At 37.8% G+C, this 144,179-nt stretch overlaps 1 protein-coding gene across 1 annotated transcript; it reads left to right on the top strand.

The window, feature by feature from the left end:
- The first annotated feature begins 27,879 nt into the window (after positions 1-27,879).
- Positions 27,880-29,531, top strand: LOC149177281 (heavy metal-associated isoprenylated plant protein 39-like). Its single transcript, XM_089423363.1, has 3 exons — positions 27,880-27,976; positions 28,091-28,166; positions 29,084-29,531. The coding sequence occupies exons 1-3, from the start codon at positions 27,971-27,973 to the stop codon at positions 29,359-29,361; spliced, it is 360 nt and encodes a 119-aa protein (XP_089279489.1). The 5' UTR covers positions 27,880-27,970; the 3' UTR covers positions 29,362-29,531.
- The last annotated feature ends 114,648 nt before the right edge of the window (positions 29,532-144,179 follow it).

The raw sequence follows: 144,179 nt of genomic DNA on the forward strand, positions 1-144,179 counted from the left end.
TATTTGTCACAATGTAACCATGGTTACTGACCATAGTTGACCATTGTTGACCATGGTTGATCATGGTTATTGACCATGGTTGATATTATAAACCCAATGGACTAATAAACCCAAGGGATTAATACTAAAAACCCAAGAGATTATAAACCCAAGGGATTAATATTATAAACCCAAGGTATTATAAACCATGGTCAACCATGGACGTTGGACCATGGTTGACCATGGTTGGCCTTGCTTGTCATAATGTGACTTTGGACCATGAGACAATCTTGGTCACAATGTGACCATGTTCGACGATGATTGATTTTCATATTGAGACAATATTTCCCACAATTCGACGTTGGACCATGGTTGACCAAGGTTGATTTTTATATTGAGACAATCTTTATCACAATGCGATGTTGGAACATGGTTAACCATGGTCAACCATCATTGACCATAATTAACCATGATTAACTTCTCTTTCATTTAAACATCAACCCCACTCCATCCACCCTGAAGTTGAAATGAGACGTTAGACCATGGTCGACTTTTATATTTAAAACAATCTTTGTCACAATGCGACGTTAGACCATGGTTAACCATAAATAATGATCCAATAATTTCAATCACAAAATTGAAATCTCCCATTTATTTAAATATGATGAATTGTTATTAAATGTCAAGATTGACATAACTATATAAAAATATATTCATATGTTTTATGATATGTTATTAGATGAACAAACTCATTACTAAATTAAAGTCAGAAAAAATAAATAAATTATTACTGGAATGTTCATTCTCCTAAAATGCTTTCCTAATAAATTATTTTTGTATATATTATAAGTTATAATATTCAAATTTTTAATGTAAAAATATTCCTTCATCGAATTTTAAAACTAAACATATTATAAAATAAATTTAATTAAATATTTTTAAATGTAATTCATTCCTAAAATATTTCGTTCCAAATTAGAAATTGAAACTTTTAAAATTTTAAATGGTTCAATATATAAACTTTAAATGTTTCAAAGATTTTTTTAACGCACTAAATCTATTTCTATATAAAAATACAATTTTAATGATGCAATATAGGAACTTCTAAAATTTTAAATGGTTGAATATATAAACTTTAAATGTTTGAAATATTCTTTTAACTCACTAAATCTGTATCTATATTAAAAATACAATTTAAATGATGCATAAGATTTGAAGCAAAATCATTTCAAAAAAAAAAATCAGGCGACAGATTACACTGTCATTTCTATAGCTGATCGAAACCAGGGGTTAAATTTGACGGGTACCCCTACCCATCACCGAATTTTTTTTTACTATTTTATTTTTAAACTGCCCATCACATGACATTTAATATTTATTTTTACCAGTTTTATATTATATTTTCAAATTATATTCACCCACCAACTAGGTCTAGAGTTAAATATAGATCTAGATTGGTTGTTAAATAGAAAAGCTTCCAATCTTACTAAATATATCCAACTTTAAACTATTGACTTATTTTAAAAAATATTTATCAAATTAATCCACTTCTTGCCCTTTAAAAATAGTAAAAAGAAAAAAACTCTTATTCAGAAAATTAAAAAGCAATTGAAAAGTTTGAAAGCTTGGGAATTAGAGGCATGAACTACCATGAACAACATTCACATACAAAGTAGGGAGTTAACCACAACCTGGGATAGGCCAGCGTGCATCCACAATAGTAAATTTTCTCTTTCTAGTTAGAACTATTTTGCTGATATATAGTAACTTGCAGGATCCAAAGGTAGAAACGTCCTTGACTGGGCAAGTGTTTTTATGGATATTCATTTATTATTGAATTGACAAATCATTGGAATGTTCTCTTCCTTCAAATAGAAGAAGTCTATGTTTGGCAATAGGTATCATAACTAACTGTTTAAAATGGAAGGTTCATATATGATCCCTAGAGTCATGAGAATCTTGAGGTGGTCAAAAGAGAGATCTTTGTTAACATAGCCATGTAAATCTTAAAAGTCATGCTGATCCATAATTATTTCATTGTTTTCCATTTAAATTGAAATTGGGCACTGGCAGCCATGGAAATTGTAATTGCAACTAGCTGTAAATCTTATTCAGTCCAGGGTTCGGAGGCACGTACATGATGCTTTGTGTTCGATAATTGATTATAACGCCCTCCAGGTTGTCACGGATTCTTGCATCCAATTCCATCTATAAACTTTGACTATTCCATATATATCTAATCTCTACATATGTTTATATGTTTGACTATTCCATAGATATCCATTTGACTACATGTGTAAGATAGAGATAAAGAGGATTGAGAAATATATGAATGGCTCGTGAAGTAAACTGAGCGATGATCAAATTAATTCATTTATGGGTGGTTGTGTTGTCAAGGATGACATTGAGCATGTGGGGCTATATAGGCTTATCAAACATATGACGAGAGAGGTTTTGGAGTCTTTGTCTATGAATGAACTGTAAAAACTCGAAGACTAACTTGAAATCATGACAACTAGGGTATGGAAGAAGATGTTTGTATGGAATAACAGATTGAGGCTATGACACAAAAACTTGAAGAGTCGAAAGAAGGCTAAGACATAATCAGGGTTTTTCACAAAAGAAAAATGACCTATATATGTTCTCTGATTGTCATGGATCACTAGCAAAGATAATCAATTGTCCATTTTGTTAATTAGAAGACAAAAGCCCTATTTACGTGACATCTTTGGCCCCTGTATTTTGTGTGCAACTAGGTCAACTACACTTGCATGAAACCAACAATCGATAACTTGATCTAAAGTTGGGGACTAGGTATGACTCAAACATCAAAACCTACCAAAATCTTGACTTACAGTTGGGGTGTAATACAAACTTGAAAAATTAGGATGTTGATTTTATTATGACAACCTACTTTGTTTTTCAACGGGTCAGAAATGTCCGGTGTTTTTAATTGAGTGGATTGGCTGACATGAGAACCAGAGAAGGTTGACAAGTCCATGTCACTCTATTTTCAAAACCAGTTTGGCGTTTGTAGTCGATCTTCTTGACCTATGGAATTTATGTATATAAAGAACTTGAATTCAAAGAAACTTTACTTGTAGAAAAAAAATTGCATTGCTCTGCTATATCATATTAATCAGATAATGTAAAACTAAAAATAATATAGCTGAAACTGAAATAAAGCATTGTGATAACATAGCATAACTAAAAAAATAGCAACAAGAAAGTATAAGAGAGGAGCTTACCTTAAGTAGTTGTAGATTTGTGATTCACCATTTTTTTCTTTTACGGGTTGTATATCTACGAAAATGAGAAAGCTCCAGGCTCTGTGATGGGCATTGGGCATTCACTGCATAATATTCCAAGTTCCAACTTCTACCACATGCCATTTGAGAATCGAGATTATGATAAAATTGGGACGAAATCTGTAGGGAGTGGAAGTCAGATCATCATCAGATTGGAAAAAAAAAAGTCAATGCAATGATAATTCTCATAAATATTGGAACTTCATAATAAATGCCTTACCAAACCAATGCTAAACTGCCAATGTTGTGTCGATTAATGCATTGGTGAGCTCCCCATTTTAATTTTGTTTCTTAATGATATTGAAATCTAGAAATGCTGGTCAGACAAGATGGATATGGACTTTGGACTCTGTAGTCTCGTAACATTGATAATTACATAAATTCACATAAGCGCTGGAAGCATAAAATGATGCAGCATGTCCAATTCAACTCACGTAAGCTGATATGTGGTGGGCTCCAGTATTGCAGCAATAATGCTGCAACTCTTGGGACTCCCTTCTTTATTTTTATCAACCCGGTAGTTCGTAACAAACTTGGAAGCGACTATGCTGTATACACAAGTACTAGCTCTTGCCGCAGCTGTCACTTGGTCAATTGGCACAAGTCCACTAGGGGCTTAAGCCAACTTCCATGAGCTCTTAGAAGAAGATTTTTAACTGATGGATGAAAGCTAACTCAAAGGAAGCTAATCTACTTGCGGAAAGAAACTGAAAGCCAAAAAGTAACGCAAACCCTAGCAAACCCTAATTCTACCAGCTAGTCCTACTAATGCAAAGGAGAGAATACAAACTACTGGAAGGGATGCCATTACTTCTATGAAGGTAAAATACATGTGTCTAGACTACCTCTACCTGAAGAAAACATCTTTTTGTATTTTTGAATAAGTTATTAGAATTATCATGCATGTGCTTTTAACTGGCTTTTTACTGTGCAGGGGTGGATCAAGGAGGAGAAATGCTTGGAAAAGGTTGTGAAGGTTTAGAGAGGGTCTAAAGAGTCCCTAACACCCTTCCAAAGAGTTTCACAAAGTTTGGCTATCAAGAAACCTCATTTGTGAGCTTCTACAAGAAGTTTACAGGGGTTCTACAGGATGTTCAGAGGTTTCTACAGGATGTTTAGAAATTTCTACAAGATGTTTAAAAAGTGGATTTTAGAGGATGGGTGAGTGAGGGAAGATCCATGAATGGATAGGGAGGTAGGATAGGGGCCTGGAGTGACCTAAGGATTGGTGGATGGAGTGGTGAGAGGGTGTAGAAGGCTAACTTGGCTTAAAGAAGGCTAAGACACTGATGGAGCAAGAAGGTAGGGTTACGTGGGCAAAAGGATAGGTGTGAGATGAGGAACCTAGCTAGGAGATGGAACAGTTGGCTCTGATGAAGCTTAGGTGGATGAGAGAGTGGTAGAGATGCCCTGCACGGTGTACATTTAACCGAATCAATAGAGTCTTACAAATAATCAAAGTCCTAGCTAATCTAATCTAACTGTCAATAAAACAAATGAACAACAGCTTTATTTGGAAAGAAAACCATGTACATCAATCATGCAAAGAAACATTTCAGAGATCTGAACCCATAACTAACTTCTGCAAATGAAAACAGTACACTAAGGATTGCATGGTCAAGCAAACTAGTGTTTTTGTTGGGGCAGCACTGTTTCTTCAATTCCAGCCCCTGATCCAATAAGGATGAGGTGAAACTGAGAGTGTTGTTGACCCTTTTCTTGGAGCTTTTTTCTTGTTATTATCCTACCAATCTATTTTAAACATCTGAAGCAATTCTATTCATAAACAGTGACCTATTTAACCAACAAAACTAAATCTGCCCAAAAGAAATACGTTTCAAATGCATAAAAGGAAAACACCGATGCATAAGGGAAAGGTAACAGTACAAAAAGGAAGCCCTAGGCTCTTAGGTTGGGCCCAACCCTGAGAGCTATGGCTCCTATAGAAAACTCACAGTTGATATAAAATCAGACTGCTTCTCATTATCAAAAAATAGTCATAAGTCAAGAGTTATGCCAAAATGGCTACAAGAGAACAAAGTAAAGCTAACAACACTGTAGTGCAAAATATGCAATGGTTTCAAAAGTCCCTTACGAAGGCTGAGGCCTTAACATTTATACACCACGAGGGCCCTAGCTGGCCTCCTAAATCAATGGGACTTGGCTGTCCAAACTGTGAGTAGACAACCCCTTCCAAAATATGCTTGGCTGCCTTCTAGATCCAGTTTTGGTGGCCTTTGGAGCTCGGAGTTGGGTGTGAAGATCCCGAGGAAGGGATATTTAATGCCATAGACAACCCCCCTACGAATCCTCACCTCAAGTTTGGCTATCTTCTAGCCCATGATTGCTCGGTTTTGCTCCAACATGTGTTAAAAAACCTGAAATGAGCACATGTTAGCCACCTAGGAAGAGTGACTACCCTTATTCGTACAAATGACATAAACATACTGAAAAATAATGCATAAGCTATGAAAAATGAAGGATTGAACAAGGACTGAACAAGGATAATTAGGCCAAATGAGCCCAACAAGTTACCAAATTTGGGGCTCATCATCACCCCCCTGCTAAAAGGGTTGCTCATCCTCTGAGCAACCAGTATAGATCCTCGTCTTTCATTACTTTAATCACCACCCACACATCCTAGGCTTCTAAAGTAGTATCCTCCTCACTGTCATGGAATCCGGCCTTCCTTTCCACCTCTTCCCATTACTTATGCTCTTCTTCTTCTATGCCTCCTTCTAACAATCCCAAAAGCAAAGGTGGACTTAGCTTGAGGCCTATCCAGCTGGCCTGGAGGTTTTGCATAGACTTCTTGTAGAGAGGCACTCATGCCAAGGCCTCCCTCATTCTAGTTGGAGTGTGATATTCCCTAATTTTGAGGCTGTGGGACAATGTGTTCCACCTACGGGTGCAAGCGTGAACACAATTGTCCCCTAATAATCGCTCCATATCCTCGAAGTGTGCTATGGCCTGAGCCTGCCAATCCATGTACTCTAATAAAGCCAGAGAGTTGGTTGCTAGGTGCTGGTGAGCGGATATCAATGCTGTGGGGTCCCCTGGCTCTGCTCTAATCAGTAGTGGTTCATGTAGTTCTCGGTCCATGACATTTCTGACCTCTGTTGCTCTCTTTTCTTCATGGTTTAACCATGAGGTCATTGCCATCAGCTGCATGTCCCCTACTACTGTGTTGGGGTCCCATGAGGTTATGTTTGGAAGGGCTAAATTATGAAGGTAAAACTCTGAAAGCTTAGCCTTATCTTCCGATGAACTGTTGTTACATAAATCCATGAACTGCTGGGGGTTTTGGATTTGGGAGATACCTGTTTGTGCCAATGTGTTGATTTGGAATTGCAGCCACTGATCCCTTAGGTATAGGTCATAGGATTTGGCCGGCTACCTACATCGCAGAGCTTCCATTTCCCAACAGGCCATGCAAGCCAGTTGTGCCTCCTTTTCTTGCATCTGTTGTTTTAGAGATTGTATCTCTATGCCTGCCTGCAACTCCCTTTCCTGTAGTTGTCGGTTTAGTTCCTCAAGATCAGCTTGCATTCCTTCTTTTTCTTGAGATTTTGTTGTGGTGTCCTTGGCTGTTGTGTCCTCTTCTTTCCTCTGTCCCTGTAGTTGTAGCTGCTATCTAAGCAACTCATTCTCTTCTCTTAACTTGGCCTGTTGGGAGCTTTCCACATGCCGTACTCTTGCCAACTCCCTTTGTGTTTCCTTGAGCCTTTCCTCTAGAGGCCCTATATCTGCTACCCCCTTGGATTTAGTGATCCTCATCCAAGTGTGGGTTCGTACTCTTTCTTCCTCTAGTGCTAGAAACAGTGGCACTGTGAATTTTTGAGGAATAATTTTGTTGGCCTCCAAAAAGTTATAATAAGAGCCCAGGCTGGGCTGGGGGCTTGGTTCCATGATGACATCGGTCTTCTCCTCCTCCTGTGGTGACTTGGCTGCTCTTTCCTCCATCTGCTCAGTTTCCTTCAGCCTAGCCAAAGTTTCCTATAGAACCGCCTCGGCATCCTGTAGAGAGGCTACCGAGTTCAATTTCTCCATCCTTTCCCTCCATGAGGATTTTTTCGGGCTGCCCCGCTCATAAGTAATCGATGCCTTGGAGGGGGACCTATCCCTTGGTGTGGTAGGGGTATCCACAATTGTGATTGGCTCTTTTGATGGAGGCTGGGGTCTGCCAGTCTTAATTCTCACACTCCTTCTTGCTTTAAAATACAAAGGAGTCTCCCTCTTTCATTTTTCCTTTGGCTTGGGAGAGGTACCTAAGGTGGCCAGCACAGCTGCTGCCTCCCTAGCTAGAATTTCAGCCGATTTCTCCTTTTGCTGTCCTTTTTCCGGACTTCCTGTAGAAAGTCCTGTAGTGGCTGGTTTCTGGCTTCCTGTAGAAGTCGTTTTTAAACTTCCTGTAGAAATAGCCTTCTAGTTTCCTGTAGAAGCAGATGGCACCGTTTTAGCCTGCTTGGCTGAGGGTGCTTTTTCCTTTAGCTTGGCTGAGGCTGCCTTAGGGGTGCCCTCACTGGCTTGGACTTTCTCAGTCCTTTCTACCCTGCTCTGTAGTCTTTTCTCCCTGGGTGTTGGTGTAATTTTACCACCCCCTGTTTTGGCAACTTGGCCTTTTTCTTGTGTTCCTTTCTATTCTTTATTTGGTGTTTTACCCGGGGTTTCTTATCCTTTAGCTTTCTTCTCTGCCTGAGTGTGCTCCTTCTCCTCGCTGCTAGAGGAAGTGAGCTCCTCGGCCAAAATTCGGATGTCATCATCCTTAGACATATTCCGAAAAATTTCCCAGGAGAGAGGGACAGTGTAAGTGTGGAGTGCATCTTCCACGGGGAGCTTGATAAGCCCATGATGGGCTAGCTAGTCTGGTGTCCCCTCTCTCATTTTGGTGGCACACTCAATCATGGATTGTAGGAGGAAGTAAGGAACGCTCAATTTTTGTTCTGAGGGTAGGTCCATTTGGTGCCTGAGTTCTGTGAGCAACCAGAAATGATAGCCATACACGATGCTAAATCGCCCCTCACATGTAATATACTTCATAATTTGGAGGCTGACTTCACTCTAGAACGGTTGTAGGCTAGTTCTTCGAACTCCATTCTTGTCCTCTGAAAATTGTTCCTCTGGCAAGAAGAACTCTTTTTTAGCTTTCTGACCCAATTTTATCTCCTCCTTATCCCAGGGTACCCCCATCGGTAGATCAGTTACTCTGATAATGAGTTGTGGGGTGAGTCTGAGGGTCAATCCTCTGAAGTTGACAACGGCCAATGTCTTTGACTTCGGCTTCAAAGACCTTAGGAATTCTTCTGTAATTTCATCATCGTGACCTTGAAGCTTGTCACAGAATGACATCTAATGTGCATGGGAAAACAAGTCCACCACCTCAGGGGTTTCCCATAATTTCTTGGAGTCCGAAGGTTCTTTTCTAATGAACCCTCCTGGCATGATAAAAAGCTCTGTTTTTGTTGTTCTGAACTTGCCTGCTCGTGTACAGAAGAAGGACTTCGGGATTTCTCTACACAGAGCGCAGAGCTACGTCTCCGTTATGCACACAGTCGTGTAAAGTTCACAATCTTTCACCGGTGAGCCTTGACAGTGTCTCAATTTTTCTACAGGAGGGAATTTAATTCAAGACCCTGGAGAAAATCTCGCATGCAGACTACGAAGACAATTTCATGTAGCGATAAGAAAACGGCTTTTGAATTCATAGACAGACTTGCATTCACATTTTCCCTACCCCCTCAACACGTCGAATTCACCACCTTTTGAATTATTTGCATGGGAAAGTTATGTTCAGGCCTACCTCACTGAGAATTTCCACCCTCGACATGAACAGTCCAAGCTTCTTCGTAATTCTGGGCTCCCTGTAGCGCAGCTTCCTGTAGAAATCGTGCAGGGCTTCTGGAGGACGTTATGGTGGTTCTGGACGAGTCTGAGCAACAGCAGGACGTTGGAATAGACCGAGAACTCGGGCTAACAACTTGCAAGAGGATGAGGACACGTACTCGGCTGCAAAACGGTTATGAGTGTAAATGACTACAGTGTATCATAAGTTATTCAACCGGCCGATTTTGAATTGCTGTGGAATTCATGGCGCGGGGGTGAGCTATCCCAGTCGACCCGTTGGCCGACGTCACAGCCATCATTCCTCGGTGTGTCCCTAACCACCGAATTCTTCCCTCTGCATTCACCGCCGCCATTCCTGTCATACTGCCGCTTCTCCCCGACTGGACACTTCCCACGTGTCAATTTCCCGTCTTTTCGGCATAACCAAGCCCATTCGGATCCTACGAGGCCGTCTGACTGGTTGTGGTGGCCAGTTGAATGGCTACCAGACTTTTTCAATCCGTCCATTCTCACAGTCATGCACATTTAGAGTATAGCTTATGTAATTTGACGAAATAAGGTTAGGCACTTACCTGTGCGGCCGTGGACGTGGTTTTTTCAGGTTTCGGGACGAGGAATGCTGGATCTGCTTGCTGTTGCTTCGTGCACGGGTGCTGGAGCTCCTTTTCATTGGCTGCTGCTGGCTACGAGACCTTGAGACCCGATTTCTTGGTGGTGAATGCTGCATGCACCGGCTTCATGAGTTGCTAGTGTCTCCATGGTATGTGCTCCAGCCGGATCAACTGCTACAGGATTCCTGTAGGACATCCTATAGTCGTTTCTCCTACTGGGGTGCATGCTGAAATAAATGAGTCGCGTTCACAAGTGCAGGGTCCTAAGGTTGCCTTGATAGGTAAAATGTGTGAGCTTCTGCATGCTTTATTTCCCACTTAAGAATTTTTTTTAATCTGAGAAAACAGGGTTCTGGTAAGACTGTGCAGGTATATTCGACCAGATGGCAGCAATGGTGGTGAAAAGAAGTGAAACAAGTGGAGGATGGAAGAAAAGAGTGGTTGCATGCCTCCTCAACGGACTTCAAGCTTCAAATCCTTCTCCATAATTGATCCTGGCCCACCCAAAGGCTCTACAGGATGTTTCCTATAGAAATACTAAACTTCCTGTAGAAAGTCCTGTAGCTTCTTGTAGAAGGCTAAACCATGACTAGATTGTGTCCAAACCTTGTAAAAAATGAGTGTTCATGGAGGGAGTGTAGTGAGGTTGCCTAGTAGCTTAGTAGGGACCCTTGTCCTTGAGTTTAGAGGCCTCCTTTTTGCATTGTGTTCCTACAACCTGCAACAATTTCCAGAGATTAAACTTGTTTTTTTCTGTTTCTTCCTTCTTCTTCTTCTTTTTTTTTCTTTCTTTTTGTTTTTTTTTTCTTTTTTTAAGAGACAGCAGGGGCGCCTCAATGAGGTTTTCACCCCTACTATCTACCTTGGGCGCCTCAGAGAGGTTTTCACCCCTACCATCTGCCTTGGGCACCTCAGAAAGGTTTTCACCCAAGGATCTTTTTTATTGCATTATATATATATATATATATATATATATATATATATATATATATATATATATATATATATATATATATATATATATATATATAATGATGCTCAGGATGTGCCCAAAACAGAAGCAGCACCCTTCTCTATGACCAACACTGATTTTTCCACAGTTTTGATGAACTCTTGCCTCGAAAGAGGTTTCCTGTAGATCTTTAGTCGATGCCCATTGACGAGCATGGGGATGGCTTCTTCATCAATGGTCCGGATAAGGACAGAACCATTGTCATTACACTTCTCCACTGCATATGGTCCTAGCCATATTGTCCTCAGCTTCCCCTTGAAATCCTTATGTCTTGAATCATACAGCAGCGCCCAATCTCCTAGCTGGAATTGTTTTTCATTGAGGTGTCGGTCATGCCATATCTTCCTCTGAATTTGAACCACTTCTGAGTGGAGGAGGGCCTACATTTGGTGTTCATCTAACCCATTCAGCTGCAATAACCTTTCTTGTTGAGCATGGCTGAGATCTAGGTCCAGCTGAGCTACCATCCTCAATGTGTTGTACTCAAACTCGATTGACAACAAAGCTCTCTTCCCATAGACCAGCTCATAAGGTGTGAAACTGGTTGTGATCTTCCAAGTGGTGTTGTAGGCCCAAGTGGCCTCAACCAGGCAATCTGCCCAATCCTTTCTGCTGCTGCTCACCACCTTAGTCAAAATCCCTTCTAATGCTCTATTGGTGACTTCCACCTACCCATTTGCTTGAGGATGATATGGGGTGGAAGTCCTATGCTTGATCTTGTGATGAGCGAGCAAGTCTTCGCCTGCCAACTAAATCTCTTGGGTAGCCAAATTTGTAGAAGATGTTTTCTCTTAAAAACTCAACCACCTTTTCTTCTGTTGCTGCTTTTCTTGCCTTGGTTTCCGCCCACTTTGTCAGATAGTCTGTGCACACAATGATGTAAGACCTTTGCCTTGAAGGAGGGTTGATAGGACCCACAAAATCCATACCCCACTTCTCAAATGGCTCAAGAGTCACTTGAGGTTGGAGAGGCATTTCGTCCCTTGGAGTTGGTTTCCCCATCCTTTGGCATCAGTCACATTGGCTGATATATCTTCTGACATCTTGATGAAGAGTGGGCCAATAGTAGTCTGCCTGTAGAATTTTGAAGGTAGTCCTCTTGGCTGCAAAATGTCCTCCACAAGACCCATCTTGACAGGTTAGGAGGATGTCAAAGACTTCCTCCTCCCTTACACAACGCCTTAAGATCTGATCTGGGCCAAGTTTGAACAGGTTGCCCCCGATCCAAGTGAATGAGGCACTCTTCCTCATGATTTTGCTCTTCTCCTTTGAGGGAGACCAGATAGTTTGCTATATCAGCAAACCATGGAGAGAGTACTGAGATAGCAAACTGATTTTCATCTGGCATCTGGTCATCCACTATTCCTTCTTCACCTGCAGGCAAATCCAATCTAGACAAGAAGTCAGCAACAACATTTTCTTTACCTGATTTGTCAACGATAGTCAAATCAAACTGCTGCAACAAAATTAACCATCTAATAATACGAGCATTCACATCAGGCTTATTCATTAAATATCTAATTGCAGCATGATCAGTATGTACAAATGTTTGATAGCTAGTGATGTAGTGTTGGAACTTGTTCAGGGAATGGACCATGGCCAGGAATTCTTTCTCAGTTACAGTATAATTCATTTCTGCCTTGGATAAGTTTTTGCTGACAAAGTATATGGCATATGGAAGTTTTTCTTCAACTTGTCCTAAGGCTGCCCCTATGGCTTTGTTTGAGGCATCAGTGTGGATGTGGAAAGGTAGGGCCCAGTTTGGGCCTCTCAAAATTGGGGCGGACACCAACTTATCCTTTAATTCATTCAGAGCCCTCTGGCAGTCGTCCGTCCATTTAAACTCAACATCTTTTGCTAAGAGGCCAAACAATGGCGAGGCTAGCTTAAGTCTTTAATGAATCTTCTATAATATCCCGCTAAGCCTAAGAAACTCCGAACATCTCTTACCTTCTGAGGAGGTGGAACCTTTTTGATGATAGCGATTTTATTAGGATCCACTTGTAATCCTTAGTGAGAAATGGTATGACCTAACACAGTCCCTTCAGTCATCAGGAATTCACATTTTTCAAGGTTGAGGGACAGGTTCATCTCAATGCACTTGCTTAAAACTTTTCCCAGGTTGGACAAGGCTTCTTGGAAGCTAGACCCGTAAGGAGTAAAGTCATCCATATAGATTTTCACCGAATCATGAACCAACTCGGCAAAGATGCTCAATACAGCTCTCTGGAAAGTGGCAGGGGCATTGCATAGCCCAAAGGGAAGGACTCAGTAGGCAAAGGTACCCCATGGACAAGTGAAGGTGGTCTTATCTTGGTCCTCTGGGCTGATTTGGATCTGATTATACCCGTTGAACCCATCTAGGAAAGAGAAAAACTTATTTCCTGCCAGTCCATCCAACACTTGATCTATGAAAGGCAGAGGGAAGTGGTCTTTCTTGGTGGCTTTGTTCAGTTCTTTGTAGTCCACACAGATTCTCCACTTCCCATTTTTCTTGGGTACCAACACCAGAGGGGAAACCCATTCGTTGTCCGATATGGGGTAGATGAATCCCGCATCCAACAATTTTTGCACTTCGTCTTTAACAATGTCCTTAAGGGCTGGATTCATTCTCCTCTGAGGTTGCCTGACTAGTTTGCAGTCCTCCTTAATGTAAATATGATGGGTACAGACCGAGGGATGGATTCCTTTCATTTCCTTGTAGCTCCAAGCAAAAGCCTCCAAATGGTGGGTCAAGAGGCTACATAGCTCGTTTTCCTGAGAGGGAGAGAGAGAGGAGCTGATCTTTAAAGTTCTTTCAGGGCCAAACTCCACATTCTTAACTCTGGGAGTGGTCGGATCAGTCGCACATAGGTCCACTAAAGCATTGGCTTGGGTATCTTCCACCAACTCTTCCAAGGATAGTGCACCAGGGGGAGGATTTTGGATTAAGTTCTCAATCAAATCATCCTCGGTTTGAGGACCTCCCCTGGTGGCCTCTACTGTGCATAATGGTGCAGAGTATACCTCATCCTCTTCTCCTTCTTCCAACCAGAGGGGTAAGTCATGTTCTAGCAGAGGTTGGGCAGGAGGGTATAGGACCAACTGTTTGGACATAGGCCCATTTTTTATGGTCATGCTTCCTGCTCGACAGCTGATGTAAGCATCCGTAGTAGCCAGCCAAGGCCTTCCCAAAATGAGGGGATATCCCGTGAGTTTTTCCTTTGGCTGAAGGACCAAAAAGTCCGCAAAGTACTCCCAAGAGTCAACAGAGACCAAGACATATTCCACAATCCCTTCGGGAGTCACGGTGGAGCGGTCTGCCAATTGCAGCACTATCGAGGTCTTCCTTAAGGAACTCTAAAGGTTGAGCTTAAGCATGGTGTCCCTGGTCATCACATTAATGGCGACCCCTAGATCAATCAGGGTGTGGGGTATGATGGTGCCATTGATGTGGACATCAACTACAAGACTCCTAGGGTCCAAATACTTTGGACAGATTACTTGCCCCAACATGAGATCGGACAATTGTCCTATGATATTGATGGTTGAGGAATCTCTCTTTCACCTGCCTGGGTGCCTGAAACACTTCTCCTTAATCATCGGTACATCTTTTATGGCCTGGAGAAGTGGTATTTTGACACACAACTGCTTGAGTTCTCCCAGAAGCTCATTCTCTTCTGGGTTGGGTTGTGTGGTTATTGTGAGTCGCTCAGGAAAGGGTGGAATGGCTTGGGGTTCACTTTCCTATTTCTCTTCCTCCTCCTTTAGGGGAGGAGGTTGGCGCTCTGGAAGGACCTTCCCAGATCGCAAGTTGATCTCCTGGATCTCCACAGCATAGGTAGGGCATGTTGTCTCCCCAGTATATACCTACTGGGCCTGTCTGTTGTTGGGGTTCGGGTTCGGTTGAGCAGGCATCTGGGGTTGTCTTGGAGGAGCAGGAGGTAATGGTTGTGGTTGAGCCGGTGGTGGAGGCAAAATGGCGGGAGGAGTGTTGTACTGGGGCCTCCACCCTGGTTGAGGTGCATTCCACTGAGGTTGTGGCTAGGCATGTGAGTGAAACAAATGAGAAGGAGGTTGAGTATGGTATGGAGATGGATAAGACCACGGAGGAGGTGTGGACCAGGAAGGATGAGCAGGGGGGCCCCAAGAAGGTATATGAGCGGATTGGTTGGGGTTATAATAAGCTTGGGATGTCCCTTGCATCCCTTGCTGGTAAGGTCTGGGTCCATGTGGCCTCCTCTGGTTGAGGAAGTAGAGAGGTTCAGTAGCCACCTCAGCCCCTAGATACATGGCTTTAAATCCAGGCAAGGTAGGGCATTGGTTGGTGGGGTGGTCTTCCTCACAAACGAAACATACCTCTACTGAGTGTAATGGGCACTCATTCTTGGGATGCTTCCTCGTGCATCTAGGACAAAAAATGGCCAAAGCCCTCTCAGCTTCCTCTTTCTTTTGTTGAATTCGGAAGGTATCAAGTTGCATGGCAATAATCTGTCTCATCTCACTCTTGAGGTCTTCCATCTGGTTAGCAAACTCATGCTTGGAGAAGGTGGTACTAGCTGAAAGATGATTCCCCCTACCTCTCTTCCAGGTCGCCCTAGAATGGTTTCTAAACACGGTCTTTATGTCCTCATAAGGTAGTTGGTAGATGTCTCCTCCAGTCAGCATGTTAAGGGTGTCCAGAAGGTCTTCAGGGACTCCTCGGAGCAGAACCAGCTTCAGAGATTCCGGGTCAAGTGTGCACCTGGCCCGTTTATAAGTAAGTTGGGACCTTTCCTCGTAGTCTTCTAAAGATTCATCGCTTCCCATGGTCATCTGGAAGATTTCTCCCTTAGTTTCCTTGGATCTACAATAGTCCCAGTGTTTGGTATTGAAATCTTGCTGCATCTGAGCCCAAGTGGTGATACTGTTTCCAGGTAACCCCATGAACCAGCGTAATGCTGCGTCCTTGAGGGTAGATGGAAAGAGTTTCAACTTTTTCTCATCCTCAGCATAGTCATAAGTTCAACAAAGGATAGCAAACTCAAATAGGAAGGTATCAGGGTCTTCAGTAGTCAATCCATGGAAGTGAGGTAAAGTGGAGGGGCTTATGTTTTTCATTTTCATGTCTCCATTGGTCTCTCGGATGGGAAAGGCACCTTCTATTCTCTCATCTTCTCTTCTACCGTTTTGGTTTTCAGCCATGGCTTCAGATGGAGTGTTCTCTAACTCTTCTTCTGTTATAGGATCTTCGTATATCTCAGGAAGTTCACCTATAGGTTCTTCTGGCTCACTGTCACCAGAGAAGAGAGAAGGTTGACTCAGTGATGTGGTGGGGGTGTTGGGTAAGAATTTTCCGATTTTATCTCTGTTCCTACAAGGCATGAAATGGAAAGGCTTTTGATTGATTTTGTTTTTTTTTCTTCTAGTACCTGCAAAACTAAAATAGATTGAATTGCAACTAATTATCTTGCTGAAATGAAAATGCGGAATTGAAATGAAAGCACGAAAGGACTAATCTATTTTGCTCAAATGAAATTGCAAGAATTAAATGCTAGTCTACACTTGCTGAATTGAAATGCTAATCTACGCTTGCAAAATTGAAATTGCGGAATTGAAATGCTAATCTATGAAAGCAGGAAATATCTACTCTACTTTTGCGGAAATGAAATGAAATAAACTACTTAGCAGAAGGTTGTAGGAGAAAATAGAAGAAAAGCAACAATCACCAATACTCTGACGCTTCCCCGGCAATGGCGCCAAAAAGATGGTGGGCTCCAGTATTGCAGCAATAATGCTGCAACTCCTGGGACTCCCTTCTTTACTTTTATCAACCCGGCAGTTCGTAACAAACTTGGAAGCGACGATGCTGTATGCACAAGTACTAGCTCTTGCCGCAGCTATCACTTGGTCAGCTGGCACAAGTCCGCTTGGGGCTTAAGCCAACTTCTATGAGCTCTTAGAAGAAGCTTTTTAACTGATGGATGAAAGCTAACTCAAAGGAAGCTAATCTACTTGTGAAAAGAAACTGAAAGCCAAAAAGTAATGCAAACCCTAATTCTACCAGCTAGTCCTACTGATGCAAAGGAGAGAATGCAAACTACTGGAAGGGATGCCATTACTTCTATGAAGGTAAAATACATGTGTCTAGACTACCTATACCTGAAGAAAACATCTTTTTGTATTTTTGAATAAGTTATTAGGATTATCAGGCATGTGCTTTTAACTGGATTTTTAATGTGCAGGGGTGGATCAAGGAGGAGAAATGCTTAGAAAAGGTTGGGAAGGTTCAGAGAGGGTCTAAGGAGTCCCTAATACCCTTCCATAGAGTTTCACAAAGTTTGGCTATCAAGAAACCTCATTTGTGAGCTTCTACAGGAAGTCTGCAGGGGTTCTACAGGATGTTCAGAGATTTCTACAGGATGTTTAGAAATTTCTACAGGATGCTTAAAAAGTGGATTTTAGAGGATGGGTGAGTGAGGGAAGATGCATGAATGGATAGGGAGGTAGGATAGTGGCCTGGAGTGACCCAGGGACTGGTGGATGGAGTGGTGAGAGGGTGTAGAAGGCTAACTTGGCTTAAAGAAAGCTAAGACACTGATGGAGCAAGAAGGTAGGGTTACGTGGGCAAAAGGACAGGTGTGAGACGAGGAACCTAGCTAGGAGATGGAATAACTGGCTCTGATGAAGCTTAGGCGGATGAGAGAGTGGTAGAGATGTCCTGCACGGTGTACATTTAACCAAATCAACAAAGTCTTAAAAATAATCAAAGTCCTAGCTAATCTAATCTAATTGTCAATAAAACGAATGAACAACAGCTTTATTTGGAAAGAAAACCATGTACATCAATCATGCAAGGAAACATTTCAGAGATCTGAACCCATAACTAACTTCTGCAAATGAAAACAGTACACTAAGGATTGCATGGTCAAGCAAACTAGTGCTTTTTTTGGGGCAACACTATTTCTTCAATTCCAGCCCCTGATCCAATAAGGATGAGGTTAAATTGAGAGTGTTGTTGACCCTTTTCTTGGAGCTTTTTTCCTATTATTATCCTACCAATCTATTTTAAACATCTGAAGCAATTCTATTCATAAACAGTGCCCTATTTAACCAACACAACTAAATCTGCCCAACAGAAATACGTTTCAAATGCATAAAAGGAAAACAACGATGCATAAGGGAAAGGTAACAATACAAAAAGGAAGCCCTAGGCTCTGAGGTTGGACCCAACCTTGATAGCTATGGATCCTATAGAAAACTCAGAGTTGATATAAAATCAGACTGCTTCTCATTATCAAAAAATAGTCATAAGTCAAGAGTTATGCCAAAATGGCTACAAGAGAACAAAGTAAAGCTAACAACATTGTAGTGCAAAATATGCAATGGTTTCAAAAGTCCCTTACGAAGGCTGAGGCCTTAACATTTATACACCACGAGGGCCCTAGCTGGCCTCCTAAATCTATGGGACTTGGCTGTCCAAACTGTGAGTAGACAGCCTCTTCCAAAATCTGCTTGGCTGCCTTCTAGATCCGGTTTTGGTGGCCTTTGGAGCTCGGAGTTGGGTGTGAAGATCCCGAGGAAGGGCTATTTAATGCCATAGACAACCACCCTACGAATCCTCACCTCAAGCTTGACTGTCTTCTAGCCCATGATTGCTCAGTTTTGCTCCAACATGTGTCAAAAAACCTGAAATGAGCACGTGTTAGCCACCTAGGAAGAGTGACTACCCTTATTCGTACAAATGACATAAACATACTGAAAAATAATGCATAAGCTATGAAAAATGAAGGATTGAACAAGGACTGAACAAGGATAATTAGGCCAAATGAGCCCAACAAGTTACCAAATTTGGGGCTCATCAATATGGCTACTTATACTATCAACCTAATATAAAATTTAAACAGATACAAATTATTAAAATATAATATATATATATATATATATATATATATATATATATATATATATATATATATATATATATATATATATATATATATATATATATATATATAAAGATTTTAATTTTATTACATACCGATAATAATGACAGTTTTAGAAATTATTAACAAGTTAATAATAACGTGTAGATTTTGAAAGAGCCTGTATTTGATCGCGTAGTCTGATGAGGCAGAGGAGTTGCCCAGAAGGTTATGGAAATTGCGGTCATATTTAGAGAAAAATTGGCAAGGATTTTTGTAAATCGAAGTTATAGTTGTTAAATTTAAAAAATTTAGGTGTCCTAGATGTTTTTGCAGTGTTCCACGGGGACTCGCCCCCCCCCCTAGGGGTCTAGTTTCCTCGCTCCCCCGTTGGGGACGAGTAGGGGACATTTCCCCACGCTCCCAAAATGGAGGAAACTCAGGTGGACGTGCCAGGGAAACGTTTCCCTTCCCTGAGGGGGCGTTTCCGAAAAGGGGGACGTGGGGGGACATGGGGGGGCGTGGGGGGACGAGAGGGGACGAGGGGGGGCGAGAGGGGATGTGGGGGACGAGGGGGGACGTGGCACACCTTTAATGCATTAAAAACCATTTTAATTAACTAAACGCTGAACTTAATCTTTAATTAAGAGTTAATTAACGTTTAGGGTTTTGGAAAATCGTTGTTTCATGTTATAAAAATGGCACCCTGAACCATGAACAACACACTCACAGCCTTTGCAAGTTCGCTGAGCGCTCCACTCACAGCGTTGGATTTCACTGTTCAGATTTTAATAAACAGTGCCTGTATCATTATTGATTGTATTAGGAATTGTATACAAAAGGTAAATTACCTAAAAAAAGTCAGTGAATTAATACAATTTGTTGAAAGTGCAAGCTAGGAAAACCAAGACCTTGAATCGATTCAATATGGGCTCTCCCCATTCATGGTGATAGTAGGTTTAGGAAAAGATCCTACTGTCACATGTTCTGAAAAGTGGATCTGACTATTTTGTTTCCAGGAACCAATTAACCACAAGTATGGGTGAAAAATCCGACCTGTAAAAACTTAAAAGACTGCCTCCTTGACTACCATGCGTTGTGTTGATGAGACCTGACTGAAATATAATATTGTTGATATAATAAGACCTAATTAAAATACAAAATGTTAATATTCCACCAGCCACCCAACTACTTTCCTATATGATTTCTCAAAATTCTGCCCTGACATCTAATTTTGATCCCATGAGAACTTAAAGGGGTCAAAATATACATTCGCTCAAAGAAAGAAACCAGCAGGATCTGTAAAATGGAAACTAACTAAGCAGTCTAACAACATGAAAAGAAGAAAGTAACTTCCACTTACGTGTCTATCATTTTTTGCATGAGATTGCCGATGGAAAAATCTATGGCACAAGTTTATGGCTGTCGCAATGGTTACCTGGGACCTAAATAAACAATAGACAGTCAGCCTATTACTATATAAGGCCTATGGTCTTTACTTGTGGAAAAAGCATCCAAGTTCCGTTTAGTCCAAGTTCCAAAAATGATTTCTTTTAGACTTTTTCTCTAGGTTAGCAGTATCTAAAATAGAATTGTGAAGGTATATTAGACCTATGGGCTAGTCCTATGGAAGCATTACCAAATAGGCTATTCGTATATTAATATTATCAGTTGAAAATCTATGGCGTGCCTAACTAATATGTCAAGAACTTAGAAGTCCAGTTTCTCAAAATCATTATACATAATCCACTATAGTTTTGGGCTCTCTCTATGTTTAAGTTTTCTTCTAAGAAGGACAGTTCTCTCTTTGTTTAAGTTTTCTTCTCAGAAGGATTGTGTAAATTTTCGAATTCATTGCTTTCTTGCTCCAGGAATTCATATCAATGATCATGCTTTGCAGCTTTTCAATTCAAACCAAATTGTCATAGTGGACTCAATTAATAAATTATATTTTATATTTATAAAATTTTAAGACCTTGACGCTCCCCCACGTTTCCTAAAAAATGGTAGGGAGCTTTTGCATAGGCCGCTCCCGCGCCCCCTCGCTCCCTTGACCCCTCGTCCCGGAACCTTGGTGGAACATTGTGTTTTTGATGGTGCTGAATCCATTTCCACCATCAAAAACATGATTCAAACACTGACTCTACAAGATTTTTAAATTTTTTTTTTCCTGGATTCCAGCCACTTTTGGCCGTCCAGGAAATTCCTCTGCCTCGTTAGATGACTCCGTATTTGATGGCTAAAAAAGGTCAAAACGTGCATACGGGCGTAAATTTTAACCCCTGATCAGAACATGTGCATCCCACAACTCACCAATGGCGTACTCTACAACGCTAAAAATTTGGGCCTGACACATCTGTATCATGATTCCGGGGCAACATCCTCCAGGGTTGGGTGAGTCTAGTCCAACACCAAAACAAAATGACACAAACCGCCATTACCACTTGACGTACGCCACTCTCATAAAAGAGACATGAGTTAATGTGACATTTAATGTTGTACTCCCTCCCCATTCCCAACATGAGGTAATGTGACATTTAATGTTGTACTCCATCCCCATCCATGCCCATCTTTAAATATCCCTACCTCTCCCATGTTAAGATTTTTATTTCTTTAACTATATTTTGTCCAGAAATTAATTCACATTTTCCGCAAATATAAATTATAAGACAGACTGCTTTTTCATGCTTGATGTATTCACTCTTTCAGTATTTTTCTGTGAAGGTTCAAAATAAATGCTCCCACTTCTTGACAAACTCCTCGCTAAATAGATTATCCCAAGAGATAGCTACGAGCATATCTACATAACTTACCCGATTGTGTTTGAAACCCTCACATTCTAAAATGAAATGTTTTTCTGTTTCCACTTTTCTGGAAGAACAAAAAATGCATACTGTTTCCTCCCACACTTCCTTTCGCCTTTTCCAACACCCTGTTTTAGAATAGAGCAATAAGAATTTTAGCTCTTCAAAAGATATTGCCCTATATAAACTATCTACCCATGACCAATACATTAAAATTTAGACCTTTCTCTAGTACTAAACACGTCTATACATTGTGACTAAACATATCACGTTGGGGTTAAGTCACCTAGGTGCAGTTAAGAGTAAGTCTATGGAGGAACTTTCCAGAGACTCACATCCGTCATACACTTGGTACTTTGAAGCTTGATATTTGGATGAGATCAACGAACCTCCAACAAACCCTAAGATCGACGGTTGAAATTTGACAAGGTTGGTTGAGGTAACTATCTCCCTCTCGCCGTGCCGCTATTGGGTTAATTCGACACCATCCTTCCTGGAAAATTGGCTCTGCAACCTAACGAATTTTCAAGTTTATTTAATGTACTCGCTACGATCAGCATAGTGTTTTTTTTGTTTATAGTGCTCACTTTTCTTTACTGATTTATTGCCATGTGGAGTTAGTTAAACATGAAGTTAGTTAAGTGAATGATTGAATATTTGAGTGTTGAGTTAAGACAAATTAAGTGATAGAGGATTTTTAGTGTGTGCTTAAATGAGGTTACATGTGAAGATATTTTAAGCAAGTTGCTGATTGGAAAAAGATAAATACCCTTTACTAGGTTCATTGTAATTATCATATTTTTGTGTCATCAATAATAATGCAGCAACTCATATTCTATGTGTAAATTTATGTTTTATCTCCTCTGCATATCCAACCTTTATTTCTGTATCTGGAGAGTAAGGATGTAATCACCAGTTGCTGTCGATGGTTGGGTTTCATTGTTGATTTTTACAATGACCTTGTCAGCACGGTGAGCATGGCGGAATACCTAGGTTTTGTTCTTAATCGTGGACCTTACACTGGCTCCCTTTGACACCTAGTTCCCTGGTTGTTTGTTGGCAGATCTCGGTTACCCGGACTCTCTCTTCTTTGTTTTACACACGTAATTGGTGTAAGTTGGCAATATTTCCTGATATTCCTTTCATTAATCATCAAGGGGTTTATTAACTCATAAAGACTTTGTTGACATGTTCGCAGGTGAGAGGGTGTTCATTTACAAATGTTATTCGAACCCCAACATTGCGCACCCAGCTCACAATCTTCTTTTCTCTTACAGGTTAGCCATAAAGTCTTTGTGGACATGTTCACAGGTGAGAGGGTGTTCATTTACGAATGTCATTCGAACCCCAACATTGCGCACCCGGCTCACAATCTTCTTTTCTCTTACAGGTTAGCCATTCAGCCTTTTCTTAAAGTTTATTGCCCTATTGCAGGTCCGACAACATTCTCGGTGCTGCGAGGTTTTTGTTTAAGAAAGACGGTTCAAGGGAGGAATAGTTTTAGGGTTTAATTGACTGTTGGTGTATGTAATTTAAAAGAGACACTTTATCATCATGACTAATTACGACATGATTACAGACTGATTATGTAATTTTTGAAACTTTTCCTTGGATATAATTTATGGCGCGACTTGTTAAATCTTAATTAAGCTCTTCTGTGGGTTTTACTTAGAAGTATCTTTGTCTTTGAGAAGGCAAAATAAAAAGGGTTACATTTAGATTGTCGACTCTGTGTGCCCATAGATTTGGTTTATATAAGACCTGAATGCGAATGAAATGCAATCGTGCCCTAATGAAACAAGAAAATGAAGGTTGGAATTCATTTTAAAAACATAAACAAATGATAATGTTTAGAGGACGCAGTTGGAACCATAAAATTTTCACGTTATTTCTAGTCGGTGGTCTCCATGACGGTCTTTGCGTAGGGCTTTACTCGTCGGCAGTCTCCATGGAGCTCTATATTCGGCCATTCTGCTCGTGGTTGCGGCCAAGCTCTCGGTCCATCAACCCGGCCCTTCGGCCCATCCGGAGTGCCCCAAAATTTTCCATCCGCTTAGCCTGCTTCGCTGCAAAAGAAAATTGATGTCTCGATATGTCTCTGGTCTATGATTTAATCAACAAATCGCTTGGCTTCACCCCTTTCACTTCCTGGCGAATCGCGTTCTTCATCCCGAGCGTTCTGCAAATCGCCATGGGCATTGTTGTGCTTACCTTGGGCCAAGATTTGTCAGATGGTAACTTCCCTGGCATGTATCACACAGTTGGAGAGTCGAAGCGGTGGCTCTTCGAATTGTGGACACTTCAAGTGTCACTCTTTTGCCACTGCTGCCAGCCGACCCGACAGCCGTCCTGGGCACTTCACAATCGGCGCCCTTACTGTTTCAACCGTTAATATTCAGCCCTCTCCGACATTGCTGCCCGACTTGCGCGGTGTCAACTATTTTCCGCCACAACGGTCGGTTTGCGCTTCCCACCGCCCCAGCCATCGATATGGCTCTCAGACGTTCGCGCTTCTCACCGCCCCAGCCATCGATATGGCACTCAGGGGGCTCAGTACATCCAGGAGGGTCGATATAGACTGCGACAAATAAATTCTATGCTGTCGGGTCAATATAAATTCTAAATTCTATGCTATCGGGTCAATATAAATTCTAAATTCTATGCTATCGGGTCAATATAGATGGCAACAAATAAATCTTATGCTATCAAACTTTGATATAGATAACGACAAATAAATCATATGCTATCAAGGTCGATATAAACAACAACAAATAAATCCCTATCCAACAAATAAATCCCTATAGCATCCCTATGCTATATGGCTGTATTGAACAGCGGCTGTATATACAAAATCAAACAGTGGGCGCCCATAGCGTAATATTTATTTGTTGCCGATATAGACACGCCTATCGGCGAACTAAATGATTCACCTTTTCTCATGTTGATCCAGGAGGCTCAAGTCAATGTCAGTACATTCAGCCTTCCGGGAGGGTCGAACTAGGTCAATGATTCACGTTTCATGAGGGTCAAGTCAATGTCAGTACATCCAGAAGGGTCGAACTAGGTCAATGATTCACGTTTCATGAGGGTCAAGTCAATGTCAGTACATCCATAAGGGTCCATATAGACACGCCTATCGGCGAACTAAGTCAATGATTCACCTTTTTTAATCAAAATAAAAGGTGTGGCCAGTCAATAATTTGTTTAATTTTTAGATGAGAATAATGTGATATTTTAATCCAGATAAAAATGTGCCAGGTCAATAGTTGGATTCATGTATTGTAATTAATATCTGCCATTAATCATGGTGTTGTTTTTGGACGAGAACAAAGTGATATTTTAATCAAGATAAAAATGTGCCTAGCCAATAATTAGCTTAATATATTGTAATTAATATCTGCTATCAAATTAGGATGTTGTCGACGAAGGCAAAGTCCAAATATATTTTTTTAACGGGCAATTTTTGAATTACAAAATCTTAAGGTTGTAGTGTTTTAATGACTAATTTAACAATAAAAATTATTTAAATTACCATTTTAATAATAAAAATAGATTCACTATATTAAAAAACGTAGACCACTCCAAATTCCACAAGTTAAATTACTACATATTATTTAACATTGATAACAGTTACGTTTCGGGTAAACAAAACAGTTCCTGTCGTGACCAGAAACCATCTTTACCGCCCACCGATTGCTCTTTTCGCTTCCTCTCTTACCGCGAAAGCTCGATTGTTGCTTTATTGCTAGTGGCGATATGCAATTTGCTGCTACAACAGGTTGTCATACAATTATACACCCGGAAAAGCATGGCGGTCCAGTGATAACACTAACTAAAGCTGAAATTTAGAGAGTTATATTGTTGGTGTACATGTACTTAGACTAGCTGTGTTGGTGTACATGCACCTAGATTAGCTCCAGTGAACTTATTGATTGCATGTGGGACATGTACACATTAACATAAGATAAAGCACACTTAGTTTTAGTTATTGCATGTATAACTAAGCTTAACTTAGTTGCTTTTATGTATTTATTCTAAAACTAATATTGTAGAATCAATTATTCATTCCTTCCTTCTCTTGCAAGCTTGTTTATTGTTTTGCAGATCTAGATCTGTGTATCTCAAAAATCTTACATGGTATCAGAGCTTGGACCCAGGTTCGATCCCCCAAGTTGCGTTTGACGGGGGTGTTGGAAGAATCACCGCACCTCTATAGAATCCGTAATTTCCACCCTGGGGATCCTAGTTACTGGCTTGTAATGTTAGAGAATCATATATATATAAAGAGGGTGTTATATATACAAAATTTCTTAAACACTTTTAGCTCACAGAATTTCCTGGGAACGTCTGGAAAAAATACAAAACAAAAACCTACCAAGAGGCAGTAGAATAGAGCTGCAAAAGTTCGAAGACAATTAGAAACAAAGCCAAATTCTGTAAAAAATACAAAACAAAAACCTACCCAGAGGTAGTAGAATAGAGCTGCAAAAGTCCGAAAACAATTAGAAACAAAGCCAAATTCTGTAAAAAATACAAAACAGAAACCTACCAAGAGGCAGTAGAATAGAGCTGCAAAAGTCCGCAAACAGTTAGAAACAAAGCCAAAATCACCCAGAGGCAGTAGAATAGAGCTGCAAAAGTCCAAAAACAATTAGAAACAATGCCAAAATCACCTACTAAGGAAGTAGACATATAGAGAGAAGCACCTTCACACAAAGGCAAAGGACCCCTGAATGATTACTGCACATTGATCATAACATGCGTATCAATCCTAGCCATTCTCCGTGGAGATCCCCTTTTTTTTTTGGCTAACAGGTCGGCCTCAGAGTTCTGCTCTCTAAAGATATGGCAGAAATAAATCAATTGGAAAGCCTAAAGGTATGGCAAAAAGAAAGTGATGAGAAAGTCTTCCTAAAAAGAGATGGCACACAGAGGATGCACTGTCTTAATCCAATCAATAGTGACGATAGAGTCCCCTTTCATCAGGAACAGGGTCCCTTTCATCAGTTACTCGTCCACTGCAAACCACAATGCACATTTGAGAATGTCTCACAGTACAAGGCTTATGCCCAAGTGTTTGGCACCCAGGCCAACACATCAGAAAAAAATGGAAGGAAAGTTGTGGACAAAGGAAATCAAAGCACTACAATTGCACTTCCCTCCAACGGCAGCACATTCTACAGTTTCACATAAGGATGATGTGTGATTTGGAGTAGAGTTGATTTCCAATTTAAAGTAAAATATATACAATGTCTATATATATATATATTTTTGTTAGTTTTAGTTAAAAGTATTATAAAACATCAATAATCTCTCTTTTAACTTACTTTGTTGTTAATATTACAATCCAATTTATTTCACTTTCACTCTTAGTCATAAATAAAATATTTGGATCTACAAGTGAACTAACATAATTTTATATTAAGAAAAAACTTTATACTTTCAAAATCTATAATTCTTATACTTTTTAAAATATTCCAATACAAGACCTTAATTGAATATACATTTCAAAAAGTTTTACTATTATATTTTTTGGTTTTTTTCAAATTATATTTTTTGATCAAGTAAAAAATTGTTGAAATAATACGTTTAAATTATCTCATTTACACAATCGAAGTGTTCTAGAGATTTTCAAGTCATTAAATCCGTTATACATTTAAAAATAGAATTTAAATAGTAGAAAAATTACACAAAATTACACATGATCAAATTTATAAAAGCTCAAATTATTTTTCTAATTTTACACTTTAAAAAATTTGCATATCAAAAAATTTGATCTCAAAACACTTACTAAATCATAATCATACTTGAAAAACTAGATCATATTTAAATAATAAATATAACAACCCTTACTAAATCGTACTTGAAAAACTAGATCATATTTAAATAACAAATATATAGTATATTGAAACCCTCAATATATGTACTTACACTATGAAATACATATATCTAAAATATATTGGTTATACATACATTTCACGATCAGTGTACAATGTACAATTATCTTAAAAGTGTGAGGGTTAGTCCTTCATCCGGTATTTATGTACTGTGGGATGGTTTTGAGCAACTATATAAGGCAATGACATGTTCAATGAGGTGGACAATGCTTACAATGAACAGGTCTATGTAGTTGTTGAAACTTGGATAAGTTCTCGATGGTCATTAACTGAGAATTGACCGTATGGTCTCTGGAGCTCTAATAACGTGGTTACACTTAGAAATTGAGTCATAAAAACATGAAGACCAACAATTTCGTCAAGGTTTGAACAGCGTCCCCCTGTTACGCTGACTTCTTCTCAATAATGGGAGTCAATTCACACCGCTTGTGACTAATATGGGCAGGCGGCCCATTGAAAGACTCCACAATGCGGGTGCTGTAGCAACAGTATATATAGTCATTGAATAGAGAAGAGAGTCTGTAACTCTTCCGGATTTCATTAAGAAGAAACGTCCCAATACCAATTTGGGCATTTCACTTATTCGTTTATTCTACATATATCAAGGAAAGAGTTTTGGAACGCTGGCAAACATGAAGGTATGCGGCTACCCTTTTCTCTGTTCAAGTGGAATCAATGTTTTTGAGATTCTGTATGTTGTGAATTATGAAACCTGCTTTCTTATAACGATGGACGGTGTGTTGTATATGCAGAAAATCGTGCTGAAATTGGCAATTGAGGACGAGAAAAGCAAGAGAAGGGCTATGAGGGCAATTGCAGGAATGGAAGGTAAATATCAGTAAATATTTTACATTCCAACTTCTCATTAACATGAATTGGGCTTTTCTTTTGCGTAGTGACATGATATTTGACCGCAGAGGTTGAGTTTGTTTTTTGGGGAAAAAAACGCTTCTGTATTATATATATAAATCAGGTAGTACAATTGGCATAGTTTTTTAGTCTAGGGCTGCAAAATTAACAAAAAGAATACTCTTTATCTTTCTTTCCTTACAATAGGTTTGCCATACCTTTTATTTTCTAGAGTTCTGTAATCTAGGATCTGTTGCCATAGCCCATTACTTAAAAAAAAAGTTCCCTTTACAATAATATTTGATTTTTGCATTTTCAGATAATAACCAGCATTCTTTTATTTATCTCCTTGAAAAGTTTATGCTCCTCGCATTGGTCATGGTTCCTTGCTAGAATACTGAAAAGAAAAACTTTCCAGACACCTTATTTATTCCTCTTTTGGATGATAGATCAGCAATCCAGTTCTGCTTCCTATATATGTGATCCAAATAGATGTGGCGGTGTGTACTTACCAGCGTTTTATAAACTTCATCAAGTTTCTTAATATAAGAGGATTGAAATTGTTATATCCTTTGATCCAGTCTATGATTCTTTTAGCATCACTATATATCTGTATGTGCTCCAATTCATTCTATTTTGTTGCGATCAGCACTCTCCATAGTGTAATAATGTCTAATTTGTGCCTTGACCCCTTCCCACCAAAAATGATAGCATTAACCCGGCTCTATAACTATGTATACTCAGCAGCAACAATTCCTCCTACAGCTTTGCACCATCGAATAAACCCACATAATATTTTTGCCAAATATCTCTTTTGATGATAATTCTGTGTTTACTACCAATTTTTGTTGATCCGAAATATACCCCAATTTTAATAACATCCTCCCTTACTGCAGGGGTTGAGTCTGTGTCCGTTGACATGAAGGAGAATAAGATAACTGTGACTGGGGAAGCGGATCCTGTGCATCTCGCAATGAAACTCAGGAAATTCGGATTCACGGAGCTGCTGAGTGTTGGCCCCGCGATAGAGGAGAAAAAGGCAGAAGGTGAGAAAAAAGAAGAGAAGAAGGCGGCGACTCCAACAGTTGTGTATGCGAATCATGGCAGCTACGTGCCGTATCCATATAAGGTTGTTACAGACGAGTATAATCCAAATACATGTACTATCTGTTAAAGTATTTTTCAGAACCTGTTCCCTTATACAAGAGAAGCTATGTTCTCTGTGCTTACAACGGGGTATATATGCATATTCATTCTCACAAGGTCTGGTGGATATGCTTCCCAAGGTCAGGGTTTAGGGTTTCAAGGGGCAAATGTTGGCAACATGATTGTGAATATGAGAATATTTTTATTAAGGGTTTTTTTGGAAAAATCATTATTTGATGTTTTAACAGATAAATGTATAATGGATAATTTTGTTTATTCATTAAAATTATATTGATTAAAATTATTTTTTATTAAATTTTAAAAAAAATATATAAATAAATAATTATATAAAATATTTAAAAAATATTTTACAAATCATGTTAAATCCATATTTAAAATAACTCTTTGATATGTATTTCTTAGATAATACACTCCCTAATTTGTTTTAAACTTTAAATGATACATTCACTGACTTGATTTGAGAAGCCTAAATTTTATAGGGTGGGAACAAATTCACTTCGAGAGACAGGTTCCTCCATCCCTTTTCCATCTTATTTTGGCTTAGGAAAAGAAGTACTAAGTAGCAAACTCTATTTGATTAAGTAAATCACATTTGAAATTGGCTATAAAGACGGGTCCACCAAGAAACAAGGGGTTTTCCTATATTAGCTGAGGTTTTATTCTGAGTTAATTGTTTTCTTGCATATAATTTGGGAGGTCTCCTAACTATTTGACAACTCAGATAATGAATTTGTAATGTTTGAGAGAAATAACTCTGAGAGTGGGGGCTAAAAAAATCGCAGGGATAAATGTATTAAAATTATATTTTGAAACCATCTAAGAGTGCGAATTACTTACCCCATGGCAGGTGGAGAAAAGCGAGTACAAATTAATATATATATATATATATATAATTTATAAGGTGAACACTCCGTGGCGGCAAACATGCGTAGGAATATATAAATAAAATATAAAAATGCATGGAAAGCATTAATAAATAATAAATTTGGAAGTATCAATATATGGAAAAATGAAAATGAAAAATATGTGGAATAGTTGGAAAAGTAGAGATGAATAAATAGGATGACATTAGGATAATAGAGAAATATACTTTAAAATAGAAAAAGAAAAAATATAGAGTAAATAGCGGAATTGATAATACAAAAATAAAAATGATATTATGATATTATGTAATAGAGAAATAAATTATTAATAAATATGGAAAATCATATCATTAATAAATAAGGAAAATTGAATTTTACTATAATGATTGAATAGGCCAAGCCTTGGATGTATAGAATTCAAAGGCCTTATGACATTTTCTTCTTATGCAAAGAGCTAGTCATAAGCTCCTTCAAAGGCTTAAAGAAAGATATCGCCTTTCCCCTTTTTTTCCATGTAAGGAGTTGGTAGGCTCCTTCACTAATTAGACAAAGAGTGGGACTTAGGCTCTTTCAAAGGTTTTATGACACATGCCATCTTCTGCCCTCTACTCCCCATGCCACCTTCTTCCCTCTCCTCCCCATGTAGAGAGTTGGTCTGACAATTGCATTGAGGCTCCCTCAATGATTATGGACTCCAAGGTTAACTTCCTACATGTGCAACAACTCTATCTACTGATTGTTTTATAAATACACCCCTCCCTTTGTCATCTCATTGTCTTTGGCTTCTAATTCTCCTATCCATTCATGGATACTTTCTTTAGCAAAGAATGTCACCCTGCCATCTACCATACCAATGCGAATTTGGAAGCCATTAGGATGACTAGATCCTTTGACAAGGTTGTTTCTATAACGTCTCAGAAGCAAGTATTCTAAGAAAATGTTTGTTCGTTGAATGCATCAACACATATATTGGGCAAAGACCTGTAAACTCTATTTTAATACCCATCGTTCTTAAAAATCATAGGCTAATCACTTGTAGAAGGAAGTTTTCTACAAATATTCAGTAGTTGGTTTGTAAGTCAGAAGAAACAAGTAATTTGATACTTAATATAATAGTAATATGATACATGGCACACTACAATTTTGATTACAATATCATGAAAACATATGATAGTAACCCTAGGTGATGAAGTCTTGCACCATTCACTCACATTGCATAAAAGTCAAAATTGCATCAAGAGTTAATAAATTTCATCCGCACAAACGGAATTTAGAAAGCACAAGTCACATCTTCACTTTCTTTGCATGATAGCGAGGAAAAATAAACTTAAGGAGGAGATGAAAAGTTATAGATTCAACTAATATGTAGTGTAATCGTGTAAACAATAATCTAGCATATGGACTTAGATAGTGCAAAGTTTTAATACAAAACATATTGCTTCATTGTATCAGAATCCTTGATGATTAGCATGTGCAGAAAATCCTATAGATTCACAAGCTCGTGCAATGTACTAAAGCACATGGCAAGAATCTACTTCTACTTTCAACCAGCATAAGCTAATAGATCGATGAAAACAATATGAATAAGATGAAGATAAATCAATGGAACATAACACAACATATATTTGGGGAAAGCCACTACTCAAAAGGCTGCCATTTGTATTGCATCTATGAGAAATATGAGTGAAGATACAAAGCTTGTTCTCACCAGAACAATTCTACACAAGTATGCTCAACTCTCTCAACTCACAAGATAGCTCAAGCCAAATCCTTAGCTTATTCAACAACTCTCCAAGCCGCTAATCTCTTGCATAATTCCTAGGATGAATAACCAATATCTAAAGGGAATTCATGCTTCCAAAACTACGTAATCTAAACATAGGATCAATCTCTAATGCATACATGATATTTACACTCTAATAAATAATACAATTGATAGTATATTGTCCCTCCACTCTAGTCTGAATTGGGTATTTCTCAGAATTGACATGCATGAGTTTTCGATGAAGGAATCTTCGGTTAACTAGAGTCACACTTATGGATGGACTAGTGCACCAACTAACTATTAACTCTTTATTAGTTCCACAAACAATTTGGATCTAATTTGACTAAACTTAACTAAGTAAACCGAGTGGCCTAATTTCCAACTCGATTTAAACTCATACTGGACCCCTAAAACTTAGGGAGAACATATACATGACTACAGAAAGGCTTCCAACTCAAAATTCCTAAGCTAATTAAGTTAATTAAACTCAATTAACTATTTAAAAGTTGCTATAAGAATAGAATTCAATTTTAATTCTCAGTTTAATTCAAGGACAAATTAACACTGGAATTTCTTGTTGCCATTTCTCAACACTCCCTCTCAACAATAAAGGGATTATCAAATACCCTAATCCTATCTCTGTAGAACTCGAATTTACATCTTGACAATGCCTTTGTAAAATTGTGAGCATTCTCCTTCGTGGGAATGTACTCTAACAACATAATCTACCTCAATACAAAATCTCTGAGATGATGACATAAGATATCAATATGTTTGGACAGATCATGGAAACTAGATTTTCAGAGAGCTTGATACAACTTTGATTATCACAGTAAATCATAGTTGGATCCATTTGTTGGCCAAACAAATCAACCAATATCTTTCTCATCCTCACATGCTTCCTGAATCATAGACATGTACTCTACCTCTTTCGAACTAAGTGCAACCGATATTTGTTTTCTTCTGTACCAAGAAACTACCGCTAACCCAATACTAAAATATACCTCTTGATGTGCTTTTTCAGTCGGATGGACTCTCTCCCAAATCTGCATCAGTGAAGCCTTGAAGCTTCACTCCCTTTGTTCATTTATACCATAATCCATACTAAGAATCGCCCCTGAGGTATCTGAACACATGCTTTTCTGCCTTCCAATACAACTTTCTAGGCCTAACCATTGCTTGACTAAGGTGGTTAACTACATAACACATATCAGGTCGTGTTTTGACCAAGTAGATGAGTGAACCCACAAGTTTCCTATAAACAATAGCTTTCGCTACTTCCCCTAAAGTAGCATCCTCCTTCCTCTAGTTGCCTGCTAGAGGAGTCTCCATGGGTTTGTTGCTCTCCATGCGGAATTTCCTCAGTATCTCGTTGGCATACTTTTGGTAAGACACAATCAACTCCCTATCTCCCTGCCATACCTCCATTCTAAGAAAGTAATCCATGAGCCCCATGTCCTTCACATGAAACTCTCTTGCAAGGTCCTCCTTGCAAGACACTATCATATGATCATCACCTGCCAGTATGAAATCATCAACATAAAGTACAATGATCAACACCTTACCTTCCACCACTATGTGGTATTGGTTCGCATCTGCTTCACTTTTTGTGGAGCCCAACCTATCGAAGTAGCTATCTATCATAGTGTACCAAGCACGAGGTGCTTGCTTCAACCCATACAAATCTCTCTTGATCTGGCACACATGTGACTCATGGTCAAAGGTCTCAAAACCTTCAGGCTGCTCTATGTACACCTCTTACTCAATCATGCCATTGAGGAAGGTTGTCTTCACATCCATGTGATGTATCTTCCAACCCATCTATGCTGATAGTGCTAATATAGATGAGATCGATGAGTACCTTGCAAAAGGAGAAAATGTATCATCATAGTCAATCCCCTCTACCTGTGAAAAGCCATGGGCCACAAATCTAGCATTATGCTTCTCCACGCTACCATCTGCAACTAGCTTTACCTTGTAAAGAGAATGGGAGCTCACCATTAACTTGTCATCCGATCTTAGGACCACATCCTAAACACTGTTAAGAACTATGGAGTCATACTTCTCCATCATGGAATCAACCCAAACTGATTGTTGCACTACTTCCTTAAAGAAAGATGGCTATATCACAACACATTCGCCCATAAGAGCCATGTATCCAGTGTACCTCTCATGTGAGCTCCATTTCCTACGCTGAGAAGTGGGTGCTCCCACATTCTCCCATGCATCATGCAACAATCTGTCTGCCTCTCTGGTGCACTTTCTTCCCTCTCTGGTGCACATTCTTCCCTCTCTGGAAGACTCTTCCTAAGTGGATGTCTCCACTCCCGGATCCTCTACTTGTCGCTGCTCCACATCAATCTAGGGTTCCTCAACCTTAGGAGCTAAAATATCCTCATCCACATGTAGCTTAAGCTCCCTCTCAAGGTAAACTCGCATGGCCTTCTCCTAATCGAATATGACATCCCTGAGAACCACTGTCATCCTGTTGGTCAACAAGTGCACCTAATATTGTGTACTTGACAAATATCCCCAACTATGTTGTAGGCTCAAGCTTCTTCCGTGCATATTTGGTCACATGGAAATATACCGATGACCCAAAAATCCTGAAATGACCAACATCTGGCCTCTTATTGGAATAATACTCTTCTGGTGTCTTTGTCTCAAGTATTCGATGTGGGCTATGGTTCTGAACATAAACCATTGTGTTGCATGCCTCAACCCACAAGTGTAGTGGTAGGTCGTGATCATGTTTCATTGCCCTTGTTACCCCTACTATGCTATGTTGTTCCTCTCGACCACAACATTCTAATTGTTAGAAAATTATATATTACAGAGCAATGGAACACATAAAATATATTACAGGAATATAAACATAGAAAACACATAAAAAAATAGAGATAGATATACGTGGTTCACCCAATTTGGGCTATGTCCATAGAGAAATAGCCAGTCCTTCCCTTTATATTATCCATCAAAACGAATAGATACAACCTACAATAGATCCGTTGTAATTCTCTCTTCAATATCACATAATCTCCTCTCTCTTTCTCGCTCAAGATACAGATATACATAGACGCAACACAATTCCCTCATATATAGCGAGGGGTTTCCTTCTAGGAAAAAACCCTAAATTAAACATAACTTCTGCCGTCCGATCTCCGCCTAATGAACGACCGAGATTGACTACGAAATTACAACATTTTACAAGGAAATTTAGCATCTATTTTTAGCTTCGGGGGAGCTGCCCCCAATCCCCCGTCGACGGGGGGGGGGGGCTCCAAATAATAATCATCACCCCCTCTGGACCCCCCTGGCAGTGTACATTTTATGAGCAACATTGTTGCCAAATTACAAACTAGGGCCAATGTGGCGATACCTCTAGATAAATAAGATAATCAGGCTCCACACCCAACAATCTCCCACTTGGAGACTAATTATATCAACTCCACCACCGATTCATTTTCTAGACAATGACTCCATTTTGGACCTAGTTGTTTTTCATCTTCTTCATCATAGTTGAAGACCAATTGAAACTGAGCAGAATCTCAGTTTCTCTCTGGTTACAACTTTTGTTAACATATCTGCAGGATTTTGGCTAGTGTGTATCTTTTCCACCTTAAACTATCCATCTTCCAACACTGACCGTATGAAATGGTACTTGAGCTGTATATGTTTAGCCTTGGAATGAAATGCAGAGTTATCTGCAAGATATATGACACTCTGGCTATCACTGTATAACTTGCCCAACTCCTTCTTCTTACCCAATTCATCCAGAAACCTTTGTAACCAAATCATTTCTTTACTAGACTCTGTAGCAGCAACATACTTTGCTTCCATTGTTAAGAGTGGAACAACACTTTGCAGTTTTGAAACCCAACTGACAGTTGTTCCACCTACAGTAAACACATACCTTGTTTCTCTCCTCCTATTATCTCTATCACCTGCCATATTTGCATCAAGATATCCCTGTAGAGCAATGTTCGAACCACAAAAGCATAATGCTTTATTTGTGGTACCTCTCAAATACCTAAGAATCCACTTCACTGCCATCCAATGTTCTTTTCCTAGATTGTTCATGTACCTACTTACAACTCCCACTACATGTGTAATATCAGACCTTGTGTAGACCATTGCATACATTAAGCTTCCAACCGCTGATGCATATGGAACTTTAGGCATATAAGCCATTTCTTCCTGAGTCTTGGGACACACCTCCTTACTTAGTTTGAAATGGATAGCCAAAAGGTATACTAACCGGTTTTGCATTCTGCATATTAAATCTTTATAACACCTTTTATATGTACTCGCTCTGAGACAATGCTACTTTTCGATTCTTCCTATCTCTAGTCATTCTCATACCAAGGATTTGTTTTGCAGCACCCAAATCCTTCATTGCAAATGAGTTTATAAATTTTCTTTTGAACACATTTATTTCCTAAATGTTAGAACCTGCAACAAGCAAGTCATCTACATACAATAAAAATATAATATAGCTGCCATCATTTTGCCTTTTGAGATAAACACAATGATCAGTGTGACTTATAGTATAACCTTGTTTAGACATAAACCTGTCAAATTTTAGATACCACTGCCTTGGAGCTTGTTTTAAACCATACAAGATCTTCTTCAACTTGCACACTAGTTTCTCCTTCCCTTTTACCTCATATCCTTGTGGCTACTGCATATATATCTCTTCCTCCAAATCCCCATGGAGAAAGGTTTTCTTTTCATCTAACTGCTCAAGATGCAAATATTTCGCTGCTGCTAGAGTTAAAATAGTTCTTATTGAAGTCATTTTAAAAACAGGAGAAAATATCTCATCAAAGTCTATACCCTTTTTCAGGAGAAAATATCTCATCAAAGTCTATACCCTTTTTCTGTGCAAACCTCTTCACCACACGTCTAGCTTTGTACCTTTTCCTGCCTCCATCTTCTTCCTTCAACTTGTAAACCCATTTATTTTGCAATGTGTTTTCACTTGCAAGCAACCTGACTAAGTCCCAATTCTGGTTATGTGCTAAGGAGTCCATACTTCTTTCATTGCTTACTCCCACTTCTTCTTGGTTTCTACCTGCACTGCGTCTTCATAACATTCTTGTTCACTAGAATCAGTCAACAATACATAATATAATGAAGGAGAGTATCGTTCCAGAGGTCTACTTATCTTGGTAGATCTTCTAACACCACTTTCAGGTGTTTGAGGTGCTTGTTGTTGTTGTTATGACTGTTGATTATTATGATTTTCAGGCACCTTCACTTTTTATGTGATCTCATCAAGCACTGTGTATTCTCTGTTTTCTTTTTCCTGTTACTTTTCCTGCATCTGATCCTTATACAAAACCTTTTCATTGAATATGACATCTATGCTTCTAATTTTTTTGTGTTTTTCATAATCATAAAAGCGATAACCAAAATTATTAACACTATATCTAATAAAGGTGCATTTCTTTGATTTTTCCCCAAGCTTTGTTCTATTTTTTTTATTAATGTGGACAAAGGCTTCACAACCAAGAGTCTTTAAAAATGAGTAGTTTACCTTTTTACCTGTCCATGCCTCCTATGGAATACCGCCATCCAAGGAACTTAAGGGCCCTATGTTTATTAGATAAACAATAGTATCTACAACATCTACCCGAAATTGTAAAGGCAATCCTGCATGAAATCTCATGCACCTTGCATGCTCCATGATTGTCCTATTCATCCTTTTTGACACACCATTTTCTTGTGGTGTTCCTGGAACTGTCTTCTCTCTACAAATTCCATTCTTTAAAAAATACCTATTAAACTTTTTGTTGCAATACTCACCTCCATTGTCTGATCTGAGAGACTTCAACCTTTTTCCTGTCTCATTTTCAACCAAATCTTCCCATTTCTTGAAAGTATCAAATACATTAGATTTATTTCGAATACAACAAATCCAGGTTTTTCTGGTTGCATCATCAATAAAAGTAACATAATAACGAGAGTTACCAAGAGATGATACATGAGTAGGTCTCCATACATCTGTATGCAAAAGCTCTATTTTTTCGCTCTTCTTTTCTTTCCCAACTCTGAGGAATCTGAATCTCTTCTGTTTTCCATAAACACAATTCTCACAGAATTTTAAATCATCATGCTTCAAACCTGGAAACAAATTTCTTGAGTGAAAAATCAACATTCCCTTCTCACTCATGTGCCCAAGCTTATGATGCCAGAATGTCGTATCTTCTCTTGTAGAGGTTAAAGAATTAACAAAATTAGAAATACCATTGCACAAATACAATGTATCAACCTTTTCTCCTTTTTCTATTACCAGGGTTCATTTAGTGACCTTCCAGGTTTTATTTGTAAAAGTAGTTACACAACCTTCACCTCCCAACTGCCTTGTTGAAATCAGATTTTTCTTCAGATCTAGAACATGCCTTATCTCCTTCAATAGCCATTGATTCTTGTTTTGCTATTTTACGAAAACTATACCCATTCCAATGATTTTATAGGGTTTATCATCACCCAATGGAACCTGTCCAAAATCTCTTTGAACATAATCATGAAAATATTTCCTATCAAGTGTGGCATGGAATGAGGCCCCTGAATTTGCCACCCAGGCATCAATAATATTTTCTAATAAAATAATCAAAGCATCTTGCAACACATCACCTGTCACATTCGCTTCATGGTTGTTTTTTTGTTGTGAATCTCCTTATTTTCCCTTCTAAGACTTGCAGTCTTTCTTCACGTGTCCTTTCTTCCCAAATTTCCAGCACACTATCCCCGATCTAGACTTGGATCTGCCTTTCCTTGACTTACTACGATATCCTAGGCTCTTTCCTCTTTCCATTTTTCTTCCCCTAGCCTCTGCAGTCAAAGCATTACATGATGTCTCACCAGATCTTTTCCATCACATTTCCTCACTAAGGGTTTCACCGACAACATCATCAAACTTTAAAGTACTAGATCTAGAGACATAGTTACTAATGGCCACAACTAAACCATTCCAACTTTTTGGCAATGAGCATAGAAATAACATAGCCCTAACTTTATTATCAAAAGTTACCCCTATAGAAATTAACTAACTGGTAACTGTATTAAATTCATTTAAATGATCAGCAATAGATACACCTTCTAACATCTTCATATTAAATAAATACTTCATAAGAAATACCTTATTTGAGGCTGATATTTTTCATATAGTTTGGCCAATGCCAAAATTAAACTCTCTGTTGTTGTTTCCTTTGAAATACTAAATGTTACTGATGTTGCTCGGAACAACTGTATTGTTCCAAGTGTATTTCTATTGAGAATATCCCATTCTATGTTTGTCATACTCATCTGCTTCTTTGTCTTTTCGCTCAATGGTAGGTACAAATATTTCTGATATAGATAATCTTCCATCTACATCTTCCACCACTGGTATTTTTGGCAATTAAATTTTTGGATGCTAAACTTACCATCTTCTGCCATTGCTCCCACTCGAACGAGGAACCCTTCTCTCCCGCGAGTTTATCAACCAAATAGACCTTTGGCGCTGATACCAGTTGCTAGAAAATTATATATTATAGAGCAATGGAACACATACATATTGCAGAAATATAAACACAGAAAACACATAAAAAAAGAGAGACACAGATATACGTGATTCACCAAATTTGGGCTATGTACACAAAGAAACAACCAGTCCTTTCTTTTATATTATCCAGCAAAATGAAGAGATACAACCTACAGCATATCAGTTGTAATTCCATCTTTTCTCTCACACAATCTCCTATCTCTTTCTCACTCAGAATACAACTGTACAGAGATGCAATACAATTCCCTCATATATGGCAAGGGGTTGCCTTCTAGGGAAAAAAAACCCTAAATTAAACATAAATTCTACTATCAGATCTCCACCTAATGAACGACCCAGATTGACTACGAAATTACAACATTTTACAATGCGATTTTACATCTATTTTTAGCTTCGGGGACGTTGCCCCCGATCCCCCGCCAGGGGGGTGGGGGCTCCAAGTAATCTTCGTTGCCACCCCTAGACCCCCCTGGCGGCATACATTATATGGGCGGTGTTGTTGCCACATTACAAACTGGGGTCCATTGTTGCAATACCTCAAAATAAAGAAGATAATCAGGCTCCACACCCAACACTAATGAGGGTTATGGGGTGCTGTCAACTTCCGTTTAATACCTTCTACTACACAAAAGTTTTTAAATGTGTTTGAGACATACTCGCCACCATTATCACTCCATAGGTATTTAACCTTCTTGCCTGAATCTTTCTCCACCAATGCTTTAAACTCACAAACATTTTGAAATTTTGATCCTTTTTATGCATGAAAAATATCCGACATTTACGAGAATAGTCACAACAAATATAACATAATACCTATGTTTGGCCATGGATGCTATTGAGAATGACCCACACACATCTGAATGGACTCGTTCTAGAATATTCTATGCTCCACTATCTCTTTTGTGAAAGTAAGACATGGTATATTTTCCCAAAGTACACCCCTTGCATGTATCAACTTGCTCGAGCGTACCTTTGGGAAGACTGGTAGAGATCTTCTTTAATATCTTTAAAGCCCCATGATTCTAGTGGCCCAATCATCTGTGCCACAACTCGCCAACATCTTGGCTCTGCACCCTTTCTGATTTTGTGCTCAAAGTAGTACATTCCTCTACATCCAACTTATAGAGACTCTTCACCTGAATCCCTATCTTCTTTACTTGACTCGTGGCTATGTGTCGAACGCATGCCTTTCCTTTCGAGAAGATCACATCATAGCCTCTATCCTCAAGCATGGCAATGGATACCAAGTTCTTATTTAGCTTATATACATACATAAAATTCTTCAAGGTGAGTGGAGCCCCATGCTCCCTCTGAAAAGTAATCATGCCCAGTCTAGTAACATTATACTTCCCGTCATCACCCATCTCGATATGCATCTAGAGATCTTTCTCCTCTAGGTCACTGAATAACTCTTTTTAACCAGTGATGTGGAATGAATCTCCACTGTCTAAATACCATACACTTCCCATCATTGATGACACATTCAATGAGGGAAAAGTCCAATTCAAATTGAGAGGACAAAGCCTCACCCACCACTCCTCCTAAGGACTTCTTCTTAGACTTCTTGAGTGGAAAATTTGTAGCAAAATGGCCTAGCTCATGACAATGAAAGCACTTAACTTTTGTCATGTATTTCTTTTAACCTCCATGACAAGAATCCAATTTTTAATGGGAAGATTTCCCTTTCCCCTTCTTCGCCTTAATTGCTAAGGCACAATTCTCTTCATCATCAGTCTTTGATGAAGAGCCATCCCTGGTTTTCATCCTTATCTCCTCCTACATCAAATCTGACCACAGTCGTTCCTAATCTGACATCTTCTCCTAATCGTTGACAAAGTCGTGATAACTATGCCACCTCTTTGGGAGTCCTAGAAGAGTAAAACTCACCATATCATCCTCAGTAACTGTGATTCTAACACTTCCAAGTTCATCATGACACTAAGTGAACTTGGTCAAGTATTTTGGAATCGTCTTTCCTTTCTGCATTTTGTTTTTTCGAAGTTTGTCCTTCAATGCCAATTTCCTTTGGTCATTGTTGTTCTAATAGAAGTTTGTCAATGTTTTACACATAGCATATGGAGTTTCCTTACCATGGATAATCGAGACAGTGTGGTCCCAAACTCCCTCAAGGATTATTTGCCTCACCTTTGCCACACACTTCTTCCATTCGACCAAAGTCTGTGCATTTGATGCTATTGGCTTAGGAATTTCTTAATCAACGAATTCCTTCAAGCCATTATCCTCTAGAAAAACCTCCATTTTGTCCCTCCAGGCTATAAAATTTGAGCTGCCTTCCAACGCATACTCGAGCCAAAAACCATAGAATGCCATCTGTCAATCCTAAAGTATGTATTGAAAATTCGAATTTCACCTGTAATCCAAAACTCAAAACTTCGAAATCTCCTATAGTATACTGTTCTTAGCTCCAACACCATGTAGAAAATCTTGTAGATTCACAAGCTCATGCAATGTACTAAAGCACATGACAAGAATCTACTTCTACTTTCAACCAATGGAAGCCAATATATCGATGAAAATTGTTGGCATTATGATATAGGTGTTGTCCTTTATGGAAACTCACATATATGATGAATGATGGTAGTTCACAGTGCAACAGGTTAACAACAAAGGATTACAGATCAGACTCCAAATATTGAAGAAAGAGAATGGTTTAAGAAGTATATGTTGGTTCACTTTGTCCAAGTAGCATATACACACTGTTTCACAGAACAAAAGGAGCGTATACATATGCACACACTTTCATAGAAGGAAAATCACATATGGGATGGAAAATTAAGGATAATGAATACCATGTGTTCCTACCATGATATTGATCCATGGTAATTGGCGCAACAAAGAATATTGATACCATTAAATAATACCAGTAGCATAACTATGGTTTTGGTCCGAGGTATTGAAAAAGGATCTAAGTATATAAGGAGGAGAAGATCAAAGGGCCAAGTGTTCAAGTGAACGGGTTTTTCATGAATAATTCTATATGAAGTATGTTTTATGTTGTAAGGGCTATGGTAATGATATGATCTGAAATATCACATGCACCTTTGGATACAATGTTGGATTAAGATCATGAAACCTGAAATGACTTATCACTGTATGATCTGATAATTGATGGGCTAGATCTGAATGCTAATGCATTTTTTATTCTGTAAATGTTATGATTTGGGTATGACTGAAGTCTAGAATAGATGTGAAGTTTCAAGTTAGTATTTGTAGATCTATACGCTGGTTCGCCTTGGTGGAGGAGTGCATATATGCTTGTTTGTAACTTTGAAGTAGCGTATACATTATGAAATATGATATTTGAAGTTGCAGTTGGTTCTAGTTGTTTATGTAGAGTTCTGGGTTCTGCTCTGTGTTTTGGTGACAGTGTTCTGAATGTTCAGATTTATTGATTGTGATTTGCTTCATTGTTGATGGGTTTTGAGTGATTGTTTGTATTGCGGTGGTGATTGATTTTGAGCTTCAATGTTGCTGATGGGTCCAATATGAAAATTGGATGAAACGTGGCCTTCATATTGTGTTTTTGTGTACCAGGAGTATTCAGTTTGAAATTCTATGAAATGTGATCCCTGGAGGAAGAGAGAAGGTCGTAGCCTTCTGTAGGCCAGCGCCTACGTACTGGTAGACATATCGTCTAGTGCAAGAGCCAAGGGGTTGGAGCTCCCTTCCAATAGCAGTTGGAGAATGAGTGAAGGTTGGAGCCTTCTGTAGGTCGATGCCTGCATACTAGTAAACATATTGGCTAGTACAAGAGGTAGGGGGTTGTAGCTCTCTTCCAGTAGAAGCTGGAGAATGAGAGAAGGTTGTAGCCTTCTGCAAGTGGGTGCCTACATACTGGTATGAGTCTGCACGAGTACAAGATTGTAAACAGGTTTTTCTTATATTAAAAGAAAATAGAGATGACAACAGCAGGTGGTTTTTCTCCAGCATTGGGTTTCCACCTTAAATCTTGGTGTTCATGTGTGTTTCTTATCTGTGATGGTTTATTCTATTATTACTGCACATGATTATTGTTGAAATGGTCAATAAAGTATTGATGCAGTGATTAAAGATCAACATATGATGAATTAACAAAATCATAACTTAACTGGATATACGTTGGTTGCCTTAAGAACAATTATTTGCACATGCGAGTTCCCTTCACTGAAGTAGCGTATATAAATGTGATTATGAAATGAAAATTTTATTGATTTGATAATATTGATTCACACCCCCCCCCCCTCTCATTATTATTCCCAACAATTGGTATCCGAGCAGGTCCTTTAGAAGAAACTTGATCGATTAAAAGAAGATCTCTCAAGATGAGCAATCAGAAAGGAATTGGATCTATGAGACCACCAATCTTCAACGAAGATAAATTAGTATATTGGAAGACAAGAACTAGAGCTTATCTTCAGTCACTTGGAGCTAAGGTTTGGAATATTGTGGAAAGAGGATACCAATATCTAGCAGCAGTCCCCACAGATCCAATAGAAAGGAAATCATATGAAATCAATGCTCTATTGTGAAGTCTATCAGAATCAGAATTTGTTAAAATCATGCAGTTCAACACAGCCAAGGATATATGGGAAAGAATCATTCAAAGCTATGAAGGAGACTCCCAGGTAAAACGTACTAAACTCCAAACTCTCATAATCCAATATGAAACTATCAATATGCATAGTGATGAAAGTATTGCTAATTATTTCTTATGAGTAGATGAGATTGAGAAATTTGGGTGAAGAAATAAAGGAGGCTACTATAGTTGAGAAATTTTTGAGATCTTTGTCTTCTAAATTTGAGTCAAAAGTATCTACCATTGAAGAAAAGAAAGATTTATAATCTATTACTATTGTTTAACTTCATGGAATTTTAACTGCCTTTGAAATGAGGAAATAATGTTCATCAGAAATTAGAGAAGTCATTTTCAAAGCTTCTGTAAAAGGAAAGGAAAAGGAATATCTCAAAGAATTAGGATACATATCAGAAGAAGATGAGGTAAACTTTGTGAAGAAACTTCAGCAGGGTTCCGGAAGGTTCAGAGGTAAGCTTCCCTTCAAATGTTTTTCTTGTGGAAGAGTTGCTCATTATGCTGCTAAATGTCCTCATGACAAAGGGAATATTTCTGCAGAAGGTAATATAAGAAGTTATTATACTCATGAAGATAGTGATGGCTTGTCTAATAGTGATGAAGATGATCAAGATTTTAGACTTCTTATGGCATATGAAAATGATACCTTAGAAGAAGAATATTTTCGTAAAGAAATCACTCAACTCAAAATATGTTTGGCAGAAAAGGATACAATCATAGACACAGTGACACATCGACTCACTGAAAAGAACGAGCACACTGAAAAAATAGAGTGTGGAGTAGTAAGTCTAAGAAAAGAACTTGAGAAGACAAAAACTCTGAATCATAGATTTGCTAAAGGATCGGAAACATTAGATGAAATCATCAAAGTTCAACATTCTCCTCTTATAAAGACTGGTCTTGGTTTTCATGCAACTATTGAAGGTGAATCTAGCTCACAATATGAGGCAAGGAACTCTAATGCAAAATCTAAAATGCTCAACAAGGAGATAAGAGGTCAACCCCATCAACAACCAAGGAAAGAAAGACTTCAAAGAAAATAATTTAATCCTAACTATGGAAGTGATAATCGGTTCTTTCCTCTGATGAATAATGTTGAATGTTTTATATGTCATAATTTTGGAGATGTTCCAGCTAGATGCAAAAGTAGAATGGTTCAAGCTAATAACCGTCACACAAAAATATCATCGGTTTCCAGGTACTTTAAGGGATATTATTTTTCTTACAATATTTATGGTCACAAAGCTATTGATTGCAATAGAAGGAATCTGAAACATATAAGATGTTATGCTTGTAACAAGTTTGGGCATATAGCAAAAGAATGCAGGAGAAAAACTCGGCCGACATACCAGAAGGAGAAAACATCATCACACTTCAAGGTACGAAAGAAGAAGGAAGTGATGTCAGAAAGATGTGGCATAGCTCAATATACAAACATAACAGACTCAAGGGGAGATGAAAATGTGAAACTTCAGTATTCCAATTCTCATACATAGTTATTATGAAGGAAAGTCATTTATATACATCAGTTAGAAGTTGCACAGTCTCGTATATATTGTTTTGATGAAGAAGCAGTGGGACAAACTCAGGAAAAGGGGTTTGATATGGTTATGTCAATTACCAATTATATTTTCTGTTATGATTGATGATGATTACCATTTGCTAATAATATATAAAGTTCTTCTAGCCCTCATAACTGGTTAATAACTTGATGAATACCTGGTTGATGATGATGCCTTGATGATTCTTACTAACAAATGAAATGATCAAATCTAACAATGAACAGTTGGCATATGTTCATGGGGAGCATATGCTTCTAATAATGCATTATTGGTAGTATATTAGAAGACCTTGGTACATGATGATACTTATATTTCTTGATCCACGTAGTTGTTTTGATTCAGATGACTCTTTTGATTATGGACATATATAGGCTGTTGATCTTGATGCTGTTGACAAATGCTTATGGTGCAAATCATATATGGTGTATGATAGTTGGTGATGACTATCATGGTCTTGTTTAGATCATTGGTCCTTGTTATAAATGTTATGTATAACATTTAATGTAAAGGTCATGTAAATACCTATGATGTAATTTGTAACCCCACTATGCATGGGAAGGATGATGTAATAATTGAAAATTTCCAGTCATGTATGAACATTTGGTATATCCCCACTTGGTTGGGTGTTTTATGTATGTATGAGTCGTTGGTGATAAGCAAGTCATACTCATAGAGTTGAGTTATTGAGTCATGTTATTCTCTACAAACTCGACATGCGCTAAAGGGGAGCATGGAAAACATAGTGCATCTCGAAGGGGGAGAATATCTCGGTCCGCCCTTTTCCCTTGATGTCAAATGGGGAGAGTATCTTGGTGTTATTTGATATATCTAACAGGTTCTAATACTTTACGTAATAAACACCAATATGGTTTCCATCAAGTCCAAAGAGGGAGATTGTTGGCATTACAAAGGATTACAGATCAGACTCCAGAGATTGAAGAAAGAGAATGGTTTAAGAAGTATATGCCAGTTCACATTGTCCAAGTAGCATATACACGCGGTTTCATAGAACAAAAGGAGCGTATATGTATGCATGCACTTTCACAGAAGGAAAAGCATGTATGGAATGGAAAATTAAGGATAATGAATATGAGGGGTTCCTACCATGGTATTAATCCATGGTAATGAGCATAACAAAGAATATTGATACCATCAAAGAATACCAACAATAAAACTATGGTTTTGGTTTGAGGTATTGACAAAGGATCTAAGTATATAATGAGGAGAAGATCAAAGGGCCAATTGTGCAAGTGAATGGGTTTTTCATGAATACTTCTATCTGAAGTATGTTTTATGTTGTAAGGGATATGGTAATGATATGATCTAAAATATCATGTGCACCTTTGGATACGATGTTGGATTAGGATCATGAAACCTTAAATGACTTATCATTGCATGATCTGAATGCTAATGCATGTTTTATTCTGTAAATGTTATGATCTGGGTATGACTGAAGTCTGGAATAGCTATGAAGTTTTAAGTTAGTATTCGCATATCTATACACTAGTTCGCCTTGGTGAAGGTGTGTATAGACATTGGTTCGAAACTTCAAAGTAGCGTATACATTATGAAATATGATGTTTGAAGTTCCAGTTGGTTCTATTTGTTGATACAGAGTTTTTTTTTCTACTTTGTGCGATGGTAACAATGTTATGAATGTTTAGATTGATTGATTGCGATTTTCTTTAGTGTTGATGGGTTTTCAATGATTGGTTGTATTGCAGTGGTGATTGATTTTGAGATTTAATGTTGTTGATGGGTCCAATATGAAAATTAGATGAAATGTGGCCTTCATATTGTGTTCTTGTGTACCAGGAGTACCGAGTCTGAAAATTTACGAAACATGGTCCCTGGAGGAAGAAAGAAGGTCGTAGCCTTCTATAGGCCAGCGCCTACGTACTGGTAAACATTTCGGCTAGTATAAGAGCCAAGGGGTTGGAGCTCCCTTCTAGTAGCAGCTGGAAAACAAGTGAAGGTTGGAGCCTTTTGTAGGCCGGTGCCTATGTACTAGTAAACATATCGATTAGTACAAGAGCTAGGGGGTTGTAGCTCCCTTCCAGTAGAAGATGGAGAACGAGAGAAGGTTGTAGCTCCCTTCTAGTAGAAGATGGAGAACGAGAGAAGGTTGTAGCCTTCTGTAGGTGGGTGCCTTCTTATTGGTATGAGTCTGCGCCAGTACAAGAATGTAAATATGTTTTTCTTATATTAAAAGAAGAATAGATGACAACAGCAGATGGTTTTTCTCCCGCATTAGGTTTCGACCTTAAATCTTGGTGTTCATGTGTGTTGCTTATGTGTGATGGTTTACTCTGTTATTACTGCACATGGTTATTGTTTAAATGGTTAATAAATTATTGATGCACTGGTTAAATATCAACATATGATGAATTATCTCAATCATAAGTTCACTAGATATATGATGGTTGCCTTAAGAACAATTGTGTGCACATGGGAGTTCCCTTCACTAAAGTAGTGTATATAAATTTGATTATGAAATGAAAAATTTATTGACTTGATAATACTGATTCACCCCGCCCTCTCAGTATTATTCCCAACAAAAATAGTATGAATAAGAAGAAGATAAATCAATGGCAAATAACACAAGATGTATCCGGGGAAAGCCACTGCTCAAAACCCCGCTATCTGTATTTCATATATCAAAAATAAGAGTGAAGATACAAAGCTTGTTCTCACTAGAACAATTCCGCACGAGTATGCTCAACTCTCTCAGATCACAAGCTAGCTCGAGCTTGTGTAATTCCTAGGATGAATAACCCGTATTTAAGGAAAATTCATGCTTCCAAAACTGCACAATCCAAACATAGGATCAATCTTTGATGCATGCATGATATTTACACTCCATTAAATAATACAACTAATAGTACATTGTCCCTGCACTCTAGTCTCAACTGGGTCTTTCTCATAATCAACATGCATGAGTTTTTGATGACGGAATCTTCAGTTAACTAGAGTGACACTTGTGGATGTACTAGTGCACCAACTGACTATTAACTCTCTATTAGTTCCACAAATAGTTTGGAACTAATTTAACTTAACTTAACTCAGTAAACTAATTGATATAATTTACAACTCAATTTAAACTCATACTAGAACCCTAAAACTTAGGGAGAAAATATACATGACTACATAAAGACTTCCAACTCAAAATTCCTAGGCTAATTAAGTTATTCAAACTTAATTAACTATTCACAAGTTTCTATGAGAATCACATTCAATTTTAATTCTTGGTTTAATTCAAGGGAAAATTAAACTAGAATTTCTTGTTACCATTTCTCAATAGTATGGTAGTATCTCCGGGCAACTATTTTATTATGCTGACAAGTGATGCATATCTACTCACATTATACATTAAGAACTATGTCATGCCATCATTGAAAACATAATTGTTATGATTCTAAGCAATTGAAGAATTAATAGTATGTGATGGTGTTGTTTCCATACGCAACCTTTGATGAAAATTTTCTAGTTAACAATGTCAATGGTGTTTTGTGGTAATGCTTTATGTAACAATAATATTGAGTGTGACTAGACCTCAACACAGTTCCTTTAACCCAGCTCTGACTATGACTCTTGATGTGGCGGAAAAGGGTGTATGATATGTTGCTAATCCTTGATATAGTAGTTTTACTTATGGAAACCCTCATGAAAATGTCATTAACATTAACGTGACTGTAACCTTGTCACACAAACTTTGTTAAAATGATGATAGTAACACATATAAAACAATCTATTAGAGTAACCCACATTACTATGATATATGGCTCATTGCATGACTTGACTATGATGTGATAGCGACTCTGAAGTGAGGTATTTCACATATCAGATATCTACAATATGGAAGCAAGCAAGATTGTGTCCTGAAGAGATTTCATGATGACATCATGACTCCATTTATAATATAGTGTGGAAGCACGTGTTAATAGGTGGGACAATAGTTAGAAGTAGTGGAGATAAAAACAACAACGAAGTGCAACAAAGGAAGCATGAATAATAGAGAGTGAATGTAGAAACAAAGGAAACAAGGACAGAAGCAGTGGTTGCAGACAATGAGGACAACAATAGAGAGTAATGTGTGTAGAAACATAGATGACAATAATAGCATTAGAGTGCAACAATGAAAGAAGAAAGTGTGGCAACAGTTAGGTGTATAGGCAGTCTTGAAATGTGTTGCAGCAACAACATCATTGATTTGTTAATTGGCTAATTGCAAAGGAGGATGAAGACTATTGTAGAATAGGTTTTCAAATATCTTTAGATCTTGTGGAGCATTAGCTTCCTTGAGAAGTATCTTACTTCCTTCTAGTTTGACTACTAAACTATTGTATGTATTTCATACATAATACAAATCTTGTTGGACGATGAATTATGTGTTTTTGTATGTTGTTTGTATATGTTCTATTGCTCTGAATAATTCATACTAACTAACTAATTTTATAAGATAATGAAATATGGATTCATCCCCCTCTCAATATTTCCAACACGATGTTTATGGCACATGCCATTTCCTCAAAATAAGTTGAGAATCTAGACCCCAAGGCTTGTCTATGTCAACTGGAATAGTAGGTTTGGTTTCTCCTCACACTTTATTCATGGTTTGTAAAGAATCACGGGTGTGTTCTAGTCACCGATTCAACCACAAGCACATAGGAGCATCTTATTGATATCTTGACTAGTGAAGTACCCATTGAGGCCTCTCTAAGTTCTTAGGTTAATGTTTACATGGAAAGTCTCTCATGCTTTGTCCCTCTAATTTTGTTGTATATATTATAGTTTACTAACATTGTAGCTTCGAAATATTTTAGTAGGTTTGGTTTCCATTCTAGAAAACCCACTATTATTAAACACTTCTATATGATAAGTCCTAATGGTGATTATTTTTATGTAGCTTTATTTCCCTCTGACATGATTTTATCTCTTTATCAAGTTTTTTAATCATACTATGCCCACAATACTAACATCTAATCTCTTCGGACGTAGAGTATTCTAGGCAACTTAGCTAATCTCTATAAATTAGCTAATCCCTACAAGTATTTGAATATATACTAATAAAATAGTTCTCTAACAAAAAAACAAAATAATATAATTAGTAAATAGAAAAAAGAATTATATTAATATCAATAGAAAATATATTAAAATGATATTATTAAATTGGCAATAATACCATTAGGATTAATAATATCATTAACTTTAATAAATAGGGGAAATCAAATTAAGTATATTAATAATAATATTACCATTAAAATATATATGGAAAAATACTGTTAAAAGAAAGAAAATAATATCATTAACATTGATACACAGAGAAACATGATGTTGAATAGATTGAAGATAACATCATTTTTAAGATTGACATAGTTTATATCTATATTAAACATGGATCTTAGAGAAGAATAAAAAAGTTCAAGCTGCAAAATGGATCTTAGAGAAGAATAAAAAAGTTCAAGCTGCAAATTTCTTTTTAGTGAAAAACTAAAAATATAACTTCTTAGTGATAAAATAAATAATAGTGAAAAATTAAAATACTATAAAATTTGGTCATGGAAAATATTTGAAAACAACTATGTGCTAAATTCATTAAATTATATGTATCAAAACCAATATATGTATAAATTATCTTCTTTTGTGACCCACATTATTTTAAAAATACTCACTAATACTTCAAAAATTAATAATGGACTCCACCGATAGTAGAGAGCTATTGCAAAAATGCGCATTGACAAGTTCTATAGTTATCAATGCATTAGTAAATGTGTGTAGAAACATGTACAAACCAAGTAGTATGCATCAACCCAAGTAGAAAGATGTTGTTTAAATACTCATAAATATGTTGTACATATATCAACAAATCCTGGGACTAAATGCATTAAGGGAATGAATGTGTGTATAAAAAGTTGTAGGAACCAAATAATATGCATTAATCAATGTAGAAATCCATTATTGGAATACAAGTTGATAATTTCTAACACATCAATCTAGAAATTCATTGCTGGAATACAATTTGATAATTTCTACACATCAATGTGTTAGGGAAGTGAATGTTTGTGCAGAAATCAATGCATATGGATCAATCTATGTGTTGTACATGTTTCTATGCAGGCATATTTGGCAATATATTTTTATATATCATTTAATTTTTATAAACAATATCAAAATTTTCAATATTTTAATGTTTTTATTAAAATTGTTATTTGCAATTTTCTAGTTTTTATTTTTATTTCCAAATTCAAAACAAGAATTTTTAAATATGAAAAATTTAATTTTGTAAAATATATATTTAAATTATAAATATGTAGAGAAATATTTTCAAAATTTTAACTCACATAAATCTAAAATTATTTGAAATCCCATTTCTAATTTTTAAACTTTAAAACATATTTATATCCTTTTAAATATGAAAAATCTAATTCTGTAAAATTTATATGTAAATTATAAATATGTAGGGAAATATTTTCAATACTTTACTAATATAAATTTAAATTTATTTTAATCTTATTTTTTATACTCTAAAACATATTTGTATTATTTTTAGTTTTTTTTTTTTATAAGTATTTTTGTTTTCAAATTTATAATTATCTAACATGACAAAGATCCAAACATGAATATAAAATTCCTATAATTAAACTTTCACAATTAAAAATTATAATTTATTTTTTCTGACTAAGCTATTTATAGTGATGCGAAAGTATAAATCCATACTAACTATATTTATTAATTTACAACCAAATTTGAAATGTACACTATTGATAATAATATCATTATTACTAATAAGGGTATAGTATCATTATTACTAATAAGGGTAAAATATGTTATACGTTATATATCACTATTGATAATAATATCATTATTCAATATCATTATTCACATTATTAAGAAATAGGGGTAAAATAGGTTATATATATTAATAATAATATTATTTAAGATTTTTTTGGGGAGGTTTATGCAAATAGAAATATTTATATAAATGTTTTCTAGATCTATCATATAATTGAAATAATTGTGAGTGTTTTGAACAATTTAATATGGTTCATCATCATAACGAAATAGATAAAGAGAGATAAAGAGATATAGGAGGATAAGATAAAATAAAATAAATTAAAAGTAAAAAATATATAACAAGGATTAATAAATTTAAGAATAAATAAATAAAATAATAATTCACTAAATAAATATAATAAGGAGTAATAAATTTATGAGTAAATAAATAAAGTAATATTTCAATTAATCATGGTGGTTCTAAAAGCATCAACAAAGCTCATGATGTGATGTGATTTTTACTAAAAATTTTCTTGTCTTTTCATGATATGGATCACATAAGCCTAAATTTAATTAAATAAATTGCTAAAATATATAAACACTAACGAAAAATAAGGCCAAAAATTAACAATAAAAATATATAATTGTAAATAAAAGTATATAATTATAAATAAAAACTCATTAAGTAAATCAAGAAATTATATATATATATATATGTGTGTGTGTGTGAGATTTAAGATAAAAAAGAATAAGAATAAAACTAATATTATGGAAAATCTAGAAAATTAAATAATTATAATTAAATATATATTTAATAATTCATAAATTCATAATTATAGAGGGATAATAGTTATATAGACACTTAATGGATCATATATAGAGTAAGGATTTAAGTATCTATATAACTAGTGTAGGAACATGCAGTGATGGATAGTGACTGTGGCCTCGGCACCTAGTATTAAAGAATTATGTGATTATTGCCTTGGCACCTAGTATTAAAAAATTATTATTATTATTATGCAATTTTAAGGTCACGACCAAGCCAGACACCAAATTGGTGTGTGGGACCCCATTATTTGTGGGACAAGGGACCCACCTTTGAGTAGAGATTACGCTACTAAGTCTACGAAGGCATACATACTCTACCCCCCTATAGTTTTAAACCTATGACATCTTAGGAGAAAACACATGCTCTTAACCATTAGGCCCACTCGAGTTGTATGGCTCTCCCTTGACACTCACATATAGCTTCTCTCTTTGCACATTCTCATATAACTTCTCTCTATAATATTCTAACTATATCTCGACACTCCACACAATGAAATCTTCCTCGACACTTTGCACATTGAAGGCTTCCTTTGCACTTCCGCACTCTACATAATGAAATTAACTCAATTAAAAATAAAATATTTAAATATATAATATCACTTGAACTTTAAAAAGTTAAAACATATGGCTACAAAGCTTCGATAATTAAAATAGTAAAATTTGTCTTTAGTTATGTGTTTTCATTTCATATTTTATTGACTAGTGCAAGAACCTATTGTTGGGTTGATCAATTATCTTTTGAATCAGGAACATCAATCTAACTCACAAATAAATTTTCAATTAGGGTATTCTTTTTGTTTCAAGGCCACTGTGCCAAATATATGCAAGAAAAAATGGCAAGTGACGCTAACCAAAGCTCAAAACCAATCATTGTAAGCATCACTCTCAACCCTCAAACATTCTTGATGTTACAATCTAAATCTTGCTCACACTTAAGAAATAAAAGAAACACATGTTGTTTAATAAATCACACTCTGTCACAATATTGCTCTAATTCAAAAATAAACAACACCCCTGGAAACCATTCGACACTCAATAATTGCTGAAAAACAATTCAATCAACTAAACAAACGAAGGAAGTATAAAAATAATCAAATAACCATCAAACTTATGAAGGACTAGTGAAAGTCTACCTGTGCTATTAAATAATGATAAAGGTTAAAATCCTACAACTATTTAATGCATGAGCAAGATCTATAGGAGTAATAATAAATAACATATAAATCACAACTAAGAGAGAATAAATATATTTATGCACTACCTCTGTAACAAGTGATCCCTGCTAAGAAGGAGGGTCCTTCCTCCTTAGCAGGGGTTTGTGAATTACAAAACATGCAAGTTATTCATGAAAGAGATATTGAGCCACTAATGGTAAATATTTTCATTATTGAAAGTTGCAGTACATGATTACAATGTTGGTACTCCCTCCTCTGTGGTAAATATTTTCATTATCGAAAGTTGCAGTACATGATTACAATGTTGGTACTCCCTCCTCTGTTCCCTATCTATGCATTCCTCATGGTAAGAGAGTACATATTTTTATAATTTAAGATTACATTACATTCCTATTTTCAAAAAATAAGATCATCATGAGAATTTCTCAATTCTCATGTGATCTAAATCAAGATTATACAAAATGTCTTACAACATATTCTCTTAATTAAAACAAAGTTGCAACAACTTTTATATATCATAATGATTTTTCATTTGAAAATCCTAACTATTTCAACTAAGTCACCTGCACTATCCATGAATGTTTCCTTTCAATGGTCAAACTAACTCACCATGTATATCTCCAAATCAGTGTTTGTTAACAATCATAGAAGAACTGAGTATTGAAAATGAGCTTCATGGTGTATCAGCGACATCAACAGAGTCTTCATTCCATCTTTAGTTAGGAAAAACTCAGGATATATTGACCTGTAACAACATCTCAAAAAGGAAAACCACTTGGAAAATCCCTTCATCAATTCATTAATGAAATAACCTAAAGTAGTTAGCTTTTATGTCAAGTTGCAAGAAAAACTAGATAGTAAGGATGACATACATAAGGAAACAATGAAACATACTTTAGTTAATAATGGTTGATGAAGTGATAAGGCATGGATTTTAAAGTCAAAATGGTAGGAAGATATAGGGAAAATAGGTGCAAAAGAATGTGAATCCTACGTCCCAACATCCCCCACCATTTACACATTTGTGTGTCCTCACGTAGACCTTTATAACTGGGTTCTGATATATTGTGAATGGAACTTTGGAAAATCACATTCCCATGTTCTATCTTCATCAGGTGTTTTATAACCTCGAGAGATAAATAATTTCATTTCCCAAAATTTATCATCTACCCAATATGGGTGTTCATACTCTTAGATAGGAAGCCAAATAAGTGGAAATTTGAACCTAAGTCCATACCAACCAGCCCTAGTTTTCCTGATAGACTCTACCTATTGAGTACCCTAGAAAGTGGATGTACAAAGTTCTGAAAATAGTAGGGATCATCATTCCTCAATTTCTCCATGTAGGCTTCCCATCTTAGCCTACTTTTTTCCAATGCATCATGCTTTAGCACCTTGATAGTCTGCAAACAATGCTCTAGGGCTCGATTCTTGAATTCCATTAATAACTCTTTAGGGCTAGGTATTTCCACATCCTACTAGATGCCATTGAAACTATTTGAGCAATCCTTGATTCATCTTCAATAAGAAACTTCACATATTCCTCATTTGTTCTTACAGTATTACACACAACCTTCCAGTTGACCTGATTCCACATAAATGATGTGAAGGTCTTCAACTGAACATCCCCAACATAGGGTGTAATATTAAAATTCCTCGCTCCAAAACAAGCACAATCGTGCAAATACAACTCAGATAATAAATGTTTCTCTAAAAGATTGATCTTTGGAAAGTTTCTAGTAAGTCTTAAACCTCTCTTACTTCATATGGTTGCTGCTCTTTGATTCTTGTTAAATGGAAGAGGAAGAGTTTTTGTTGTAAGTACAAAGTGTAGGAAGAAATGAATCTACTATTCAATGCATTCTCTACAAGATCATACATCTTCTCCTTCTCCTCTTATAACAAATTTACATTTTCCTACAACTCTCCTACCTACATTATTGATTGCTTCATTTCTTCCTTAATCTTCATGAAATCCAAAACTAACCAATTTTCTGCCCAAGTCATTTTAAAATTGTCAACAATCTCCTTATGTTTACTCAAAGATAACCCCATTTTCAATGAGAATTCCAACCTCTTCCATTTATCTCATTCCTTAAGTAAAAATACTAATTTCAAATGCTCTTAATATATAAAATTTAAATAATATATAAATATATATATATATATATATATATATATATATATATATATATTTCAAACCATACAAAATAACTATATAATTTTTTAAAATATATATTGAAACTTTAAACAATATATATTACATTTATGGGCCTGGAGTATGACCCAAAACTGTTTTTGTTTGGCTAAGATTTTGTTTTTCTCGAACATAAGGAAACAGGTTAACCGCCCAAGACCTAGACACATCTTGTGGGAGTGAAAACTTGTCCAACCCAGAGGCATCTTGTAGGAGTGAAAGCTTGCCCCCTTACGGACAACCAACAAGTTACGCATCTTGTGGGAGTGAAAACTTGTCCAACCCAGAGGCATCTTATAGGAGTGAAAACTTGCCCCCTTATGGACAACCAACAAGTTATGCATCTTGTGGGAGTGAAAACTTGTCCGACCCAGAGGCATCTTGTAGGAGTGAAAGCTTGCCCCCTTACGGACGACCAACAAGTTATTCCAGTGGCGTTATTTTCCTTGAATAACGGTGATGAGTCATCTTATTCCAGTGAGGTTATTTTACTTGAATAACGGTGATGAGTCATCCTGCATTAGCGAATAACAACTAAAAATAGTTATCCGCACCACTGATTTGACAACTAAATTATGATAACTTTTCTTACCCGTATAAAAAATATGTATATATACATTAAATTTATAAAAAATCTCAAAACGTAGGTTATTGTTCCGTCGGATCACTCGAGGAGAGAAGACCGGGGCCACTAAGCCCGATGAAATCCAATGATGAGTGTGTTTATATCGGAGGGTTATTATCATTTGTATTGGGTGAGGAACATGGTGTCCGTTATCTGCTTCGTTGGGCCTGATCACCTCTTGGCCATCGGGTTGGATCGTATGTGTGAGTAGAATTTGAAATTACGATGTTAGTTTTCCTTGGCCCACATTAAAGGCTTTATTAAATAGTTTGTTTATCGTGCCCACATTAAAGGCTTTGAATCAATTGTGACTTAAGACTTGCATCACATAGAATATGGTGATTAGGGCCAGGCTTTTTTAATATATTTTAATTAATTAATTATTGTTGTTGTTGAATGTTTTAATAATGTTTTTTATATATAAATTTGTTTGGTTATGATTTATTTAATTTATATTTAATTTTTTATTTTAATTATTAAATTTATTTTATTTTTAAAATTTTAATTTATAATTATTATAATAGTATTTATAATTTAATTTTTGAGTAAAATTATATTTAATTATTTAATATAATAATGTTTTTAAATCATATTAATTATTATAATAATAAATTTGATGTACGAGGCATAAGTATTTTGGTTATAACGATTCAAGTATTTGATAGAAATATGAGAGGAAGTCATATGGCAAGGGAAACATAAGGCAAAAACTCACTAAAAGAGCTTAGCTGAATAAGAGGTGAATCTAGCGACAATAGAAAGTCAAGATTGAAGCTTATCTCATGTCCCTAAGTGCCATGGGGGTTTCACTAGGGGAACAATACCATACCACGTGCTTTCAAATTGGGGGATATATATTGAGGAAAAAATGACATAATTGATTGAGCATATAATAGTGGCTAAAGGGTTTTTATATTGGTAGGCATAAAAAATGGAGCTCAAAATTAATGAAAAATATAAAGAGGTATAAAAAATGTTAATAAAAAAATGGATACCTACAATATCTAGTGAAAGCAAGGTTTTTTTATTGGGAAGGTGTATTGAGTTTGTATTGGTAGGGGGTTAAATAATGTGATTTTTAGAGGTATTTTCCAATATGTAGTCAAATTAAGGGTATTGTTTAGTATGCCACGAATGCATGTGCTGTGTCAGAGGTTCATTGAGTGAAGCTTCCGTGCTAGGTGTAGATGTTTAGAGTTTTGTATTTGTTGATTATATTATCCCATGTACCCCTCCTACATATGTAGATGATAAAAATGTTTATGGGAACAATGTAAAGGTCAATATGCCATTCTCTTTGGTCATTATTAATCTGAACTAGTAAAAGTAATGCATGGTAAGTCAACCAAGGAAGTATGGGACAAGCTTAAAAATAATTATGAAGGAGATGGAGAATTTAAGCAAGGAAAGCGTCAAGCCTTCAAAATGAGGTACGAGATTTTAAGAATGAATGAAGAAGAAAATATATCATTATATTTTCTTAGAGTTGATGAGGTAGAAAATATAATTAAAGGACTTGGAGAGGACCTCAAAAATGCAGTATTTTTCAAAAAGGTATTGAGATTTATACCTATGATAATTAATGATAAAATATCAGCTATAGAAGACATGTTATACTTGAAGTCTCTCTCAATGGAGCAAAAACATCGTACCCTCACAACCCATGAGATGAGAATAGGAAATGAGAAGCCTTTACCAAAGGAGGCAACATTTAAAGTGTCAAGGAAGGCTAATGACACCAATATAACCTATAATGCTCCTCCTATGATTTTAGTTAGGAGTTAGCTCAGTTTTCCAGAAAGATAAAATGTGGTTCAGGTAAGTATAAGAGAAAGCTACCCTTCAAATGCTTTGACTATGGAAGAGTTCATACTTTTTCCTCCACGTGTCAATATAAAAAAAAAAAAAGCCAAAAGAGGAAAGGGATCAAAAGCCTAGAGATAAAGATCAAAATTATCAAAAGAATAAATATTTCAATAAGGGTTTGTACTCCAAAAAGGATAGTTTTGCTTTAGAAGTAAATAGTGAAGAGTCTTTAGAAGATGAGCCTAATGAATGTTTACTCATAGAATTCAAATTTGAATCTAAATCCAAGAATGTCTGAGACCTTGACGAGGAAGAGTACAACATAATAGATCTTGAAGGAGAGATCATCACTGCTCTTGATGAACTAAAGAAGGCTAGAAGGAACAACAAGCAACTAAAAGAGAAACTAATATAAGTTGAAGAAGGTATGTACAACTTTGATAAGAAGAGTTAGTTTATCAAAAAGAAAAAATAAAAGAAGTTATTAAGGGAAAGTACGTTCTGGCACAATAGATAGAAGAAAAACATAAGAATTGCAATAAGCTAGAGGAGGAGAATAAAATTTTAAAACAATATTTGACCACGAAAGAGGAGAAATGATTATAGAAACATATAAAGAGGAATTCTACATTTAGAAATCAAGCTCGAAGAAGCAAATATGAAAGAAGAAGTTATGAATGAATTAATCACTAAATCAGAGAATAACTGACACAATTTAGAGGTAGAGATAGTATATTTGAGAAAAGACCATGGGAATTCCAAAAAAGAGATGAATTTGGGTACAACAAATTACCAAAGGAACAAATAAACTAGATCACATTCTCAATAGTCAAAGATCTCCATCAGACGAGGCTAGTATGGGATACTTAAAGACACAAAAACCTTTTTAATGAAACGCTAATATTAGGTCTTGTTGTAGCAGCTACAACCACCCTCCAAAATTTTGTCTATGCTTCGTTTTGGAGCCTCCCTCCTAAAAATCCTAGTAGTTTGTCTCGCACTAACCCAGGTACTTATGCTTTCATTGAGTTTTATCTTTTTCTTTATAGCTTGTGTTTTCTTAATTTCTTTGTTGTCTAACCACAAGCTGAACTTTTGACTTGGTTGCAATCCAGTTTTAGGCTTGCCTTAGTGAGTTGCGCAATCCTTGAGGGCTACCTACCTTGCTCTAGGGAAATGCATAGTTCAAGCCAATAGTGAAATTCGGCTCTAGAATTACGTAGACCTAGCTGGAATCCTGCCTTCAGCTAGGAAACTGCGCAAAGCATGAGAGGCAACCAGAGTCACTCAGGCCAAGAATTGCATTGAAGCATACTCTTAGCAGCTGCTCGATGCATGTTCCAGTGAGTTGCCAAGCTCTCCCCAGAACAATGCAATCTCCCCATGCATGCATGGTAGCCTTTCCCGAAAAAGAAAAAAAAGAAAGAAGTGAAAAAGAGTCCCTAAAAAATAGGGATATATTTTTAGTAGGTGGAGTTATACTTGAGCTATTTTTGGAAACTACTGCCATGTGTCACTTTTTCCTAGATTTTTGGCCTTCGCGTCATAAACTCTAAATCGACCAAATATATTTAATGGACAGCACCAAAGCTCATTTTGCCATTTGATCTTGGAGCTCTGGCATTTCTAAGGATATCTATGAGCCTTCGGCATAGTTGTTGCAACTTTTCTGGGTAAGTCTTGCTTTTCTAGTATTTTGCCGATTTTTTTGTCGCTTTTGTTTCCTTGGCTTGTGAGATTGTTGTTTTACCTTTTTTATTGAACGACCATTGGAATTTTGATTTGTTTTAGCTTGTAGAAGTGTTGTTTTAAGATTTTCATTATCTTTTCCAAGTGTCGCATGCATAACCCATTTTTTGCATTAACCGTCATCGTTGTGGTGACTCTCTCCATAAGCCTCAATGTTCTTCAGTTTGATCGATTCCTGCACTTGTTTTGATTGCATGCATCATCGTTCACTCATATATGAATGAAACACCGCTTACACTTTCAAATCTGTTCGATTTCATGTTGCCCTTGGGTAGATCTGGGCTTCCTTGGTTCGAATCTAGCTCTTCTTTGCATGCACTATGGATTTCTAGATCACAAGGCTATGCCTTAGCTCCTAGAATTGCGCAGAGGCTGCCAAGGCCTCGCTACAACTATGCAGTGTGCAATTCCATGACCTAGCCCCAAAGCCTTGGCCACTGGGATTATTCAATGCATAGTCCCAACCAACATAAGCTAGACTGAACTGCGCATTGTGCAGTTCTAGTCAACATCATTGTTGAGAAATGGCAATAAGAAATTCTAGTTTAATTTTCCCTTGAATTAAACTGTGAATTAAAATAGAATTCTTTTCTCATAGAAATATGAAAATAATTAATTAATTTTAATTCACTTAATTTATTTAGGAAACTCGAATTGGATGTCTTTTAGAAGACATGCACATGTTCTCCCTAACTTATAGGAGTTAAGGATGAGTTATGAATGAGTTGTAATTAGTTAACTCAATTTATTGAGTTAAGTCCAGTTAAATTAGTTCCAATCAGTTTCAGGAACTAATAGTGAGTAAACAATCAGTTGGGACACTGGTGACCTAATTAGTGCTACTCTAGTTAACTAAAGATTCCACCATCAGAAACTCATGCATGTTCATTATGAGAAAGACCCAATCGAGACTAGAGTGCAGGGACAGTGTACTATAGGTTTTATATTTTTCTGAGTTGCACTGATAGTGCATGCAATCATGAACTGATCCTTGAGGGATTGTGCTATTTTTAGAGGTTTTATTTCCCTTTAAATACAAGTTATCCTTTATAGGAATTACACATTGGCATAGAGACTTTGAGAGCTTGTGAATTGGCTAAGATTTGGCCTTGAGCTTGCTTTTGAGTTAGAGATTAAGTTTGCTGAGTGCCAGGATTGTTCTAGAGAGAACAAGCATTGTAATTTCATCTTGATTTTCTTGATTAATACAAAACAGAGAGTGGGGTTTTGAGCTGTGCCTTTCCCCAGATATTTATTGTGTTCTGTGCCTTTGATTCTTTTCCTCTATTGATTATTTTTTGCTCGATGGTTATGGGCTTCCGCTGTAAAGAGTAGAAGAAGATTCTTGTCTCTTGTTTTAGTAGATTACATGAGCTTGTGAATCTATAGGTTTTTCTACATGGTATTAGAGAAAGATTGTTTTTTGGGCTGATAGTTTGCACAGAAGTTTTGAGAATTTCTATGCAATAAAAATTCCACATTTGGATTCCTTGGGAAAAGATACCCAAATTCAAAAAACAAATCAGCTGAATCGGAGTTTGGATGAGGGAGATATCTGATCCAAGTGGATGTTGGTGGCCACCCACCTATCCCATTTGGACCCCCACAACTATCTGTTTTAGTTCTTTCAGTTTCCTAAATTATAGCAGAGTTTATTATTTTTAGCGGTTTTTTGGGTCGTGAACTTCTGGAGCCATTTTGAGGCACTAAATGATGTTTCTAGGAAATCCGAGGGCAACATGGGTCCACGGACCCATGCTGGCCTTTCTAAAGTGGTAGTGCTCGGATAGATCTTTCTAACGAACTATTGTACATGTCAAACAAAGATCGTATGCCAAAGTTACGACCCCATGAAATTGATGTACCAATTTACCCAAACGGGGCCGACAATTTGCCGTTTCATCTTCTAAGGTTAGGTTTCGGAATGTAAAGGGTTTTCCATTATTTCTCAACAATAAATAGGCCTTCGAGCCTCATTGTAACACAGTTCAGAGGCATGTAGCCGCCACATCTCTTCTCAGAGATAGGGTACCGTCGCCCTAGCTGGTTTATTTCCATTACTGTTTGTAAGCATATTTCGGTATTTTACATTAATGAAATGGAGTATTATTTCCACTGCATATCTGTGTTTATGGTTATCTATGTAATTTGTTGTGTTCCTGTTTAAATCCAGATCAGTGGTATCAAAGCGGTTTGCTTTTTCTCTGTTTTTCTTTGCATGTCCCCAACGAGGTTGGGATATAAGGAGTTAGGGCTTGAACTGGTTGAACCTTTGCAAGACCAGCCTCGCAAATCTCGACGGCCTCCCATGGTGGATGAGAAGAAAGATGAGTGGGCGAGAGATCCTATCAAAATCTTGTTCAAAGAAGCCCTCAAGCTACAAAGGAACGCAATGATGGACAGCTTTGCCCAGATTCTTCAGCGGCTACCCAGAGGCGACGCATCGGCTTCCAATAGCTACTCTAGAAATGCCACACCATTTAAGGTACAAGTTAATTTTGAAATCCCCATCTTCGAGGGTCAAATAAACGTAGATGCTGTATATAAATGGTTAAATCTGCTAGATGGGTATTTTTTTGTTCATGAATTTTTGAGTCGGGAAAAGATTGTTTTTTCTCTTCTCAAAACAGCCCCTCACATCAAAAGACTGGTGGGAAACCTACTATGAGCAGAAGGATGAAAGTATAGGCTCACTATTTTCAGCTGCACCCACTTGGGATTCATTCCGGGATGCCTTCAAGGAGCAGTACTACCCTATCAAAAGCTATGAGGACAAATACATCAAATGGACCACACTGCAGTAGGGACAGGACCAAGATGTGCCGGAGTTCACAAACATTTTTCATACCCTTTGCACAAAGTTGGGTATCAAGGACTCTTAGCTACATTTGGTACTCAAATATCGTGGCTACCTACACAGATACATCTAGGAAGAGATGGAGTTCTTGAACATCTCCTCGCTCAGCACAAAATACCGATACGATGTCAAAATCGAGCAAAAGTTCAAACAGAAGAAGCGAGACTTTGGATCTGCAAATCCAAAGACCAAAGGACAAAGCTAAGGCAGGGTGACCCAAGACAACCCATTGAAGTTGCAAGAAAAGAACAACACCACGAAGTCGAATAAGGACACAAGAAAGTGGTGTGAGTTCCACAAGAGTCCCACTCATAACACAAGTGAGTGTCGAACCAAGCGGTTGCTGGTGGCCGAGTTGAAGGCTTCAGAATCAGATGCATGTTCTGACCCTGAGCTAGAACCCAACAAGGGGAATGACAAAGGGACGCAGATCATTGATGCAGATCCCAGTGCCACTGTTGCCACCACCAAGATCCAGAAAAATGAGCCCGAAGATCTAGAGGAGGGGGAACGTCTTTTGCACTCACAGATGTGGGTGAAGGGTTTACCGCTGCAATTCATTGTCGATAGTGGCAGCCAAAAGAACCTCGTTTCAACAGAGGTCATGAAGCGGTTGGGCCTACTGACTACACCACACCCACAGTCGTACAGTATCGGGTGGCTTCATGAAGGGCGAGATCTCAAAGTTCGCCAGCAGTGCTGCCTTCCCTACAGCATTAAGCCCTTCACGGATGAGGTATTGTGTGATGTTACACCTCTAGATGTTTGTGATGTACTATTACGACAACCATACTTGTGGAGGTGACATGCTGTGTATGATTCAAGGCCTCGCGCTGTCATTATTTCTTTGGATAATTCATTATGTAGGATACTGGAGGTTGCCCCACCTACCACCACCTCTTTGATCACTGCTAAGAAAGGCAACAAGCTCATCTCCCAGACTAGGAAATTCATTTTCACTTTGGTTCGCTCCCAAAGTAAGGGGAAGATCGTTGCTACATCCGCCAATGGTTCCTCCACGCAACAGCAGCCACAAAGGGATAAGGTCATGACAGAACACAGGAACAACTTCTCCTCACCCACAGGGGTACAACATAAGTTTCAGGTGGGCGAAAAAGTTTGGTTACATTTGCAGAGAGAACACCATACAAGAACCCATCAGAAACTCAGACCACTCCGACATGGTCCTCACACCAGTACCAAGGCTACGGGCAACAATGCTTTGAAGCAAAAAATTCCTCCATTCCTTCTCTTGCACTGAGTGTTCAATGTGGACCGTCATCGACCATGCTTCCCACCATTTCTGGACACATCAGAGATTGCAAAACATCTCACGAGAGACCCAGCTCAGCAAAAGCTTCGACATCTCAGGGAGGAACTCAATGCGATTGGGACCATTGCTTCCTAAGTGGGGAGGAACGATCCAAGTGGATGTTGGTGGCCACCCACCTATCCCATTTGGACCCCACAATTGTCTCTTTTAGTTCTTTCAGTTTCCTAAATTGTAGCACACTTTACTATTTTTAGCAGTTTTTTGGGTCCTGAACTTTCGGAGCCGTTTTGAGGCCCTAAACAATGTTTTCTGGGAAATCTGGGAGCCGAAAGTGGTAGTGCTCGGATAGATATTTCTAACGAGCTATTGTACGTGTCAAACATAGATCGTATGCCAAATTTACGACCCTGGGAAATTGATGTACCAATTTACCAAAACAGGGCCCACAATTTGGCGTTTCATCTTCTAAGGTTAGGTTTCGAGATATGAAGGGTTTTCCATTACTCAACAATAAATAGGCCTTCGAGCCTCATTGTAACATAGTTCAGAGGCATGTAGCCACTGCATCTCTTCTTAGAGATAAGCTACCATTGCCCTAGCAGGTTTATTTCCATTACTGTTTGTAAGCATATTTCAGTATTTTACATTAATGAAATGAAGCATTATTTCCACTGCATATCTGTGTTTATGGTTATCTCTATAATTTGTTGTGCTCCTGTTGAAATCCGGATCAATCGCTGATTTAAAATCATCTCTCTAGAGGACATTTCGAAGTTTTGAGTTTCTTGGTTATAGGTGAAATTCAAATTTGCATACATACTTCAGGATCAGCATATGGCATTCCATGGGTTGGGGCTTCAGTATGCCTTGGAAAGAAGCTCAAATTTTATAGCCTGGAGGGATACGATGGAGGTTGTGCTAGAAGATAATGGCTTGAAGGAATTCTTTAATCAAGAAGTCCCCAAGCCAGTAGCTATGGATGCACAGAAATTGGTCGAATGGAAGAAGTGTGTGGCAAAGGCAAGGGGGATAATCCTTGAGGTAGTTTGAGACCACATTGTCTCGAGTCTCCATGGCAAGGAAACTCACATGCTATGTGGAACAAATTGACAGAATTGTATCAGAATAGCAATGATGAAACAAAGTTGGCACTAAAGGATAAACTTCATAAAATCAAGATGGAGAAAGGCGAGATGATTCCAAAGTACTTGACCAAGTTCACTCAATGTCGGGATGAACTTGGAAGTGCTGGAATCACATTTTTCGAGGAGGATATGGTGAGCCTTTCTCTTCTTGGACTCCAAAAGGGTTGGAATAATTATCAGGACTGTGCCAATGGTCAGGAGAAGCTGCTAGATTGGGAACGACTATGGTTGGATTTGATGCAGGATTAGATTAGGAGGAACACCAGGGATGGATCTTCATCAAAGACTAATGATGAAGAGAATTGTGCCTTAGAGATTAAGGCAAGGAAGGGGAAAGGTAAAATTTCTTGTTCTAAATCAAATTCTTATCATGGAGGTAAGAACAAGGACATGATGAAAGTTAAATGCTTTCATTGTCACAAGATAGGTCACTTTGCTACAAATTATCCATTGAAGAAGTCCAAAGAGAGGTCCTCAGGAGGAACGGCGGGTGAGGCTTTCGCCTCCCAATTCGAATTGGAACTTTCCCTCATTGCCTGCATGGTGTCTTCAATGATGGGAAGTGTCTGGTACTTAGACAGTGGAGCTTCTTTCCACGTGATTGGCAAGAAAGAGTTATTCAGTGAACTGGAGGAGAAAGATCTCAAGATGCATATCGAGATGGGTGATGATGGTAAGTATAGTGTTACTGGTGTGGGCACTATTACTTTTCAGAGGGAGCATGTGGCTCCACTCACCTTAAAGAATGTTATGCATGTAGTTGGACTGAAGAAGAACTTGGTATTCGTTTCCGTGCTTGAGGATAAAGGCTATGTGATATTTTCGAAAGGAAAGGCGTTCCTTCGAAACATGGCCACAGATCAAGTAAAGAAGATAGGGATTCGAGTTCAAAATCTCTATAAGATAGAGGTAGAGGATTGTGTTTCTTTGAGATCAAAAGCAGAAAAGATGTTGAGCCGAGACGTCGTCGAGTTGTGGCACAGGCAATTGGGCCACTTGCATCATAGGGCTTTGAAGATATTGTAGCAAATCTCACCTATCTTCCCAAAGGTGACCTTGAGAAAGTTGATACATGCAAGGGTTATACTTTGGGAAAATACACCAAGTTTTCCTTTGGAGATAGAGACAGTCGAGCAGAGTCTATTCTTTAGAGATTCCATTCAAATTTGTGTGGACCATTCTCGAAAGTATCCACCACCAAAGATAGGTATTATGTTATATTTGTAGATGACTATTTTCATAAATGTTGGATATTTTTCATGCATAGAAAGGATCATACATTCACAAAGTTTTGTGAATTTAAAGCATTGGTCAAGAAAGAGTCAGGCAAGAAGGCTAAATCTCTACAGAGTGATAACGGTGGAGAATATGTCTCCAATGAGTTTAAGAACTTCTGTGCAGCTAAAGGGATTAAACGAGAGTTGACAACACCTCATAACCCTCAATAGAATGGAGTTTCCTAGAGGAAGAAAAATAGCATAGTAGGGGCAGCAACGACGATGTTGCATGATCAGGGCCTACCACTACACTTGTGGGCTGAGGCGCGCAATAGAAAGGTTTATGTTTAGAACCATAGCCCACATTGAGATGAAGACACTAGAGGAGGCTTATTCCAGTAAGAGGCCAGATGTTGGTCACTTCAGGATTTTTGGGTCATCGGTTTATTGCCATGTGACCAAAGATGCACGAAAGAATCTTGAGCCAACACCAGAGTTGCGGATTATTTTGGGGTACACTGATACTCCCCACAACTATCGGGTGTACATGAAAACTAGTCAGATGACAGTGGTTCGCAGGGATGTCAAGTTTGGTGAGGAGAAGGCCATGCAAGTGTCGCTTGAGAGGGAGCTTGAGCTACATGCAGAGAAGGAAATTTTAGTTCCTAAGGTTGAGGAGCCTTAAATTGATGTGGAACAGCCACATGCAGAGGTTTTAAGAGTGGAGACATCCACTCAGCTAGAGTCTTCCAAAGAGGGAAGAAAGCACACTAGAGGGGCTAACAGATTGTTGGATGATGCATGGGAGAATGTGGGAGCACCCCCTACTCAACACAGACAGAGGAGGTCACCAGAGAGGTACGCTGGATACATGGAACTTATGGGTGCATTTGTTGTGACTGAGCCATCTTCGTTTCAGGAAGCAGTGAAAAAACTAGTTTGGGTTGATGTGATGGTGGATGAGTATGACTCCATAGTTCGAAACAATGTTTGGGATGTGGTCCCAAGATCGGAGGACAAATCAATTGTGAGCTCCCGTTGGCTTTACAAGGTAAAGGAAGCTGGAGATGGTAGTGCTAGCATAAGGCCAGATTTGTGGCCTGTGGATTTTCACAGGTAGAGGGGATTGACTATGATGAGACCTTTTCTCTTGTTGGAAGGCACTCATCTATCATATCTATTTTGGCACTATCTGTATAGATGGGTTGGGGTATACATTAGATGGATGTGAAGATTGCTTTCCTTAATGACATGATTGAGGAAGAGGTGTACATAGAGTAGCCTGAAGGTTTTGAAACCTTGGACCGTGACTCACATGTGTGTCAACTCAAGAGAGTGTTGTATGGGCTGAACCAAGCACACCGTGCTTAGTACACTAGGATAGATAGCTACTTCACTGGGTTGGGCTTCTTGAAGAGAGAAGAAGATGTGAACCTGTATCACATAGTGGTGGAAGGTAAGCTTTTGATCATTACACTTTATGTAGATGATCTCATACTGACAGGTGATGAGAAGCTCATCAAATCTTGCAAGCAGTTCCTTGAAAGAGAGTTGGATATTATTTTCGGGTACACTAATACTCCCCACAACTATTGGGTATACATGCAAACCATTCAGATCACAATGGTTCTCAAGGATGTCAAGTTTGATGAGGAGAAGGCCATGCAAGTATCCCTTGAGAGGGAGCTTGAGCTACATGCAGAGAAGGAAATTTTAGTTCCTAATGTTGAGGAGCTTCAAATTGATGTGGAGCAGCCACATGCAGAGGTTCTTAGAGTGGAGACTGTTAGCGCTGGAATTTGCCTTAGGCTGAGGGAAGGCGAAACTCAAGGCCACATCAAACCACGCTCAGCCTCGTAGCTAGCCCTACGAGGACAGGAGAGGGCTCTCTCCGGGTCTATCTCGGCAAAAGGTCTTCAAAGGAGATGAGATGACTTATAATGGATATTGATTTTAGGCTAGTAAATGGATAGGTAGGTTTGATTTAAATTTTTTGGGGTTTTGTTGGAGAAAAGGGAAAAAACAAATTTGGGCTCAGGGATGAGACCAGATCTTTGCAGAATTCAAGTTGGGGCAAGGTAGGTAGTAGCTTTGATGTTTTTTGATCATATGTATGGATGGATCAGAATGAAAAGGAGCTGAAAAGGGCAAGGAGAAACAAGGATCCTCTCTAGACTGGTGAAAACATATAAAACTAAATAAATTTAAAGGCAGAGCACTGAAATCAATGGATTCTACCTCACTTACTCATTCATTTAGTTTTAGAAGCAAAAGAAGGGAATGGCATACATTAAAACATTAAAGAACTTAAAAATAACTGAGAGAACACACCATCAAAACTAAAAACCACAAGAATCCCAACAGGTGCTGCAAAACCTCTGATCTTTCCTTAGCCAAATTGCAGAAGATATGTACAATAGGGTGCCAAAACTTTCCCAATAGTCCAACCCTGAAAATGACTTAGAAATTACATAATATAGGCAAGCCAACCTCTTCCCTTGCCTCTAGGGGTCGATCTCATCATTCTAGGAGCTGTTTCAACCAATTCTAAACAAAGCACTACAATCTAGGCAGTCAAAACAACTTGCCTCTATAAGGTAGGAAACTGATTCATTTCATTAAATTTTTGCTATTTTGTGAATGAATCATCTAGAATAGGTAAATAAGTGCCAAAGTTACATCATATACATCAAATTACATCAAGATAAGTCAAATATTACATCAGAAGGTGAAACTGGTGAAAACTGGCCGAATTTCTGAGCTGGAGGATGAAAATTTGACAAAAAACCTCTATGCGTAGCGCACCTTTCAACCTATTTTTGGGGCACTTCCCGAAATCAAAATCAAGCTCACGATAGCTTTTTGGAAAGCCCTCGATGTCCGCTATCCAGCCGAAGTGGAATTTCCAAATTTGGAAGTCATTTGCCCCTCCAAAACTTCATTCTCCCACAAGTACTTCCTGCTGGTGCAAAAGGTGGCAGAAAGGTGATTTTCATGGTGTTTTTGACCCTTTTGATCATCCAGAACTTGATGAAATGCTTTGGCCATACTAGAGCATGCATAACTTACCATGAAAAATCCAAAAATACAAAGTTTTCCTTCAGCAAGTGTCCCAATCATAAGCGCGCGCGTCGACGCGCTACGCGTTGGGCTGAAAAACCTATTTTGCAAGCCAAAAATTTCAAAATTAAAAAAATTTCTCCGAATTTGCTCAAATTCAGAGCAAAGACCGTCCATGATGTATCATGCCCAGCCACTGAAGCCTCAGCTGGATTAGGCCTCGTTCGCCGTTTTAATGCTCTGCTCAACCTCCTTTTCAAAATCTTTATTTTTGCTTTGCCGACGTGCATGCGAGCCCAATAGTGATGTTTCATATGACGGAGCATGTCTTTGTCTCTATTGGCCTTCGCCAACAACTCTTCCAGATGTCAATTGATTTTCTCAAGCCAAAATTTCCGCTCAAAAGGTGTCAAATCGCCAGGTCTTTTCCGGGCCAACTCTCCATGAAAAAAACAGTCACCGCTTTGATTATGAGGAGATTTGACAACTGAGTAGAAAAGAGAATAATGCGGGGGAAATAACTATTAGGAACAAAAGTGACAATAGCCTTGGCAGTGTTTGACAAATATCAATGGAGGATGTGGACAAGTGAAAATGGGACTATGTCATAACATGAATGATAAACAGTGTGAAAATGACAATGGCCATAACAATGACAGCAGTGATGTAATGGCAAAGAGAGGGCGTGAGGCCAAGGTTAAAAATAAGCATGAACACCACTGAAAATAGATGACAAAGGCATATACTAACCCACACAGTCCCTAAGAAGTTTTTGGCTTCATTTGCTTCAAACCCTAAGAAGTGAATTTGGAAATCAACATAGGGTGTTACATTTCACACTTTTTTCTCCACATTCAACACACCATAACCATGTCTAAAATTCACTGAGCAATCATAAAGGACCTACTTGCAAACAGTTGGAGGCGATTTGGTGTGAATATAGATGAAGGAGCAAACATTTTTGGCTCTGAATTTGTATGCGTAGCGCGCTCCCAATGCGTAGCGCGCATGTAATTTTACACAGGCCTGTGAAGCACAGTGCATAGCGCGCGCCCAATGCGTAGCGCGCCTTCTCTGTGTGTAGCGCGCACTTCCACTTCAACTCCACAGCCTTGAAACGCTTCCACTTTGTTTTCAACACTCTGATTTGGATTTGCTTTGGGAAACTTGTGAAAATGATTTGTTTTCCATGCTTTATATGGGTTATAAAATATCTCATATAAAATATCTCATTAAACCATAATCCACTTTTATAATGTTTGGCTTTTGGAAGCCTTCCCGGTGTCGAAATCGGGTGCAGGATAGCTCGTTGGAAATTTATTTGAGTCTACTTTCGAAACCAATTGGAAGTTTTCAATTTGGAGTTCATTCACCCTATCCAAAATCAAATCTCCCAAGACTGGTCAAAATGTGCCAAATGAGGCTGCCTCAAGGCAAAGTGCTGTTGCATTCAAATTTTGAATGCCTTCCTCAACTCCAAATTGAGCTCATGATAGCTAATTGGAAAGATATTTTTGTCTAGTTATCCTTTGACTCATCAAGAAAGTTATTTGGCCAGCCAAGCTATGAGAAAACGTGATTTTTCCAAGGTCACGACAGAGGTGCATCAATTCTCCCGAGGAGATTGTATTTTTGACATTTCTCTAAAACCATGACACCTGTGTAAATAGTGAAAGAGGTTTTTCTTCCTTGGCCTATTCTGGACGAAAACCTCTCTCAGTTTTCCCAAATTCATATTTTATTACTCAGAAACATCATTTGAGTAAAACCTACCCCGATGTGTAGAACAAGAGATTTGTCGAAATGAAGCGAAATGAAGGGGATAGGGAGCTTCTAAATTCTTGAGGAAATTTTGAGAAGTATGGAGGGATGTTAGGAAGTAGGGGAAAGTGGAATCTCAGATATTGAGTGAGGGGAAGGGGTCCAAAAGGGAAAAACACAGACCCAACCTAGAAAATTGCCAGGTTGTAGCAAGAGACTAGGGTTTGTGCGAAAATGAGGAATTCGGGGGATCTCAGTGATGGGAAGTGTTTGATAAGGTACTTTAAGGATAGGGGAAGCTGTATGAACATACGGATACAATTTTTGCTAATGATTTGACCATTCAAGAGAAATTACCTTCAAAACCCTAGGAGAGGGAAATGAACCTTGCCTAGGCGCAACTGAAGCATGAACAAGGTGTAAAATGACCCAATGGAACCTGACATGATGATAAAAACCCTCTGAATGATGATAGAATCAGCTAAATAGTGACATAGATTGACATTTGGGCAACTTTGAAAGGAGTGAAAGCAAACCCTAGACCTAATGCCTAGTGACCAAATTTTGCTTGAAGACTCACTGAAATGACAAAATTTGACTTTGACACCTTAAAATAACTTTGTAAGATCATGTTTGATCACTGGAGGAAGGATGGAAAGACTGACACTAACATTGGCTCCAATGGGGATGGTAGCTCCTTGGAGGTGCCAAGAACGACAGATCTTTGGGAGAGCAGACGGTGCCTTCGTCCATTGGGCAATGGAGTCAAAAACTCAAGCTAAAATGCATGACTAAAAACCAAGACAAACTAACTTAACAACAAGACTAAAAATTGACTCAAAAATGACTCATGACTCAACTAAAAACTGACGCGATACTTAAACACAACCGACAAACTGAAAATGATGCTCAAAGTGGAGCTTATTCATCACAACCTACTCTAACAGTTTCATTCATCACCTAATCAAGTGAAATGAAACAACCAATGAAACCAAGTAAGTATCCCATCTGCTGTTCGATTTCTCCGCAAGTGCTCACTTATGAACAACAAGAGAGAACTACTGAAAGGCAACTCCCATGACAACTTGGGAACAGATCCGTTGAATGATATGAATTCTCTATCCGCCTCCAAAAACACTGCATAAGGATCTTGAAATTCAAGCACACTGGAACTTAGCTCATCCAATGAATTACTTCTCTTTTCCTCATACCATGAGTGCAAACTTTGATATGAGCCTTGTGATGAGACCTCTGCTGAAAATGACAAAGAAACTGGCTGCCGGATCAAGTTTGTATCAATACACGTTTCAAGCTCACATATAGTTAATGGAGAAATACTTTGACTGCAAACCTCATCCAAAACATCAGCTATTGGATCATAAAAAACTTGAAAACACTGCTGCAACTCATTTTCTATTGGTTCCAATGTGATTACATGATTTCCTACATGCTGCTCATTCTTTACTGAAGATGTACTATGCAATTTTCCCTTCAAAAGCTGAAATGATTCAAAACAAAATGGTATGAAATCTTCTTGTATCATTTGATCATATGTGCCAGCTTCCATGTCTTCATCTGCAACTTGACAATCAAAGGCATTCGGGGGCTGCAAATCTGGATATGGAAAGTCTTGAACAAGGTTTTTATTGCCTTCAAGATGGTCCATATCAAGACTTGTTGACAGCTGATTTCTGATTGCATGGAAATTGGCTCTGATCAACTGACATGAATCAAAACAAAAAGGCAAAGATCCTTCACTTACTTCAAAATTTGCTGCACTTTCCTCGTCACTGTCATAGCTGATATGCATCAGCTGAACATTGTATTTGAGCTATTGTAAGTGAACTTCCTCCTCCCACAAACGAGCTACTGGTTCGTCTGCAATAGTAGCTTCTGTTTGGAGAACATAATCATCATCATACTGATCAAACTGAGGCAAATCATCAGTATAAAAGACATCATCAAGCATACATGTCATATCAATAGATCTTTCTTCGCCAAGATGATCTATAAGGCAATCATTATCAGATCTATGACAACTAGGGTAAGAAACAAAATGTTTTGGAGCGGCCATTTGTTCTTCTTCAATCAACAAGCCATGGGCTTGAACATCATAATGATTCCTTGTGGTGATCCTTTGCATCATCTCTTCTACTGCACTTACCAAAATGTCAAGCTTCACCTCTAGAGATGTTGATTCCTCTAGATCTATGTTTTTCATCTCTTCTTCCTTCAACCTTGCCCTTCGGATCAGCAAGTGAGTCTCTACATTTACTGCACTGTTTTGCATCTCATGAAGTGTTGCAATATTCCTTTCTCTCAGCTGAAACTCCATCTCCGGATCAAAGGCACCCAGATAGTGCAAGAGAGCAGATCTAGGAGTAGGCCTTATCTCAACTGGCATTGAATAATAAACTTGATTAAATCTGGCTGAAAACTGTTGTACTGTCTCCCCTGACATTCTTTTTAGCTGGTTATACTCTTCTACAATCAAGAAAAGGTTTTGCCCGATCATCCACCTGTCGAGAAAAACTTTGACGAACTGTCGAAAATATGAGATGCTCGCATCAGGTAGGGTTTTGAACCAACTCTTGACTTTGCCTTGCAAAGAAAGAGAAAAAATCCTTATATTGACATCTTCTGCATCCACTTCAACAAGATCTAGAAAAGACTCAAAATTCTGCACATGTTGCTCAGTGTTGACATTCTTACATTCACCATCGAACCTCGGAAAGTATAGATCATAGTTGTTGGGGAAAGCATGGAGAAAAGAAGGTAAAACAAGAGGTTTATACCGATCTGGAATTTTACAAGGTGTAGGGGTATGCATAGCAGGTATAGAATCAGTCTTGGTCTCTTGAGGTTCATCAATTTGAAGATGGTCATCACAAAATTCAGAAAAAGGATCTTGATCAATCTCAAAGGCATGCAAATCTTTGGTATTCACAATCTTCAAAGGGAAAGAATCAACTGCAGGCCAAGGATCTCTTCTCAAATACAATATACTTTGCAAAGCCTTCTTGACATTCTTGGGAAAAGAGAAGAAATAATTTATGACAAAGAACAAAATGTCTTGGATGAAATTTCAACTTGAATACCTGATCTGTCCATGTTGTCCTTTCATGTTTTTGCTGGTCGGGATCATCCTCCAGTGGAGTCTTTGGATCTAATCTCGAAAATGATTTAGAGTCGCCAGGTGAATGATTTTAGCCTTGCCAGTGTCTGATCGTTGTCCACCATCAACAATCAAATCTGAACTCGATACATGTATTGGGGTAATTAACAAGTTAAATGTCACATTTACAAGCTAGACCGGAGATTGACTGAAGCAGCGTTTATCTACTTCTGCTAATGCAAAGCAAAAGAGTTTCGAAGGCTACCTGGCATAACTTCAGGCTCCATCTGTAGCTATAAAACAAATGACATCAACAAGCAAACCATTTTCTTCCCCAGTATGGTCGCCACTATGTTAACGCTGGAATTTGCCTTACGCTGAGGGAAGGCGAAACTCAAGGCCACATCAAACCACGCTCAGCCTCGTAGCTAGCCATACGAGGACAGGAGAGGGCTCTCTCCGGGTCTATCTCGGAAAAAGGTCTTCAAAGGAGATGAGATGACTTATAATTGATATTGATTTTAGGCTAGTAAATGGATAGGTAGGTTTGATTTAAATTTTTTGGGGTTTTGTTGGAGAAAAGGGAAAAAAAAATTGGGCTCGGGGATGAGACCAGATCTTTGCAGAATTCAAGTTGGGGCAAGGTAGGTAGTAGCTTTGATGTTTTTTGATCATATGTATGGATGGATTAGAATGACAAGGAGCTGAAAAGGGCAAGGAGAAATAGGGATCCTCTCCAGACTGGTGAAAACATATAAAACTAAATAAATTTAAAGGCAGAGCACTGAAATCAATGGATTCTACCTCACTTACTCATTCATTTAGTTTTAGAAGCAAAAGAAGGGAATGGCATACATTAAAACATTAAAGAACTTACAAATAACTGAGAGAACACACCATCAAAACTGAAAACCACAAGAATCCCAACAGGTGCTGCAAAACCTCTGATCTTTCCTTAGCCAAATTGCAGAAGATATGTACAATAGGGTGCCAAAACTTTCCCAATAGTCCAACCCTGAAAATGACTTAGAAATTACATAATATAGGCAAGCCAACCTCTTCCCTTGCCTCTAGGGGTCGAGCTCATCATTCTAGGAGCTGTTTCAACAAATTTTAAACAAAGCACTACAATCTAGGTAGTCAAAACAACTTGCCTCTATAAGGTAGGAAACTGATTCATTTCATTAAATTTTTGCTATTTTGTGAATGAATCATCTAGAATAGGTAAATAAGTGCCAAAGTTACATCATATACATCAAATTACATCAATATAGGTCAAATATTACATCAGAAGGTGAAACTGGTGAAAACTGGCCGAATTTCTGAGCTGGAGGATGAAAATTTGACCAAAAACCTCTATGCGTAGCACGCTTGAGCTCTATGCGTAGCGCACCTTTCAGCCTGTTTTTGGGGCACTTCTCGACATCAAAATCAATCTCACGATAGCTTATTGGAAAGCCCTGGATGTCTACTATCCATCCCAAGTGGAATTTCCAAATTTGGAGCTCATTTGCCCCTCCAAAACTTCATTCTCCCACAAGTACTTCCTGCTGGTGCAAAAGGTGGTAGAAAGGTGATTTTCATGGTGTTTTTGACCCTTTTGATCATCCAGAACTTGATGAAATGCCTTGGCCATACTAGAGCATGCATAAATTACCATGAAAAATCCAAAAATATAAAGTTTTCCTTCAGCAAGTGTCCCAATCATAAGCGCGCGCGTCGACGCGCTACGCGTTGGGCTGAAAAACCTGTCTTGCAAGCCAAAAATTTCAAAATGACAAAAAATTCTCCGAATTTGCTCAAATTCGGAGCGAAGACCCTCCATCATGTATCATGCACAGCCACTGAAGCCTCAGCGAAAATCCGGAGTGGAATAGGCCTCGTTCGCCGTTTCAATGCTCTGTTCAACCTCCTTTTCAAAATCTTTATTTTTGCTTTGCCGACGTGCATGCGAGCCCAATAGTAATGTTTCATATGACGGAGCATGTCTTTGTCTCTATTGGCCTTCGCCAAAAACTCCTCCAGATGTCAATTGATTTTCTCAAGCCAAAATTGCCGCTCAAAAGGTGTCAAATCGCCAGGTCTTTTCCAGGCCAACTCTCCATGAAAAAAACAGTCACTGCTTTGATTATGAGGGGATTTGACAAGTGAGTAGAAAAGAGAATAATGCGGGGGAAATAACTATTAGGAAAAAAAGTGAAAATAGCCTTGGCAGTGTTTGACAAATATCAATGGAGGATGTGGACAAGTGAAAATGGGACTATGTCATAACATAAATGATAAACAGTGTGAAAATGACAATGGCCATAACAATGACAGCAGTGATGTAATGGCAAAGAGAGGGCGTGAGGCCAAGGTTAAAAATAAGCATGAACACCACTGAAAATAGATGACACATGCATATACTAACCCACACAGCCCCTAAGAAGTTTTTGGCTTCATTTGCTTCAAACCCTAAGAAGTGAATTTGGAAATCAACATAGGGTGTTACATTTCACACTTTTTTCTCCACATTCAACACACCATAACCATGTCTAAAATTCACTGAGCAATCATAAAGGACCTACTTGCAAACAGTTGGAGGCGATTTGGTGTGAATCCGGACGAAGGAGCAAAAATTTTTGGCTCTGAATTTGTATGCGTAGCACGCTCCTAATGCGTAGCGCGCATCTAATTTTACACAGGCCTGTGAAGCCCAGTGCATAGCACGCCTTCTCTGTGTGCAGCGCGCACTTCCACTTCAACTCCACAACCTTGAAATGCTTCCACTTTGTCTTCATCACTCTGATTTGGATTTGCTTTGGGAAACTTGTGAAAATGATTTGTTTTCCATGCTTTATATGGGTTATAAAATATCTCATATAAAATATCTCATTAAACCATAACCCACTTTTATAATGTTTGGCTTTTGGAAGCCTTCCCGGTGTCAAAATTGGGCACAGTATAGCTCGTTGGAAAGGTATTTGATTCTAATTTCCAAAACAATTGGAAGTTTTCAATTTGGAGTTCATTTGCCTTGTCCAAAATGAAATCTCCCAAGACTGGTCAAAATGTGCCAAATGAGGCTGCCTCAAGGCAAATGCTGTTGCAGTCAACTTTTGAATGCCTTCCTCAACTCCAAATTGAGCTAATGATAGCTCATTGGAAAGATAATTTTGTCTAGTTATCCTTTGACTCATTAAGAAATTTATTTGGCCAACCAAGCTAGGAGAAAATGGGATTTTCCCAAGGTCACTACAGAGGTGCATCAATTCTCCCGAGGCGATTGTATTTTTGACATTTCTCTAAAACCATGACACCTGTGTAAATAGTGAAAGATTTTTTTCTTCCTTGGCCTGTTGTGGACGAAAACCTCTCTCAATTTTCCCAAATTCATCTTTTATTACTTAGTTTCATCATTTGAGTAAAACCTACCCCGATGTGTGGAACAAGAGATTTGTCAAAATGAAGCGAAATGAAGGGGATAGGGAGCTTCTAAATTCTTGAGGAAATTTTGAGAAGTAGGGAGGGATGTTAGGAAGTAGGGGAAAGTGGAATCTTAGATATTGAGTGAGGGGAAGGGGTCCAAAAGGGAAAAGCACAGGCCCAACCTAGAAAATTGCCAGGTTGTAGCAAGAGACTAGGGTTTGTGCGAAAATGAGGAATTCGGGGGATCTCAGTGATGGGAAGTGTTTGATAAGGTACTTTAAGGATAGGGGAAGGTGTATGAACATCTGGATACAATTTTTGCTAATGATTTGACCATTCAAGAGAAATTGCCTTCAAAACCCTAGGAGAGGGAAATGAACCTTGCCTAGGCGCAACTGAAGCATGAACAAGGTGTAAAATGACCCAATGGAACCTAACATGATGATAACAACCCTCTGAATGACGATAGACTCAGTTGAATAGTGACATGGACCGAGATTTGGGAAACTTTGAAAGGAGTGAAAGCAAACCCTAGACCTAATGCCTAGTGACCAAATTTTGCTTGAAGACTCACTGAAATGACAAAATTTGACTTTGACACCTTAAAATCACTTTGTAAGAGCATGTTTGATCACTGGAGGAAGGCTGGAAAGATTGACACTAACAAAGACATCCACTCAGCTAGAGTCTTCCAGAGAGGGAAGAAAGCACACTAGAGAGGCTAACAGATTGTTGGATGATGCATGGGAGAATGTGGGAGCACCCTCTTCTCAGTGCAGACAATGGAGGTCACCAAAGTGTTACACTAGATACATGGAACTTATGGGTGCATGTGTTGTGACAGAGCCATCTTACTTTCAGGAAGAAATGTAGCAACCAGTTTGGGTTGATGTGATGGTGGAGGAGTATGACTACATAGTTCGAAACAATGTTTGGGATTTGGTCCCAAGATTGGAGGACAAATCAATTGTGAGCTCCCATTGGCTTTACAAGGTAAAGAAAGCTAGAGATGGTAGTATTGAGAAGCATAAGGCTAGATTTGTGGCTTGTGGCTTTTCACAGGTAGAGGGGATTGACTATGACAAGACCTTTTCTCTTGTTGGAAGGCACTCATCTATCATATCTATTTTGGCACTATCTGTATAGATGGGTTGGAGTATCCATCAGATGGATATGAAGATTGCTTTCCTTAATGACATGATTGAGGAAGAGGTGTACATAGAGTAGCCTGAAGATTTTGAAACCTTGGACCATGACTCGCATGTGTGTCGACTCAAGAGAGTGTTCTATGGGTTGAAGCAAGCACCCCATGCTTAGTACACTAGGATAGATAGCTACTTCACTGGGTTCGGCTTCTGGAAGAGTGAAGCAGATGTGAACCTGAATCACATAGTGGTGGAAGGTAAGCTTTTGATCATTGTACTCTATGTAGATGATCTCATACTGACAGGTGATGAGAAGCTCATCAAATCTTGCAAGGAGGACCTTGAAAGAGAGTTGGAGATAAAGGACATGGGGCTCATGCATTACTTTCTTTGCATAGAGGTATGGAAGGGAGATGGGGAGATGTTTGTTTCTCAAGGCAAGTATGCCAATGAGATACTCAGGAGATTCCACATGGAGAGCAGTAAATCCATGGAGACTCCTCTAGCTGGTAACTGGAGGAAGGAGGATGCGCTAGTGGAAGCTACTGTTTACAAGCAGCTTCTGGGTTCACTCATATATTTGGTGAACACACGACCCAATATGTGTTATGCAATTAACTAGCTTAGTGAAGCGATGGTTAGGCCTAACAATATGTATTGGAAGGCAACAAAGCATGTATTGAGATACCTCAAAGGCAATACTCAGTTTGGGTTGTGGTACAGATGGACAGAGGGAGTGAAGCTTCAAGGCTTCACTAATGCAAATTGGGCGGGGAGTCCATCTGTGAGGAAGAGCACATTAGGAGGGATCTTTAGTATTGGGTGAGCTACAATTTCTTGGTACAACAGGAAACAGAGATCGGTTGCACTCAGTTTGGCAGAGGAAGAGTACATGGCTACAAGTCAAGAAGCATGTGAGGCTATCTGGATGAGGAATATCCTAGTTGGTTTGTTTGGTTAGTAGATGGATCTGAAAAATGATTTATTGTGATAATCAGAGTTGTATCAAACTCTCTGAAAATCTAGTTTTTCATGATCGGTCCAAGCATATAGATATCCGGTATCATCATCTCAGAGATTGTGTATTGAGGTGGATCATGTTGTTAGATTAAATTCCCACGGAGGAGCAAGATGCTGACATCTTGACAAAGGCATTGCCAAGATATAAATTCGAGTTTCACAGAGACAGGATTGGCATAGTGGATAATCCCTTTATTGTTGAGAGGGAGTGTTGAGAAATCGCAACAAGAAATTCCAGTTTAATTTGTTCGTGAATTAACATAGAATTCTTTTCTCATAGCAATTTGAAAGTAATTAATTAAGTTTAATTAACTTAATTAATTTAGGAAATTCGAATTGGAAGTCTTTTAGAAGACATGTATATGTTCTCCCTAACTTATAGGAGTTAAGGATGAGTTATGAATGAGTTGTAATTAGTTAACACAGTTTATTGAGTTAAGTCCAGTTAAATTAATTCCAATCAGTTTCAGGAACTAATAGTGAGTAAACAATCAGTTGGGACGCTAGTGACCTAATTAGTGTTACTCTAGTTAACTAAATATTCCACCATCAGAAACTCATGCATGTTGATTCTGAGAAAGACCTAGTTGAGACTAGAGTGTAGGGATAGTGTACTATTTGTTTTATATTTTCTAAGTTGCACTGATGGTGCATGCAGTCATGAACTGATCCTTGAAGCATTGCACTATTTTTAGAGGTTTTATTTCCCTTTAAATATAAGCTATATTTCATAGGAATTACACATTGGAATAAAGACTTGGAGAGCTTGTGAATTGGCTAAGATTTTTCCTTGAGCTTGCTTATGAGTTGGAGATTGAATTTGCTAAGTGCTGGGATTATTCTAGAGAGAAAAAGCAATGTAATTTCATCTTGATTTTCCATATTAATACAAAATAGACAGTGGGGTTTTGAGCTATAGCTTTCCCCGAATATTTATTGTGTTATATTCCTTTGATTCTCTTCCTCTATTAATTATTGTTTTCTTTATGTTGATGGGATTTTGCTATAAAGAGTAGAAGTAGACTCTTGTCTCTTGTTTTAGTAGATTACATGAGCTTGTGAATCTACAAGTTTTTCTACGATCAATTCCCCACTGGCAGCTGGGACTGCATAATGCACAAATCTAGCTGACAATCACTCACCTTTGAGAACCAAAATTGCACAGCCCTTCCCAGTAGTTTCCCAATTTTTTTCTTGTTTTTTTTCCTTGAATTTATTTTATTTCAGGCTAAAATTTTCATGCCATGAGTGTCCTCTCTATCTCCCGGTACAATAGTTGTTGAACAATTGTTCAGCAATATAGGTAACATGACTTCCAAGAAAGCTCATTGAAAGGATACTATCGATAGCAACACTGGGGATGTAGTTGCACAGGTGTTAAGGAACTTGTGAGTCTATGCAGACACACAGTTGTTCATAGAGAAGGACATGAAGATAACATGGTAGGAAATAAAGGATATCTTTGCAGGTAACTTCAAGGAAGATCTAGAAGATCGGCAGGTCTATGTCAACATCGACTAGTTAGGCTTACATAAGGTTGCATGCAGGTACCCCGGCTTCCCATCTATGGATATCATTCACTAGATTGTCTCACATACTGATCCCGAGACAATGACATTGAGTAGTGCCAGTGGAACATAACTTGCTGCATTTAGGATGGAAAACTATCATTAGATGTATCACTTACCATAGTCGATGAACTGCATGCATGCACTTTTCTATGCCCCCCACAGCAATGTGAACACTAGAGACATCATAATGCGCTGGGTGAAAGAGCCATTGAAGTTTAGATCGACACCCAATCAAGTTTACAAGACTAAGTTAGTCAGAAAGGCCTGCCAAATCTTAATCATCTTTGCATGTCAATTGTATGGTTATGAGAGCACGATGACCTTTTCGCATAATTGGGTGGTTGTGTTTGATGAGTTGGTGAATGACGGAAGGCCATTCAACAGATTGGATTTGTTGGCTCTTCAGTTCAAAGTGCATGTGACTAATTCCCAGAATCCACCCAAGGATGAGAAAGCAAGATTCTATATGTTGACGTACCTACTTGATGCAATTTGTGCCCAACATCAATTTCCTAGCATGGGTTGGACATTGACACCATTAGAGATCATCGTGAATATTCATTGCAAGTTGCTTTCTGAGTGCAGCTACCGAGGAGTCATGGCAAGACTATCTGACCATTTCATCATCCCAGTTTACAAGTTGATCTTTGAACAGGATCCACCTTGCATGTCCCAAGAAGCGATGGAGGCATTACTTAACATTGCATATTGGTATGCCTCACCCGGTGGCACCTTCATTAGGATGTTTGGTGGAGAGAAGCCTTTGCATGTGCTACCAAGGTTTTCCACAGATAAGTTGCTCAAGCAAGAGGTTGCATATCACATATCACACAGGGTTATTAGCAGGGTTACATAGGAGGAAGAAGGCACCATGGATTTCTCTTCCTTTGCAGATTATATTGTACGAGACTAGGAGTTTGAAGGATGCGGATGTCAAGGCCAAGGACTTAGAAAATTTTGAGTTGGGAACCAAAGACTACAATCCATATGATCGCCACTATATTTGCAAAAACCACTGTGCGAAGGTGTAGTACCCATCAATCCACAACACATTTCATTTGGCAGAGAAAGATCCTTGGAGGTACTATTACAACTTCTCCAAGATCAATGAACCAGTCAACATGGATATAGAATGGAAAGTTTCTCTATAGGAAGTAGCATCACAGGAAGTAACAACAACAACAACAATAAACAGAAAAATGGCACAAGAAAAACAAGAGAGGAGGATTTCTGAGAACTCAAAGGCTGAGAAAATCTATAGTTCAAAGAAGATCCTCTTGCTGAGAAAGCATATTTCATAGTGGAGGAAAAGAGATGATAGTGCATAAAGAGAGAAGAGTGAAGGAAGAGAGAAAATAAGAGGTTAGAGGAAGCATAAAAGAATTTGCAGGAAACAGAGAAGAAACTGAAAGAAGAATAGGAACTATGAAGGAGAGAGAGGGAAGAGAAGAAGAAATAGGAAAAATAAGAAAGGCAAGGCATGATCATAGAACAAATTGTGCCAATACAAGTTGAAGAGCCAGAGAAACCAAGAGATGAAGAAGAGGGTGAGCAGTTACAGCATCGAGAAATTTCTCAATAGATTGAGCAAATGGTTAAAGAGATGGACACGGAGTTGGCACAGGAGCCACGGGACCAAGATACCGACCTCATGCGAGAGCTTCCGATGTCACCCTATAGTCTCCACCACCTCCAGTATCAAAACCAATACCGAGAGAGCAAGAATAGGCTATCCTCCTTGATGATGATCCAGTGATGGATGTGTAAAATATATACTTTAATGATTTGCAACAAAATATTGTACAAACATAGAGAAATAATTTCCCGAATGATCACACATCACATGCATTTATGAAGGAAAGGGTGATACTATCTTATGTTAGAAAGTATACAGCTTCCATGGCCGATGCCACTAAGGATTATGTGTAAGCCACATGTCAAGTTCTTATTAGCATAGAATGATTAGATGTGATGGGACTTCCAAGCAGCCAGGCAGAGGGTAGAACAATTCGTAGGATCCACTATGGTAGAGATGATGAAAGAAATACTTGTTGATGTATCAACTCTTGAGACCACCATGCAAAATCTTTATGATGGATTTGTCATAGTGCGCAAGGAAGTTGTCCATCTATATGGTTTTCAGTAGCACTGCATGAAGATTTCCCAAACTCTCAAGGACATACATGCTTCTATTTCACATGTACAGGAATGGACAATGAGATACAAGGGAGCCTTGCTTTAATTTCATAAGATAATGAAGCCATAGGAAGAGCTAGAAAAAGCATGGATCTAGATGTTCATCCAAAACTATGAGAGCTCCCTCCTTTCATTAGTATCATTGACGCTTCCTATGCATGGTTCTTCAAGAGTCTTGTTGTAATGGTGAGGACACACACGATCCCTTCAATCGGTTCCCTCGCCCAAGCCATTGAGAAAAGCTAAGTCTGGTTAGAGGTCGATAGGTAGATGGAGTAGTTAATGTGAGAGGCCACCAACGATGACTTGCAGCTGAGTGGAGAAAACATGCAGAAGTACATTAGTGGTCTAGCCACACTCAGGACAATGTTGTGCATGCTTCATGATGAGTTGGAAAAAGGCTCCAAGACCATATACCCAGATGTCATGGAGGTTTTGAAGGCTCGAAATGTCATTGCCTCAACATCAGTGATAACCTCCTGGTTAGGAACTTGAGAACCGTCCCTTTTCCATTTGGAATAGTGGCTCCGATTAGGGATAATGGGACCAGTTTCCCTTTTGAAAATATATAGTGGAATGCGAGGTATAAAGAAAGTGAAATAGATGTGATGAATAGAATTAAAAGCAATATATATATATATATATATATATATATATATATATATATATATATATATATATATATAGTTTTATATCTATCTATCTATCTATATCCCAGGACTTAACTTGTATTGATATGTGCGATTGAAAGCTTCGCTAATATGCAAGATAATATCGATAATCTAACAATTCAAGAAGTAAATATAAGATAATTAATTTGATTAAAATAATTAATCTAATTAATTGTTAACACATATTGCATGAAAGATCTCACTGTTTTACACATATAAAAGATGACATTTTTGCACTTTCAATAGCGAATAAGTTTTTAACTGCATTTAAAGATCATATATAACAAAACAGTTTTTAAAATATCACTATTGATCAAATATAGACACAACAATAACATAAAGATAGAAGTACCCGATATATTAGTGCTATGCTCATGAGAAACTAGTCTTGGTTCAACTTTTTTATTAAGAGGATTGAAAAAAATACAGTAGTGTAACATTCTAAAGCCTTTTTTACAAAAATTCAGAGCATTTTTCTAAAAGACATGAAAGGGTATTTATAACTTAGAAATCAAACTCTAAAAATAGAAAATACATGAAATGTTGAGGAGGTTTAACCATACCATCCTCAAAATAAAAGTGAAAGGACAAAAATAGAGTATGTTTCAACAATTCATCAAGAATGAGAGGTTGGTTGCCCTCCCATTTGCTGCCTTAGTTCATACATATCCACCATAGGCATTAATTCAAGAGGATGAGTTGGCTTTAGATGCATATGTCCCGCATACACAACATCGGAGAGCACTAAGAGCATATGTGAAGTGGTATTGGCTAGGCACCATAACATCAGCCACTGGATATGTGGTTTCACCAAGTGCTGCCAATAATGTTCAATATTTAGCTTCGATAAATTTTTAATTTAATCTTACTTTAAATTGGACCAATCCTGCCAATATTTCATCAATTTCTTGACATCATGCAAAGCATCAACTAGGCATTCTCGAATTAGATTAGCACCAAAAATATTCTTGCGGATGGTTTCAGTAAGGTTGCTTGCGATGTCCCTCGCACTAAAAATGGCTCTTTCAGCTTGCTTTAGTTTTATATCCTAGTCCCTAAAGAGGATTTCTTTTTATGAATCCTCCATCCTTGGAGGATTCACTGGCATTAGGGGATTTTTGAGGTCTAAAATGGGCCTCCTAAGGAAATTATAAAATAATAATGGAAATAATAAAATAAGATTAGATTAAATCATCAAATTTTAGAGGGAAAAAAAAATAAACTACTTTTTCAAGTTGTATTTTCAACTCATCTCCCTATGGGTTTACACAAATTTCGAGCGGGATACCTCGTTGGATACAGTATTGGATTCCTCATCTAAGAAGTACCCATGTTGCATACTTTTGATGGACCCTACTACTTGAAAACTGAGAAATACATGAAAAACGTGATTTTTTTTCTTGTATTTCTCATTTTTGATGTAGCAAGGTCCATTGAAAGTATGCAACATGGGTACTCTTTGGATGAGGAATTAAATTTTTCATCCAATGAGTACTCCTGTTTGAAATTTTAGCAAAACATTAGGGAGATAAGTTTAAAATACAAGTTGAAAAAGTAGTTTTATTATTTTATTATTTTTTAATCTTTTTACATTTTTACCCCAAAAATGGTGAATCAACTGCCATGGTTGACATCAACATCTTGAATCCTATTGGTTCTTATAAAGTTTATTTTGGTTGTACATTTTTCTTAGGAGGATCATTTAGACCTCAAATTTCCTCTAATATCTTCCATTTGCACTGTCGTACCATGTAATATAATTAGAGATTTTATCTTCAATGTCGTCAAAGTATGTCCTGATATCGGACAATTGATTCATTAGTGAATCACTTGTTTGACATAGATCATTGATTGTTGCTAATTTCTTGCAAAAAACCACCTGTTTCTAAGCAAGGAGAGTATTCAGTTTTAATGCTTCTTTTTTGAAAAATTCAATCTTAGGATTATCCTTTAATTGATCAATCTTGAGTTGGAGTTGATGTAACTGATCATCTTTTCTTTTGATGCCAGCTTCATGCTGAAGCTTCATTTCGTAAGTGTTTTTATGTAATTGGGTTACCTGTACCTACCATATTTGATCAATATTGTTTTGCATTTAGTAATTCTTTTTCCAATTGTAGGATCTTGTCATATTTGTCTTTGATTAGCTATTGTACTTCTGAAGCCTTATCGATAGTGATTGTAGCATATTCTCCTACAAACTGTAATAGCCTAGTATATCATCGAAAGGGTTTGTTTATGGAACTTTCCACACAAAAGAGAGTGGTATATCTCCAGGAACTAGTGTCTGGGATTGCTCAAATCTCTTTCTATTCCTTTGTCTTATCATATCAGCCCTGTGTTTCGGGCTATAAAATACATCGAGAGGAGGTATTAATTCAATTATAAGAACAACTTCAAAAGTAGACTGAATTAGGATGACTTCCATGTCATCAATGTTGACAACTTTATCAGAAGACCCGATAGTGAGTGGGATTTTCTTAGTTATTTTAGGAGTATTAAGTGTTTCTTTTGGAGTTGAAATATGTGCCTCCTGTGAGCCTGCATAGATCATTTGGTCAACTTGTTTTCATAATTTATCCAAATCGTTGGTAGACTATGATTCATCAGTGTGTTGCGCTGATGTTGTGATTTCCTTGTTTTCCTATTTGGTATCACTATCCTTTGAAAGTTGGGCTGAAACATGATTTAGCAGTAGGACTGGTTGAGAATATTCAATACATCAAGAGGGGGGTTTTCCACCCTTTCACTTTAGTATTCCTTGAATTTATTTAATTCCTCTGGGTTCAAGCGAGCCTCAACTAACTTTCCCACCTATTCATAGTCTTAGGTTGTTTCAAATAAGTCATTAAAAACATCACGTTCATGTTGGAATTGTTTGACTTTGACCCGAGCAGTGAAATTTTGAGCCACTTTGTCTGGGTCATATTGACGAGGTGGGATAGTGGGAAAGTTTAAGCATAGTATGTGTTCAATATCAAGCATTGTGTGTTTGAAATTTTCCAAAGTATATATCCACAATGAATAGAGAATGATGGCTATATGGACTTCTTGGATTTCTTGATGGATTTAGCTAGGCCATTGCCAATAGTTTGATAAGCAAACTCTCACACTAAAAGCTTTTCAAGCACATAAAGGGGGAGAACATGTGGACTATCTAGGCTACCAAGAATCCTAACATAAGTGAAATATTCCTCACCAAACCATTTTCCTATAGTTGTAAGATCATCGGTAGCTTCTCTGGAAAATGTACGGGGTTTTCATCAAAAATATCTTGGTATACAGGCAACATTACTCCATGACAAATTTTGTAAAAATGAGGTTCGAAATTGGACTCCCAAAGGATATTTTGACAGATTTGGATAGGGGTAGAGTCGTCTAGGGTCCATTTCCATCCCATGGATGGAAAATTAGAGGTAATACAAACTACATTCGTGATATATGCACTCATATAGAAATATGACACTATTCTACTAGAAATATTGTTCTTTTCTCTGTAGGCTAGGATCTGGGAAACTAAATTATGTGATAAGATAGTGGCCCAATCCATAATATAGGCATCTGAGGCAGCATCAATCAGGGTGACCCATTCAACCGTAATTTTTTGTGTATTGCGATATCGAAATAGTCTACACAACATAAAAATAGATTGGCAATGAGGACTAGAAAGGGAAGCTATAGAATACATACCCTTGTCTTCATGCTTGTGTTTGCTCAGATTGTGCCTCCACTGCCTTATTGGCTCTGGTTGAACTATGTTTTCTATTGCGAACTTGTAAAGAAACTTCTTACTATATGTCTTTTGCGGCTCTAGTAGATGGTACATATTTTTCGTGTCCTCATCTCTAAATGACCCAATTAGCGTCCGTGTCCTCACGGTTAGGAAGGTTCTGCCCGCGATGTCCACCTCGTTGATAACCCCATTTGACCAAATTAGTGTAGGGTATATTCTTGGGCTGAGTAGAAAATTGATGGAGGAAGGAATTAACAACGTCTACCCAAGTAGTTTTAGAGGTTGATGAAGAATCATTGACCGTGACTTGTCTTGTTACCATTTTGGTTCTTCCTCTTTGAATAGTTTGTACATCGCTTCCGAGGAAGAACTTTTGGAATATGTAGTGCATGTGGTATTGAAGAATAATGGGGGAATCTCGGTTACTTCTGGAGTAGGTGGAGTTGGCTGTGGTTCTACCACAGGTTTTTTGTTCTTTCTAATAGCTCTCGACATTTCACCCAGTTTCTACTTATCGGGACTAGCCTACAAAAGAGAGAATGCAGAGAATGAAGAACAAACACTTAGAGTTCAAAACTTATGGAAAAAATGACCAAGTGGTATCAAATAGACGATTAATGCAAAACCTCGAAACACTAAATGATAACAATCAAATCATTTCCATTTTTGAGAATCATAAATATCGTTACAAATGGTCATAAATGAAAAATGTGCGTTCACATGATCTTTATACAGGCGAGTGCTTCATCAAATTTTCCACATCGCAAGTTTTTTTCCTTCACATATTTCAAACAACGAGATTTCCTTTGCCGATATGTGATTGAATAGTAATTAAAATATATGGTGCAAACGTGTATGTAAGAGTTTATCAAATCAAGGATTCTTAAGGCAAGAGTTGGTTTGAGTTTTAAGATGTGATTTTATTTGTATTTTGCCAACGAAACTGCAATGGAGTGATTACGATATCGAAGAAAAGCCTTATCGGAAGGTCGAAACTATTTAACAAAAGGGAATGTTGATATAACTCTTGCGATAACAAGATGCGATGATGACGTGGCTTGTTGGTGGGTCAGGCTCTAAACTTTTCATGCGTGGAAGGTTTGTTACTTTGTTAAATTTATATAAGAGTTTTCGTTAATTCATTAAATCTAGGCAAGTCACATCGCACTTATCCTTGGTATGAAGTTTTGATCCATTCATGTGATGAGTGATATATGATATTCAAGTAGTCTTAACAACTTTTTGTTTAAGTCATTTCAATTCCACTATAATTAAGACTTAAGCTCGAATCGCATAGTTTTTAAAGTTTTTTGGAATATTTTGTCTTATTTAATTGTTGAAAAGATGCTAAATTAAAAATTTAAAAGGGTCCCCATTATTGGCTAAGTTAACCTATATAACCATAATGGGGGGTTTTCGAGTGACATAACAATTGCAAACTCACTGGAAGAACCAATTATCTCTGAAGAAAATATATATTATGAAATTTTAATTAAAAGTAAAAATAATTAGGAAAGAAAAACTATTTTGAAATATTAGGTAAATAAGATTAATCTGAATAAAAGAACTCATTTCGTTGTAACTTACTTGCAACCTTTTATAGATGAAAATCTTCACTATATGAATCAGTCACTAATCAGTTATAGACATAAAGTAGGGGACTATTGAATTTTATCTTTTTAGATGAACTTTCTTTGTCACAAGTAGAGGCACTGCTACTAGCAGGTGCCGATAGCCTCGACAGGGTTACCTTTTAACCGATAATGAGCCAGTATCCCATCCACTTATAGTTGTGATATTTAGAGGTAATATTTAAAACATTTTCCTTTTTATTTCTTTTTTGAAGATACTTAAAAGCCACTATCCTGGTTTGGTAGCAAAATGGTGAAAATTCCATTCACAGTTTGTAATAAAGTTGAACAAGCTAGCTCATGATGAGACTCGTCTTATGATTATATAACCATAAGCCGTTATCCTGGCTTGGTAGCTAGTAATGACAACGTAAACCTATTATTTTCCCGTGATCACAGTAAGTAGGTTCATGATGAGACCTCTTATCTCTTAAATTTCTTATATTTTTCAATTACACTCTAAAAATATATGATGAATGGATAGGGAGGTACATTCACTCCTTAAGAGTATAGGATGACAATTGAAGTTTAAGGTGTTAAAGCTCCAAACAATATTTACTTTTTAAAGAAAGCCTTTCTTGACTCATAAATAGATTGAATATTTTATAAGTTTATTAGGTTAGAAGAGGCTACAATTTTGACGGATTTAAAGATTTCAGAGTTTTATAATAATTACCCAATTCTCAATTTTGTAATTATTTCCTGAAAATTTATACTTGAGAATTTAAAAATCATGGAATGATTAGAGATAATGATAAAAATCCAATTATGTGTTACCTAACATTATTTTAACTAAAAAACACCGATATGTACATATGAATATTTACATATTTACATAAGAATAGATGTACATCCAAGAATTTTTTTTTTTGAGAATTAGCCCATTAACAGGAAGAGCATCCCTCTTTCCTTGTAAATCTTGCAAATTAAAGTTGATGGGCCTAATTTCTCTACAATTTGAAATGGTCTAAGCCACAATTTTTGAAATTTGGTATGCTTTCCTTTTTCTTCATGTGCCTTGTCCCATTTCAGGACAAAGTCTCCAACTTTAATTTTTTTCTTATCAACAAAATTTGACCAAAATATGGGCTTTTAGCCCCAAAACTGCCCTTTTGGGGATCCCGTTCCCAACAATGTAATTCCTGCAAAACCCTTTGTGCTTCATATTTTTCTAAGCATCTTAAAAAAATGGAATCATAATTTTTTCTAAATAACACATTATCAATGAGTTCATATTGTTTTAATTTCAGCCTTAAATCCCTTTTATTCTTGTAATTGAGTTCAAGTGGAGCATAACCATTATTTAGATATGAAATGAGATGAGCGTATTGAGATTCATTATGGGTAAGGCATACCTTAGAAATCTAAATAATGTTATTTTATTCTTCATCAAAAGATATATTAGAAGCTCCAGTAATTATTCTGCAAAAACCTTGACCTCTCACAATTTTAGCAAGTTTAACTTTGATGTCATATTCTTACAAAGGAGTGACCCAATTTGCACTTTTTTCTCCTAACTCTTTTTGAGCAAGCAATTGTCTTACTGCTCGGAATGGGACAATTACTTTAGTATGAGTTTTGAAAAGAAAAGGTCTAAAATGTTTTATAGACTTGAAGACTACAAAGGCTTGTTTCTGTACTCCTGAATAATTGAGTTTTTCTCCTTGAAAGTTTGAGCTAAAGAAGGAGATAGGTGCCTCTATTTTTTTATCATTCATCTGTGTTAGAACTACAACATAAGATAATCCAGAAGAAAAAGTATACAAAATGAATTGATCAGAAAAGTTTGGAGTTATTAAAGAGGGAGCATCGATAATAACTTGTTTGATTAAATCAAAGGATTCCCTTTCATTATGTCCCCTTTTAAAAAATGTTTTTTCTTGATCATAGCTTGTAGATGAAAAGGAATTTGAGAAAAATCCAGAACAAATCTTTTAACAAAATTAATCTGTCCTAGGAAATATTGCATTGATTTTTTGTTATGAGGCAAAGGGATCTTAGAAATTGCATTGATTCTATTAATATCTATGCAAATTCCTTCCTTAGATACATAAACCCTAGAATTTTTCCTTCACTAAGAGAAAAGTATGACTTCTTGGGATTTAAGGAGATTCTATATCTTATGCACCTTTCAAGAATCTGTTTTAAATCATGGTAATGATTGTTCCTTTTCTAGGAATATATAGTAATATCATCCAAGTAAACAAAAAGATAATAATTTATCATACCTCTGAAGGAAATTTCCATAGCTCTTTGAAAAGTTTCTCCTACACTTATAAATCCGAAAGGCATTTTTTGGTATGCATAAGTTCCCCACTTAGTTATGAAAATAGTTTTCAATCTGTCATATGGATGATCAAGGATTTGGTTATACCTTGAAAATCAACTAGGAAAGACAAAAGTTCATAACTAGCTACTAACTGTAATATTTGATCCATGGGTGGAAGTGGAAAATTATCTTTCTCACATGATTTTTTTAAATTTGTAAAGTCGATGCAAATGTGAATATCACCATTCTTCTTCTTGACAAGTACCGGATTTGAAACCCATTTAGAATGCCTAAATGGAAAAATGTTTTTGGCTTTAATGCATTTGTTCAGTTTGCTTTTGATTTGATTTTCGAAATTCGAATGAATCTTTCTTATCTTTTGTTAAACAAGTTGAACATCAGGTATCATTAGGATAGTATGTTGAATGATGGAGGTATCATAAGTCCTTAAATCATCATAATTCGAAGCGAAAATATTCTTGTATTTCTTCAATAGTTGAATAAAGGCTAGTCTCTCATCTGATGAAAGTCCTAGGCGTAAATTAATGTTTTGAGGTTTAAGATCAGATCCAAGGTTTAGCACCTCGAACCTCAAAGTTGAACTTTGTAGTTTATAATTAGTAACCTTTTTAAATCTATCCGTCAAGTCATTTAATCTTCAAGATTGACTACAGAATTGGGAAGAGAATTTTCCTCAGATGATTGCTTCATATGTCTATCATGTTTGTCTTCATTGATTATATCATCAATATATGATCCTTCTGGTATTAAGAAACTTAAAATGTCTTCGTCATTATTGAACACACAACAACTAGTGACATTTTTGGGAAATGAAGGGAGCAAAATCAATTCAGTGGAAAGCCTATTTAGACTATAATCCTCAAGTGGAATGAGCTTGGATGCGACATTAGATAGCAGGTGAACACTAGCATTTTGAAGTCTTTGAATAGGAGAAATATTAAATGCTAGAAAATGAGAAGTGAGAGTTTGAATGAGAGATTGATAATGTTTCAAGTGACTTGAGACACAATGGATGAGGTTTCTGACCTGTTTAATAACAATTTGAGAGTTTCCAAACACTTGAAGGTGTTTGACATTAAAATTTATTGCTTTATACAAGACCTGAACCAGAGCTTCATATTCGACAATATTATTAGTGCATTCAAACTCTAATATACATGCTATCATTGTTTTTCTCCTTAAAGATTTATTAAAATACATCCTGCTCCAACGCCATCCTTGGATCTAGAACCATCAAAATATAAAGTCCAAAACAAAGGTTTAACTATTGGTTTATCTACAATATTTACACATCTGGATGAGTCTATCTATGAAAAAATTTCAATTTGAGAGGTGACAGAATCAGTTAAGAAAGGAGATTCTTATGCATTAAAACTACCCAAGAATGACTCAAAAGAATAGTTCCCAAGAATTTTATTGGTAAAGACCACCAATTCATTGTCCTCATCCACGTTAGTTACTAAATATTTCATGTGCTTTTCTCAGTCAATGAGAATTTTTTTGGGACTACCATTATAAGGAAGCAACATATGAGACCAGTCCGTAGTGAAATAGCCATGTAAATTCTTTGACCAATATCTGCTTAGAATTAAACCATAAAAGTTAGGAATATCAACAACAAGTACATTAATGATTTGACAAACTTTAGAATTGGAAGAAAGTCTTATGAGAACATAATTTATTTCTCCTAACACTTTGACTTTGGTTATATCAAGTTGAACAATATGAACAACAGACTTCTGGGGTGAAATATTCAGTTTAAGGCAAATTGACTAAGGCATTATATTTGAAGGTGCCCGAGAGTCTACCAAGCAATTGTGCACATTTTTATTAAAGATCTCAAAAATTAAAAGGAAAAGTGGAGTATGAGAGTTAGACATGTCTCCAATTAAGATAGCATCGGTGGGATCAATCTTACCTGAAGAATCATTGGGAGGTTTTCCTTTTCCTTTAGAATCTTTAGAAGTGACATCAGTGGGAAGAGTGGATGAAGGGACCACATTCAATTCTTTAAGTAAAATTTTTTACTGTTTTTAAGTTTACTTACTTCATATAAGGAAATATTAGCCTTGATCTTCTTCATATCCTCCACTATATTATATTATACGGTGTCAGAAATAACCGGAGTTTTAGATGTAGATGGAGAATTTGAAGAAGATGGAATTAAATAAGAAGATGTAGAAGGGGATTTTTTGGTTGTACCTTTGTCCTTAGTAGTAGGAGTAGAATATTTATGCTTTTGGATTGACTGCGATGAATCTGCAAGACCCTTACTCCATGTGCTAACTGGAAAAGCTTCATGTTCTTCTTCATTATCTGAAGTAAGAAGAATAAAATCCCATAATCCATGAACTTCAACTGATTCTTCCTCCTGGGAATCATCGATGGATAATGCTGCTTCTTCTTCATCCTCATCTTGATCAGATTCAACATTTGATATGACATTAGGAGGTTGAGAGTTTGATGTTTGGGATTTCCTAAAAGGTCTGAAAGGTTTTTTAGAAGACTCAACTACCTGTTTTTTTATTTCTACCATTTCATTCGACATGGATTTAAGGACCTTTTGTAATCCTTCTAGATCAAAAGGATCTTTGGGAGTTTTCTTCTTTGATTCTTCTTTGAAGGTAACCTTCTTAGTCTTTCTTTCTTCTTGAGCAATTTTCTTTTCCAATGCTAGTATCCTTTTTTCCACAAATAGGGCTTCTTTCATGTTGTCCACTAAAGTGGATTTATTAACCCTGTCTACAAAAATTGTGATATTGGAAGGAAGAGCAGAAATATACCATTCAATTTGTACATCAACACTAAGTTTAGAAGTATCTAGAATTTTGTTTAATAATTTATTAAATCTAGAATTGAAATCCTTGATTTTTTCATTTGGATTTGTTTTAAGATTGGAGAGATCATTAATTAGAGTGGAAGTTGTGTGATCATCACCAAATTTAGTCAAGAATTGTTCTTCAAATGTATCCCAATTAGTAATAGATCCTGGTGGTAATGAAAAATACCATGAACCTACAAATCCTTCAAAGGTATAGGTAAATAATATAACTACACAATCTTCTTCAACCACTCCATTAAGACTAATGACTAGCATGAAATTATGGAGATGTTCTTCAGTAGGGAGTCCATCATTAGGATTAAATTTAGGCAACCATGTTTTAGCATGCCTAGGTAGAGGATGGAGAGGTGCTACCATTTGAACAACTCCAAGATTGGTCCATGGTCTGTTTACTGGTTGGTTTGGATGTTTGCCTACCATTATGGGAACTTGGGCAGAAGGAGTTGTAATAGTAGAAGAGGCTGAATGTGTGGAAGAAGAATTACCCCTGTGCTAGTGTTGGTTGAACTAACATGGATTGACTAGAAATGAGGGGTATAAGTGGAAGGACTAATCAAAGGAGAGGAATTTGATGATTAAGCATGAAATGGAGGTGTTTGTTGTGGATAAGAAAATAGAATCTCTCTAGTGGATGACTGTGATTCGTATTTTTTCGTCTTTCCTTGGTGGGAAGGTAAGGGAAACTCGATACCTTCAGACAACTCTTATTTTTGTGGCTTTTCTTTCGAAATAGAAATTCCTTCTAGTTTCTAAATTAAAGTCTGAACTTCAGGTATATCCTGAGAAGGAGGTTGATCAGCTAACTTAGGGAATGTGCTTGGATATTTTTGTTGTTGTTTTCACAACTTCCAGTCTAGGAGTAGGATATTTGGAATGAGATCTAGAAGTTGGAGGAGATCTTATGGGGGAATGACTCTTTTGATGGTCTTTTAATTTGGGATCAAACCTTGTTGCCATTCAAAGTCAAGGCCCTGCTTCTAGAGCCAAAAATGTTGAAGGCTCGCAATATCGCTGCCTCAACATCAGGGATAACCACCTAGTCGAACACTTGATAACCATTCCTTTTCCGTTTAGAATAGTGGCTCCGACTGGGGCTAATGGGACCTGTTTCCCTTTTAAAAATATATAGTGGAATATGAAGTATAAGGAAAGTGAAATAGATGTGATGAATATAATTAAAAGATATATATATATATATATATATATATATATATCCTAGGACATAACTTGTCTTTATATGTGCGATTGAAAGCTTCCGTAATATGCAAGATAATATAGATCATCTAACAATTCAAGAAGTAAATACAAGTAAGATAATTAATTTTATTAAATAGTTAATCAAATTAATTGTTAACTCATATCGCATGAAAGTCCTTGCTATTTTACACATACAAAAGATGACAATTTCTCACTTTCAATAGTGAAAAGGTGTTTAACTTCATTTAAAGATCATATATAGAAAAACAGTTTAGAAAATATGACTATTGATCAGATATAGACACAACAATAACATAAAGATAGAAGTAATTGATATCTCAGTGCTTTGCTCATGAGAAAATAGTCTTGGTTCAACCTTTCTATTAAGAGGTTAAAAAAAAGTACAGTAGTGCAACTTTCTAAAGCCTTCTTTACAAAAATTCAGAATCCTTTTCTAAAAGACATGAAAGGGAATTTATAACTTAGAAATATAACTGTAAAAATAGAAAATAAATTAAATGTTGAGGAGGTTTAAACAAACCATCCTCAAAATGAAACCAAAAGGAAAAAAATAGAGTTTGTTTCAATAATTCATCAAGAATGAGAGGTTGGATGCCCTCCCATTTGCTGCCTTAGTTCATATATATCCACCATTAGATTTAATTCAGGACGATGAGCTGGATTTAGACACATCTGTTCTGCATACACAACATCAGAGAGCACTGGGAGCATATGTCAAGTGTTATTGGCTAGGCACCATAACATCAACCATTGGCTATGTGGTTTCACCAAGTACTGCCAATAATGTCCAAGATTTAACTTCAATAAATTTTTAATGTTATCTTCCTTTGTCTTGGACCAATCCTGCCAATATTTCATCAATGTCTTCACATTAGGAAAAGCATCAACTGGAAATTCTTGAGTTATATTAGCACCAAAAATATTATCGTGGATGGTTTCAGTAAAGTTGCTTGCAATGTCCCTCGTACTAAAAATGGTTACTTTAGCTTGGTTTAGTTTTATATCCCAGACCCTAAAGAGGATTTCTTTTTATGAATCCTCAATCCTTGGAGGACTTGTTGTTCTTCCATCTGCACTATCCTTCCATGTAATATAATCAAATATTTTATCTTTAATGTCGTCCAAGTATGTCCTAAGATTGGACAACTGATTCATTAGTGAATCACTTATTTGGCATAGATCATTGATTTTTGCTATTTTTTGGTGAAACACCACCTGTTGCTGAGCAAGGAGAGTATTGAGTTCTCCTGCTTCTTTTTTGAAATACTCAATATTAGGATTATTCTTTAATTGATCAATCCTGAGTTGGAGTTGATGTAACTGATCATATTTTTTTTGATGTCAGCTTCATGTTGAAGCTTCATCTCATAAAAAAAATAATTGTAATTAGGTTACCTATACCTGCCATCTTCGGTCAATACTCTGTTTTGCATTTTTAGTAATTCTAGTTCCAATTGTAGGATCTTGTCATCCTTGTCTTTGATTAGTTGTTGTACTTCTAAAGCCTTGTTGGTGATGGTTGTAGCATATGCTCGTGAAAACTGTGATAGCTTGGTTAGATCATCAGAAGGGTTTGTTTGTGGATCTTTCCACATAACATCCAGTGGTATATCTCCAGGAACTAGTCCCTAGTATTCTTGAACTCTCTTTCTCTTCCTTTGTTTGCTCATAACAAACTCGTGTTTCAGACTGTAAAATACATTGAGAGGAGGTATTTCTTCAATTATAAGAACAACTTCAGAAGTAGGGTGAATCGGGATGTCTTCCATGTCATCAGTTTTTACAACTTTATTAGAAGACCCAATAGTGAGTAGGATCTTCTTAGTGATTTCAGGAGTATTAAGTGTTTCTTTTGAAATTGAAATGTGTGCCTCTTGCGATCCTGTATTGATCATTTGGTCAAATTTTTTCCATACTTTATCCAAATCTCTGGCAAAATATGATTCATTAGTATGCTGCGTTCATGTTGTTCTTTCCTTATTTTCCTATTTGGTATCACTATTCTTTGAAAACTGGACCAAAACCTGATGTAGCTGTAGGACTGGTTGAGAAATCTTCACTACATCAAGAGGGAGGTTTTCCAACCTTTTACTTATGTATTCCTTGAATTTATTTAATTCCTCTAGGTTCAAGCGAGCCTCGGCTAACTTTTCCACCTGTTCATAGTCTCTGGTTGTTTCAAATAAGTCATCAAAAACATCAGGTTCATGTTGGAATTGTCTAACTTTGACTTGAGCGGTGAAATTTTGAGCCACTTTTTCTGGGTCATGTTGATGAGGTGGGATAGTGGGAAGGTTTAAGAATAGTATGTTTTCAATCTCAAGTGCTGTGTGTTTGAAATTTTCCAAAGTATATACTCCACAACAAACAGGTAATGATGGTCAGATGGACTTCTTCACTTCCTTGAGGGATTTAACTAGGCCATTTTGATATGCAACCTCTCAGGCTAAAAGATTGTTAAGTACATAAAGGGGGACAACATGTGGACTATCTAGGCTACCAAAAATCCTAAAATTAGGGAAATATTCCTCAACAAACCATTTTCCTATTGATGAGCCCCAAATTTTGGTAACAGTTTGGGCTCATTTGGCCTACTTACCTTGCTCAACCCTTCATTTTTTATCACTTATGCATCATTTCTTAGTATATTCGTGTTATTTGTAGGAAGAAGGGCAGTCATTATGCCTATGTGGCTAATACATGATGATTTCAGGTTTTTTGGCATTAAATGGGGCAAAGACCACGCAAATGGAGACAAGGAGACAGCCAAGGTGGCATTGCGGGTTTATAGGGAGGTTGTCCACAGCCTTGAATGACCTCCCTCGTGATCTCCACCCCAACTCTGAGCTCCAACAGCTATCACCACCGAGCTAGAAGGCAGCCAACGGATTCTACATGAACAACAGTTCACTTTCAGTTGGACAGCCAAGCTCCACTAATTGAGGAGGCCAGTTTAGCCCTCATTATGTATAAATATTAAGGTTGTTGCCTTCGATGAGACTCTTGAACTTTTGTTATAGATTTTGGATTACGAGCTGTAGCTCTGTTTTTTGCTCTTTGTAAGCCAATTTTGGCATGTTGTTAGACTCATGATTATGATATTTTAATAAAGGCAGTCAGATTTGGATTCGATTCTGAGTTCTTAGGGGAGCTATAGCTCTCAGGTTAGGGCAGAACCTGAGAGCAATAGACCTCCTTTCCTTTGTATTGTTACTTGTCTTTTTTTTTATCATTGCATTTCTTTCCTTTACTAGCACTTGAAAAATACAGTTTGCTGAGTTGACTGTTTCGGTTTTGTTATGTAGGTTAGTTTCATGAATGCAGTTGTTTCAGTAGTTCAAAATTAGCTTAGGGAGATTGAAGTTACATTGAGTCCAAAAAGGTTGAATGCATGCTCACTTTCACCTCTGTTTGGGGACCGGAAGTGTAGACCGTGCCAACTGCCAAAAACACTGTTTTAACATATGCATGCAAGTATTGATGTAATGTTTTCAATTGAAGAATTATTCATGCGATTTGATCTTGAGTAATGACTCTTTAGTTCAGCATCATGCACGAATTCCTTTCAACTTACATTGCTGTTCTTTGATTCCTAATAAAACAGTTAGAATAGGTTGGTGAACTTTCGTTTACATGCAAGATAAGGGTGATTTGTTTCATTTACACTGCGCAGCACCACTTCATCGTGTTATTATCCTTCTGAACCGTGCCTAAGCCACCTACTCATCCTCTGTTCAGCTCATTTTCCTTCCAACTCTTCTACTGTCCACGTTGCTCAATCTTTTTGACCTTCCACTACTCTACCCCTCTATCGACCAACCAACTCTATCCACTCTCTCTCACCATCTCATCTCTCTGTCCATAGGCCATCACAAGCTCCTCTTTCATCTTACCCATCCATCCATACAGCTCCTTCACTCCTCCATCACCCAAAACTCGACTGTAGGACATCCTGTAGAAGTTAGCAGACATCCTGTAGAAATCCCGAGTTTCCTGTAGGATCCCCTGCAGACATCCTGTAGAAGCCTGCAAACACGGTTGCCAAGCACCTGAACGATGTGGACTTCTGTGGAATGATGTGAGGGATCCCCTGGAACCTCTCAGAGCCCTCCTAACCGTTCCCAAGCCTTCCTTCCCTTCGAACTACCCCTGCACAGTCAATACCCAGTAAGAAGCACAATCATAATAACTCCACCCACTTGAGAAAAAATACAAAAACGTGTTCTCTTCAATGGAAGTAGTTTAAATTCATGCATCTCATCTCACTAGAAGTAATGGCATCATTTCTAGAAGTTGCATTCCCACCATTGCATCATAGAGATTAAGCTAGTCAGATTAGGGTTTACTAGGGTTTCCATGTTTGGTTGGCTTTCAGTTCATTCTTGCAAAGTAGGTTAATTTCCTTTGAGATAGCCTTCGTTCATCATTTAGAAAGCTTCTTCTGAGAACATATAGAAGTTGGCTTGAGCCCTAGCGAACTTGTGCCAGCTGACCAAGTGACAGCTGCGACAAGAGCTAGTACTTGTGCATACAGCACTGTCGCTTCCAAGTTTGTTACGAACTACCGGGTTGATAAAATTAGAGAAGGAAGCCCCAGAGTTGTAGCATTATTGCTACAATACTAGAGCTCACCATCTTTTTGGCGCCATTGCCGGGGAAGCGTCAGAGTATTAGTAATTGTTGCTTTTCTTTTATTTTCTTACTCTCGCCTTCTGCCAAGTAGTTTATTTCATTTCCATTCTGCAAAAGTAGCATAGACATTTCCTGCTTTCATAGATTAGCATTTCAATTCCACAATTTCAATTTTGCAAGCATAGATTAGCCTTTCAATTCTGCAAGCGTAGACTAGCATTTCCATTCCTGCAATTCCATTTGAGCAAAGTAGATTAGTCCTTTCCTGCTTTCATTTCAATTCTGCATTTTTATTTCAGCAAGATAGTTAGTTGTAGATCAATCTGTTTTAGTTTTGCAGGTACCAAAGAAAAAAAAACAAAAGCAATCAAAAAGTCTTTCCATTTCATGCCTCGTAGGAACCGAGATAAAACAGGCAAATTCCTACCCAACACCCCCACCACATCACTGAGTCACCCTTCTCTCTTCTTCGGTGACAGTGATCCAGAAGAACCTATAGGTGAACCTCCTGAGATATACGAAGATCCTATAGCAGAAGAAGAATTAGAGACCATCCCATCTGAAGCCATGGCTGACAATAGAAGAGAAGATGAGAGAATAGAAGGTGCCTTCCCCATCCGAGAGACCAATGGAGACATGAAAATGAAAAACATTAGTCCCTCCGCTCTACCTCACTTCCATGGACTGACTACTGAAGATCCTGATACCTTCCTGTTTGAGTTTGTTGTCCTTTGTAGAACCTATGACTATACTGAAGATGAGCAGAAGCTGAAACTCTTCCCTTCCACTCTTAAGGATGCAGCATTACGTTGGTTCATGGGCTTACCTGGGAATAGTATCACCACTTGGGCTCAGATGCAGCAAGCTTTCAATACCAAGTACCGGGACTACTGTAGGTCCAAGGAAACCAAGGGAGAAATCTTCCGGATGACCATGGGAAATGATGAGTCCTTAGAGGATTATGAGGAGAGGTTCCAACTTAGCTATAAGCGGGCCAGGTGCACACTTGACCCTGAATCCCTCAAGTTGGTCCTGCTCCGAGGAGTCCCTGAAGACCTTTTGGATACCCTTCACATGTTAGCTGGGGGAGATATTTACCAGCTGCCTTATGAGGACATCAAGACTGTGTTCATAAACCACTCTAGGGCAGCCCGGAAACGAGGTAGAGGAAACCTTCTCTCAGCTGGTATTCCTTTCTCCAAACATGAGTTTGCAAATCAATTAGAAGATCTTAAGAGTGAGGTGAGACAGACCATTGCCATGCAACTGGACACATTCAGGATCCAGCAGAAGAAGGAAGAAGCTGAGAGGGCCTTGGCCGTCTTCTGCCCTAGATGTACAAGGAGACACCCTAAGAACGAATGCCCATTGCATTCGGTTGAAGTGTGCTTCGTTTGTGAGGAGGACCATCCCACAAATCAATGCCCAACCTTACCTGGGTTTAAAGCTATGTACCAAGGGACAGAAGCTCCCACTGAACCTCTCTATTTCCTCAACCAAAGGAGGCCACAAGGACCTAGACCTTACCAGCAGGGGATGCAAGGGGCACCTCAAGCTTATTACAGCCCCAACCAATCGACTCCTATGCCTTCCTGGGGTCCCCCTGCTCATCCTTCCTGGTCTATGCCTCCTCCATGGTCTTATCCACCTCAGTACCCTACTGAGCCTACTACTCATTCTTATCATTCACATGCCCAGCCACAGCCTCAGTGGAATGCACCTCAGTCGGGGTGGAGGCCCCAGTACAACACTCCTCCCGCCATTTTGCCTCCACCACCAGTTCAACCTCAACCATTACCTCCTGCTCCTCCAAGGCAACCTCAAATGCCTGCTCAACCGAACCCGAACTCCAACAATAGACAGGCCCAACAGGTATACACTGGGGAAACATCATGTCCTACCTATGCTGTGGAGATCCAGGAGATCAATCTTCGATCTGGAAAGACTCTTCCGGATCGCCAACCTCCTCCCCCAGAGGACGAGGAGGACCAACAGGAAAGTGAACCAAAGGCTATTCCACCCTTTCCTGAGAGACTAACAGCCACCACACAACCCAACCCAGAGGAGGATGAGCTTCTGGGAGAGCTCAAGCAGTTGTGTGTGAAAATACCACTTCTCCAAGCCATCAAGGATGTGCCAATATACAACAAACTGGTTAAGGAAAAGTGTTTTAAACACCAAGGCAGGCGAAAGAGAGATGCTTCAACCATCAATGTCTTAGGACAACTGTCTGACCTTATGTTAGGACAAGTCATCTGCCCAAAATACCTAGATCCTGGGAGTCCTGTAGTAGATGTCCACATCAATGGCACCATCATACCTCACACCTTGATTGATCTGGGGGCTGCCATTAATGTGATGACCAGGGATACCATGCTCAAACTCAATCTTCAGGGTTCCTTGAGGAAGACCTCGACAGTACTGCAACTAGCAGATCACTCCACTGTGACTCCCGAAGGGATTGTGGAGGATGTCTTGGTCTCGGTCGACTCTTGGGAATACCCTGCAGATTTCTTGGTTCTGCAACCCAAGGCAAAGCTTACTGGATATCCTCTCATTTTGGGAAGGCCTTGGTTAGCCACTGCAGATGCTTACATCAGTTGCCGTGCAGGAAACATGACCATCAAAAACGGTCCTATGTCCAAGCAGCTAGTCCTATATCCTCCTGCCCAACCCTCCTTAGAGCATGACTTACCACTGTGGTTGGAGGAAGGAGAAGAGGATGAGGTGTACTCAGCACCTTTGTGCACCCTAGATACCACTAGAAGAGACCCCCCAACCGAGGATGACTTGATTGAGACTTTGATCCAGAATCCACCTTCCAGTGCACTATCCTTAGAGAAATTGGTGGAGGACGCCCAAGCCAGCACCTTAGTGGACCTTTGTACCACCAACCCTGTTACTCCCAGAGTCAAGAATGTGGAGTTCAGCCCTGAGAGATCGTTAAAGATCAGGTCCTCCCTATCTCCTTCCCAGGAAAAGGAGCTGTGTAGCCTGTTGGCCAGTCACCTAGATGCTTTTGCTTGGAGCTATAAGGAGATGAAAGGAGTCCATCCCTCGGTCTGTACCCATCACATATACATCAAAGAGGGTTGTAAACTGGTTAGGCAACCTCAGAGGAGAATGAATCCAGCCCTTAAGGACATTGTCAAGGAAGAATTGCAAAAACTGTTGGATGCCAGATTCATTTACCCCATCTCGGATAGTGAATGGGTGTCCCCTCTGGTGTTGGTTCCCAAGAAAAATGGGAAGTGGAGAATCTGTGTGGACTACCGAGAACTGAACAAAGCTACCAAGAAAGACCATTTCCCTCTACCTTTCATAGATCAAGTGTTGGATGGACTGGCAGGAAATAAGTTATTCTCTTTCCTGGATGGGTTTAGCGGGTACAACCAAATCCAAATCAGCCCGGAAGACCAAGATAAGACCACCTTCACTTGTCCTTGGGGTACCTTTGCCTACCGAGTTCTTCCCTTTGGGCTATGCAATGCTCCTGCTACCTTCCAGAGAGCTGTCTTGAGCATCTTCTCGGAGTTGGTCCATGATGCGGTGGAAATCTATATGGATGACTTCACTCCTTATGGGTCCAACTTCCAGGAAGCATTTTCCAATCTGGGAAAGGTCCTAACCAAATGCATTGAGATGAACCTGTCCCTTAGTCCTGAAAAATGTGAATTCCTGATGACTGAAGGGACTGTGCTAGGCCATACCATTTCTTGCCAAGGGTTACAAGTGGATCCTAACAAAATTGCTCTCATCAAGAAGGTTCCACCTCCCCAAAAGGTAAGGGATGTCCGGAGTTTCTTAGGATTAGCAGGGTATTACCGGAGATTCATTAAAGACTTCAGCAAGCTAGCCTCGCCATTGTTTGGTCTGTTGGCAAAAGATGTGGAGTTTAAATGGACTGACGATTGTCAGAGGGCTTTGAATGAATTAAAGGACAAGTTGGTGTCAGCCCCAATCTTGAGAGGCCCAAACTGGGCCCTACCTTTCCACATCCACACTGATGCCTCAAACAAAGCCATAGGGGCAGCCTTAGGACAAGTTGAACAAAAACTTCCATATGCCATTTACTTTGTTAGCAAAAACTTGTCCAAAGCCGAGCTGAATTACACTGTAACCGAGAAAGAATTCTTGGCTGTGGTCCATGCACTGAACAAGTTCCGACATTATATCACTGGCTATCAAACCTTTGTACATACGGATCATGCTGCAATTAGATATTTAATGAATAAACCAGATGTGAATGCTCGTATTATTAGATGGTTACTTTTGTTGCAGCAGTTTGATTTGACCATTGTTGACAAACCAGGTAAAGAAAATGTTGTTGCTGACTTTTTATCTAGATTGGATTTGTCTGCAGATGAGGATGGAAAAGTGGATGACCAGATGCCCGATGAACATCTGTTTGCTATCTCAGTACTCTCTCCATGGTTTGCTGATATAGCAAACTACCTTGTTTTAGCACAGTTCCCTCCGCACCTATCTTCAAGAGAGAAGAGCAGAATCATCAGAAAAAGTGCCTCATTTACTTGGATCGGGGGCAATCTGTTCAAGCTTGGCCCTGATCAGATCTTAAGGCGTTGTGTAAGGGAGGAGGAAGTCTTTGATATCCTCCTCACCTGTCATGATGGGCCTTGTGGAGGACATTTTGCAGCAAAGAGGACTGCCTTCAAAATCCTGCAGGTAGGCTACTATTGGCCCACACTTCATCAAGATGTCAGAAGATATATCGGCCAATGTGACCGATGCCAAAGAATGGGGAAACCGACTCCAAGGGATGAGATGCCTCTCCAACCTCAAGTGACTCTTGAGCCATTTGAGAAGTGGGGTATGGATTTTGTGGGTCTAATCAACCCTCCTTCGAGGCAAAGGTCTTACATCATTGTGTGCACTGACTACCTGACAAAGTGGGCAGAGACTAAAGCAATCAAGGCAGCAACAGAAGAAAAGGTGGCTGAGTTCTTAAGGGAGAACACCTTCTACAAATTTGGCTACCCAAGAGAGCTGGTCACCGATCAAGGGAGCCAGTTCACATCCAACTTGATTGAAGACCTGCTAGCTCACCACAAGATCAAGCATAGGACTTCCACCCCCTATCATCCACAGGCAAATGGGCAAGTGGAAGTCACCAACAGAGCATTGGAAGGGATTTTGACTAAGGTGGTGAGCAGCAGTAGGAAAGATTGGACAAATCGCCTGGTTGAGGCCACATGGGCTTACAACACCACCTGGAAGACCACCACCGGCTTCACACCTTATGAGCTGGTCTATGGGAAGAAAGCTTTGTTGTCCATTGAGTTTGAGTACAACACTTTGAGGATGGCAGCTCAGCTAGATCTAGATCTCAGCCATGCACAACAAGAAAGGTTATTGCAGCTGAATGGACTGGACGAGCACCGGATGCAGGCCCTCCTTCACTCAGAAGTGGTTAAACTTCAGAGAAAGATGTGGCATGACCAACACCTCCATGACAAGCAATTCCAGCCGGGAGATTGGGCCTTGTTGTATGACTCCAGATGCAAAGATTTCAAGGGGAAGCTGAGAACCAGATGGCTAGGACCATATGCAGTGGAAAAATGCCATGACAATGGATCTGTTCTTATTCGAACCATTGATGAGGAAGCCATCTCCATGCTTGTCAATGGGCATCGTTTGAAGATCTACAGGAAGCCTCTCTCAAGACAAGAGTTCATCAAAACTATGGAGAAATCAGTGTAGGTCATAGAGAAGGGTTTTGCCTCTGCTTTGGGCATACCTTGAAAGATCCAAAAAAAAAAAAAAAAAATAAAAATAAAATAATAATAATAAAGATCCTTGGGTGAAAACCTTTCTGAGGCTCCCAAGGCAGGTGGTAGGGGTGAAAACCTCATTGAGGCACCCCTATTGTCTTTCAAAAAAAAAGAGATTTGAAAAGATCCTTGAGTGAAAACCTCTCTGAGGCGCTTGAGGCAGATGGCAAGGGTGAAAACCTCATTGAGGCGCCCCTGTTATCTTTCAAAAAAAAAAAAAAGGAAAAAAAACAATAAGCAAAAAGATAGTGACAGCAAGTTCATAATGTGAAAATGCATGCAAGTTGCAGGTGTTCTATGAAGGTGAGGAGGACTCGTAATGCAAAGCCAAAGATCCTTATCATGCTGCCAGGAGACCTCACCAACACCTCCTCCAAGAATACTCACCTCCTCCAAGGTATGTGCACAATTTCATCATGGCTTGAGTCTTCTACAGGAAGATGCAGACTTTCTATAGGAAGATGCAGACTTTCTACAGGAAGGTGCAGAATTTCTACAAGAAACGCAACCTTTCTACAGGAAGTTCTGTATTTCTACAAGAAACTTCCTGTAGAAGTTCGGGACGGCCCAGAATTCATTTTATGAGGAGATCTAACGACCAAGGATCGGTTTGGACGCATGCAAGCCACTGTTGTCACCCTTAGACATTGTTGTCACCTCTTTCTACCATCCCTGTCGCCATGCAACGAAGTTACCTGCACCATCAAAGCAGATCATTGAGTTATCAAAAGGAAGCAATTTTTAAGATGAAAAAATGCTGAGATGTCTTACCATATCCATCCCAGCCATCCATGAGCTCTGTGAGCGTGATCGTGGGGCCATTGCCTTCGTCGTGCAGCATGCACCCGAGGAGGAAGAAACTGTTACAGGACATCCTGTAGGAGTCCCGTAACAGTTAAGCCCGCTAGAGTGCACACCATATACAATGGAAACGCGGGCGCATGCAGCTGAAGCATCAAATCCATCATCAACGACCTGTGAATACGAACCTCCGGGCCTGTGCAAATCCACCAGCAGCAAATAAATCCACTCATCGTCATCCAAAAGCCTGAACAATCGTGTTGCGGCCGCACAGGTAAGTGTCTCGACCCTTTCTTCCGACGAATTGCATGAATTTTACTTTGAAAATGTTTGCAAAGTGTGAAATGGATGGGTTGAGTGGTTGTATGGTCAATCGATTGGCCACGTCGACCAGTCAGCTGGTCGAGCCGGATGTGTGAATGGTGGTTGTGGAAAAAACGGGCAGTGGACACGTGAGAACCGTCCACTCGGGGAGAAACGAGTTCTAACGAGGATGGCGGCGGCAGATCTGCGGGAATGATGCGGCAGTAAGTAAACTTGCAGAAGAATGATGGTGTGACGTCGCCCAACGGTCCGGTAGGGACAGCTCACCCCCGCGCCACGGATTCCGCCGATTCAAATCTAATCGGCTAGATTATCAACCTCATGCATTTATCAGTCACCGTTTGCGACTCGAGTGATCATCCGGATCCCTCTGCAGTTCGATACTCCGAGTCTTTGGCCATCAGAACGCCTGTGAAGCAACAGCAAGAGCGCGGACCCACTGCAGTATCCCCTGGAAATCGCGCGCTGCTCCTACAGGAAAGCTGTTTCTACAGGAAGTCGGGTTCCTCACGTCAAAAGGTGGCGGATTAAAAAGGTAAGCCTGAACTCTCCATGCAATTGGTTTTTGAAGGTGGCAAAATCGTCGTCTACAGTCTGGTGGAAGAAAATTGTTGCAATTGTTGTCTGCCGTGCATGAACTGTCGTCCTACAGGATGTCAGTGTAATTAGCTGTGTTAAAGGTTTGCAGGGGGTAAGCTTTGTGAATTATGTGCATGACAGAGGCGTAATCCTACGCTCTGTCCTAGTAGACCGAATTTCTTTCCCATTTGCCACCTCCAGCTAACACAGCAGTTTTTCACCATGCCGGGTGGGTTCATCAGAAGGGAGCCCACTGATTCAGCGAAGTTAAGAGAAAATCCTGAGGTGGTGGAGCTCTTCACATGAGCACAATGGATATCCTTCTGTGACAAATTGCAGGGCTATGATGACGAAGTGGCAGAAGAGTTTTTGCAAGCTCTGAGGCCGAAATCTAAAACGTTGGCCACCGTTACCTTCAGGGGTCTGAGCCTCAAACTCACCCCACAATTCATCAGCCGAGTTACGGAGCTCCCAATGGGATTACCATGGGATAAAGAGGAAAGGAAATTGAGCCAACAAGCTAAGAAAGAATTCTTTCCACCAGAGGAGGAATTCTCAGAAGACAAAAATGGGGTCCGTAGAACCAGTTTATTGCCACCATGGAATGAAGTGAGCCTCCAAATTATGAAGTACATCACCTGCGAAGGCCGCTTTAGCATTGTATACGGGTATCATTACTCACTGAATTACGGCACCAGATGGAGCTACCTGTAGAAAACAAACTCAGTCTCCCTTACTTTCTACTACAGTCTCTGATTGAGTGTGCAACCAAGCTGAAAGAAGGCATACCAGACCAGGTAGCCCACCATGGAATGATCAAACTCCTTGTGGAGGATGCGCTCCACACATACAAGGTTCCTCTCTCATGGGAAGCCTTCCGGAATTTGACAAAGGATGGGGATATAAAGATGCTAACCGAAGAGCTCAGTTCTTCTAGCAGTGAGGAGAAAGAGTCAGTGGCCGCAGTAAAGAAAGAAAAAGGCCAAAAGACCCCGACCACAGAGCAGAAGAAAAAGCAAGAAAAGAAACAAGAGAAAAAGGATGACAAGGAGAAAGATGACACACCCATCTTGACAGAAAGAGAGAAAAGGTTGCAAGGCAGAGTGGACAAGGCTGAGAAGGTCCACATCAGCAAGAGTGCCTCGACAGCGACCGCAACCAAGTCAGAAAGCAAAACTCATGCAGCAAAGCAACCTAAGGCGGCGACACCTATTTCTACAGGAAAGCCGAAACCGGCTTCTACAGGAAGCCCGAAAATTATTGAAAAAGGGTCTTCTACAGGAAGCCCGAAAATTACTAAAACAGGGTCTTCTACAGGAATCCCGAAATTGACTAAAACAGGGTCTTCTACAGGAAGCCCTGAAAAAGTGAAACCCAAGGAGAAGAAAGCTGACATTCGTGAAAGGGAGGCAACAGCTATGCTGGCCGGCCTCAGCACACCTCCTAAGCCAAAGGAGAAGAGAAAGAGGGAGACCCCTCTATACTTTAAAGCTCGAAGAAGTATGAGAATAAAGACGGGCAAGCCACAACCTACATCCAGCAGCCAAATCACTACAGGGGATGCCCCTACTTCACCCAGTGAGAGGTCCCCCTCGAAGATATCGGTCACCTACGAGAGGGGGAGCCCAAAAACAACTACTTGGAAGGGAAGGTTAGACCAATCAGCTTCAAAAGCCCGGCCCAAGGTCAAGGAAACAGAGAAGAGGGAAGGAGCGGCACCCTCATTACCACCAAGGGTAGAACAGGCAGAGCCACCAAGAGTAGGAAATAAAGAGCGTATTCCAGAGCCTAGTTCCCAGCCAAGGACAAGGAGCCGGAGCAAAATTGCTCAAGGATGAGCAAATATTTTAGCTGGGGGGTGATGATGAGCCCCAAATTTTGGTAACAATTTGGGCTCATTTGGCCTACTTACCTTGCTCAACCCTTCATTTTTTATCACTTATGCATCATTTCTTAGTATATTCATGTTATTTGTAGGAAGAAGGGCAGTCATTATGCGTATGTGGCTAATACATGATGATTTCAGGTTTTTTGGCATTAAATGGGGCAAAGACCACGCAAATGGAGACAAGGAGACAGCCAAGGTGGCATTGCGGGTTTATAGGGAGGTTGTCCACAGCCTTGAATGACCTCCCTCGTGATCTCCACCCCAACTCTGAGCTCCAACAACTATCACCACCGAGCTAGAAGGCAGCCAACGGATTCTACAGGAACAGCAGTTCACTTTCAGTTGGACAGCCAAGCTCCACTAATTGAGGAGGCCAGTTTGGCCATCATCATGTATAAATATTAAGGCTGTTGCCTTCGATGAGACTCTTGAACTTTTGTTATAGATTTTGGATTACGAGCTGTAGCTCTATTTTTTGCTCTTTGTAAGCCAATTTTGGCATGTTGTTAGACTCATGATTATGATATTTTAATAAAGGCAGTCAGATTTGGATTCGATTCTGAGTTCTTAGGGGAGCTATAGCTCTCAGGTTAGGGCCCAACCTGAGAGCAATAGACCTCCTTTCCTTTGTATTGTTACTTGTCTTTTTTTTTATCATTGCATTTCTTTCCTTTACTAGCACTTGAAAAATACAGTTTGCTGAGTTGACTGTTTCGGTTTTGTTATGTAGGTTAGTTTCATGAATGCAGTTGTTTCAGTAGTTCAGAATTAGCTTAGGGAGATTGAAGTTACATTGAGTCCAAAAAGGTTGAATGCATGCTCACTTTCACCTCTGTTTGGGGACCGGAAGTGTAGACCGTGCCAACTACCAAAAACACTGTTTTAACATATGCATGCAAGTATTGATGTAATGTTTTCAATTGAAGAATTGTTCATGCGATTTGATCTTGAGTAATGACTCTTTGGTTCAGCATCATGCACGAATTCCTTTCAACTTACATTGCTGTTCTTTGATTCCTAATAAAACAGTTAGAATAGGTTGGTGAACTTTCGTTTACATGCAAGATAAGGGTGATTTGTTTCATTTGCACTGCGCAGCACCACTTCATCGTGTTCTTATCCTTCTGAACCGTGCCTAAGCCACATACTCATCCTCTGTTCAGCTCATTTGCCTTCCAACTCTTCTACTGTCCACGTTGCTCAATCTTTTTGACCTTCCACTACTCTACCCCTCTATCGACCAACCAACTCTATCCACTCTCTCTCACCATCTCATCTCTCTGTCCATAGGCCATCACAAGCTCCTCTTTCATCTTACCCATCCATCCGTACAGCTCCTTCACTCCTCCATCACCCAAAACTACGATTGTAGGACATCCTGTAGAAGTTAGCAGACACCCTGTAGAAATCCCGAGTTTCCTGTAGGATCCCCTGCAGACATCCTGTAGAAGCCTGCAAACACGGTTTCCAAGCACCTGAACGATGTGGACTTCTGTGGAATGATGTGAGGGATCCCCTGGAACCTCTCAGAGCCCTCCTAACCGTTCCCAAGCCTTCCTTCCCTTCGAACTACCCCTGCACAGTCAATACCCAGTAAGAAGCACAATCATAATAACTCCACCCACTTGAGAAAAAATACAAAAACGTGTTCTCTTCAATGGAAGTAGTTTAAATTCATGCATCTCATATCACTAGAAGTAATGGCATCATTTTTAGAAGTTGCATTCCCACCATTGCATCATACAGATTAAGCTAGTCAGATTAGGGTTTACTAGGGTTTCCATGTTTGGTTGGCTTTCAGTTCATTTTTGCAAAGTAGGTTAATTTCCTTTGAGATAGCCTTCGTTCATCATTTAAAAAGCTTCTTTTGAGAACATATAGAAGTTTTCTTGAGCCCTAGCGGACTTGTGCCAGCTGACCAAGTGACAGCTGCGACAAGAGCTAGTACTTGTGCATACAACACCGTCACTTCCAAGTTTGTTACGAACTACCGGGTTGATAAAATTAGAGAAGGAAGCCCCAGGAGTTGTAGCATTATTGCTACAATACTGGAGCTCACCACCTATACCTGTAAGATCATCGCTAGATTCTCTGGAAAATATAGGGGGATTTTAATAAAAAATATCTTGGTATAAAGGAAACATTACTCCATGACATATTTTGTAAAAATTGCGTTGGAAATTGGACTCCCAGAGGATATTATGATAGATGTGGGGTAGGGTCTTCTAGGGTCCATTTCCATCCCATGGATGGAAAATCAAAGGCAAAAGAAACTGCATCCATGATGTATGCACTCATATAGAAGGGGGGTACAGTCCCAGTGGAAATATTGTGCTTGCTTCTATAGGCATCTGAGGCGACATCAATAAGGGGGACCCATTCAATTGTAAATTTCTGTGTATTGTGATATCTAAATAGTCTACACAACATAGCAGTAGCTTGGAAATGAGGACTAGAAAGGGAAGCTATATCATAGATACCCTCATCTTCATTTTTGTGTTTCCTCGTATCATGCCTCCACTTCCTTATTGGTTATGATTGAACTAAGTTTTCTGCTGCAATCTTCTGAAGAAACTGCTTATTATATATCATTTGCAGCTCTGGAAGATGGTACATATTTCGCAAGTCCTCAGCTCTGAATGACCCAATTATCATCTATCTCCTCAAGGTTAGGAAGGTCCTATCTAGGATGTCCACCTCACTGATAACCTATTTGACCAAATCAGTGTAGGTTAGAATCTTGGGCCGAGCAACAATTCGATGGAGCTGGGAATTAGCAACATTTGCCCAAGTAGTTTCAAAATTTGATGAAGAATCATCAACCATGACTTGTATTGTTACCACTCCGAGTTCTTCCTCTTCGAAAAGTCTATACGTGGCTTCCCAAGAAGAACTTCCAGAATCTGTAGTGCACGTGGAGTAGGCGGAGCCAAATGTGGTTGCACCACAGGTTTTTTGTTCTTTCTAATAGCTCTCGACATTTCACTCAAGTTCTTCCTATTGGGACTAGCCTATAGAAGAGAGAATACATAGAATGAAGAACAAACACTCAAAGTTCAAAACTTATGAAAAAAATGAACAAGTGGTGTTGAATTGACGATCAATGCAAAACCTTGAAATACTAAATGATAATGATCAAATCATTTTCATTTTCTAGAATCATAAATACTATTACAAATGATCATAAATGAAAAACGTGCGTTCACATGATCTTTATACAAGTCAGTGCTTCATCGAACTTTCCACATCACAAGTTTCTTTGCCATGCACATATTTCAAACTATGATATTTTCCTTTGCTGATATGTGAATGAATAGTAATTAAAATATATGGTGCAAAGGCGCATGTAAGAGTTTATCGCATTGAGGGTTCTTAAGGAAAGAGTTGATTTGAGTTTTGTGATGCGATATTTGTATTGCATTGGAAACACTGTGATGGAGTGATTGTGGTTCGGAGAAAATCCTTATCGGAAGGTCAGAATTATTTAACAAAAAGGAATGCCAATATAACTCTTGCAATAGTGAGATGCGATGATGAAGTGGCTTGTTGGTGGGTTAGGCTCTAAAATTTTCATCCGCGGAGGGTTTGTTTGTTTCTTAAAGTTATATAATACTTTTCGTTAACTCATTAAATCTGGGAAAGTCGCATTGCACTTATCCTTGGTAGGATTTGATCCATTCGTGTGATTAGCGATATGTAATATACGAGTAGTCTTAACAATCTTTTTTTTAAGTCATTTCAATGCCACTAGAATTAAGACTTAAGCTTGAATAGGATATTTTTTAAAGTTTCTTGGAATATTTTGTCTTATTTAATTGTTTAAAAGACTTGAAATTAAAAACTTAAAAGGGTCCCCATTATTAACTAATTTGACCTATCTAATCATAATGGGGGTGTTGTTGAGTGGCACAACAGGAGGCAAGAGTCCATTTCCAAAAAGACATCACCAAACAGTATGGGGACACCATAGCACACTACCAATCTTATTATCATTTCGTCATTGAAGATCATCAACAGGATGTTGCCGAGTTGGTGTTTCCCCAAGCTTCTGAGTCATAGTGTTTGTATTGTTAGGATGACTCTAGCCTATTTTGTCCCACATGGGTATATGTGGAAATTGTATATTATTTGTAAATATATTGTAAGTGAAATTCCAAGTGTCATTGGTGGAATGTGAACAGTCGCTATGTAATGTAAAGAGTTATTTGTAAACGAGTTGAAGAGTCATGGTTGTAGTCAAAGAGTCAAAGGGGAATATCAAGGGTCACCCGACCCTTTATTATAAAAAGAAATTCATAACTCATAGAACAGGCTTTCGGGAGCCAATATTTTTGCTAGGCTTAGGCTTAAAGAAGGCTTGGGAGCATTGTGGCAAGCCTTGGCTTCTCCACAATGTAGAGCAAGTACACTTCGTTGGAGGAGTAGGCGGTGTTGACTATAATGTTCCACTATTGGGGCTAGTGGCTGTCGATGGTGTATGTATGGATGGAACTTTCACTTAATAATAATATAACTGAGCCAACATGTTTTCATGCATATGTTGTTATTGCAGTTTGACTATTCTGGTTACTTTAGCAATGTATTTTTTTAATTTAAACATTTCCTTATGAACTATTTTGTATGAAATTGTATGAATATTGTTGAAGGCGTGTTGTTGGATTAACTTCTCACTTTGGTTTGTGGACTACTTTGCTTCAATATTGTGATGTCATTCTGCTCGTGTGTTCCTCCCAGGTTGCATATTATTACAAGATTATAATCGACATACTTCCTTTCCCCTCTATGTGTTAGAATCCCCATGCATTTCACTTGACTCGCTGCAAGGTCACACACTTGCTTCTGACCTAAGTCATTAATTACCTCTCTGTCCTACCACGGTTAAGGCACTACATTACCACCCACAACTGGGACTCCTACTCCAAATGGTCTGAGGTCCATTTGGGACTTCTTATTGGGGAGATCCCCTTGAATGTTGACAGGTCCAACACCGTCAACATTGTTGCCACTAGAAGGAGTACCAGATGAAAACATGAGCCCAAAAAGTCTGTTTTGAATCTGTGCACATCATTCATGACTTACATCGCAATATCAAGTCCGATTTATTTTTCTCATGCTCAGGATTTCGAAGTGTCAAACGATGTCATCGATGACTTGTCACAAATGAAATATGATGGTGAAGGTTGAATAGCCTTTTTAAGACATGAAGTTTCCTTTTTAGGCTTCTGTGACAGGAATGAAGTCCCCTTGGACAACATCACCTGTGGGTTGTTCGCTTACACGTTCGAGAAGTGCATCAATGAATGGTGTCTCACATTGTCTGCAACCTTTATTCACTCTTTTGATCACATTATTAGAAAGGTGGGCCATGCTTTCTTTTGTTTCAACTATAAATAACTCAATCAAAAAATTATAGAATTACATAAAGCACCTGATGAATCAATTGCGCAATTTTTGCAATGCTTCCATATTCTTTCTTTTCAATTCCCGGAAGATCAAGTTGACTAGAAATTTCTGAGAGAAATATTTCAGTATCTTGTTCACATATCTAATAATCCACATGAGTTAGAATCATTCAAATCCCTCCTAGCATACCTCAGTGCTAGAGCTTTCAAATCTAAGATGGACAAGGTCGTTTCCACGAGTGACTCTTCGTCTCCTTCTCATCAAATAGCTCTTGCTCTGCAGGATGATGCAGGAGAATTTGTGAACCAACCTGTTGAAATGTCCCTTCCTCCCATCCCACCTGCTCTGGATTTTTGCGCATATTTGGATTGCAACCCTAATGGTTGTCATGTGATCTCATTTTCTCAACTTCCATCCTCTGGTTCTTTTGATCTTTTGGATTTTGGTGTCTTCTATTCATCCGTTCCAGGTTGCACATGTGATGTTCATGAGGATCAAGTTGTCGACAGAGTTGGTGTTGAGCAGCCAACCTATGCTATCATTTTTGATGAGTATGTGTGGGAATCTAAAGAAGAAGCCGCTGTGAAGAATGACCTCCTTTTGTTCGCACCTCATCTACTTTATCCTAACATTTTTTGTGGCTTTTCCACTTCTGATTGTTTGTGTGAAAATTCATCCCCAGATGTCTCTACTTCTGATCATTTACTAAACACACAGAATATCATTCTGTCATTTGATCATGGAGAGGAAAAATCCTTCTTTCTGAATCCACTTGATCTCTCATCTTTCATTTATGGAAATTCAGAGGGTGAAATTTTTTGTTTCTCATCAACCCCTCTATATGATTATATCGATCATGAGGATGTCGATGTACATCACGAATTTTGTGATCATCGCTATCGTGATCTTCTTACTCATTTATTTGATCACGATTCTGATTCACTCATTGCTAATCTTTCTTAGCCACTAGCCCTTGATGATCTATCTTATGATGAAGTGGAAACCCCTCAAGCTATCAAGGAATTTCATCCTGAGATGATCGTTATGTCAACTTCTTGTAGTCTTGAGGCTAGTTCCACTTTTGATAAAAAATCCGTTGAATCACCCCAAGCTTCTCATCACTCTCTCGTGCACATTGAAATTCAATCTGATTTACAAATTTTTCATCCTCCACCAGAATCACACGATCCTATCGCTCATGCACTGGAGGAGTCATATGTAGCAAGCCATGTAGCGAAATGAAAGTTTTCTTCTTTTTGCATGTTTTCTCTTTTGTCAAGATCGAAAGTGTGTACACGCTTGTCTTTTGCGGGCAATGTGATACAATACCATGATACGTCACAGAGTGTATTTCATGTTCTTTTAATATTTTCTTTTCTATGGAGGCATTCAAACTTCGAATGTGTTGGTTTTCATTGCTTTATCTTTCTTGTTCGTTGGTTTTCATGAATATCTTCCTTTTCAGTTGTGCCATCACTTACATGGGCTAACCAATGCATTGGTGGCTGCATTGGAAGTATCAATTCACATGAGTAGGCCAATGCATTGTTTAGCTTAGGAGTAAGGCTAGTGTTTTCTTTCATGTTTTCTTTTGCTTTCTTGTTTTGCTTACTTGGTTTTGCTTCATTTTTAATTCTCTCCTTTTCTTATTTATTTGTTTATGCACTTGTAGGATTAGCTTCCCATGAAATTGTGTTTGGCTTCTTGAGACAAGCAGGGTGAAATACAAGAGGACTTGTACAACTATCAACATTTGGTTATCTGTCTATTCCCTCTCCTTATGAAGATCTTTCTTTTCTTCTATTCGATGATACCCTGATGGAAAATACATTCCTTTCAAAGTGAGCCTTGGAAAAATCACAATTAACTAGTACTGCCTACTCTATTCAGATTTCTATATTCAGTTAACCCTTGAAAACTCATTCAAGTAGAGCAAGGTGAGGGGGAAACCCTTAACAAGTATGTCAGAGGTATATATAAATATCCTTCTCTTAAGGGACAACCTATTTTTCTCTCAATAAGTCAGGATCCTTCTTCTACCCCATGAAATAAATAAATGTCTATGCACAATTCTTTGAAAAATGAAAACTGGAAAAAAATAAAAATAAAGGCAAAATAAGAGAAGTGCTTCCTATGTAGGGAGGTGAAGCAAGCAACTCTGTCGGGGTAATATCGAGGCCCATCTGACGAAACAAAATATTGGTAATGAAGTACATAAATTCATGATTCAATTGACTCTTACACACTATATGAGTGCAATGATACCTGCAATTCAAAGGAATCTCATCCCTCCGCAATGAGCAGGTAACTAATTCTAGATTTCCTAATGACCCCATCCACAACCTTTGGGTTGTCATACTAGATTATCTCTTTAAAGGAGAGTTGGGGATAATTTAGAAAACATTGCACCTTTTATTTTTTATCTTTCAAGTATGAAAAATAACACAATAAATGAGAAAATTTGGTCACTAGCTCGTTTATTGACATTTTCCCTAGTTTTAAATCATGGATTTCTTTATCTATATCATCAAAGTAATGTTTGTTAAAGTACTTTCCTTTAAAAAACCACTATAATTCCTCCGAGTCAACCTCTCTAATTTCTAAATTATGAATTGTTCACATTTCCTCTCACCACAAAGAGGCTTTTCCCTATAGCTAATAAGGGTCCACCTTATACTTTATCTCTGTCAATTAATCATGCACTTGGAAATACCCATTGATGTTGAGAAACCATGGTTAAATAATTTTTTTTGTATCCCCGTTAAAAGTTGGTAGATTGATATTTTTGAATTCAGCATGGAGTTTTATTTTGGGCCTCTTTCGTGATTTTTACTGCCATTTTGAGGAACTATTCTCCTTTTCTTCTATGGAATTTTCATCCTTACTTTCTTCCATCTCCTCAGTGATTTTCCATTTAAATGTTTCCCCCCAATTTTACTCATCCCTCACTATTTATGCCATATTGAGTTTGATTTATCTATTAAATTCTTAATAAGATACTCATGTTCAACATTGGCTTTTAACAATTGTTCATCACTTGCATGCAAATTCACCAACTCTTTTTGCAAGTTTCTCATCATTCCTAAAAACTTTGTTGGTTATTTTTACTTATTGACCTAAATGCACATAAATATATTCTTCTCCAATATGTGTTCCTCCTTGTGGTTCATCCATTCTACTCCCTTTACAATATCTCTCTTATTCTTTGTGTAATCACAAATAATTAATAATTAATAAATGCCTAGTCAACTCAAAGGCCATAGTGTTGTAACCTAATTTTCTATGATGCCATATTTAACATCACCCTCTTTTTACATAGGAAAAATAATTATTTAATTAGAGACGGCATAGCAATTTTTTCCTTGAAATAAGATAAAACATCACTCCACATCAAATATCTTCTACATCGTGTTCTTTACTCACTTACATGCTCACTTATATTATTTTGTAAATTGACTAGTATTCGTGTATTCTACTATGTAGTCATGGAAACAAAATGTTGTACAAATTTGTTTCACAATTACTCTATTTTTAACATCACTTCTCTAGTTAGCATTATGTTGGAAATTTTGGTACATTAAAGCTTGCTTTTCTCTTGCTTAAACATTTTTCATTTCATATTATCTTTTTTATTTACATTATATGATCCTTTTGTTCTTACCCCTTCACATGTGAATGTATTTAGGTTCTTCCACACACATATATATAAACCCACACATCAATTAACCCTTACATGTATATCATTTTTCCTAACAAAATTGTGTCTCAATCTTCGTAATTGAGTTATATAAGGCAATAGTTCTATGCCCAAGTCTTATGACTGTCAAGCCTTACATACAAATTTTGTATACACTTATATTAAATCATATATTGGATATGAGTGCCTACCATAAAACTTTTGTATACACTTATATTAAATCGTATATTGGATATGAGTGCCTACCATCAATTTATAATCATTTATGCATTGGTTAACACATCAATAGACTTTGGAGTTCCTTAAAAATTTTATTAGAATTACATCCAAGATGGCTTCCACTTGGTTCAACGTCACGTGAATCTTTGTCATGTGGCTTTTAGTCCCCACTGACCTCATGAAACCCTAGCCAGTTGTTGATTTCAAAGGTTTGGATCTCATTTTATTGAATGGAGGACAAGGATTGATTTGGGTGAGGGTTAGGTTAACTACCCTACCGAGCCCTGCTATTGAGGTCTCATTGTGTTTTTTTATTGTGGCTAATAAATCTCTATAACCTCGCTTCAAAAATTGTTGGAAAAATGGATTTACATCTTGTTTCAAATTGAGGATACTCTGTAAACTGATTTTCTCTATTGGAGAGAACTCTCTGGAGTTTTAAGAAGTTTTAATATGGTTGTGTGTGCTCTTAGGATATTCATAGACTTGTTTTCTAGTAAGCCTTCTCTAAATTTTGTGTACTCTTACTCTAGTATTGATATATGAGTCTTAGGTTCCATGCCATTTTTCAATAACCATTTTGATTGCTTTTTTTGGTCACGAAAGTGCTTCAATGTGACAGGAGGTTGATTTAAGCCCACGAAATGAGTTTTTAACAAGAAATTCATTTGATACATTCTCTGGTCTATCTAGAGACTCATTATCATCTTCTTACGATATGGTAAGAATTTTGAATGTTGGTTTCTACAACATTCACTTATTTGGTTCTTCTTGCCATGGTTAATGGATAAGAACTAATTATTATTTCCACCCTATAGGAAAAAATGGTGAATATGTTTGAACATCCACAGGTAATTTTTTTTGGAATCCTTATTGTATAGTTTCCTTTTCTTCTTTTTACAAATTTTTCGTCACAGGTTTGGATGAGTAATGAATCTGTGATGTTCATTTTTCATATGTATGCTCCTGTGGGGCTAATAACTCGAACAATCACTTTCTGGAACAAAATCTATATAAGTCCTTCTTGAGTTCATACTTCTCTACTTTTGAAGGTGCTTATTTTACCTTATTTACATTCTTCACCAGGTTATTTGAGCCAATATGGCCCTTTGGCTTCCATGGATTTTATTTGATTTATGAAAGATAGGGTTAATACAGTTTTGATTTAGCATAACCCTAGGACTCTTTGGTTAGGTGTAAACTATGTATAAAATTTTATTATCGCAATGCTATCCATTATACATATTGTATCTTGTAGTTTCTATCTTTGAGATTCATTACAAGGGTTTTCTTGTCATACAAGGCTTTATTTCTATTATTCAAGGATCCTTATAATGATGATGACCAACTCATTTGGCTACCACAATTAAGTTTTTTCACAAGGAGTTGGTCATCATCGCGGAGGGATGAGCTTCCTTTGAATCCCTCGAAGAATAACTAGCTTGAGTGACTCAGGATAAAGGGTGCAATTGGCCCTCCTATAACACACTTGAAATCTCTCCTCATAGTCTTCTAAGGATTCATCAAGTTCAAGAGTGATCCTAAAGATTTCTTCCTTGGTTTCTTTAGACCTATAGTATTCCCTGTACTTTCTATTGAATGCCTTTTTCATTTGGGCCCAAGTAGTGATGCTACCCCTAGGCAGACCCATAAACTGGCGCAAGGCATCATCTTTAAGGGTAGAGGGTTATAAATTCAGCTTCTGCTTATCAGAGGCATAATCATAGCTCCTACAAACAACAAAAAATTCAAACACGAAGGTGTCATGATCCTTAGAGGATAAGCCATGGAAGTGTGGAAGGGTAGTAGGGCTTATGTTCTTCATTCTAGCCTCTTCAATTGTCTCTCTGTTAGGGAAAACCTCATTGTCTCTATTTGATCCATAGTTAGGGTATGTTAAATGGGTTCTTCTTCTTCCCTAATAAGTTCTTCAAAAATTTCAGGTTGCTTACTATTGACGGTGCTGGACCGACCAACATGTTGAGGGGATCTCCCAGGTAAGAAGTCCCAGTTAGACCTCAGACCGTTTGGCGTAGGAGTCCCAGCAATGGGTTGTAAGGTAATGCCTTGACGACGATGTCACACAGAGGCAAGTAAGATAACTCTGTCAGTAGAAAGGGTCTGACTGATACAGTGATTCAAGGAATGAGTATGAAGGGTTCCAACACTTCAAAGGGAGAGGAAGGTGAAGGTGAGCTCCAGGTTGAAAGGGATCACTCCCAACTCAGCTAGGAACACACAACACAAAGGACATGCACAGCTTCCAGCTGAGAAGTCGACACGAATGCGATAGTCACAACATACAAGGTAAGATAACGCGAACAACATTGACAGATCAATCCAAGATGAGTGTGACGATTGATATAACCAGGTTGATGACAAAGGTTTGTCTAATTTCTGGTAGAGCATTCGACACAGACAATGACAAAATTAATAACATATGCAACACATTAACAACATGATTCATATAATTGCATACAAATCAGTTCATATACAAGTACGTAAGTTAAACAACATATATAATTAAGGCAACTGGAGAAATACAACTACAATAACAACATATCCATGAAAATGGGTTGGCTTTTATTATATAAAGAAGTGTAAGTCAAAATCTTACAATACACCATGTAAACCTGCTAGCCCCATCAATGGAACGTTACAGCCACATCCACCTGCTCCTTGAAAGAGATGTACTAGCTCCATGTAGCGGAGAAGCCAAGGTGCATTACAATACTATCCAAGCCTTCTTCGAGATAGTCTTAGTAGAAGCTTGGCTTACCAAAAGCCTATACAATGAGCTATGAGGGACTATTTATAGCAAATGGTGGGGTGGCCCTTGACATTCCCCTTTTGTAATAGTTCCAATACCCTCATGACTCTTCACCTACTCTATTACTGTTACATCCAACCATTGACACTTGGCTTACACTTGACATGAATCAACATTACAATGCACTTGTACTCATGTGAGACAACATGGCTTGAGAAAGCCTTGCAAGACATCATAGACACTTAGTCCGCAGTGATGAGACCAACTCTTTGACATGCTTGTGATAGTGGAGGTGGTGAGCTAATGCCAAACTTGGTCATCCATGATGGTGTGCATGCACCTCATGGTGACATCTTGTTGAAGCAAACTCTTGCCTTCGTTGCAACCAGTGCATTGGTTTAGCCCCTTTCATCCAACTTGTCTGCTAACATGCGCATGGTCTTCTTGGGTGCGGTTGAACTAGAAACAAACTCAAGCATAGTGTCTGTGCTGATCTTCAAGTGTGTGCTAGTGGTCATGCACATCAACTTGCCGAAGTACATGTTCAGCCCCAGTTGGACTTGCTTCTCGTCTTCGCCTTGGTGAGTGTGTTGAATGGGTTGGATTGCATGCGCGTGCTCAATGAAATGCATGCTTCTAGATCCCTTACATGCGATCAACAACATTTCTCACCATGTTTTCTCTGTGTTAGCTATTGGGATCGATCATTAACTCGTACTGGTGCAGTTTCATCTACGAGTGCATGTTGTGCCCACTATTGTTCCTGTTCCTGCTACAACTCATTGGATTGTCTGTGCAGCTTCATGTTCTTCTTGAGTTGCTGCTTCAACACATGAAACTCCTTCTTTGTTCCATCTTGTGCCTTCACACGATCTTCACACTTCATAGCCTAAGTCTCCAAAGTTGCTTTCATTATTAGTGGATCTGCTTGATCTTGAAACTTTGATCCGCCTCTATGTTGTCAACAACCTTCCTCTTGCATTTGTTGCGTTTGCTACATTTGATGTGTTTGCTACATTCAGTATGTTGCCTTCAGCTGTTGTTCATGATGCTACTTGTTGTGATGATGCTGCTTGATGCCCTTGTCCATGAAAAACTTGATGTTTTTGTGAGTAGGTAGGCCCATGGACACTCACCATTATAAGTTACTTGAGAAACTTATAATGATGATGACCAACTCCTTTGGCCAAAACAATTAAGTTTGTTCATAAGGAGTTGGTCATCATTGCAGAGGGATGATCTTCCTTTGAATTTGCAGGTACCATTGCAGCCATTCGAAAAATGGGCAATCGATTTTGTAGGACCAATTCAGCCTCTAGGAAAGAAGACTGGTGCGCGGTACATCATCATTATGACCAAGTATTTGACAAGATGGGCTGAGGCACAACCCGTGAAGGACTGTACAGGGGAAAAAACTACGAAATTTCTATTTTATTATGTGTTTACCAGGTTTGTTTGACCAAAGATTTTAATGAGCAATTGCAGTACGAACTTCCTTAATGAAACGATCAGCACGCTGACAAAGGAGTTCCAAGTTTATCACCAGAAAAGTATGGCATATCATCCTCAGGCCAATGGGACAGTTGAAGCATTTAATAAGATATTGGAGAATGTGTTGACAAGGGTTTACAATGCACAGTGGAATGATTGGGACGTGCGTGTACTAGTTGTGTTATGGGCCTATATAACTACTTGTACAAAGCTTACTAATAAGATGTCGTTTAGATTGGTCTATGGCATAGAGGCTATGATTCCTATGGAGTATATCGTGCCTAGTATACACATAGCAGCATTCATAGGGATGGCGGACCGTAGAGCCTTATAAGATCGACTCGTGCAGCTGATAGAGCTCGAGGAAGACATGTTTTTGGCTAGATTCCATCAGCACGTTCAGAAGGAATGCGAAAAGGCATGTCACGATCGGCACATCAAACTCCTCACCTTCAAGGTAAATGATTTAGTTTTATTATATGAAAACAATTTTGATAAATTTCCAGGAAAATTTCAGATGCATTAGCTGGGGCGATATGTGATCAAAGGGATTACCGATGGTGGAGCAGTTCATCTTGTGCAGTTGAATGGAGATACATTTCCGAGAAAGGTAAATGGCAACCGATTGAGGCCATACACCAGGATCCGACCCGATGACTACATGATGTTAGTACAGTCTTAGTGCTCCAGGCAGCTGCAAGGAGGTGCAAGACTATAAACTACACTTCCCAGGTTATAGAGCTGTGTGATCAACGATCTCCACTAAACAAGAGGAAGTCATAGTACCAACAAAAGCACAAAGGGAGCTACACTATAGGGGTGGAGACCATGCAATGCAGCTAGAAAGTCACCATTACTGTCACTATTCATGATTTGACTACCAGAAGACGGTTAAGAGGAGTGAGCAGCTGACATTTAAGGCATTTAAGGTTAAAATCAAGTGTGAAATATTTGGAAATCTGCTGCCAATCTCACATTTATTGATGGATTTTGGGTGGAACGGTCGAATTTTCCTATAAATTATAGGTGGCCATCCAGCAAGAAACACTTTGCATCCTAAGAATTCCTGAGTTGTGTTGTATGTTGCACATGAACCATGAGTTCTTTGAGGATTTTTTAACAATCCCTGTGTTTGCTCAGTATTCCGAGTCAGACCACAAGCTTATTCGAGACATCATGTTAGGACCAGGTCCCGCAGAAACTGCAAGTGCTGGAGCGACTATTGCCTTTGAGGGAGTTGCCCCTGAGGTTGTGAGTATGGAGGTTGTAGCAACAGTGCCTACGACATCGAGGTCTCCTAGGCTGAAGCCTGTGTTGATGAGAGAGGTCCATAAGCCAAAGAAGGATAAGCAAAAGAAGTCGATGCCGGTGCACGAGTCAAACATGCAACTACACAGGCGTAACGAAAAGAAAAGTCGAGCGCAAAGGAGAAGGGGAAGGTGGTCAATCTGGAGGCAGAAGAAGGCGCAAAGGATATTGACATTGACGGGTTGGACCCTATTTCAAAACTGTCAGAGTATATCCCTTTGTGAAAGGGCAAGGTGAAGGTCCCGAAGGACCCAGATTCTAGACAATTCTCCCTCAACACTCCCTTATTGCTAGAGAATATTACCTTTGAAGGTCTGCGCTTGGCATGGGTCCTGCATTTGAAGCTTGAATACTGGGATTTGGTGGACCTTGAGTGGTTCCCCCACCTTGATATCGACACCTTCATGTAGAGGGTTTTCTACAAGGAGTTTGGAGTCATTGCATTGGAGTTGGTGGAATGGATTTGCGGAGTCAACAAGTTAGGGTTGCTGAACTTGTTATGGGTGTTGCACTGCCATCAGTCAAACATAAACCTAATAGTCACCAGACTGTTGATGTGCCTGGTACATGATGGGTGCCTGTTACTGAATGAGTTGATCCCCATAACCGACATGTTGATCCATAGGATCAAATTATTATTGCACTCTGGGCTGAATCTGGCTAAGGTGTTTGGTGAAAAAACAAGCGAGCATGACCTCGCTGAGAAGATGAAGGACAAGTTTAAGCTTGTCAAAAAGTCACACGGATATTCAATTACAAGCATTACTGACCTTGAGTTCAAGATTACCACTCAAATTCTGGTTGGCAAGATAATGAGAAAGTGTTGTGCGGACAAGATGTTGGCACCAATAGTTTCTTTGGCAGCTCAGTGCGCGAAAGGCGTACAGTTCAACTGGGTGCGCTACCTATGTATCGATTTCCTCGCGAACTACAGAGAGGCATAGAACGAGAGTAAGACTTTTCACTATTTGTGGTTGTTGCTCTCAATAGTGCTGGTTGCATGGCACTTATAGTATTTAAAGGTTTGAAACCTATAATCTGTTTAAGTGATAATATTATTGTTGATGTAGATGAATGTGTTTGTATTAAAGAAATAAGTTTTACTGGGTTAACCTTACTATTGAAGGAAAAAGAATGTGCACTGATCTTTCTAGCTTATGAGAGTGACAAGAGGACACTTCGATGAATCACATGAATAAAGTAGAGTCATAATTAGAGTAGCATATATGATAATTTTCTAAGAACTGTAAAGAAGAAAAAAAGAAAAGAAATGGTATATATATAGCTTATGTGCTGGTTGGAGTGTGCATGCCTGTAGGAAACATATGTTTGTTTCAAGACAAGCACATCAGTCTCGAGCAAGAGGAGGTTAGGACTCAGAAGACCACTATGGTCTCCCATTACAAGGGTCCATTAGGTCCCTTGTCTATATATATATATATATATATATATATATATATATATATATATATATATATATATATATATATAACCATACTGGAATACTATAGTAATAGCATGACTGAGAAAAGATATGAATAAATAGCTTAAATACTTTTGGAAGTGGGATAAAAAAGACTATATATTGATAAAAAATAATATATGAACTTAAATATTTAATAAAAGTATAGGTTCTAGAAAACATTATATTATCTAATTATTGTAAGTACATTCAAGAACAAGAAATGTCAACCCAAAGAATTCCATAGTGAAATTTATCAAAAGTGAATTAAAGCTTGTAAACAAAAGTCATATCTATTCTAGTGGAAATAAAGCTTTGTATGACAAGAAAACCCTTGTAATGAATCTCAAAGATAGAAACTAAAAGATACAATATGTATAATGGATAACATCACGATAATAAATGTTTATACACAATTTACACCTAACCAAAGAGGTCTAGGGTTATGCTAAATCAAAACTATATTAACCCTATCTTGCATAAATTAAATAAAATCCATTGAAGCCAAAGGGCCCTATTGGCTCGAATAACCTAGAAAAGAATGTTAATAAGGTAAAATAAGCACCTTCAAAAGTAGAGAAGTATTAAATCAAGAAGGATTTAGAGATATTTTCCTCCAGAAAATGATTGCTCAAGTTACTAGCCCCATGGGAGCATACTTGTGGAAAATGAACATCACAGAGTCATTACTCACCCATACCCGTGACGAAAAAGTTGTAAAAAGAAGGAAAGGAAACTATATAATAAGGGTTCCAAATAAAATTTAATTACCTGTAGATTTTTGAACATATTCACCATTTTTCATTATAGGGGGAATAATAATTAGTTCTTACCCATAAACCATGGAAAGAAGAACCAAATAAGTGAATGTTGAAGAAACAAAGGTTCAAAATTCTTACCCTATGGTAAGAAGCTGATAGTGAGTCTATGATAGACCAGAGAATGTATCAAATGAATTTCCATTTAAAAACTCATTTTGTGGGCTTAAATCCACCTCGTATCACATTGGAGCACTTCAGTGAACGACAAAAGCAATCAGAATGGTTATTGAAAAATGGCATGGAACCTAAGACTCATATATCAATACTAGAGTAAGAGTGCATAGAATTTAGAGAAGGCTTATTGAAAAATGGCATGGAACCTAAGACTCATATATAAATATTAGAGTAAGAGTGCACATAATTTAGAGAAGGCATACCCAAAAACAAGTTTTTGAATATCCTAAGAGCACACACAACCATCTTAAAACTTCTTAAAACTCCATAGGGTTCTCTCCAATAGAGAAAATGAGTTTACAGAGTATCCTCAATTCGAAACAAATGTAAATCCATTTTTCCAACAGTTTTTGAAGTGAGGTTATAGAGATTTCTTAGCCATAATCGAAAAACACAATGAGACCCCGACAGCGAGGCTGGGTAGGGTAGTTATCCTACACCTCACCCAAATCAATCCTTGTCTCCCATTTAATAAAAGGAGATCCAAACCTTTGGAATCGACAACTGGCTAGGGTTTCATGAGATCAATGGGGACTAAAAGCCACATGACAAGGATTCACGTGACATTGAACCAAGTGGAAGCCATCTTGGATGGAATTCTAATATAAATTTTTTAAGGAACTCCAAAGTCTATCGATATGTTAACCAATACATAAATGAATATAAATTGACGGTAGGAACTCATATCCAATATATGATTTAATATAAGTGTATACAAAAGTTCTATGTAAGGCTTGAGAGTCATAAGACTAGGGCATAGAACTATTGCCTTATATAACTCAATTACTAAGATTGAAACGCAATGTTGTTAGGAAAAATGATATACATGTAAGGGTTAATTGATGCGTGGGTTTATATATATGTGTGTGCAAGAACCCAAATACATTCACATGTAAAGAGGTAAGAACAAAAGGATCATAACAATATGAGACTAAAAATGTTTAAGCAAGAGAAAAGTAAGCTTTAATGTACCAAAATCTCCAACACAATGCTAACTAGAGAAGTGATGTTAAAAATAGAGAAATTTTGAAACAAATTTGTACAACATTTTGTTTCCATGACTACATAGTAGAATAAACGAATACTAGTCAATTTACAAAATAATATAAGTGAGCATGTAAGACAATAAAGAAGACAATGTAGAAGATATTTGATGTGGAGTGATGTTTTATCTTATTTCAAGGAAAAATTTTCTATGCCATCTCTAATTAAATAATTATTTTTCTTATGTAGAAAGAGGGTGATGTTAAATATGGCATCATAGAAAATTAGGTTACAACACTATGGCCTTTGAGTTGATTAGGCTTTTATTAATTATTAATTATTTGTGATTACACAAAGAATAAGAGGGATATTATAAATGGTGAGTAGAATGGATGAATCACAAGGAGAAACACATATTTGAGAAGAATATATTTATGTGCATTTAGATCAGTAAGTAAAATTAACCAACAAAGTTTTTAGGAATGATGAGAAACTTGAAAAAAGAGTTGGTGAATTTGCATGCAAGAGATGAACAATTGTTAAAAGCCAAAGTTGAACATGAGTATCTTATTAAGAATTTAAGAGATAAATCAAACTCAATATGGCATAAAGAGTGAGGGATGAGTAAAATTAGGGTGAAACATTTAAATGGAAAATCACTGAGGAGATGGAAGAAAGTAAGGATGAAAATTCCATAGAAGCAGTGGAGAATAGTTCCTCAAAATGGAAGTAAAAATCACGGAAGAGGTCCAAAATAAAACTCCATGTTGAATTCAAAAATATCAAGCTCCCAACTTTTAATGGGGATATACAAGAATTTATTGAACCATGGTTTCTCAACATCAATGGGTATTTCCAAGTGTATGATTAATTGATAGAGATAAAGTCGAAGGTGGCCCATTATTAGTTATAGGGAAAAGCCTCTTTGTGGTGGGAGGAAATGTGAACAATTCATAATTTAGAAATTAGAGAGGTTGACTTGGAGGAATTCTAGTGGTTGTTTAAAGGAAAGTACTTTAACAAACATTAATTTGATGATATAGATAAAGAAATCCATGATTTAAAACTGGGTAAAATGTCAATAGATGAGGTAGCGACCAAAGTTTCTCATTTATTGTGTTATTTTTCATACATGAAAGACAAAAAAGAAAAGGTGCAATGTTTTCTAAGTTATCTATGACTCTCCTTTAAAGAGACAATCTAGTATGACAACCCAAAGGTTGTGGACAAGGTCATTAGGAAAGCCAGGATTAGTTACCAACATGCCAATCAAAGAAATGAAAATATGAAATCTTAGTCTAATAAGAAGAAAGACAAAATGTCTGAGTGAAGAAATGATTGAAAATCTGGGGCATTTAAACAACTTGGTAAAAGTAATATGAACCAAAATTTTACAAGAAATAACAACAAAGCACCAAAACACAAAACCATCCCCATGTTGTGTCCAAATAGGTTGAAATCATTTCTAAAGGAGGTAAGCATAAGGATAGGGAACCTTAAAATGTTGGGGTTGTGGAGAACCCCATATGTTTCAAAATTGTCCCTATAGTACCTGGTTTGTTCAAAAATTGCAGAACCTACAAGAGGCCTCTACTATCAATGAGTTGGCCATAAATATATTGTGCATGAACGTAGCATTCAAAGGGTGTGAAGAAGAGAATTAATGCACAATGGTGGAAATAAAAGGAACTATTCTTAACAAATCTAATTTTGTATTGATATAACCTACTACTAGCTTGAGTTATGTTAGCCCCATGTTGTAGAAAAGTGTAAGTTGAGATTTGAAAGATACAAAAATTCATGGCTAGTTCTGTTAGCCACAGGAACAAAAAGGAAATTTACGAATTGGATAAATACATGCCCAATCTCATTAAATGGAAATAAGGCCACCATAAAATTGAATATTTTACCATTATGTTCTTATGAAATCCTAATAGGGATGGATTTCCTATAGGGGGATTGAGTAATTGTTAATTTCCTTGAGAAAATTGTCACCTACATAGTAGAAAATGATGGAACCTAGATTATAAGAGGCATACCAAGGCCCATTTATGTACGACAAATATTAGCAATACAATTAAAAAGGTTGTAAGAAAGGGTTGTTAGTTTTTTCCCTTGAGGTGGAATACCACTTGTCAAACAAGTAAGCGAGATCTGTAAGTGAATTAGAATTTGTTCAGGACTACCCAAATGTGTTTCGAGATAAAATTTTGGGTCTAGCACAAAAAGGAAAAAAAAAAATCTCGATATGAAAGGATCCTTATCACATGAATGTGTCGGATGCAAATCTGTCACCATGGGGTTCTCAAGTATTATTGTTAAGAAAAAGGACAAAAATTTTAGGTTGTGAATTGATTACCATAAACTAAGTAAGTTGAATATTAAAAATAAGTATCCCTACCCATAATATATAATTTGTTTCACCAAGTTAAAGGGGTTCAAATATTCTCTAAAATATACCTAATATATGGTTCTCATTGGCTGAGGATTAAAGAGGAAGACATACCAAAGACAATGTTTCAAGCAAGATATGGTCATTATGAATTTACAATATTGCCGTTTGGACTTACGAATGCACCTGCCACCTTCATGTGTTTGATGAGGAGTGTGTTTAATAATTTCCTTGACAAGTTTGTATTGATTTTTATAAAAGGTATATTATTTTATTCCAACGCCTGAGAAGAGCACAAGAAGCACTTTGAAATAGTTCTATAGACACTATGTGAGTATGAGTTATATTCTAAATTTATCATGTGTGAATTTTACCAAGACAAGATACAATATTTGTGGCATGTTATGAACCAAAAGATGGATCAATGGTAGATCCCCAAAAAGTATAAGCCATCCTTAATTGACTAGTTCTGAAAGATGTGATCGACATAATTTATTTTATGGGAATAACTAACTATTACTGTAGAACTATAGAGGGATTCTCAACATTACCACACCTTATAATTTCTCTAGAGAAGAAGGAAGTGAAATTTGTGTGGACACAAAGATGTCAAGAAAGTTTTGAGAATATGAAACATTTATTGTCTGCGGCATATGTGCTAAAAATAGCAAACCCAAATAAATTTTTATAATATGTTCTGACACTTGTTTGGAAGACCTTGGAGGGATTCTAATAGAGGATGGACACATGGTAGCCTATGATTCTTAAAAACTAAAGGAACATGAAAAGAATTATGTAGTTTATGATCTGTAATTGGTATTCATTAGCCATGCCCCTAAGATGTCGAGGAATTTCTTAATTAGTAAGAAATTAATGTTGGTTACAAACCATATAAGTCTGAAATATTTTTTCAGTGAACTTGACATGAATGCTAGGTAGGCTAGGTGGATTCCATTTTCATGTGAATACAAATTTGGCATAAAACACATAAAACAAAAAGAAAACAAAGTGGAAGATGTGTTGAATCAATGTTTAAAGAAATTATGCGAGGTAACAATAAGAAAAATTGAAGCATATTTTCTTGAACAAATAGAAAATGTAATAATAAAGCAAACTTTATATTCCAAATGTAGAAGAAATTAAAATATTAATACTGATTGAATATCACAAAAAACCATACACAACACACTTAGGATATTAGAAAATTATTTATGCTGTTAAGAAATAGTTTTTCTTGCTAGGAATGAAGAAGGATGTTGCTGAATATTTGGAAACGTGATAAGAATTTTAGCTGGTGAAGGCAAAGCACCAACATCCAGCAAGATTTTTGAACCCCCTACGTATACCAAATTGGAAGTGGGAGGTAATATCATTGGATTTTATAACCATATTACTCAAAACAAGGAGACAACATGACTCTATCATGGTAGTTGTAGATAAATTAAATAAAGGTGCCCAATTTATCCTCAAATAGTTGATATATGAAGGTGCACAAGTGAAAGAGGTATTCATGAAGGAGTTTTTTCAACTTAATTGTATACCCAAGATAGTGATATTAGATAAAGATGCAAAGTTTACTTCTAATTTTTGGAAAAACTTATTTGTTGGAATGGGTGTGTAGATAAGATTTATCATTGCATACCATCGACAAAATGATGTATAAACAGATAGGTTCAACTAGGTCCCTGAAGACATGTTATGCATCTATTTCATGAACTAACATGCGAATTAGGTAGATTATTTACATCATCTAGTGGAGTGTGTCTATAACAATGGTTATTAGGAGTCACTCAAAATGAGCCCCTTTGAAGCTTTGTATTGAAGAAAATGCCATGTTCCTCTAAATTGTTGTTGACTTGATGATATACTTTTGTTAGGACTAGACCAGTTGCAAGAAATCAAAGAAATGGTAAAAAGAACCAAGCATAATTTAAACGCATCTCAGGATAGGAAGAAAAGTTACATGGATTTAAAATGGACATATAAAGAGTTTCAAGTGGGTGAACATGTTTATGTTAAAGTAATACCCAAAAAGAGTTCCTTAAATTTGTGAAGTTTCTTTAAACTGACCCCTCAGTTTTGTGGGCCATTTGATAGTTGGCTACGGTAGGGTAGGTGGCCTACTAGCTTGCACTACTAGCTCATATTAAAATTCATAATATTTGTTCCATGTGTCTCTCCTAATGAAATATATATGCATGACCTGACTCATATAATTGATTGGCATGTTGTATAGGTCAAACCAAAAGGAGAGTTCCAAGTCAAATCATTATAAATTTTGGATTGGAGGGAGATTATACTCATGAATCAAGCCATCGCCTAAGTTAAAGTGCAATGGAGGCACTTTGTGCCTGAGGAGGCCACCAGGTAAATGGGATATGAGATGAGAAAGAAATTTCCTATGTTACTTCAATGAGGATGGATGTTTGTAAAAACACCAAGAATGTGTCCCTTTTTAAGGGGAGGTTAGATGTAGTACCCTGTTGGGTCCCTATAATACTAGTGATTACCCCATTACTATTGTAGTTATACCCCTTATTTATATTTTTGTGCCCATATTACCCCCATATTGTTATTTCTGTGCCCCATAGAATCCCTCTATTTTTATTTTTGTGGCTTTATATTATTACTGTTAGGTCGGCTGGATTATATTGTGACTCCTTAGACTCCTATATATAGAAAGGAGGTTTTGTCATTTGTATCATCAAAGAATTGTTCATTTATGTAATGTAAAGGAGGTTGCCCCCTCGAAGAGGCTGAATTCTAAGGCGTTGATCTATCTTTTCTACCTTTTCTTGAGCTGGTTTCATAACATTTGGTATCAGAGCTTTGGATTCTAGGGTTTCGCTGCTCCAAACAGGTCATCGTGGAATTTTCGCTATAACTTTTTTTATGTGACGTTTCAGAAGTCGCAAAAACAACCCATTTGAGAAGAAATCTCTCTGAACATTGGGTCCAAATTTCAGAGCTTTTTGCGCGATATTTGCGGAGATATGATCTGAGGAAGTTGGTCTTTTTGCATACTCCTGAATTACATTCAAAACAGGTGACCTGGGGAAAATAGTCATAACTTTCTCTCTAGGGATCGGATTGAAATTTCGTAAGAAGGTACAGAAAGAGGACGGACTATAGTTTCTTGTATGTTTGTTTCAGATTAAAAGGTTGAAATAGTGACTCGTGGCACGTCGTACAATTTCGCTCTACTGAACTAGTCTAAAAGCAAGTCACTGTGGGAGATTTCACATAACTCTTCCTTGGAGAATCCAATTTGGGTTAGACTTTTGGCATTGGAAAGAGGACACAGAAGGCTACTACAAGTCGCAATTTTAGAACTGGATGATCTGAAATTACAAAGATACATCAGATTCAATATCAGGCTTCTATAAAGTGAAAAAAGGTGTGTAGTTTTTTTTTAAATTTTTGTGTTAGCTTGGTTTAACGGAATTCAAAGGGCATAGTAAAGAATTATTATCGGTAACTGATGCCCCGAGGAAAGAAAATGCAAAAACCTAGTAAGGAACCTGAAAGCTCTAGCATGACTCGTGAAGAAGAGGAAGAAATGCTACATGATATATCAAAATTACAAGAACAAGTGCAACAAATGTCACGCTCACAAAAGCTAACAGAAGCTAAGGTAAGTGGAGTGGAATCTAAGATAAATGGCGTGGAATCTAAGATAAATGGCGTGGAAGCTAAGATGAATGGCATGGAAGCTAAGATGGACAATTTGAAGATAGATTTGAACACAAATTTGAAGACAGGCATGGCAGATTTGAAGACAAATTTGACAAATTTTCTACAAGAAATACTTACTAATGGTGAAAAGGTAGTAAAGGAAACTCATGATGAGAACAAAAGGAATGTTAATCATGATTCCATGGACGCTAATTTTGGATCGAAGAATCACCATATTCCAAAAATCGATATGAGGAAGTTTGATGGCAAGGATCCCGCCACATGGATATTACAGATGGAGCAATTCTTCGATTTCATTAATGTGCAAAACGCACAAAAGGTACGTATGACAACTGTATATTTGGAACCAAATCAGTTTGTATGGTATCAATGGCTTTGTTCTCGTAAACAATTTATCACTTGGGCAATTTTTACGGAAGAATTGATAGCACATTACGAGGATACAAAAAGCAACACTTTTTTTAGCCAATTGATAAGTCTCAAACAAAAGGGTTCAATAATGGAGCACATTGAGGAGTTCCAAAAATTGAACATAAGGGTAAAAGATATTCCAGAGGAGCATAGGATTGATGTGTTCATAGGGTCTTTAAAGGATAATATCCAACATGATGTGCGCCTTTGGGAACCTGATTCATTAGAGAAGGCATTCAGGTTAGCAAGAAAAATGGAAAGCAAAATTATGGCAACTAGGAAGCATACCATTCACAACTATAAAGACGGAAGTGTTGTTGCCCATAGTCTTCCACAACCTACAAGGTTGACACCACAACAATTGGAAGAAAAAAGAGCAAAAGGGCTTTGTTACAATTGTGATAGCAAATACACAAAAGGTCATAAGTGTGCTGAGAAGAAATTATTCTACATAGATTGTGAAGAGGAAGAAGAAAAGGAGCAAGAAAGGTCAAAAGAAGAGGATATACTCTAGGAACAAAGCCTAGATGAAGAACAAATAAATCCGACCATATCTTGTAATGCATTGGCAGGAATTACCACTCCTCAAACCATCAAGATAGAAGGACAAATCAAGAAGAAAAAGGTAATAGTGTTGATTGATTCAGGAAGCACCCACAATTTTATTCATTGTAGGGTAGCAAAAGAATTGAATTGCTTCCTATATCCAGCACCAGAGTGTCAAGTGATGATTGCAAATGGAGGAACAATAAATTGCTCTGGAAAGTGCCATAATATCAAGCTATCCATGGGAGAATATGTATTGACTAGCCCAATGCTTTCCATTCCAATGGGAGGTGCTGATGTTGTACTAGGAGTCCAATGGCTACAATCCTTGGGTACAATAGCTTTTAATTTTCAAGAACTTTTCATGAAATTTTCTGTGGAAGGAAAGGAAGTTGAATTAAGGGGTATTGTAGGGAAACCAGGAAAGATAATCAGCTCTAATGGCATGACAAAGCTTCTAAAAAAGGAGCAAAGAGGTGTAATTGCACAATTATGTTCACTAGATGTTTCCACATTGGAATCATCTATTTCTCCAGATCTCCAAAAAGTCCTGGAAAATCATTCCAAGGTATTTGAGACTCCCAAAGGTCTCCCACCTATGCGTGATCATGATCATGCTATTCATCTGATTCCAGGAAGTGTTCCTCCAAACATCAGGCCGTACAGATATCCCTATGTCCAAAAAAGTGAAATTGAACGTATGGTTGCAGAAATGCTAGAGGCTGGTATAATTCAACCGAGTCAAAGTTCTTTCTCAGCTCCAGTAGTATTGGTGCACAAGAAGGATGGATCATGGCGCATGTGTCCAGATTATAGGGAGCTCAACAAGCTCACTATTAAAGATAATTTCCCCATTCCTGTCATTGATGAATTACTGGATGAATTGCATGGATCAATTTACTTCACCAAGTTGGATCTTCGTTCGGGATATCATCAAATCAGAATGAAGATTGAAGACATTCCGAAAACGGCATTTAGAATCCATGAGGGTCATTATGAATTTTTGGTCATGCCTTTTGGCCTTACCAATGCACCTTCAACATTTCAAGGTTTGATGAATTCAATTTTCAAACCATTCCTTAGAAAATTTGTGTTAGTATTTTTTGATGATATACTAATCTACAGCAAGTCTTGGAAGGATCATGTTGAACATGTTGACAGGGTGCTACAACTATTGGAGGAGAAACAATTATATGCAAAAAGATCCAAATGTTTCTTTGGAGTCCAGGAGGTGGAATATTTGGGTCATATTGTATCTCATGAAGGAGTTAAGGTAGACCCTAGCAAAATTAAAGCCATTAAGGAATGGAAAATCCCCACATCCATAAAGCATCTGCGAGGATTTCTTGGGTTGACAGGGTATTATCGCAAGTTTGTTAAGAATTATGGGAGAATAGCAGCACCTCTAACAACATTATTGAAGAAAGATTCATTTTCATGGACTCCGGAAGCAACAAAGGCCTTTGAACATCTTAAAGAGGCAATGTGCCAAGCACCGGTCTTAGCTACACCGGACTTCACAAAAACCTTTATTGTGGAATGTGATGCTTCAGGAAATGGAATTGGTGCTGTTCTAATGCAAGATGAAAGACCCATTGCTTTTGAAAGTCGTCCAATCAAGGGAAAGTTTTTAAGCAAAGCTATTTATGAGAAGGAAATGTTGGCAATACTCCATGCACTTAAGAAATGGCGACCCTACCTAATGGGAAGACACTTCAAGGTAAAAACGGATCATGATAGCCTTAAATACTTTTTAGAACAAAGATTATCCTCTGAAGAGCAACAAAAGTGGGTCACAAAGATGTTGGGTTATGACTTTGAAATCATCTACAAAAAAGGGAAGCAAAATGTGGTGGCAGATGCACTCTCAAGAAAGGATGAGGATGTGGAAGCATTGTTGTGTGCCATTTCTATTATCCAACCAGATTGGATAAACGAAGCAAGGGAGGAATGGAAGAATGACAAAGAAGTGTGGGCACTTATTCAAAAGCTACAACAAGATTCCAGTACTTCTGATACATTTAGCTGGCAAAATGATTCGTTATGGTACAAAGATCGCTTATACCTCTGTAAGAATTCCCAGCTAAAACAAAAGATTCTTATGGAATTGCACACTTCTCCCTTAGGAGGGCACTCAGGATTTTTAAAAACTTACCACAGGGTTAAGAAGGAATTTTTTTGGGATGGCCTTAAATCAGATATTCAAAAGTTTGTGGCGGAATGTTTGGTTTGCCAACAAAATAAAGTTGAAACAATTAAGACATCGGGTCTATTACAACCTTTATCCATTCCAAGCCAACGTTGGGAGGAGGTTTCAATGGATTTTATCACAGGTTTACCCAAGTCTGAGGGAAAGAGTGTCATCATGGTGGTAGTTGACAGACTTACCAAGTATGCACACTTTTGTGCATTATCACATCCATTTAAAGCCAGTACAGTTTCTACTGCATTTATGGAAACAGTTCAAAAGCTACATGGAAACCCAAAGATTATTGTAAGTGACAGAGATCCCATTTTCACTGGAATTTTTTGGACAGAATTATTTTCTTGTCTTGGTACTCAGTTAGCTCATAGCTCATCTTATCATCCTCAATCTGATGGGAAAACTGAGATAGTAAACAAATGTTTGGAAGGATATCTTCGTTGCTTTGTATCTGATAAATAGACACAATGGGTCAAATGGTTGCCTCTGGCTGAATGGTGGTATAACACTTCCTTCCATACAGCAACAAAAATGACCCCATTTATGGCACTTTATGTGTATCAACCACCATCCATCACATCATATTTAAGAGAAAATTCTAAGGTTCATGTAGTGGAACATCACATCGAACATCAACAACAAGTCCTCCAACTCTTAAAGGATAACCTCATGTTGGCACAAAATAGAATGAAACAACAGGCAGATCAACATCGCAGTGAAAGAAGTTTTGATGTAGGTGATTGGGTATTCCTAGGGCTACAACCATATAAGCAAATGTCCCTAAAGCAAGCTAAGAAGGATAATAAATTATCACCAAAGTATTATGGTCCGTACAAGGTGTTGCAAAAGATTGGTACTATGGCATACAAATTGGAGCTTCCTGCAGCTTCTCGATTGCACCTAGTTTTCCATGTTTCATGTTTAAAGAAGGTTATAGCCGACAAGCTCCTAGTTCAAACAATATTGCCAGAACTTGACGAGGAAGGAAAAATTATATTGGAACCGGAAGCTGTCACAGAAACAAGAACTCGATAGCTACGAAATCGATCAATTTCAGAGTATCTTATCAAGTGGAAGAACTTATCCGCTGGAGATTCCACATGGGAGGATGAGAATTTTATGCAGAAGTATCCAGGACTACTCAAGCGTTGAGGACAACACTTTTTTGAAGGATAGGGGCATGTTGGGTCCCTATAATACTAGTGATTACCCCATTACTATTGTAGTTATACCCCTTATTTATATTGTTGTGCCCCTATTACCCCCATATTGTTATTTCTGTGCCCCATAGAATCCCTCTATTGTTATTTTTGTGGCTTTATATTATTACTGTTAGGTTGGCTGGATTATATTGTGACTCCTTAGACTCCTATATATAGAAAGGAGGTTTTGTCATTTGTATCATCAAAGAATTGTTCATTTATGTAATGTAAAGGAGGTTGCCCCCTCGAAGAGGCTGAATTCTAAGGCGTTGATCTATCTTTTCTACCTTTTCTTGAGCTGGTTTCATAACATACCCTTGGAAAACATTACTATGTTATTTTTTTATTTATTTTTGGTTGAAATAATTAAAAGACATGTGATGAAACATGTTTATGTGATTAATATTTAAGAAAATGAAACAAGAAATCGTTTTTGGTACATTAATCCTCTAAAAACTTTGTTAAAGTCTAACATGAGAGATTAACCTTTAACTGTAAGGAAAACGATTGAAGTCAATTATGTCTAGACAGGTAGAAACAAAAAGGAAGAAAAATCCTCCTAATGTCATTATTATTACTCTTTTACCTTTTGCATATTGTAGAAGAAGGAAAAAAACAAATTTTGATAAAGAGACAAACCACTAATAAATTGGCATGACCAGAGAGAAATTTCATGTTATCGATTTTGTAATAAGGAATTGTGGGAGATAAAGGTAGTTTTATTTAAAGAAGATTACCAGTGGAAGAGAAAGATTGGTTCAACCCCAAAAAAATAGCAGGACATTGCTAAGGGTTCAAGAGGTGAATCTTGATAAAGATTTCTACGTAGTTTCCCTGATAGTTAGGGGTGGAACTCAGGGGGAAATGACTGAGATTATTTACAAGGTTGGGAGAATCGTTGAAATATTTAACCTATTTATGGAAAAATTTAGATATGTATATGCATGATTGAATAGTGAATATTATAATGTGTATGTTGGAATGTACAGTAAAAGCAGAAGAGAAAGTTAATGTAGAATTTAATGGTTTGAAAATTATAATATATTAAGTGATCATGTTATTATTTTTGTAGATGTGTTAGGTTACTATAATACTAGTGTAGCCTCATATTCTTATTGTTGTGCCCCAAGGAAACCCAATATTTTTATTTTTGAGCCCTTACATTATTATTTTCATGTAAGCCCTCATTATATTTTGTCCCTTTAGACTCCTATATATACCAAATATGTATTTTCATTCGAATCATAAAATAATTATTCATTTCTGTGATATAAAATAGGTTTCGTTATCAAACAGAATTATTTTCAAGTCATTGATCTATATTTTCTTCTTTGTTGTTATCTTGTTACACAACATTTGGTATGAGAGCTTTGGATCCTAGGGTTTCACTGCTTCAAGTAGGTCATCATTGAAGTTTCTCTATAACTTTTTTTTTTTTCGCAAGGCTTTAGAATCTAAAATTCCAACTACATGGAGTATAAATAATGATGAACATCATGTAAAAATTTTAGACCTAGGTTCTCTATATTTTAGTAGATATGGTCCAAGGAAGTTAGGGTTTTTGCATACTCTAGAATTTAGTCTCAAATAAGTGTTTAGGGGAATATCATCATAACTTTCTCTTCGAGCATTAGATTTGAATTTCATAACATGTGACAAAAATTGTATGGACTTTAGTTTTTGGGGTATCATTTTCAGGGTTGAAGGTTAAAACAATGACATGTGGAATATGGTACAAGTTCACTCTATTGATGCAGTCCATAATTAGGCCATCATGGGAGATTTCACATAACTTCATCTTGAAGAATCTAATCTTGGTCCAACTAGTAGGGTTGGAAGGAAGAAATGTAGGGATACCTCATGTCACACCTTTGGACCTTTGGAGGTATAAATCACATATATACAACATTTTCAATTTCATCCTTATCAACAAGCTTAAAAATCAAGCTTTTAAAAGGTGCATATTTTTAAATTTGCATAAATTTTGTTCGAAAAATAAGTTTGAAGTGATTGAAAGGGAATAGTGAACCCTAGATATCATTAATTTGTTCTGGATTCCTCCCAAACCAAAAAATTATACATCCATAAGCCGTCATATATAACTACTAAGACGCATTAAGAAGATGAAGAAATACCACATGATATATCAAAATTATGGGGACAAGTGCAAAAACTTTCGTCATCAAAAAGAGAAACCAAAATTGAGTTGGAATCTAAGAAAGATGGTTTAGAAGACAAAACAGAAGGCGTTAAAGGCAGCATGGAAGTTTTAAAAGAATACATGGAAGTTTTGATGGAATATTTGACGGAGTTCCTACAAGAAAGGATTCCTAGTTGTGACAAGGTAGTCCATGAAACTCATGATGAAAACAAAAGGAATGTGAATCATGATTTTAGAGACTCTAAATTTACATTCAAGGCCGACCATATTCTAAATATCGATATAGGAATTTTAATGGCAAGGATTTGGTAACATGGATACTACAGATGAAGTAGTACTTTGATCTACACAATGTGCAACACAAAAAAAATGTGCTTGTTGCTTTTTTATATTTAGACCCAAATTATTTTGTGTTGTATTGATGGATTTGTTCTCATAAATCAATTGCTACTTGGACAATTTCACATAGGAATTCATAGCACACTATAATGATACAAATTGAAATACCTTCTTTAGCCAATTGATAAATCCGAAACAAAAGGGTTTAGTTGTGGAGAATGTTGAAGACTTCCAAAGAGTTAATATCAAGGTAACTCATATTCTGCAGGAGCTATTTATTGATGTCTTCCTAGGGACTTTAAAGGATAAAATCCAACATTAGTTCCTCCTTTGGGAACCTTAGCAATTAGAGAATGCATTCACAGTGGTAATAAAAGTTGAAAGAAACATTATAGCTACAAGGAGCTCTACCACTCACAATTATAAAGAGTAAGATGTTGTCGCTCCTAGCCTCCCACAACCTACAAGGTTTACAACACAATAACTAGGGGAAAAAAGAGAAAAAGGCCTTTGTTATAGTTATCATAGTGAATACAGTAAAAGTAATAAGTGTGCTGAGAAGAAATTATTTTACATAGATTGTGAAGATGAGGAAGAAAGGAACAAGAAGCATCAAAAGAAGAAGATATACACTAGGAACCAACCTCGGGGGTTCAAAAAGAAGAAATGAATCTGACCTTATCTTGTAATGCATTAGCGGGAATTCTGACTCCTCAAACTCTCTAGATAGAAGGATATATCAAGAAGAAAAAGGTAATAGTGTTGATTGGTTGAGGTAGTACACATAATTTTATTGATTGTGAGATAGCCAAGGATTTGAATTTCTTTCTATATCCAACACCAGAGTGTCAACTAATGGTTTCAAATGGAGGAACGATAAAATTCTCAGGGAAGTTCCATAATATCAATATATCCATGGGGTAATGTGTATTGAATTGTCTAATGATTTCCATTCCAGTAGGTGGTGCTGATGTTGTATTAGGAATCCAATGGTTACAATCTTTGGTGAGATTATCTTTTAATTTTAATGAACTTTTTTGAAATTTTTCTAGGAAGGAAAGGGAATTTAATTAAGGGGTATCCCAAGGAAACCTAGGAGGATAATCAGATCTAATGACATGAAAAATGTTTTTAAAAGGGAAAAGTGAGGGCTAATTTCACAGTTATGCTCATTATATGTTCAAACATCTGAGCCATCCATTTTTCCAAATCTCTAAAGATTCCTTGACAATCACTCCAACAATTTTTAGACTCCAAAAAGTCTCCCACCTATTCACAATCACAGTCATTTTATTCAATTGAGTCCCGAGAAGTGTTCCTCCAAACATCAAACGTTATAGGTATCCTGATGCCAAGAATAGTGAAATTGAATGTATGGTTATAGAAATGTTAGAGACAGGTATAATTCAACCTAGCCAAATTTATTTCTCTTCTCTAGTAATATTAGTGTAGAAGGATGGATCATGGCGTATGTGTCTGGATTATAAAGAGCTCAATAAGCTCAAAATTAAAGATAAATTTCTCATTCCTATCATTGATGAATTGTTGAACGAACTTCATGGAGAAATTTACTTCACCAAGTTAGATATTCACTCCGGATATCATCAAATTAGAATGAAGATACAAGAAAATGTAAAAAAAATATTAAGAAATCATGAAGGTCATTATGAATTTTTCGTCATGCCTTTTGGCCTTACTATTTCACCTTTCACATTTCAAAGTTTGATTCATTCCATTTTCAAACCCCTCCTTAGAAAATTTGTGTCGGTAATTTTTATGATATAATTACCTATAAAAAGTCTTGGAAATATCATGTTCAACACACTAACAGGATGCTCAAACTATTGGAGGAAAAATAATTGTATGCAAAACCCTCCAAATGTTTTTTTCGGG

Source organism: Pinus tabuliformis, chromosome 4_1, assembly GCF_031772625.1.
Source record: "Pinus tabuliformis cultivar Carrire ecotype Pingquan chromosome 4_1, CPIR1, whole genome shotgun sequence".
NCBI lineage: Eukaryota > Viridiplantae > Streptophyta > Pinopsida > Pinales > Pinaceae > Pinus > Pinus tabuliformis.

Bases quoted from the DNA above. Each gene is read 5' to 3' on its own strand.
- LOC149177281 (XM_089423363.1), top strand. The intron at 28,167-29,083 runs GTAAATATCAGT...CCCTTACTGCAG, and splicing joins GGCAATTGCAGGAATGGAAG to GGGTTGAGTCTGTGTCCGTT.